The 144179-nt window shown below is 38.1% G+C and overlaps 2 protein-coding genes, 1 long non-coding RNA gene and 1 other non-coding gene across 5 annotated transcripts; 2 read left to right on the top strand and 2 right to left on the bottom strand.

Moving 5' to 3' along the window:
- Window positions 1-43253: 43253 nt before the first annotated feature.
- On the bottom strand, window positions 43254-44243 carry LOC118705057. The gene is made up of 2 exons (XR_004983583.2): window positions 43556-44243; window positions 43254-43294 (listed from the first exon to the last, which is right to left on the bottom strand). It is a non-coding gene; the product is annotated as an uncharacterized LOC118705057 (long non-coding RNA).
- A 2194-nt stretch (window positions 44244-46437) lies between these two features.
- On the bottom strand, window positions 46438-81673 carry ELOVL4 (ELOVL fatty acid elongase 4). Its single transcript, XM_036413227.2, has 6 exons — window positions 81467-81673; window positions 56074-56261; window positions 54697-54777; window positions 51742-51913; window positions 49970-50097; window positions 46438-47667 (listed from the first exon to the last, which is right to left on the bottom strand). Exons 1-6 carry the CDS (start codon window positions 81564-81566, stop codon window positions 47395-47397), a joined length of 942 nt encoding a protein of 313 aa, XP_036269120.1. The 5' UTR covers window positions 81567-81673; the 3' UTR covers window positions 46438-47394.
- A 23772-nt stretch (window positions 81674-105445) lies between these two features.
- On the top strand, window positions 105446-143945 carry TTK (TTK protein kinase). 2 transcript variants are annotated; one of them, XM_036413216.1, is made up of 22 exons: window positions 105446-105603; window positions 106702-106848; window positions 109420-109642; window positions 110211-110317; window positions 112671-112814; window positions 113755-113869; window positions 114035-114107; window positions 114202-114296; window positions 116303-116390; window positions 118922-119018; window positions 120862-121010; window positions 124676-124809; window positions 126125-126251; window positions 128142-128234; window positions 131619-131776; window positions 132050-132201; window positions 133234-133358; window positions 134686-134766; window positions 137807-137983; window positions 138637-138721; window positions 139221-139312; window positions 143457-143945. In XM_036413216.1, the coding sequence occupies exons 2-22, from the start codon at window positions 106704-106706 to the stop codon at window positions 143541-143543; spliced, it is 2547 nt and encodes an 848-aa protein (XP_036269109.1). In that variant the 5' UTR covers window positions 105446-105603; window positions 106702-106703; the 3' UTR covers window positions 143544-143945. The 2 variants fall into 2 exon arrangements, with proteins under 2 accessions (XP_036269109.1, XP_036269108.1); XM_036413215.1 differs by having other exon boundaries at window positions 118898-119018.
- On the top strand, window positions 112891-112997 carry LOC118706277. The gene has a single exon (XR_004983982.1). It is a non-coding gene; the product is annotated as a U6 spliceosomal RNA (small nuclear RNA).
- Window positions 143946-144179: the final 234 nt, after the last annotated feature.

The following is a 144179-nucleotide window of genomic DNA, read 5'->3' as shown; positions in this document are numbered from 1 at the left end:
TGGTTCTAAATGACAGTGTTGTGACTAGAGGGTTATTGCAAGAATGACACAATCCGATTTGCCTTTTAAAAAAAACCTTGTTGTTGAGGTTAGAGACTACATTATGTGGGGAATGGGGTGCAATGTGGAAGGGGGCTAAAACTAGGAATTGAAAAATCATTGAGGTGTTTATTGCAGAAATCCTTACAGAAATAATTGTATTGGAGCAGAGATAGGATTTTTTACTATTGAATATGGGGTGGAAATTAAATAAAAAAATGAAGGATAATTGTGATTAAGAGACTCAACAACTCAGCATTACTGTTTATTAAGAAGAGAAATTCTGGGGAAAAGGCAGGTTTGGGTAGGTGTGGATACGTTATTAAGAGGACAATTTTAGATGCAGTAAGTGTGAAATCTTAGGGGAATCCTTCTTAAAGATAAGCACTTTGAACACTGCTCTTATTTAAAAAAAAAAAAATCAAGAGGAAAAAGGCCTGGTAAGATCATCTCACATGGCCTTATGAGGCCTTACCCTGAGGCATCCTCAGAGACTGGGGAGCTGCTGCCCCTGCTGCTCTCATAGACACAGAAGATTGCTGGTGCTGCTGGTTCATCTAGGTGCCACGAGGTGGAAGGAGACACCAGTGCTTGGAAGGAGACACCAGTGCTCAGCGTTCTACAATAGTACAACACCCAGATGAAGAGGATGGTGGTAAAGACAAAGTGATTGTCTGTCATTCTAGTAGCCCAAGAACTACATAATGTGGAAGGCTAAAAGGAAAGGCCAGCCTGAGTACCCTACTTTGGATTCTATCTTATTTCTACTTCATAATGTACACCCTCCTCACACTGTTGTTTATGCCCAACTGCAACCACTGAAAACAAAACCTGACTGAAAAGACATAATGGGATATCCCATGTTGAAACATCCATGTTGACACATATAGACAGAAGTGTCCGCCTAGAAATAGGTCTTCAGACATCTGCTCTAAGTGAATGAGCAGAAGTTTTAGCAGAAGCAAAGAAATCTCAAATTGAAAACTAAGAATGTGTGCACCTTGATAAAGAGATATTGACCAGAGGGGAAGAGGGTGGAAGGCAGGTAGAGAGGGTAAAGGAGGGGTCAAACATACCGTGATGAAAGGAAACTCAACTTTGGGTGGTAAGTACACAAAGCAATATGCAGATGGTGTGTCACGGGATCATACACTTGAAACTCATATAATGTTATTACAATGACAACCCCATAAATTTACTTCTTTAAAAAGAAAAAATTGGCTGCTTGTTTGAATGGGCCCAAAGAAGGAATTATACAAACTGAAGAGATTAGATCTTTGTCTAAAGCTATGTCAGTGAAAAGAATTGCTGCAAAGTTAAAATTAAGGCTGAGAAATTATCTGCAATCAGGTCTGATCTAGATGATGACATGCCTACCCTAAAGCAGAGGCATTTGGGGAGGATGCTGAGATAACTGAAACCCAAGCTATTGTCAGCAGGTTTCGGGGGAGGGGTGTCAGAAGTACAGTTAATCATTTCCAAGAATATTTTTGCAATTTTTCCCATCTATAAATGCCAGAGAACAGTGACTGCCCCCAAATACAGTACCATTGGGTCCCATGTTATGTACCAAATAGCCGAGCTCAGCTGCCTACAACAGATATGACTGGGAGAGATTCAAAAGAATAGAAGAAATGGAAGGCTTCAAAACGGACACTCCAAGGCCTACCCCTGTTGTCCCCAGAAATCTGTAAATGAGAATGAAGCATCTGTTCCAAGGAATCAAGCTCCTGAACACAGCCAGTCCTAGACCAGTTTCTTAAGCCAGGCGTCTTCAAACCCAGAAGACAGGATCTCAAGTGCCCACCGGGAGCTCCCACCTCTTTAATAACCACGCTCAATGCCAAAGAACTTCTACAGGGTCTGAAACGCGTCCTAGCATTTGCAAAACAAGACTGCCAATGAGAAAATGAGACCCAATTCAGAGCAGGAAAGAGCAGATGCATCCAGCGACCATTCGTTTAGTGTCGGAGCTCGCTACAGAGCAGACCGGCCCTGAGGGGCAGGCTGTACGTGGTGGGGCCCAGCTGTGGCAGTTTCTGTACAGGATCCTGCCTGTCATTTCAAAGACTGGCTTTTGCCTGATGGATCACCAGTTGACATATTTGCTGAAATCTAAAGGCTTTCGTCTCAAGTATAATGAAGTTTGTCTAAATGCAATTGTTCAGAAATGGGATGGAATGGTGTTAAAACTCAGCTATCATAGCCTTTGAACGAATCTCCCTCTTACAGTTCTGAAAAACCTTTACAGCTATGCAATAGAGCATATATCCTGCTTAAGATCTTGAAGTAGTTGGTTTCTCATTTTCCTGGAAATTTGGAAATTTTCTAATTCATCTAAATGCTGAGACTCAGGCTTTATAGATTTGCCCCGAACTCACAAATGAAGATCACGGATTGATCTTTTATAAGATCTCGTTTACTGCTTTGTGGAGAGCCTGACTGATAGAGGTTCTGCAGCTTTTGTGTTTTCCAGTTTCCTCCTCCCAACTCCTGCTTTTCTTCTGTTTCTTCATCTGTCCAGAACCCGCCCCCAGCCCTTGAATTCAGGGTCCCGCACCTAACAGAAGCCCCTCCCACACCACCAGCTATGCTATGCTACTGCTAACTGAGAAGCAGTTTGAAAAACAAGATATTATTTGTTATTCTTACAGCAAATTTTGTAATTACCACGATTGCTGCTCGGCGCATGTTGAAATCACCATTAGCCGGAAACCTAACCCCTGACTGATCTGTGTCTAATCGCAGAATGGAGTGGCAGTGTTGTAAATGTCACCCCATTCCACTGCTCTGACAGATGCCCTCATTAAGGTCGAGGGGGAGAAATTTAAATATCAGGGTTGAGCTCCGGAGCAATCATGTCATCTCTATTAATCACCCAATGAAAATGTATGGCATTTTGCGGGGAAGAGATAAGCTGACAGGGAGATGCTCCACAGCTGTGCTCACGCCATTTTTAGGAAATCCCCCCACCTCACCTGCTCCTGCAGTGCGTTTAAAAGTCTCCTCGTCGCAGAAAGCAGAGTGGGACTGAAGAGAGGTAGGGCACTCCAGGTCTGTAATCTCATTAGCGAGGAATATAAATAACATGCAGAGATGTATCGCGAGAACCCCAGGAGCCAAAATATAGAGGCCAAAGTGAAGGCAAGACGAAACCTTTGCTTGATCTGCTGGGCTAGACTATGCCGTGACATTTTCCTGGGGCCCTGCAGATGGGATGTTTAATAGCAACGATATAAAACATTCAAATGGGTAAGATGAATATGAGCAGAGGAACCGTCACACAGGGGTAAACTATTAACACCTCAACAAGAAGCAGAGATGTGTGGCACGTATTTGAAATGGGTGAGGATGATGTCACCGACAGAAACTAATTTGCAGTCGTGAAAGGAAATACATGTTCCCGAGAAGCCATGGCAACTGTTCCCGGCTGATTGTGGACACTGCTCCCGGCAACCCAGGGCCTTGCGATAGCTAAAGGAGATAGGCGTTATTTGCTAAACAGGAAGCTTCCTGTTTTTCTTTTGACTCAGGAGGATGGAAAGAGAGAAAGGGGCTCCTCCTGCCCCTATAGGGTCCTGAGACCTTTGAGCTCCACAGCACACACAGAGCCAAGCAGACCTGGCACCTGCTCAGAAAGTCCTCCCTGCCTTCCTTCCCTGAAGTGGCCCGCACTCACCTGTCTCTCCAGGTCCTCACTGCTGCTTCTCCCCAAAGCCTCTCCCTGCCCAAGGAGGGCAGTTTAGCAGCTGGTCAGGCGTAAACCTGGAGCGGGCAGCCTCCTAGGCAGCCTAGGTCTGTGACATGCCAGCTGTGGGACCTTGGGCAGGGTACTTGCTTTTTCTCTGCCTCAGTTTCCTCTTTTGAAAAATGGAATTAAGAAAGCCAGCTTCATAGGATTGTTGGGAGAATTAAATTTGTCATACAGGGTTTGTGAAATAAAACAGGTAGGTAAAATGTGCTGTCTGTTTATTTGTTGTCTCCCCATTAGAACGTAAGATGGGGAAAGGGCCTGCCTGGTGCCATGTGTGGTGCCCCGCACACAATAGGATCTCCATGAAGACTTGCTGACGGTGTGGCTGGTAGTGCCCTAAGCTTCCTCTGTATGCCTTTGCTTGGTTCCTCTCCATTGTTTCACTGCCTTCTTTTTTCAAATGACCTTGTTTGGGTCTTTGGCTTATGTACTTAATGAAGGACTCACCAAAAGATTTTTATATCAACACTAAAGGCCTGATGCCCAAAATTTGTGCACAGAGGGGGGTGTCCCTCAGCCAAGCCTGAACCCTCTCCTGGGACGCCTTGGGGGATGTCCAATTGCAGTTCAGGTCCATAAAGATCGGGACTGCCTGATTTCCCCTAACCGTGTCTGCCTGCCAGCCTGATTACCCCCTAACTGCTCCCCTGCTGGCCCAATCACCCCCAACTGCCCTCCCCTAACAGCTTGATCTCAACCCCAACTGCCTTCCCTTGCCAGCTTGATGGCCCCAACTGCCCTCCTCTGCCGGCCTGGTCACCCCAGTGGTAGCAGCGAGGAGCAGCAATCGGGATCCACCCCCAGATGGGGCTGCGGGAACTCCAGGGAAGCCGCCCCCTGGCAGGGCTGAGGGAACTCCGGCAGCAGGCATGGACGGCGCTGCCGGGCCTCCCAAAGTGGGACCGCAGGATGTTCGACACCAGGTGTATGGAGCAGCCAGCCCCGCCCCCGTTGTGTATCCCTCCATCCTGTGACAGCATTACTGCATGAGGGTCAATTTGTATATTATCTCTTTATTATATAGGATATTACCTGGGAATCTAATCTTGTTTAAAAAGGTATTACTTTCTAATATATTACAGTTTAAGGCCTATGTTTCCCTGGTCCAAATATATGGTCCAAATACAATACTCAGTATGTATTTCAACTAGAAGGTCATGAGATGTTGCTTAAATAAGCACTCTGGACTGAGAGGTGAGACAGCAGACCAGTGGGGATGGGGGGAAGGTAGGAAAGGCAGGGTGGGACCAGGAAGTAACTCAGCCTTTGTACACGCCTTGGGAGGAACGGCCCACCTCCCTATCTTCAGGCTGAAAGGGTGGCAGCTTTATTTGGGTCTCCTCTGGTGAGGAGAGCCGCAGAGCGCTGCAGGCAGGGTTGTGGCCAGATGAGGCTCCTATTCTAGCGAAATGAAGAGGCAGGAGGAGCCAACTGAATTGAAACAGGTCCCTAGTCAGCAACAGAATTCCCATGCTGACCCATCCTACACATGAGGCCTGTGTGTTAGACCCAAATTTCATACCAGCGGGAAACCGGACAACTAATCAGAGACCAGGGCACAAACCCTGCTGAGTGGTAGCCGGACGCTCTGAATGTATTCTGCGCAGCTCAGAACCCTGCTTGTGGAGCCCTCAGTCTTGGGCTTTTCTCATTCCTTGGGCTGGGCTGTCATGTGCATCTGAAAACCAACACCCTTCAGTTCTTGAAAATGTCCCATTGCTTCTTTATATTTTCCTCCTTTCCATTTTCTCTGTTTTCTTTCAGAAATTCATATTTAAGTCTACCTCCTAGTTTGATCCTCCAATTGTCTTGTTTCTTTTCTATTTCCCTACAGGGCCTCTGAGATTTTATTTATTTATTTTTTTTTTACTTCCTGATTTATTTCCTTAAATTTATCTCTTAGCAATCTTATTGACTTTTTCCATTTCAGCTTTCAAAATTTAACTTCCAAGAGACCTCTATTTGTGTTTCACAGATGGAATGTGCTCTCTTGTCTTTCTCAGAGGAGTTCAACCTATAATAATAAAAGCAAAATATGCTAATTAGTTCTTCTGGATGATCTTCAGGATGAAGCCAGGGCTGTGAGGAAAGTTGGTGCCGGCAGCCAGAGGAAGAAAGGCCTACTCTTGCATGAATTTCATGCATTGAGCCTCTAGTTATAAGATGTTTGGGTGTGTTAGTTTTTCTCTTCTCTGTATAGTTCCTGGATTTTTTGAGTTCCTTTTTATCTTTATTTTTTGTTCTTGTCTTTCATGTTAGATGCTTCCCTTGACATCTACCCATTCTTGGCTGTTCCTATTGACATAAGAATGAAGCCCTTGACAGCTGAGAGAAGCTCTGTGGGTGGTGCTGGCCTTTGGTTCCCAGTGAACCTCATGGTGGGGTCATAGTTGGATACAGCAATTTTGTGGCGTGACCATCAAATATTGTTGTCCATACACTTGTTCTCCTGCCCCAATCTGTTTCTCCAGAGAGGAGACCTCAACTTTCCTGCCTAGAGAGGTAAGCCTGGTTACCACTGTTCTGGGAAGAGTTGAGCCTGAGGTGGGAGGGCTCAGCACAGGATGCATGGACCTGCACCGAGTTCTCTTCTTCCAGCCTCTGGCCTGCCCACCCCATGAACCTGGTATTCCTGGGTTCATCCCTTTTCAGAGAACTTCAGAAAGTTCAAGTGTTTCCAGAAAACTCTAAAATTCACAGCGAATAGATGACTCAATTAGACACTTCTTTAAAGGTCACAAATTGGACCTTAAGAACTTTTTTTTTTTTCATGCATCCCCTTTTTTTTTTGGGGGGGGGGGTATTTATTTATTTATTTATTTTTTTAAAATCAATCTTTATTGTTCATATTGTTACAAAGGTTCCTCATTTCTTCCCCCCTCCACCAGGTTCCCACCCCAACCTCCACCCCCTCCCCATCCCCCATTGTCCTCATTTATAGGTGCACAGTTTATGTTCAGTCTCTTCCTCCCTCCCTTTCCCCGATAGTAAATCCCTTTTCAGATAGTAAATCTGTTACTTAGCATTTTCTCATATCAATAATACCACCACATGCCCAATGATACATTTCACACAAAAGACATTTCATGCATCCCTTTTTGAGGACAACGGTGAAAAGGGGCTATAAAGTTACAAAAGCTTAGTCATGCCAGCTGGCGTTTCCGCATGGGTGCTCACAGGCACTTTGGGGTGCAGAACAGAGTGAGGTGGGCATGGAGGGGGTGCCTGGGAACACCAGGTGTGCTCTTGTCCCGGGACCCAGGGACAGGCTGCTGGGTAAATTACCTTTGCCAGTAAAATGAAGGGGCTGAGAGTGAGATTTCTAGCACCCTTCCAACTCATCTCTGCCATTCCACAGTAATAAGCCCATCTAGCTCTTATTCCTGGAGAAAGCTGGGGCGAGCCATGTACAGACATCATAAATTCTACTTCAGAACTTGGAGGAGATATGACATGAATGCTTTGAATCACAAATGGCAGCAGCACCTCCCACCTGATATAGTTGGGGAGACAAATGAATAGCAGTGTCACCTGCGCTCTGCTTTTGCAGTTATCTGAGCTTTCCTTTCAGGCATGAAAGGCAAGGGCTGTAAAAATGTGTCTTTTAAGGTTGGTTAAGATTGGAATTCACATTGGATTCACAAAATCTGCGTTACTGGTACACATTTAAGAAATAAGAGTGGGACAAGCCAGTTTGTGTGGCTGGGGATGATTTGGAATGTGTAATTACACACATCCCCTAAGAGAGCAGCTGCAGAAAAGGTGTTGATACAGTGTGCTGAGGTCTGTAAGGTTTGTAGCTAATGTTTAGCTGATACACACACACACACACACACACACACACACACACACACAAACAACAACAACAACAACAACTCTGTCCTTACAAATGCATGGGAATGTACTTCAACACTACCTTTGTATGCATGGAAATGTTCTTGTAATCAATCTTATGACATACTGGGAAATATTTCAGCAAAAGATAAAACAATAAGCAGAATATATTATTTCTCTGTCCTAGCCAATTTGGCTCAGTGGATAAAGCATCCACAGAAGGGTCCCGAGTTTGATTCCAGTCAAGGGCACATTCCTAGGTTTCAGGCTCCTCCTCGGCCCGAGGCTCTGGTCAGAGCTTGTGCAGGAGGCAACCAATCAATGTGTTTCTCTCACATCAATCTTTCTCTCTGTCTTTCCCTCTGTCTCTAAAAATCATTGGGAAATATCCTCGGGTGAGGATTAAAAAAAAAAAAAAGGATATATTATTTCTCTGAAAAACTTGTGGCCTTCAACGAGCCCACTCCTCTCCTTCACTCCCATTCCCCCGCAACTTTAGAATGAGAACTCTCCTAAATAAAAGGCTTTTTTTTTTTTTTAAAGGCTTTTATCTGCAATATGTAGGGGCAGTCTCTGCTGTGGCTCCCTGATGCCCTTGCAGGTCCCCACACAGAGACCACGGAGCCCATGCCCAGCTGCCATCTGGCTTGTCTTGCTGAACGTCCTGTCAGCTTCTCAGGAGCTCTGCACGAGAGGTAGTTCAGTGAGGAGCTGGCACAAAGCTATTTTCCATCCACTGCCCTCCCTGGGTGAGGTTGCCACAGGCAGCTTCTCTTCTGGGGCCCTGGTTTCTGTGAGGTGTGAACTTCCTCCTGTCCTCCTCCTTTGGAAAGTTGCAGATTATAAAACTGCTTGGCTGGAGTCTCAGCTTGGCTCCTCAGCCACAGAGGGCCCCACTGCTCATGTTGCCCATCGTCTGGCCCTGGTGTGTCGTGGTCCTTTGGGACCAGGCACACAGGTAGCTGGCACCATGCTCACCTTGTTTATGCTGTTTCTATAAGGATTAGCTTGCCTAAAACCACCTGGGCTTGTGGACTCCTTACCAGCTAAACCGTTAGAAGTGTGGCAAGCCAAGCAAATAATACATAAGAGGCCACAGCTGCTGCTTGACTGCTTGCTAGAAAACCTGACCAATGGTGGCTTAAGAAAGGAAGGGTATTTATTTTCCTCACATGCCGAGATGTCTAGACATGGGCAACTGCTAGGGTAAGTCAGCAACATGATGTCAAGGCTAATGTCACTGCAGAAATTCTTCCAGCTTCTTGCTCACGAGATGGTTGCTGCAGTTGCAGGCCTCACATCGGCGTTCCAGGCAGGAAAGCAGTGAAGGTGGACACCGGCTCTCTTGTTTTTCAGGAAAGCAATAGCTTTCTCAGAAACCCCGTGCAAATGATTTCTTGTGCATTGCCGGGACTCACAGGCAGACCCTGAGCGACGGGTGAACAGGTTGCTCTCACACACAGTTTGAGAAGTTTCTGTGGAAGAGAGGGCTAAGGGACGCTTTTATTTCAGTAGTAAAAGCAGTCCTGTTCTCCTGCCTCGTTGGCTTTTTATTGTAACAACAGCTTGAACTCAAATTAACCTCTAGATACAATCAGCAGGGCAAGTATCCTTGAGAAAGTATATTCTTCTACAAGGTCAGGTCTTGAAACACCAAACAGAAATTCTAGGAAAACACCCCAGGGGATAAGACTTGTTTGGAAAAGTTCAGGTAGGGGCTGCCGCCTTTGGCAAGAACCCTCAGAGGCCCCCGACCTTTTGGAGAATCCTCCTTACAGACATTCCAACCGAGTCCCGTGCTTCTCCCCCCAGTGCATTATTTGCCCTAACAGGTTCATCCCACCCTAAGTTTCAAGCTCTGAGATATTCACCCTGAGCCAGATATCCAGTGTGAAAGAGAGGAACTAGATTGGCATGATTGGCCTAATCCAGACCAGACTAGTCATAGTACGCCTCTGGGCTGGTCCATTTGCTTCTTTCAACCAGACAGGAATTCTACTGGGAGCCAGAACTTGGGAATAGCTTGGGTACACAACAACTGTGTCTGTCCCTTGAACCAATGTATTGAGCCCCAGCTTTCCCCGCTCCTGAAGACCAATCAGTGGCTGACTCCACTCGCTCTCCTTGTTTGCACATCAGCTCTACCTCATACTTGAACTGACCAGTGAAGAGATGATTGCAGGCATTGTGAAGACAATTTCCAATTCTGCAGAAATGTGTGAGACTAACCTAAAAGAAAAAAAATATTAGAATATCTATCTAGCAAAGACTATAGATACTAGTGAATTCCCTTTCTTTTCTTCCTTCTAGAAGTGAAATACTAGGCTTAACTTTAAGTGGTTAGAATAGGATGACGTTAGTGGACATTGAGGACCAAAAGTCACCACAAGCTTACTCACCTGTGCAGAGTTCCAATCATGTTTCCTTCAGGTAATGGTACTACATCACCTCTTATTTAAGTTAGATATCATTGAGATTATTACCTGTGTTTTGGCAAGTTGATACAAGAAAAAGTCAACCTATCTGGTCTGGTGGGAGAGAACTGTTTAAATATTACCATTGGACCTAACCCCTCAGAAACTAGGTTATGAGGACTTTACCTACTCCTCTGTTTCCTTTCACCTGTTAAACTCCTACACGGCTCTCAAGATGCTGCTTAAAAACAAAACTTTCTTTATTAAATATTCCACAAATTTCTCAGAGTTAGGCACACCACTGTAATCTTAAAGCCCTTTTTCATATCTCTGTTGTAACCCTTACCACTGGCACACTGTTTACTTATCTGATAGTCTCATCCACTAGATTAGAAATTTTTCCAGGGGAGCAGTTTTGTGCCAAACACTTAGCACAAGGTGGGAAGTACAGCAGTAAGTTCTACACGTATTATTATTGAATGAAATGTACTAAGCTTTGAATAATTAGTAACTTATCACATTAAATGCAAACTATATCTTAGTTCAAGCACATAAAAATAAAAAATGCATTTATGATCTCAAAAAAAGACATAAGCAAAATAAAAAGCAAATACAAACCAAGAAAATGATTTGCAGCTTCTATTATATAAAAAGTTTGTTTTTCTAATATACATAAACTTTTAGAAATTGAGATGAAGAAGCTCAACAAACCAACAGATAAATTGGCAAGAACCTGGACAGACAAATCACATAAAAAGAAGTATAACTGGTCTTTAAGACAATAAGATATTCAGCCTTACTTAAATTTTTAAAAATGCTAATTAAAACTATGCTGAAATGCCATGCTTTTTATCATATTGGCAAAAATCCAAAAGTTCAACAATATACAGTTGACCCTTGAACAACATGGGCTTGAACTGCTTAGGTCCACTTATATACAATTTTTTTGTCAATAAATTTATTGGGGGAAATGTTTGAGATTTGCAATAATTTGCAAAACTCACAGACAATGTTTTTCTTAATATTTTTCTGTAGCTTACTTTATCATAAGAATACAGTATTTAACACATATAACACAAAAATACATGTTCATTGACTTTATGTTATTGGTAAGGCTCTGGTCAACAGTAGGCTCTTAGTAGTTAAAGTTTGGGGGGGTCAAAAGTTATGTATGGGTTTTCAATTCTGTGGATGTTGGCATCACTGACCCACCACACTGTTCAGGGATCACGTGTACTTTGTTAGGGAGAAACAGGCAGTTTTAAGCAATTCTCGGGGAGTATGGATGATGCAGTTCCTAGAAGGGGCCATGTGGCAAGGTCTATGCAATGTTACAAATACTTCCACCCTGCAACCCAATTCTCCAGCTTCAAGAAATTTATCTTACAGCAATCCCTGCACAGTTACAAAATGATGTGCACAAGTGATGTACTGTGGTATTGATTATAATAGTGTGAGAAGCAGCCCATCTGAATAGACACGTCTCCAAACAAGGCATAAAGATGGCCAAGAGAGAAATAAAAGAAGAAAAAAAGAAACAAAAAGAAGATGGCCAGTAGACGTATGAAAAGATGCTCAGCATCACTAATCATCAAGGAAATGCAAATTAAAACACAATGATATTCCACCTGTCAGAATGGTTATCATCAACTAATAGACAAACAAGTGTCAATGATGTGGAGAAAGGGGAATACTCATGCATTGTTGGTGGGAGTGCAGATTAGGGCAGCCACTGTGGAAAGCAGTACGGAGTTCCTTAAAACTTTAAAAATGGAACTGCCTTATGACCCAGGATTCCACTTCTGGGTATATATCCGAGGAAGCCCAAAATACAATACTAATTTGAAAAAATATATGCACTCATCTGTTCATTGCAGTGTTATTTACAATAGCCAAGATATGGAAGCAACCCAAGTACCCACCAATAGATGAGTGGATAAAAAAAGTTGTGGTACACATATACAATGGAGTAAATTAAAAAAGAATAAAACCTTATCCTTTGCGACAGCATAGAGAGTATTATAGTAAGTGAAATGTCAGTCAGAGAAAGACAAATACCGTATGATTTCACTTAGATGTGGAATCTAAAGAGCAAAATAAACAAACTAGAAATGGACTCAGAAACAGACTCAGACTGATGGTTGCCCGAGGGGAGGGAGTTGGGGGGCTGGGTGAAAAAGGTGAAGGGACTGAGAAGTATAAATTGGCAATTACAGAATAGTCATGGGGATGTAAAGTACAGCACAGGAAATATAATCAATATTGTGATAACTCTGTGTGGTGCCAGGTGGGAGCTGGAAATCCTGGGGGGTCACTTTGTAAAGTGTATGATTATCAGACCATTGTGTTGTACAATTAAAGCTAATACAACATAATAATGAAAGTAAACTGTAATTGAAAAAAAATTAAAGATAAGTAGCAACCCATTGCCATAAGCGGAGGAGGGTTGGTTACATAAATTATGGTACATGCGCACAGTGGAATACCACGCTGCTGAAAATGAATGAGGACACCTTCTCTGTGGTGCCCTAGGAAGGTCTCCAGGAAGGTAGTTCGGTAGAAAAGCGAACTTCAGCCTCAGGAAGACAATGCGATGCCTCTTGTGTCAGAAAGGGGAGGAGAACACCGGTTTGTTTTGCTTGTGATTGCATCAAGCACTGGAAGTATATACACTGCCAGGGGTGGGGCAGGTGTGGGGACAGGACGTACAGTGGAAGCAAATGGTTCTCGTTGTAAACCATTTTTACTTTTGAAACCTCTGACTTCTTATTCCAGAAGTTAAATTAAAGATTTAAAACTCTTCATCTTGCCCATACTTTAGGAGCCAGATTGCATATCTTTGTGTCTCGGCCTCCCCTCTTGCAACATCCGTGAATTTGGGCGAGTTTCCTAACCTCTCAGAAGAAGAATTTGATGAGTTGATAAATGCAAAGAAGTCAGGCCTGAACCAGAGTCAAGTCTGTGTATACGGTTGGGCTGTTATTTATACTGCACTTAATAGTGACGATTTTAAAGAACTCTTGGGCACTCTCTAGTGATGACAGTTTTGGAATCTTGCCAATACTCCTGTGATAGCACCCTGTTTGTTTTTCGAAGACAGTAAAATGAATGCCAAGAGAAAAGATTGATTATTCCGACACAGCCCTGAGTCGGGGCCGAGTATAAATGCAGAAGTCGTCAGTGGGGCATTACCAGAGCCTTCCATGTCACACGTAGGGGCACCATGGGAGACAAGAGCATTGATTTTCATTCCGTTTTAGCAAATTAAAAAAAAAAAAAAAAGGAATACAATAAATCCGAGTTGGAGGTATTATGAATGCACAGACTGTTTCAAGATGTGCGGGACAGCTGCAAGACACAGCCCCTGTAAATAACTGCCACAATTCTTGATGAAATCAATAGATGAAATCTCCCTGCTAATTTTCTAGCTGCCCAGGAAATGGGGGTCACCGTCAGGCTGGGAGTTTCTAGGAGAAACTTTAAATAAATATGGGCAATAGGTTCTACTTGGTGTTTGCATTTATGCTCCTGGACATGGCCACCCTATGATCATTTGTTTTTCAAAAATAAACAATTACTGATGCAGAAATTATATCATTAGCAGGGCACTGTGAGTAAATGCATCAACCCCTTTTCCCTTTAAAATTTTGTTTAAAATAAATCTTCATTGTTGAAAGTATTACATGTGCCCCCTTTTCCCCCTCATTGACCCTCTCCTGCCCGTCCCTGCCTCCCACCCAAGGCCTTCACCACCCCGTCATCTGTGCCTTTTTCTGTGGAAAATGAATATGCGCATGACATTTTGATATTTGGATTATCGGATAATGCTGATTGAAAACAGCACAAAGAAACAGCTTAGGCAGCTTTCTTTCTAATCTAAAAGGGAAGCCTACCACATTGCGAAGAAATTGTGCCCCCTGCTGATTTAATTTGATATTACCGTCTTCAACAAGACGAAAAGCTTGGAGCGACAGCTGAATGGTGCTGAGCACAAGCCCCTGTGATTACTTTAGAATTTTGGGGACACAAAGGACTCTGTTCCTGCTACCCAGAGAAATAAAAATGCTCCTTGAGCTTGATTGAGTTTATTCAGTATGAGAACATTATCTTCACCAATGAATAGCAATCATGCTCCTGCATTTTAGGTGCCCAGAAGTCACTTTGTTAACTTGGTATGAGCCGCACATTCAGATTCTACATGCACCCTCCACAAGGGTTCTTGCCCTGGACGAGGCTGCTAGCTAGAAACACAACAATTCTATCCGGATGCCCTCTCCTAGGGTCCTCTTTTTTGTCTTGGCGTCTCATTTCCTCCTTTGCCTATTGCCTGACACTCTGGGCTTTTAATCTGTTTCTTTTCCCCACAAGCTGCCAAGCATTTCGGGAAATGTTCACTGACAAAGTTTACTTTCTCCTCTACTGCAGGCTGAATCACCGTGTCTCCTCAGATCCATGTGTTGAAGCCTAACCCCCATTGTTACAGAGTTCCCGAACAATCAAACAATGCAGGAGGAGAGTTTGGAGAGACTTACTTTATTCATCTCTCGATTGGGCTTAGAGAAAATGAATTCAAATTCTAAGCAAGGCTATAAGCAGAACTTCCCTTTCTATTAAAGAGCCAGCCCTGTGTGCACTTAGTGGTTATCTGGATGCTGGCCTTGAAAACAATACAGTTCTATCCAATTAAAAAATCCACCTGGCATGGCATTGAGATGATGGGCATATCTAGTCTCTGGCCTACAAGGTCATACAGCTAAGTTTATCTTCACCATTCTTCAAACAGACTAAAGCAGACTAGAAAGCAACATTTTGTCTAAGAAAAACAGCAGAAAATTCCAAACAGCAGTTTGTTACAATAGGGATTTTCCTTCTCACCAGGCAATGTATTTGGAGGTAGAGCTTGGGGGAGGGGAGGAGAATGAGATTTAGATGAGATTGCGAGAGGAGAGTACCCATGATGGGACTGGGGCCTTTGTCAGGGGAGCTAGAGAACAGAGCCCTTTCCTCCTCCAGGTGAGGGCTCAGTGCGAGGGTGCCGTCTGCAAACCAGGAAGAGGGTCCTCACCAAGACCCCAAACACGCTGGCACCCTGACCTCTGACTTCCAGCCTCCAGAACTGTGAGAAATAAATGGCTGCTGGTTCAGTCCCCAGAGCAGCCTGAGCTAAGACATTCTCTTTTAAAATATATGTACATCTTTAGGAGAAATTCCTGAACATAAGTAGGACTTTAATGGTGTACTTGGCCTTGGAGAAGGCAATGCAGGAGGGGGTTTTGTTACGAAGCGAGTCCCCAAGAGATGGACCACCGGAGCCAATTTGATTAAGCATGCTAGAATTTATTACAGATTCGAATCTGGACTCAAACCATGGCTGACGCAGCAGCCAGTAAACACCCAGGTAAGAGCCCCGATGGAGGGGCAGTCCCTCCAGAGCGCTCACACAAAAACACAGACAAACACACACCTACCGCGGCCAGTCAGGCTCTTCGGAATGGGGGTCCCTCATGGTCCTGGCTGGGGATTCCAGTCATGATCCCCAAGGACCACCAGGGAGCCGAGTCCGATGCAATAAACAAAAGAGCCATCTCTATGCTAGCATAGGCTATCCCACTCATGCCGGCAGCATGGCGGAAGAGAGCGAATTTCGCCCAGTCCAGGGGTTTTACTCAGGTTGGTGATGTCACTGCCTCGGCTAACCCTGATTGGCCCCTCAGGACTAAATTCTAAAGACTGGGGAAGGCCTGCAGGGTTGGTTCCCAGTCACACTCTGCTTGACATTGGATGTGGCCTTATCTTGCCCATAATACAAAAGCAGAACTAAAGGTTATCTACAGTTTCTACCCCTGAAGCTACTGAGTCAGTGGGAGTCGATCTCCTGTAACTACCCTATTGTTTAAGCAAGCAATCGAAGGTAGAAGTCAGATAGCAAGGTTAAAATTCAAACAGCAGTTTTTACCCAAGTATGAGTGCTACCATATTTCAGGTTTATGGTAGAGGACCACCACTCATTCCTCTCCCAGAAAGGCCACAGCCTGTATGGCTGCTTTTCTACCAGCAGCGAGTAGAATAACCTCTTCCAGGGCAAAGGACAGAAAACTCGGTCATCCGTTCAAGTCACGGGTAGGTAGTAAAACTTTCCCCCACTCCCTACAAGAGCTTCCCAGTCTTTCCAGGGTCCCTCTGGTCTTGGGTCAGTGTTGCTAGATTTAGTGAAGAAAAGTACAAGGCACTCGGTTAAATCTGAATTTCAGGTAAATAATGACTGATTTAATATTTGTCTTGGTTGTTTATCTGAAATTCAAATGGAACCGGGGTCTTGTATTTTTGCCTGGGAACCCTATCACTGACTTAACTCTGTTTTCACGTTTTCTGATCCCAGGGCCTTTTAAATCCACCCGAGTGGCCTCTGGTCCAGGCCTGGCAGGGAGCCCTGCGGTCCAGATGGCCTCAGTGGCCTCTCTCACTCCGCCGCTGTCCCAGGCGCTCGACTCCCTCTAGCGGCCTCCAGGGACATCACACCCGCCTAGTGGGCAGCTGGGAAGGCACTGGCCGGAGTCTGGGGAAAGACACGCAGAAACCACATCCTTAGAGGCATTTTCTGGGCGCTGGGGAGGGGGCCTGCTGCGTTCAAAATCTGCTAAACCTAATTCTGTTTCCCCCAGGGTCCGTGCACAAGAGTTCCTGTTCCCAATAGGGAAATGGAGTTGCTCTTGTTTCAGTTAAAAATACAATGGAACAATCTAAACTGACATTTAGGGTCTAACCTCGGGCTGTACTCCACTACTACTGGCTGACTGATACTAGTAGATGTCCTCATTTCTTGCTGCACTGAAATCCAAGCCTTTCTCCCTCCTGACCCCAAATGATTTGTCAAGGAACCTTCATTTATATGGCAAGCTCGGGAAGGTGGAGAGACCTTATCTGTCCTCTGTACTGTGCCTGGCACCCAATAACTATGTTTAAGTGGATTGACATTAAAATACACTAGTGGTTTTGAGTTAAAGAAGAAACCCATTCCTACCTTCAGAGAAGGACTACTTCATCGGGATAGGAGGAAGTGGCTGAAGTGCTCACCTCAGCACTGACTGTGGAATTAGGTCTTAGAATCTCACATCCACTCCTAATTGATGGCTATAGTCGAGCCAGCACTGAAGGATTGATGAATAGGAGATTGCTTTACAGTACGCAGCTCTTCGTATTTATGAAACAAGAGTGATGTCTAGGACAATGAATGGAACCAAGCACAGGTTCTGGAATCCAGAGGTGATTCCTGGATTACACCCTGAGTTCCTTCTTCAATATAAGTGTTCTATGATTGCTTATGGAAAGAAGGAAGGAAAGAAGGAAGGAAGGAAGGAAGGAAGGAAGGAAGGAAGGAAGGAAGGAAGGAGGGAGGAAGGAAGGAAGGAAAGAAGGAAGGAAGGAAGGAAGGAAAGAAAGAAGGAAGGAAGGAAGGAAGAAAAAGGTATCTATCATGACCATCTCCACACCAAAGATAACCCGTCATGAAACACACTCTTTGGCTTACTATGGGGTAAAGGCAAGGCAGGAAGAGACTTTAATGACAAAATTCTGATATCAGGGGCCCCTACCATCAGGGGCAGTACTTATGGTCAGACCTTTAGTCTCCATCAGTGTCCTTGAAGTCACCCAAAGAGCACAGAATTAAGCAAAACCATGCATCTTGCTTTGCATTTTCAAGACAAATCCCCCAGAAATTGCCCCCTTTTAACCATATTGTCTCTTGAAGCCCTGACACACACACACAAGCTGGACCTGCACCTCTTGTACTGTCATATTGTAAATCAGAAGACACCTTACTCAATAAGCTACATTTATTTGGAGTCATTTCGCTAGCGCTAGCGGGCCCAGAGGAAATCTTGCTTCTCAAATTCTGGGGCCCAATATGGTGGAAGGGTCTGCCTTTTTTATATGTTTTTCAGCTCTTTGTTTTCCAAATTTGGGATGAGACTTCCGGACCTTCTGAGAAAAAGTCCTGTGTGCTGGGACAGGCCATATGACCATATTTCAAGGCCTGGCCTGGCATCAGCACTGACAACTCTGTCTGGAGCATAGTTTATGGCCTCTCTGGAATAGGAATAGTCTTATTTTTCCCTATTATTTAAGCAAGCAAAAGTTTACAGAAGCCAGAATAGGAGGGTTAACATTTTAAACGGCAGTTTTTACCCAAGATGGAGGTTCCTATGCTTCAGTACCTGTCTGAGTCCTGATCTGTCATCTTGCAGAGAAGGGTGGTAGGTATTTGAACAGGAAATTGAGACATCAAATACTCACCCTTTTTAGAATAAGACACAGGGGAAGAAGTAATAATTACTGAGCATCTCATATATGCCAGGTACTATCTCTTGTTACCTCATGTGCTCTTTGTGGGATATTAGTCAGCACAGGCTGCTGCAGTAAGACTGCCAGACACTGGGTGGTTTAAACAATAGATAATTTATTCGTCACAGTTCTGGAGGCTGGAAGTCAGAGAGCAGGGTCTCAGCATGGCTGTATTCTCACATGGAGGAGAGAAAGAGCTCTTGGTCTTCATTTCCTCATAAGGGCACTAATCCCAACCCGGGGCTCCTTTCTCCTAAACTTATGCAAACCTAATTACCTCCCAAAGGCCCCATTTCCAAACACCATCCTATTGGAAGTTAGAACTTCAACATGTGTTTTTTTGGATGGACACCGATATTCAGTTCATAGTACACAGTAACACAGGGAGGTTGTCATTATTGCCCAGATTTTTACAGATACAGAAAGGCCAGGTTAAAGAAGTGAAGTAACTTGGCCAAGGCCAAGGGTGCCAGAATGCCAACCCCCATCTGCCTTATCCATTTCTTCCTGACATATGGCACTGGGACTTGAGTACCTGAGGAAGCCATTTGTATGCCTAGAAGCAGGATCAAATAATTAGAGACTGTATGCTAGAAATAAAAAATCAAGCATCAAGGGAAAATGTGGGCAGCAGGTGAATGTCCTCTGCTGAACCTCTGAGCTCTGAGGCCTGGGTTTCATCAGCTGCTCCCTCTCTGAACCTAAGGTTCTATATATAACAAAGGGCACGACGGTGGTTTCAAAAATCTTTCTCTGTTTTTAAAATGCATACATTCCCAGGCCCCACCTCCTGAGCATTTAGATCCAATAAATCTGGAGAAGGGCCCTGGAATCTGCATTTTAGAAAGCATGGCAAATTTGAAACTCAGGGAATTTGATTTTCTCTAATGTTCATTACTCTTCCCAATTCTGACAACTCACCGATTGGACTACATTCTCAAGATAATTTTCTAGCAAATACTTTTATTATTATGTTAGAAAAGGAAAAGTTAAGGCCCTGTATGATAGAACTGTTGGTGTTTTTTTTTTTTTTTAGTTAGCAATATTGATACATGGAAATTCTGTTGGTGTTTTCTATGCCATTCACTGGCATTTGACAACTTGCAGCATAGCCCCAATGGAGATGTAAGCTCCATAAATCCAATAATCACACTTGACATTAGGTTATAAAGAGTTATGTGGAGTATAATAGAACCTGCAAACTTTCCAAGAAATAATGAATCCCCTGAAAGGAGTGACTTTTGAACCAGAATATGGTAATGGTTCTTTCAACCAGATTTTCTTTTAGTCATTTAGATCCTGTATTCATTCCTCGAACATGTATTTTTTTTTTTCAAGTGCTCACCATGCTTAGGGCTGTGTTAGGAGCTGAGACCAGCATGGATAAGACACTTGGTTTCATTGAGCTTAGTGTGTATCATATCTTCTCAAATCCTGGTAAGGAAGAGTCTGGGTAAAATAAAGTCAGTAAGTACACATGAAACATTTTACAGATGTTCCCACTCTGAAAAGGATCACCACACTGTTTATATTAATGGACACATGAATGGGAATGGCGTTAGCTGCACATTCTTTGGATAGTATCAGGGATGAGAAATCCAAAATGCTTCCAAAGAAAATAAAGAGGCTGTGCTGCACTTTCAACTATGACCAGGAACCCTATTTTGTTGGGTCACCTGACTAGGTTTACTGACTAGGTTTACTCTTAGCACCCAACAACGATATATCACCTCTTGTTTTTCATAATTATTTAATCCTTAGGTCACTCAACTCTATCCCTCCTTAGCAATGTGCACCATTCATACTCTTAGGTAATCACTATTTCCTTCTTTAGTCATTACCCACAGCACATACATTTCATTATCTTTATCTTATCTTCCTCTAAGAAACTCATCTAAATACACCTATGCACTTCCCTTTGAAGTTGGTAGCATAACATTGGTAATTTGTCACTCTTGTAATTGAATAAGTTACCTAGAAAAGTGATTTTTTTTCTCCCCTTCTTCTTTTTATCACTTTACTTAGAAAACTTCTGTCTGTATTGCTGACATGTCACCTGCTCAAATATCTAAGATTAAATCTCATCATTGGGCAGGCGAGTAGTTGATATATGACTAACAGGCAATTCTCCTTCAGGACACTCAAGGTTGTGTAAGTAAGCCTGACTCAAACCTGCTGCAACAGCGCTGTGCAACAATGGAGCTGCAACACGGAGGCCCGATGATGACAGCCTCAGTGCCGTGGCAACCGGTTCTCTAACTCAGCAGGGAAGTGATGGCCTGGCGAAACAAACAGCTCTCACAATCATTCCAGAAATTCTGAGGGGCAGTGTGATTTTTCTTTACGTGCTTGCAGAGAAGAGACTGCTGTTTAATTGATGTTTTTTTTTTTTTTTTTTAAGTTAGCGCCAGTGTTTCTATGCTCCCCTTATGAGGTTCTTCACTGTCATTCACTTCCATTTCTGCTCAACAAGGATCTCCTAAGCCCTTTCTACATGCTAGACACTGTGCTAAGACCTGGACAGGGAGCCATAATAGTAAGTGGACACAGACACGCGTGACTTCTGCTACAATATATTCTTCTAATCATTTCACCAGATTCGTCTATTTTTAAATATTTTGATAACGAGTCAGAACACAAGAGTATGGGGCTGAAAGTTTGGGCTCTGGTCAGACAGACTTGAGTATGAAACTCAAGCTCATCGCTGCAGCTGCGGTGTGTTCATGGATGTGCATGTATGACTGAGCCTTTATTTTCCCATTTGTGAAACAGAGGTGACATTCGTGTCTTCTCCCCAGAGTGTGTGAGGACTGAAGAAGATAATACTTCTAAAAGTACCTGCCCAATTGTCTTGAATTTAGCAAGTGCTTACAAAGTGGAAGCTCTTATTAATTGATAATATGATTTTCCCAGGCGTATATACACAGATCCAATTGGTTATCTGTCAGAAGGTAAGGGCCTCCATGAGTCATCAGCTAGACTGAGCTTAAGAGAGGATTTCGACAGGGGTTGAAATGACAGTGACTGAATTCATAGCAGCTGTTGTTGAGTAGTCAACCAGGAGAATGTTAAAGTTAAGATTTTTTTTTCTAGCAGTGAAATTAAGAAAATAAAAACTAGTGCTGTGATCTACAGTTCTTTCTTTAGCACAACTTTTCCTCAGACTTATTCCGGAGAAAGCAAGTCCTAAGAAAGGCTGAGGATCAATAGTACTCTGGTTAAATGCCTTTAAAAAATGCTACATAAACTATATTATTCTTAGTCACAATGCACACTCGCCTATTAAAGAGTCAAAGAATCCTAGCAGAAAATAAACAATTTAAACTTTCTTTTATCTCCCAAATCCATGTCTATAAAATTTTTAATACCATCAATTAACATCTCAAAGAACATCATTTGGGAAATGCCACTAAAAGATGTTGAAAAGAACTGACCTCAAAATCATCAAGCTTTGAAAAGGATCCACACGTGGGAACTGGGCAAATGATTTTCCTTGCCCTGACCCTTATCTGTTGTGTAATCTTAGGCAAGTCATTGAATTTTACACATATAAAATAAAATGATAATACATCCTGCTCAGATAGCCATAGAAAGAAGACTCATTAAGAAAATGCATGCAAGGTAGGAACAGAAGTTGCTAAATAAAAGTTAATATTTTTTCAATGTTCATGATCACTTTTTCCAGAATAAATATCAAGAAGCATTTTTAAGAGTAAAGCCTTTTAATATGGGATGGCTGGGAAGAGATTTGGGTATGTTTAGGACATTTTATTGACTAAAACCTTAAGTAAGTGTCAGAAAGGGATCAGAATTAAGGATGGGAAAGTGGAGAAAAGAAGATAATTTAGTGATGGAGTGCTGAAGCCACCAACAGGAATGGTGAGAAAAACATGGGTATGGGGCAAAGTTAAGACTGTTTTTTGATGCACTAACTTTGAAAGGTTAAGAAACTACCCATTTAGCAATTTCATCTATTTAGATCTTAAGGAGATCAGAGCTTGAGAAACAAATGGAGAAATGCTTAGCATGTTATTGTGAAATTTCTAAAACAAGGATTATGATTTTATTTTCTGTGTTCAACCTAGTACATATTGAGAGATTTAAAAATATTTGGAAAATAAATGAATAAATCAATTGGGAAAACCAACAATTAAATGTCTATAGAAAAAAAAAGAGAACAAAGACTAAATCAATATTATAACTAGAGAAATCAGAGCAGGGAAGAGTGCCTGTGGGCAAAACAAATATTGCACCGTGACAGGAAAGAAAGAAAGTGGGTGATCAGTGATATCCAATAGTCTGGGAGGTCAAGGAGGATGAGAATTTACTTCTTTCAGCAATGTTTTGGGAAAAGCAGCATGACAAGAATCCAAAGTCCTATATCTGGGATATGGTTGATATCACCTGTGTAGAAGGAAACTCGCCCCACATACACAGGTTTTTAGAATGTGAATGAAGATAAACTCAGTAATAGAAGGAAAATGGAGGCCTATTTTTGCTTCTTGTGTTAACACAGGCTTATTCTTTTTAAACCTTTAATTATGGAAATTTTTAAACATAGCAAAAGTAGAAGTATAAAGAACTCCCATGTATCCAGCACTCGTTTATCTTCATACTTGAAGTTTAAGACTTGAGTAAAATAGGGGCAAATAAGTTGTTTTTTTAAAAATATATTTTATTGATTTTTCACAGAGAGGAAGAGAGAGGGATAGAGAGTTAGAAACATCGATGAGAGAATCATTGATCAGCTGCCTCTTGCACACCCCTTACGTGGGATGTGCCTGCAACCAAGGTACATGCCCTTGACTGGAATTGAGCCTGGGACCTTTCAGTCCGCAGGCCGGCGCTCTATCCACTGAGCCAAACCGGTTTTGGCAAGTTTTGTTTGTTTTTTTAAATTGGAAGATAATCACCAATAAAGTAAATCTTATAGCACACTTTTCAAAATATTTGCATTTTCATATAATAAAATATTACTTAAAAGAGCAAAAAACATTAGACAGAAAGTCTAAAATGCAGAAATTATAAAAATGAACAACAAATATCAGTTTTGATATTTTTAATAATTGACAATAAATGTATATGGATTTAAAAATTTTATTAAAAACAAAGGGCTTTCAGATTGAATAAGAATATCAAATCTAAATGCCATTTCCATGAGAACCACTAATAATAAATATACTGCTTAAATATTACATAATGAATTAAAAAATTCAAGGAAGGAAAACTACAAGGAGATAAAATAGGACTCAACAATTACAAACACTAAACAGAATCAAGAGGTAATAAGTAAGGGATGATTAAGGACTTTGAAATCTTGAATAATATAATGAAAGGTATGATTGAATATTCATATACTCTAGAGAAAATACACCAATTTGAAACATCATAGCAATTTTACACAAAGTTACAATGCATACAAGTTGCTCAGAGCATATTCTTTGACTAGCAAAGAGGAGTCAATATATATTTTTAAAGAGTTAATAAGAGAGACTTGCTCTACATGATATTAAACATCATAAAGCCATAATAGTTAAATCAGCTTTTCTCTAACTCTCTTACACTGGATACCTGACCAGACTTGACCTGACCCAGTGACCTTTTACCTCCTTTTGATCTACATCCTCAGTAGCAACACTCCCTAATGGATTCCTGATCTTCTACATCAAAGCTGTTCAGAGCTATTTTCCCCCCTAAAAGATTTGAGAGATAATCATGGAATGAAAGCAGGGGGAAATGATAAAGTGAAAATGACTAAATCTGTGTAAGTTACACTAAAGTCACCAGGTCTTGGAGTGACTCTCTAACCACTTGCTACTTAAAGTGTGATTTACTGAGTGAAAGCAACATCACCTGGAAACTTGTCAAAAATGCAAATTCCTGGGCCATATCCAGAACCGACACTGAATCACTCTCTGGGAGTAGAGCCCAACATCTGTGCTCAACAGTCTCTCTAGGTCAACCCTACTAGTATATATGCTAAAGCTTGACACCCATTGCTCTGACTTACCCCTCTTTATAACTCAGCTTGGTTTTTCTATTAACTGGGCCCATATTCCCTTTAGCAACAGGTGTGTGGGGTTTGAATGTTAGGCTCAAGAAATGGGAAAGGTATATATGGGAAGGACAGGAGGGAGGTCATAGAAGGTATGATTCCATATTCCTCCTAAGCGATAATATTCCTGATTTGGATGAATGGAGAAGCTAAACAATACATTAAAACCCAGCATTAGACTGGGTGACCAGGATTATCTTTCAGTTTCACCTACTTTGTTTGATCTTCCTTTCTTTCTCATTTGAGCACCTAAAGATTACTACTATCAAACCCACTGTATTGTGTCCTTACTTCTTTCACAGAGTGACAATTTTCTTGTATTAGATTCTCAAGCTCTGAGGAAATAAAGAAGGTTGTCCATTTCATTGGGCAATCCTCTATCCATGCTTTATATGAGACCATAGCAACCCTACGAATCCACCTGCTCAGAAAATGTTACTATTACAATAGTCTTGTGTGAGTGTTTCCTGCAATATTAGCACCTTTAAAAATTCCCATCTGATGAGTAAAAGCCGAACACACTTCTTCATTTAAGTTTCAAAAAGAATACGAGCCATTCATTGCAGGAGTGAGATCCTAACACTCCCCTTCCGACGGGGCGCACCCACCCTTTCCCGGAACGAAGAACGGTGGCTGTTAACCTGTGACCAAACAATTCACGTGGGATTACTAATATTTTCGTGAGGAGTAGCCAGGCTTTAGGAAATTTGATATTGCTGAGGCGATGTAGCAATTTTGCTGGAGGCTTAGCATAATAACTTCAAACAAGTCGCTGGAATTGCATTTGCCTTTTGGGTAGAGTCCAGCCAAAACAAGCGAAATGTTTATGCTAACCAGAAAAGAGCTGGCGTGCTTTGGGCATGGTATACTTTCAAGGAACGAGGACATTTTAGAAACGGCTGTGAGAAGATGCAAGAGAATTTTGTTCCTTTGGAAATCATGGCTAATATTTATGATACGATGTCATTTATCTTTGATTTTTAAATCATTTATTTATGTGTTGTGAGACAAAAATAAGTAAACCAAGTTTTGGTTCACATATTCTTACCTTTCATAATTTTTTTTTGCCACTTAAGACTAAGGTCAATAAACATTGTCTTGCTGGTTATGCTATTAGAGAGGGCATGTGGTACTTACTATGTAAAAGCTAATAATTAGGTTGATGAGTCAGGGACAGCAATGAGGAATTGGGTGGAGCTTAGCAAAATTTTTAATTTCATGAGAATGAAGAAATTTAGAGAGGAATTTTGTTTATTCCCACCAACCTCCATTCCCACCCCCTGCCTCAAGTGGATCCTTTTCCAGATTTTCTTTAGTTTCTGAAATGAGTTATTATTGTAAGAGCCTTTATCATTTTAGTGTAATTTTCAGAGATGGTTTATTTGTAAACATAAATGACTAATTCTTACATCATGGTTTTCCTGTTTTCATCTTTGCCTCTTTGTTAAGCTACTGTCTACGTACCACAGGCAAAAACCAACCAGGTTGAAAAACCCAGTCAGTGGAAGTCACCATGGTTTGCCTGTGTGGCCACACCTCACAAGGGGAGCCAGTTTTGCCAGTCGCTGTGGAAATTTTCCACACCTCAGAAACAAATGGTCTCAGTCTCTGTCTTCTCCCGGTGTGCCCTGTGCTCTCTCTCACTAAGGTCAAGGATCTGTCTCTCCTTTTCTATTATAGAAGGACTTGATTTTACCTGGACTCTGCTGTCTTTGGGATCATCCTTAGAGTAAGAGGAAAAAGCTCAGGAACTGGACTAGGCTCAGAAAGCCTGTGTCCTGCCCCATCTTTGTCACTATGTCTCTGCCCAAGATGCTCACTTCCCCACACTGTCCGAATGGGAGCGCTGGCCCTGGATTATGGCCCACATTCTATGACTCTGCTTCTTAGTTGTTCACTCTCACACTGTCCTCAGTGATCCTCAAGGGGTGCTCCACAGCTTACAAGCTCTTTCAGACCTTTACAGTCTAAAAGGCCTTTTCGTGCTCTTGATCTCATTAGGTATTTTTTTAATTTTTAGGTATATTTTTATTGATTTCAGAGAGGAAGGGAAAGGGAGAGAGAGATAGAAGCATCAATGATGAGAATTGTCTATCGGCTGCCTCCCACACACCTGCTGCTGGGGATCAAGCCTGCAAGCCCGGCATATGCCCCTGACCGGAATCGAACCTGGGACCCTTCAGTCTGCAGGCTGACACTCTATCCACTGAGCCAAACTGGCTAGGGCGATCTCATTAGATCTTTAGCAACTCTGAGGCAGATTTTACCACCTTCATTTGAGGGGTGAAGAAGTTGATGCCAATAGAGAGAGGGTTTTCGATTTACTCACTGACTCAGAAAGAGTGAAGCCAGGGTCAACAACCATGTTTTTAGTAACTAGTCCCCTGTTCCATGTAGATACATATCATGACACACAAGTTCATAACAACATAAAGAGGGGTGGGCCCTTCTACTATCATTTCCAATAATTGAAAACACAAACTCCAATTTATTTGTTTTTGTTTTTAAAATATCTTCTCTTGTTCTGAAGCTTCAGGAAATTAGGAAGTAATTCAAGGAATAGATTGAAAATGTGAAAATGAAGTACATGTTTTATAAGGATTATTATAGAGATTGGAATAGGCAGAACCAAGACCAGGATAAGGCAAGTGAGGCCTTTGCCTCAAGAACAAAATTTAAGATACAGAAAAGTAATAAAATTTAAGATACAAAAAAGTAATAAAGATTAATATTTTAATGCAGTATTTTTATAAAATCACAATTCAAAAAATAAATGATGAACAAAATGCCAAAATTTTAAATAAAGATAGAATCAGTAGAGGAAAAAAGGATAATTATTTAAAGAATTATGTAAATTCTTCAAGCTACTAAAAATGACTACTGTATCAAATCTATACTCTATGCTTCTAGACTTCCGATTATGTAAGAAACAAAAGTTAAGCTATTTTTTTATGCAACTATTAATTGTGACTTTTTTTCTTACTTTCAGCCACATATGCCTGAGTCAGTCAGTATATTTGAATTTCACTGGCTGCACATACCTAGTTCCTAAGACAGCATCTTTTCTGAAGGAAATGTACAACAAATATTTAATCTAAAGAAAATTTTATTTGATTGAGGATATTTATAAAATAAAATGCTGATAAATTATGGGGAAATTTTGAAATTGATGGGATAGGCAGAGTAGAGAGGCATTTTTGAAAAGGCCTTTGCAGGTATTCAATCAATGAGGTAATAATACAAGTTAATCTTTACCAACTATTCATGATATATCAAGTAATATTGATTCCCCCCCCCCCCCCCCAAGATCTGAAGCTTTCTGAAAATGGAACACTTATTTTTCTTTTAGTCCATAGATATAGTCCAAGTGTTCAGTTACTCCTGGGATGAATTGTACATCGATGACTTTAACCCCTACTAAAAAAATCACAGCAGCCATTTTTAAATGCCTGTAGTTGCCAAACCTTAGTATGTCTTAAAGTATCTATTCCAAGTCAAATAAGATATTGTTTCAGTCCTTAAAGAACTTGCTATTGCCCGGCTGGCATGGCTCAGTGGTTGAGCTTCAACCTATGGATCAGAAGGTCACAGTTCAATTCCCGGTCAAGGCACATGCCCTGGTTGCAGGCTTGGTCCCCAATGTGGGGAGTGTAGGAGGCAGCCAATCAATGATTCTTTCTCATCATTGACATTTCTATCTCTCTCCCTCTCCCTTCCCCTCTAAAATCAGTAATAAAAATATATGTATTTTTAAAAATAACTTACCATCTATAAGAGGCTTGGAGGCTCATAACTTGGGAGGTATTTATCTCCCATTGGCCTGTCTCCTCTATGCCTCATTGTCCCCAGGACTCAGCCTTCGACCTGATCTTTGGTGGTCTTGCTCTAAATCACATGTGCCAAACACAAGGCCCGCGGGCCAAATCCGTCCCGCCAGGCCTTGCAATGTGGCCCGCACCGCGCTATCATCACTGCACTCCGCTGCGTTTCCATCACAATGACAGTTTATGACTGTTGAGTAAACCATTCGGCCCGCGATTTAGGCTGGATTTTAGATTTTGGCCCCTTCTCTGATTGAGTTCGACACCCCTACTCTAAATCATTAGAACTGCCAGTATTGGTTCGGATCTCCGTGGGTTCCTGCTTCCATTGTTATGGGGATGTCAGCGATGGAACTGGCACCTCCAGTGAGAACTCCGAAAGCCTCTAGCAAGTATTATTGACTTACTTGATGATGAAATTTCAAGTATGACTTTTTATTCTAGATGAACTATAAGTTCCACAGGCCCTGTGAGTAGGCATGAGGCTTAATACCTATTGTCTCAGCTGGAGGACCAACAAATGAATGATCAACAAAATTTTTAAACAACCCAACAATAACTGGGAGTCTATGGATACAGATGTTCAGCGCATTGGGTAATAACACTATGTGTGTGCCTCAGGGAACATTCCCATAGCAGCAACTTATACTAGTAGCAATGAATTTGAACTTGTTTAGCAAGGCAAATTCTGTCATCATTTTTAATGGGTAATAAACACCTAATTAGTTACTATTGCATAAATTAATAATTACAACATGACCTGGCTTACCTCAGTCTGAACTAGCTTTTATTTTTAACAGGTTTAAGAATCCCTTAATGTTCATTACCACTTATAATGAAGTTTCTTCTAAGTGCAATGATTTTCAACCTTTTTCATCTCATGGTACACATACACTAATTACTAAAATTCTGCAGCACACCGCAAATTGTTATATTTTTTGCGGATCTGACAAAAAAAAATAGGTATTATCAAAATTATATCACAGCGACTGGTTATGGTGTGTTGGCTACTGTCCTTTTTTTATTTAGCAACCTCAGGGAAAAGAGGTCAGTGCCCCTGACTAAAGCATCAGGAATGCATGTTTCTAAAATTCTTGCAGTGCACCAATTGAAAATATCTGCTCTAATGATATGATGGCATTTGGCCATGTTACCATAACTACACATTAAATAGATGGATTAAAATTTGGTGTACTCTCCAGCACCACATCAGCAATCTTATTTCTACCTACATAAATTATTGCAGAAATAAATTTTTGATTTATGCAATATAACCCTAGTTATTTTTAAGGAGTGGTAAAAATTCCCTGTACTTGTTTCTAAATAGTTGGGTGTTTTTTTTGTGTATTTTTAATTTATTTATTGTACTATGTTCTTACATTAAACCATAACCTCATTCCCAGTAAATATAAAACAAGGCAACAGATTACTGTATTTTTCGGACCATAAGACACTCCGGACCATAAGACGCACCAGTTTTTAGAGAAGGGAAATGAAGAAAAAAAGATTCTGAAACAAATAGTGTCCTAAAATATTTTTTGTGCATTAAAACCCAACATCACAGTCATAAACACATGTAATCAACCCTCTAAAGTAAACAGCAGCATTTAGAACCATTTTAGAGCTGGGCAAACTCACTGAGACCACACAGAGCCGGGCAAGTAAAATAACTTTTTTTTTAAAGTATATGTGTAGGCTATATTTGGACCATAAGACGCAGGGACTTTTTCCCCCCACTTCTGGGGGGAAAAAAATGTGTCTTATGTTCCGAAAAATACGGTACCTACTTCTTTGAGTTTACTATTTTATTTATCTTTTTCACATACACTAATGGCTTCTAATTGTTAAAGATGACAGTGCAGACCAGGAAAGAGGAAATTTGGATTCTTGTTCAGGCTCCGGCTGGCTGTAAGAATCTAGTCAAATTTTTCTAGTTTGTATGCTGGTTATTTTTATATACATAGTCAAAATAAGGTGATTTTAAAATTAAATAACTCCTCAGATTTATGTTTCCATAGCACACATTTTAGTCAATGAATTCTTCAGTGTGTGAAGTAGTATGCTTTGTTTATTTCAATTAGCTTCTAATTAGTGTCACATCTAAGATGGCATTGGCTGCTATAAATGTTAAATGCAAATCTATTAATGTCTAGGCACAAAATTATTATTCCAAAAAGCTATTTACAAACTAGAAGCAAACTTTTGTGAAGTGGTTCTAACACCCCCCCCCATCTTTGTCTACACCTCAATTTTAGCACCTTTTATATTATAATTATTTGTTTCTTTGCCCTTGTTTACAAGTCACTGGTGCACCAGCTTGGAATGTATATTATTATCTCCCTGAGGCTAACACAATAATTGGTACCTAGAAAGGATCCATTAAATATTTGTCAAATGAATATATTCAACAGTAATCTGAGAGTATAAAAGTATAATTACCATAAAAATGATAGACAAAGCTCTCTTTATATTATCTAGGTTCTGACATAAGCACACTATTTCTTGACAAGAAAATGTCTTGTTCCCACTATTGTCTTCCAAATGGTTATATAAATTACTTGAAGCCCTGCATGCAAAAATCACACACACACACACACACACACACACACACACACACACACATCCGCCTGCTGTCCAGCCTTGACACCCTAACCTCTCCACCCAGACCTGAAGCGGACCTGCCTCGCCCCCGACCCCTACGGCCTTCTCTGGCTGCCTCAAGCCCCACCCTCAGTCCCAAGAGTCACCTCGAGGTGGTTCCCCCTCCTCTGGGCACCTCCCCACTTCTTCCCCATCTCCAGAGTAATGCAACTGCTCTGCCCTGACATGGCACCTGAGGACAGCACAGAAGCAACACAGCAGGGTACTCTGAGTGCAAGCAGTGGTTGGTGAGGGGGATGCTACTGGCTCTCGCCCCCGTTCTCCCCTCCACAGGATGGTCCCGCCTCTTCGGGGCCCCTCCCTGCTTCTGCCCTGTCTCTGGAGCATGTGCATTGGTGGCTCCGCCCCAACAAGCATGCAGCTTCCTGTTGAACAGTCATTACAGCATGAGTGCATCACCACCATTAGCATATTAACTCCTTATTATACAGGATAGTTACGATTAAGAAATCTCTGACTTGCCGAAACCGGTTTGGCTCAGCAGTAGAGTGTCGGTCTGCGGACTGAAAGGTCCCAGGTTCGATTCCAGTCAAGAGCATGTACATTGGTTGCTGGCACATCCCTAGTAGGAGGTGTGCAAGAAACATTGGTCAATGTTTCTCTCTCATCGATGTTTCTCACTCTATCCCTCTCCCTTCCTCTCTGTAAAAAATCAATAAAATATTAAAAAGAAAAAGAAAAAAAGACATCTCTGACTCAAAAGCCAAATATAAAAGGGTAAAGTTTGCATAAATTGTTACAATTTTAACCTTTGTTTTATTTTTTATTAAATTTATTGTGGTTATATCCTATATAATAAAAGCCTAATATGCAAATTGTCCCTCAACTGGGAGTCTGACCAGGACTTTGACTGGGAGTTCAACTTGGGGCAGGGCTGGCCTGCCAACCTTCCGTGTCCCCTCCCTCTGGCTAGCCTGGCCCCAATTGACCTCAATTGGGGCCAGGCCGGCTGGATACAACCAATGTATGAATTCATGCACTGGGCCTCTCGTTGGTTAATAAGGTTATATAGGTTTTAAGTGTAGATTTCTATGATACATAATCTGTATATTGCATTGTGTGCCCACTACCCAAAGTCAAATCATTTCCATCACCATATATTTGGCCCCCTTAACCCTTTACTATCCCCATCTCCTTTCCCTTTTGTCTGTGTCTGTGAGTTTCAGTTTTATTTCCTATACTAGTATATGAGTGAAATCATATGGTTCTTAGCTTTATCTGACTGATTTATTTTGCTTAGCGTAATATTCTAAAGGTCCAACCATGTTGTCACAAATAGCAGTATTTCATCTTTTTACGGCTGAATAGTATTCAGTAATTAATTACTGGTGGGAATGTCGACTGGTACAAACACCATGAAAAGCAGTGTGGCGATTCCTCAAAAAATTAAGAATATAGCTTCTATACGACACAGCAATCTCTGTCCTTGGTATATACCCCAAAACCTCAAATTCATGTATTTGCAAAGATATACTAGTATGCACCTCTCTGTGCGCACTAGTATATCTGAATAATGCTGCCAACAAAACTAGTATATGTTTTGTTGGCAGCATTATTCACGGTGGTCAAGACTTGGAAACATGTCCTTTGATAGATAATTGGATAAAGATGTGGTACATACTAGCATATAGGATGGAATACTATTATTGTCACAATGCTCAATCATGAGCTCTTAATCTGATTATCTCTCCTGCTATTGCAGCAGAGCATTCTAGCTCTGTCTTATAACAAGTGCAAATTAATTCCCAATATAAAACAATAAAAACTAATATAGAAATGTTTTAAAAATTTATCATGCTATTAAATAAACTTTGAAGTCCTTTAGTACCTGATTAAGAAATCATGCCATTTTCTTTAGAGGTTTTCTTTGCTTAAATTTAAATTTTAGTATATTAATCCACAATCAACAATATCGGGACAGCAGAGATACAATGACTATGCCAATAACTCTTTAAATGGAAAGTTTTCCTCTGCACTGAAGATTTTATTATTTGCATCTCATTATAAATATTTTTCCAGAGGGCCTCCAAATTCAGAGCATCATTGTAACTAGTTTGTGATGAACCATAATATGCTGGCTATGCTATATAAGTAAGTGTACTGAGTCCTTTACTAAGCAATCAATATACCATTGTACTATGGCTTCTTATTAATGGTTAATACAATCAATTCACAAGAAAGACTATAATTTTTTGCGTATAGCAAAACCATTTTAGAAATAGGATTTAAGTTGTGAATATAAAAACAAGAAGAAATTATAAATTGTCTTAAATATTAAATAGTAATGAATAGTTTATTTCTCTGAGGGGAAGTTAGTTTTTTTGAAGATGAATATAAAAAGTGGTTATTGATCACTTGTAATCAGAAAAAGAGCTTGGGTATTAATTATATTTCTTTTTATGACCATGGAAAGAATAACAACCCTGAAAACTACCTAACTCTCCCTATTACTGCCGCAAAATAAGAATAAAAATATAAGAGAGCCCTACCTGGTTTGGCTCAGTGGATAGAGCAGTGGCCTGCGGATAAAGGATCCCGAGTTTGGTTCCAGTCAAGGGCACATGCCTGGGTTGGGGGCTCAATCCCCAGTAAAGACCGTGCAGAAGGCAGCCAATCAAACATCTCTCATCATTGATGTTTCTCTCTCTCCCTTTCCCCTTTTCTCTGAAATCAATTTTTAAAAATTAAAAAATATATATAAGAGAATTTTTATCAGATCTAAGAAATAATGAACTTTTAAGGAGATGCCAAGAAAAAATTCAAATAATTCCTATTAAGGCATATCTATGAGCTAGGCCCTGTACTAAAAACTTTGCACAGGTATTCCTCAGAGATATTGCAGGGTGGGTTCCAGACCAAAGCACTAAAGTGAATTGTTATCCTTTAACTGGTGGAGGGTCTTGCCTTCAATTTGTAAAAATCACATCTGTGAAGAACAATAAAGCGAAGCACAAGAAGACAAGTTATGCCTCTATACATTTTCCTGTTTAATTCTCATATACTATTTGAGTTAGATATCCTCTCCACTTTACAGATAAAGAAACAGATCCAGAAAGATTAAGGAATTGGTTCAAGGTTATACAGTGACAAAGTTTTAAGAATACTTTCAAGAACTTTTTCTTTTTTAGATATATTACAGTGACCTCTGACAAAATGGGAGAGCAAGCTCCCCTATATATTTTCTATTTTCCTCAGCGCTTTATTTAAAATAAAGTAAAAGATTAGTAAAATGTCTAACCCTATAATAACAGGGAAAATATGAAGAGACCAGAGCAGGTGGGATATTTCAGTAATTTTCTGAGAGATGGAAAGCAGGTGGTTAGACATTTTACTAGAAGCAGACAGACTTGAGAAAGCCATCACTGAGTCAGGTGCAGAGGTAGCTACTATGGAGGAGGGAGCCTCCTCTCTCTCCATAACCCCCAGAAAATGCCACACTGGTGGAGGCTGGACATGAGAAGTTGAGCTGAAAAAAAAGGGGGGGAGGGATTGGAAAGCCTGTCTATGGAACATTACCTTCTATGACTCTCAAGCACAAAATTCATAGCATTATAGCACTAACCTTTACTTCTTACACCCACACTGAAACAAGGGAAGTTCTCTTGGGGGAAAAAATTATGATGAGAACTAAGGCAGATAGTAAGGTGTTGGTGCCTCAAATTGCAGTCCTTCTCATCCACATTCTGGCTTTGAGAGGCCCCCAGTGTGGCAGCCAGGTTCTTGCCTGCTCACAGTGAAGTACAGCTTAGCAGACAACACCCTCTGCCATGAGCACATCTCTCCGAAGCAGCCTTTGTCTGTGTCAAGTTCAAGTATGAATGGCAAGTATGGATCACCCAGCTCTGAGACTGAAAGACCCAGACAGATACACTAAACATTTGACCCAACGCAAAGGTAATTCGGGAACAAAATAATTTTGAAAAATTTCCTAATTAAGAATGTTAGAAATATTTGAGAATATATTATACTTGCAAAACAAAAATAAGATGCTATGGGGAAAATAAATAATCAGAGAATATAATGTTCTTAGAAATTTACGTTAAAATAAAAAGCTTTTGCTCAATAAAAGAAACCATCAACAAAACAACAAGAAAACCCACTGCATAGAACATATTTGCAAATGTTATCACTGATAAAGGTTTAATCTCCAACATCTACAGAGAACTTATACAACTTAATAAAAGGAAGATAAATGATCCAACAACAACAACAAAAAATGGGCAACAGACCTAAATAGAATCTTTCAAAAGAAGACAGAATGATGGACAAAAGACATATAAAAACATGCTCAAAGTCACTAGTTATCCGAGAGATACAAGTCAAAACAACAATGTGGTATCTCACACCTGTCAGAATGGCAATCATCAACAAACCAACAAACGACAAGTGTTGGAACCCTTGTGCACTACTGGTGGGAATGAAGACTGGTGCAGCCACTGTAGAAAACAGTATGGAGTTTCCTCAAAAAACTAAAAATGGAACTGCTGTTTGACCCAGTAATCCTACTTCCCGGAATATATCCCAAGAAACTAGAAACACCCATCAGAAAGGATATACGCACCCCTATGTTCATAGCAGCACAATTTACAATAACTAAGATTTGGAAACAGACTAAATGCCCATCAGCAGATGAGTGGATTAGAAAACTATGGGACATATACAAAATGGAATACTACGCTGCTATAAAAAAGAAGAAATTCTTACCATTTGCAGCAGCATGGATGAACCTGGAGAGCATTATGGTAAGTGAAATAAGCCAGGCAATGAAAGAAAAATACACATGATCTCACTCATTTATGGAAAATAAAGAGCATTATAATCTGATGAACAAAAAAGATAGATACAGAAGCAGTAAAGCACCGAACAGACTGTCAAATTACAGCAGGAAGGCTGGGGAGTGTTGGGGAGGGGGCGGAAGAGATCAACCAAAGGACTTGCTTGCATGCACATAGCACAACAAATGGACACAGACACTGGAGGGGGGTGGAATTAGGGCATGCAACAGGGGGTAGGGTAGGCTGGAGAAAGGTCAATGGGGAAAAAAGAAAACCTTCACTGAGTCAGGGCATATGCCTGGATTTTGGGCTTGATCCCCATATGTACTACTATATGTAATACTTTAAAAATAAAAAAAGGAAAAAGAGAAAGAAAAAGAAATTTAAAATGTGATTAACTACTAGAGAAGATAAAAGGGGAATAAATTATAGAGGAAAATAGAAGAAAATTTTCCTTCATTAAAAAAAGACATATTTTAATTTTATGTTTTTTAAATATATTTTTATTGATTTTAGAGAGGAAGGGAGAGGGAGAGATAGAAACATCACTGATGAAAGAGAATCATTAAAATGTGCTATGCGAAATTAGCCAGTCAGAGAAAGATAAATATTACATGATCTCACTAATTTGTGGAATATAATGAACAACATAAACTGATGAATAAGGACAGATCAGAGACAGAGAAGCATCGATCAGACTGTCAAACCTTGGAGGGAATGTAAGGAAGGATGGGGGTAAGGAAGAAAGATCAATCAAAGGACTTGTATGCATGCATATAAGCCTAACCAATGGACACAGACACCAGGAGAGTGAGGGCATGTGTGGGGATTGGGTGGGCAATTGGGAGGGATAACCTCACATATATAATACCTTAATCAATAAAGAAAAATAAATCAGCTGCCTCCTGCATGCCCACTATTGGGGATCAAGCCCGAAATCCAGGCATATGCCCTGAACAAGAATTAAACCATGACCTCCTGGTTTATAGATCGACTCTCAACCACTAAGCCATGCTGACCAGGCAAAAGACATATTTTTAAATTTAAAGATATTTTCAAGTTGCAGTCCATAGTAGTAACAAAGCCTTCTCTTACTATGTCCCCAGTCTAGATGGGCAGCCTTATGGGTTTACTTGATATGTGGGTCAAAAAACACCCTCAAATGTATGTATGTCATTTTAAAAGTTCAGGGAGATTTACTAATCATTCATCTCTTTAATAGAGATGGTGACAAAGTGTAGCAATTGTCTTCCACCAAAGAGAACAAAAAATCTCAACCTGCTACAGACCACTGGACTGCCAAAAATTTTATTCATGTCACAGCCCTGGAACTTACATCATTTTTTTCCCCTCTCCCACTCTTTGACACACATGTTCCTTACCATGGAATCTATGGTACTTGCTACCTCCTACACACCACATCCAATCAGTAGGATGGACCAAACCAATGTTTTATGGCATGATGAAACAAGTAAGTTTCCTAGAATATTAACAAATACTGGAAAATCGGCATTGTCCTGAAGTAAGACTGTGAAGGAATACAGGTGAAAGAAACTAATTCTATTATCTCTTTATTGTAAAAGAGGGGGAGAATGTTTAACAGATTGGTAGCTGAGAGTCAGATGCCAAGATTATACCGTATTTTTTGCTTCAGATAATTGACACCTGGAACAGCCATTAACTTGAAGTTACATGATTAAGTAAATGACAATCCAGTGTCATCTTCCAAGACTCACCTATTTCTGTTCATGTCAAACAGCAGAGTTAAATGGGCATATGATACATTCTCATCAGCCCTGAATCTTTCATGCCTTTGATACTGGCATGAACTTCTGATATTCACCCAGAAATGTGGCATTACTTTTGGTCCACTGTTTCAAGGAGGGAATATTTTAGGAGCTTTGAAGGAGAATTCATAGCATATCTTTGTGACATCGTCACAGGGGATTTCCTTGTGGGAACCCAACATTCCTCTATTTAAGAAGCTCTGGTCTATGAACTGACTCAGGGATAGATATTGGTGAGGGACTGGGCCTCCCTATTGTGTTGACTCAAGCCAGGCCTGTGTTCATTAACTTAAGAATCATATACACAGATCAAGTAGGAGTTCAGTAGGTTGCCTATCTATTTCAGTCCTAGGGACATCATAATAAATTAACCACCACCATAAATACTCATGGACTGAGCTATTCTAATAACCACTCTGACTGCTGCTCATTACTGTAACCATGTCCTTTGTTTCTGGCATTTCAGCACTGCCAGGTGGCCTTTAGCACTTTGTAATACCATCACTCCTACTGAAGTCCGGGAACCATTTCAGAGACAGCACCCTCCTCCCTCAGCATTCCAAAGAGCATCAGAACATGTCACCCCAAAAGATGCCAATATGACAATAAGAATTATTTTGAGCTGAAGGCAACTGAGAAAAAGGTGACACAGAAAAGCCCTCTGCCTTCTCTCTATCTTCCTCACAGCAGGGCATACTTTTCCCTTGTATCAAGAAAGGGAGACCAACTCCTATCACTAGAAGCAGAGATGATACTGCAATGAGTCTGCATAAACACATGCTGTGAAAAAAACCTTACCTGCCATTAGTTACCCTCATATGCTTCCCAGCCACTTTCCCACAATTTACCAGCCCTAGAAGCCCAGTGCTTTCCTTGGTCTAGTTATTCCTCCACAATTTATTGCCTTTTGTTAAAATGGTATATAAGCCCCTGAATCTAACCACTTCTTTGGAGATTTTCAGGGTTTTTTCCCTCCTGAATCCCCCAAGCATGTGAAATTAAAAATATTAACATCAATCCAATTTATAAACTTTTTTCTAGTAACCTGTCTATTGTTAGTTTAATTCGTGGGTCCCAAAGAAAATAGAGGAAAATCCCTCTAGAATACCCAGACTACAAAAGAAATATGTACTAAAGTTTTTCAAGGACAAATTACCAATATACATTTACCAATGTTGTTTCTCAAACACAGTGAGGGGGTGGTTAAATGAGTTGTAAACAATAAATCATCTCCAGCATGCTAATTCCCCAAGCCTTTGCATTCCCCCCTCCACATTATTGCAATGAATTTCTAACATATATTTAAATTGAATTTAGGCTACCAATGATTCCAGGTTTTCATTAAGCAACTGACAAGTCATCAAAGCTATTCCTCACTGTTGAAATAGGTCCTCAAATTAAGAATTTCTGGGAAGTCACCAATATTAATGATTTTAGTAAATATAAAGTTATGTTTCTTCCTGCTTTGGTTAGCACCCTTGGACTCTATTCCTACACATTTCTACAAGTAAAAATTAGCCAAATTCTATAAATCTAAACTATCTCCTCTCAGGCATGCTGTGATCTAATTCTCTTTACAGATCTGATGACATTGTAAGAGTAGAAGGCAAGTAAGGAAGATCAGCATCCTATCGGAAGGTATAACAACTTCCATGAGTGAAGTCATTACAGGACCTCAAGCAGCAAAGAACTAATGTCATCTAACAGGGAAGGAGGGCTGCTTTTCCTGGCCAGGGATGTTCAATGAAATTTCAGATTCAGGTTCTCGGATTCATTCCAAATCTACCTAGATGTCCCCATTCCAATTCTTTGGATCCCACCCTTTTCCAAAGAATAGCGCAATTTTCACTTAGGAAACCATTGAGGCTGTGAAGTTATAATTTTGCAACATACTTTGGCTCGAACTCTGGATCTTGTTTTAAGACATTTCAGATCTGTAGCTAGAAGATATAAGAGGGCCTCTTAGGATAGCCAAGAATTTCAATCATGAGTTAATATTGTTTCTTTAAGCTCTGCAGGGCAATCAGAAGTACCCATCTCACTCAAGTCTTGATCTTACTTATTTCCATCACAACATTACCATTCAGCAGCCACTTGTTCTAACCTTTAGTTAGGTTCAAAGCTACCATAGTTCCCCTTATCCATAACCTCACTTTCAGCAGTCTCAGTTAACAGTTGTCAACCATGTTCCAAAAATATTAAGTGAAAAATTCCAGAAATAAACAATTGATAAATTTTAAATTACTCACCATTCTGAATAGCATCATGAAATCTTGCACTGTCTCACTCCTTCCTTTCCTGAACGTGAATCATCCTTTTGTCCAATGTCTTCACACTGTACACATTTTATTCACTTAGTAGCATCTCTGTTATGCAGTCCGTTGCCATGGTATCTGAGTGCTTGTGTTCAGCTAATCCTTATTTTACTTAATAACCCCAAAGTGCAAGAGTAGTGATGCTGGCAATTCAAATATGCCGAAGAGAAGTCATAAAGTATTTCATTTAAGTAAAAGGGTGAAAGTTCTTGACTTCAGGGGAGAACAAATCATGCTGAAGTTGCTGAGATCTAACAAGTCTTCTATCAGTGAAAATAAGAAGGAAAAATAAATTCATGCTGGTTTTGTTGTTGCACCTCCAACTGCAAAAGTTATAGCCACCGTGCATGATAAGAACTTAGTTACAATGGAAAATGCAGCTGAAATCAGTTTGGCTCAGTGGATAGAGCATCGGCCTGTGGACTGAAAGGTCCCAGGTTCGATTCCGGCAAGGGCATGTACTTTGGTTGCGGGCACATCCCCAGTAGGGGGTGTGCAAGAGGCAGCTGATTCTCTCTCATAGGTGTTTCTAACTCTCTATCCTTCTCTCTTCCTCTGTAAAAAATCAATGAAATATATTTTTAAAAAATAATGGAAAAGGCATTAATTTGTGAGTGGAGGATGAACAAAGATGGGTTCCTATTGATGGCAACGTGTTGAGCAAGAATGCATTGAGCTAATAGGAAGACTTCAGCAAGGAATCCCCTGAAAGTGATACCCAGCTATTTATTGCCATATTGCCAGTAAGGAATGGCAATGGTTACAGGGATTCAGGAATAGGATTGGACTGCAAAATATAAAAATTATTGGAGAGAACATTCATGTAACTTAAATTTTATTACAGTAAATTGTTATAATGGTTCTATTTTATTATTATTGTTGTTAATCTCTTGTGGTGCCTAATTTATAAATTAAACTTTGTCAAAGGCCTGTATGCATAGGACAAAATAGTCTGTAGAAGGTTTGGTACTGTCTGTGGTTTCATGCATTTACTGGGATTCTTAGACCACATCCCCTGCCAATTAGGAGGAACTACTATATTCCATTCTAGGTTACCGTAGGTGAAAATCCTGTGTGGAAAACAGTATCACATTTCTCACATGTGATGAAATAAATTATCACTCAACTAGGTCAAATACCCAATTCCATAGTATTATCTTTGCTAGTCTATTTCCTGATCAAATTTTAGTGAGTACTTAGTGAGGTATGGTTCACCACATAAAATAGATATCACTCAAGGTATTTCAAGAAGAAAGAGCTTTCAGCAAAGAATTGTATGCTTATAAGATTATGGTAACTTGGAAGAATGAAAGACAGAAGTCACTCCTAGTCTTTGACTTCAAATTCATATGACCACATCTGCCATGATTGCCATTACCATGACCACTGACTGCATTCACAAAATTGTGTCAAGATAGTGGAGCATGTAGTTCAGTTGCTAACCCTTATATCAAGAATTTCAAAGATGAGTTAATATTGTGTATATAATTACTATATAATCTAATCACATTATATAAGAGGATCGCACCTACCTCCCTGTCTTCCAAAATTTTCTTAAGTGCCTCAGACTGACAGAACCCAGATTTGTGAGAGAATTGTCATTTTTAGTCCTCCAGATACTGTAATACTAGGGAGGGAAGGAGAATGTATAAAAGAGATTGAGATTGGATTTGTAGAGCCAACAAGTATCTAGCACACTAACCCACAGAGAGTTTTCTGAAGTGGTTAATATTTAGGGTAGACTCTAGGTTGTGAACTCCAAATCTCACTCTGAAGGTTTTAGAAATTTATTCCCCAAATTCATCTGGCTGCTCTTTTGTCTCACGAGCTCTCATAAGCCTTTTCTATCTGGAAAAAAAAAAACACAACAAAAAACCAGACACCACTGTTGCAAGTATGTAACAATGTCAATAATAATTCAAGCATAATGAGAACACTTAAATGTGATGAATAAAAACAGCTTTATTGAGCAGTTATTTATTCTTTTGTGACTATATAACATCTTTATTAAATTTTCAGAGAACTGAATTCAGAAAATATTTGAAATCCAACTCTATGTGTATAGATAATAAACACCAACTATATACATGCTTATTAAAATGTAAATGCTGAATTTGATTCCAGATTTATTAATCAGAACACAAGCCACATTCAAAGGTGAGGTGTGAATGTCACATAATGCTCCTACCAGGCAAGATTCATAATCTACCCACCCTCTCATTACCAAATAGGTAGGCAATCACTGTTCTTGAAAGACTGGTTCTAGGATAGCTCCTCACAGGGAGGAGAAACTCGGTTAAATATAATGCATCAGGGATGACAAAGGAATTTCAACTGGATGTTTCCTTTTTCCCCATGGACAAAATTTAAAACTCATAAAAAGAGCAAACTAACTGGCTTCTCTAAAATAACAAAAAAAGGGTTTCAGAGACACCTGGGACCGATAGAGTATACGAACTGGGCATATGGACTGACAAAATACTCTTAACTCTCAGTAGTTAAAAATACATATGGAGTGAAAAAATACTCTTTTAATTCTTGTAGTTTAATTAGGAAATACCCAATAATTCCAATTCTATCTCTTCAGAAATGGCTGAATTATTTAAACCTTCCAAGGTTTTTCACTTAAGAATGGCTTTTAATTTGGACATCGTTTCTATGTACATGTTCAATTACAATGTGACCTTCTGACAGCTTCATTGGATTATTATAATTAGGTAGATAGGTATCAGGTGATATGTTTCAGCATGTATTTATTCTCAAAGGAAATACTTTAAGGACACATTCCCCTGGGACAACCTCACCAATCAGAATGGGAAAAATAAAATTCTAGTTGAATTTCTATTTAAGAACAGATGGATCTCAAAGGAATGAAGGTATGAAAGAACATTTGTTTACATGTAGACATGTATTCATGGCTTTGTGTGGTAAAATGAAAAAGACGAAGGAAGAAATAAAAGACCTAAGATCTGGGCTGTTTTTTGTTTGTTTGTTTTTTAACTAGGAGGAAAAAGTATAATTTCTCAAATGATACAGCAAAAGCTAGACCTGAAAGCTTAGAAGAGCTCCAAGGGGTAATGAAGATTATCCCTGTTAACCATCTAAGAATGGCTTTAACCACCTTCTTCAATTGGTCACAACGCTCTTTGGTGATTTATTCTAGAATCCATCTTCATATGGTAGTGGTTCTATATGTCAATGATAATTTTTAATTTAGATTTTTGAATTCTTCAGGAACATAGAGTTATGTTACATCCTACTATTTTTAAAACTTTAAAAAATAATAAAATTAAAATGTTACATCATATGTGCCTTCCTTTCATGTTTATATTAGGAAAACCAACCTTTAATATGTGCCTTCCCTTCATATTTATATTAGGAAAACCAACTTCAAATACTTGCATGATTTGTAGAGTTTGAAAACAAGAAATCTGTTTCTATTTCTCATCCTTTTCACAATTCTACTTCTGGTTTAGATATCATCTGCCTAAAATACCTAAGATTAGCCCTAGCCAGTTTGGCTCAGTGCGTTGAGCATTGGCCTGTGAATTGAAAGGTCCCTGGCTCAATTCTGGTCAAGGGCACATGCCTGGGTTGTGGGCTCCATCCTCAGTGGGGGACTTGCAAGAGGTAGCCAGACCACCATGATTCTCTCTCATTATGGGTGTTTCTATCTCTTTCTCCCGCTTCCTTCTTTTCTGAAATCAATAAAAGTATATTTAAAATAAATAATAAATAAATAAATAAAATGAAATACCTAAGATTAAACATGGGTTCCAAAATAAAGGACTTGTTCCCCAAGGTTGCTGCATCAAAACTGCTTACTTGCAGAGTGGTAGGTGACCGATCTCAGTACTCAGGTTTTATGGCCACTGCTAAGATGCTGAGCTCCTGTGTATGAGCTCAGCATCATGGCGTCTAACTCTGCAGACCTATCGACCATGCAGCAGGATCCAAAGTCTAAATCCCCCTTGTCTGTACTGAGCACCCACTTTATATCCCATACATCTACAGGCATCTTTTTCTCCATGGGGACTGCTGTGAATGCAGTTGGCTGGGATTAAGCTATGAAGAGGAAAGAGCCAAGAGCGTACAGCTCAGCTTGATGTAACATTTCAATGAAGGTTAAAGTTCAGTGCCAACAGTCAATACACAATATCTAAATCGTCATTTTATGAAATGGGTAGGACATCAAAAAACATTTCCACTTCTAGGTTCTTTCTTATTTATAGGGAAACTGAGCTGCATATATGAAATAAACTTGTAAATTAAAATATTCCCAATAAACTATAAAATATGGCAAGATTCCATGTTCTAAAATGTGATATAATAATCCATGTTCTAAAATGCGAATTCTATATAATAAAGAGGGAATGTGCTAATTGACCCTCACACCATCGCAAAGATGGCAATGCCCATGGCCAATAAGAAGGTAATATGATAATTGACTGCCCTGCCCTCAAAGATGGTGGTGCCCTCAGCCACAAGATGGCAGCGCCCAGTTCCCTCAGCCCCCCAGGGCAGGACCAAGGCACAGGCAAGCCTTAGATGGTAGCTGCCCAACTGCCCAGGGATGCCTAAGGCTCAGGTAACCAGGGCCGGCCAAGGCTTGCACTGCCGGCAGTGGCAGCAGTAGAGGTGTGATGGGTGCATTACCTTCCCCTGATCACCAGGTCGCCTCCCACACTTGAGGGCTCCCAGACTATGAGAGGGGGCAGGCTGGACTGAGTGAATTTTCATGCACTGGGCCTCTAGTATAATAATCCATTTTGAAAGCCAAAGAGTGTGTGTAAAGAAAGAAAGAGAGAATGACTAAATTAAAAATGCTAATACTGAAATTAGTCATCAGTCAGTGTCCATCAACAAAACAGAGTCAAGAGTAACATAGAAAAGGGAAAAAAGAAGAGCTATAGTCATCGACTGTATTGGAAAATGCACTGCCATGTGCTTCAGGTATTTCTTCTCATTAAAATTTTTTAATGAAGTTCCTGCTTTCTATGTAAGAAAACATTTCTGTAGTTAGAGACAAAGTTTTACCAAAAATAGGATGCAATCCTCCTTCAATGACTTAGGTATGAAGCATGCACCTTAGTCTAATGGTAGAGATATTATGAAAGCAACAAGAAAAGGTTATATTTATAACATCTTAAAATCATCTATGATAAGGTACAGTGAGAGCTAAATGATTTACAAATAAAGACACAAGAGCCCTCCCCCCACCCTACCCACTTTAATTTTGGCACAAAAAGAAGTGCACAGAATTTAAAAGTGTTAAAGCTTACAATTGAAATGACAAATGTAAGACTAATTTAGAAGAAAATACGTTTTGTGTCTGGATCCAAAAGCAACTAATTTTTAAAGTAAAACTATGCTATCATAATTTTTTAATCAGAAATTATAGACATCCAAGTTCTAATTTCATTTATTTTCTGCATTAGAAATTGGCAGAATTTAGAACAACTGAATTGAAGAAACACCAATGTAGTAGACAGTTTACCTTATAATAAACTGATTAACAAAATGTCAGTTTTCCCACAGCAGTAGTATATTTATTGTGCTGAAATCAGGTAGCAGGGAACGAATAGCTCTGGGGAACCAGTACAGAATGTTCACAAAGATTTACAAATCTCTAGTCATTACACACTGAGCAGCAAAAACACAGGTGCTGAATCCTCTTAGACCAAACTGCTATATTTCCTATAATTTTTTTGCAAATTTCCTATAATTTTTTTTCATGACTGCATACCTTTTGGGGGAAAAGTGTGTAATTTTAATGCACAATAAATATTTTATAGTTTACAAATATTCTGAAGTAGTTGGTCTGCACAAACAGCATACAACCTGCACATGCAGTTTTGACATCTTGAGATACTTAGAAAGATTCATTTTCTCTTCCCATAATGATTCCTGTGCAACACCCCTAACAATTTGACCTATGTAATAAAGACACTGTACAACTTCTCTTTCTTAGTGAATTTCCAGTTGTTCACTTATATTACATGAAATACTTCATTTGTAAACAGCAAATTTAACTTTCTAGTTCTGACTACTCTCATTTTTATTCATTTTGTGTCTTAACAATTAACACCTTGTGACAATCAAGCACTGAATTTAATGATTTTTTAGCACCAAGGAGTCATGAATATTGCACCAAAATGGGTTTACACTTCATATCCTATCTAATAAAAGGGTAATATGCAAATTAACTGCCCCTCCATCATAAAGATGGCAGTGCCCATAGCCGCAAGACGGCAACGCTCAGTCCTCTCAGCCCTGCCAGAGTCCCCTAGTCCCAGGGGAGGGGGAGCGGCCGCTGAGAGCGGGCAGTGTGAGCAGCCTGGTGGAATACCTGCCTGGCCACAGATGGGTCTCTGGGCAGGGGGCGTGGACTGGCCAAGCCTTGCAGAGAGCTACTGGTGCAAGGATTTGTGTGCAGGGCTACTAGTCTAGTTAATAAATAAGATCTTGCAAATCTGTCACAAAAAAAATATCACTCCAAAATTAGACACATTAAAAGAGAAGAATAGTTTCACAGAAAAATTTGGAGTATGCCCATTTGTAAAAAAAAAAAAAAAAAAATACTCGTGGACTAGATAGTTAATATTAAGATCTACAATAGAGGACTCCTTGATTTTTTTAAATTAAAATTTATTTAATTTTAAATGTTCTTTCCAACAGAAGAGGTAGGTATATTTCCACATATGAAAAATCGGTTAACAGCCGCAAATCAAAACATTAGAAGTCTGGTAAAAATCAACATACTGTCTCCTAACAGCACATTAATGTAACTATTTATGATGTCACCAATAAAGACATGAGTTGTTTCACATTCCAATCAGACAATAATCTTAATTTTCATAATGTATTTCTGATAGTCATAGAATTATCAAAAGGCTGCCTTTTCACAAAAACTGTTTCCCACAGTGATTTGTGCCACAAGTCATGATGACCCTCTAGGTCGCCAGACAGGATTTTACTGTAATTCTTTCTTATTTTCACCGACACCATCATCATCAACCCTCTAAAAGTCTACAGAGATCATCAGATTTTAATTATAACCAAAAAGGTATATTCAAACCAGAGGTGGAGAGATTCGATCATTCCAGTCAGCAAATTCAAATGTGCAAATTTTAAAGTATCTGCATTTCTAGCTTTGGACCAGCAAATGTAAAGTAACTGATTTAATCAGTAGGCAATTAGTAATTTAGTCATACACACACAAAAAAAACCTCAAAAAGACTGTGTTTCTGTGATCATCAGACTGAAGAATGACTGCATATAAGATACATGAGAAATTTCATGCAGTAAACAAACGATGTGAACAGAGGGAGAACCTCCAAAGTCACATAACAATTGCTTTGGTCTGGACATGAAAGCTAATTAAAAAAAAAAAAAAAAAGTTTAAAATAAAAACGTCATAAATAAAACATCTGGGTATCATAGTTAACACTTTACTCAATCTAAAGGTCACTAATACACAGGAGCACATTTGCCATTTTTCTCCCCACCCCAATCCCTCATTTGCTTGTTTTCCCTAAAATTTTATCTGAAATGGGAGCTTCTTCACTGTCAACAACAGTTAAGACCTAGTTCAATTTACTCTCCTTTTGCTTTTCCATTTTTCTGGGTTTTTCCATTCTCTACCACCAGTTTTTCTGATTTGCTCACACCATTGGCTGAAATACCATTCACAGCTGTTTTTCCAGTGCTTGATTTTTTAGGCTCATTGTATGTCCGAATGTAGAAGTTGAGGAAGAGAAATATGAAGCTGATTGTGTAGGCAATCAGAGCCCAGTGCATCCACTTCGGGAAGGGGCAATCCGTGTAAAGAGACATTGCTGTGTGTCCAATGGTCACAAAGAACTGAACCTGGAAAACAGAAGCAAATGCATAGCAAATAACTTCGGAATCTACTAGATAGCTAAGACAGGCCCAAATTCTGCCACCTTATCCAAAGTTTAATAGTTCTCTGGCTCTTGCTCATTTAGGTAGCTGCGCAAATGCCGTCTCCTCAGTAAGGCTTCCTGATGACTAGAACTGAAGTGCCTCCACCCAACTGGCCATTTCAATCCCATTCACCAAAGGGTTTTTGTTTTGTGTGGGTTTTTTCCTTGATAAGAATGATAGCTATTTAAAATTGACTTCTGGATCACCCATCTTTCCACTAGTATATAATTCCAAAGGGCAGGACACTGTTTTTGCTACGATGATTCCTGAGTCTTTGGCACAGTATCTAGACTCAATGAATATCTGTTGGAAAATAATCCTATATAATAAAAGTGCAGTATGCAAATTGTCCCCTCAACAGGGAGTTCTGGGAGATCGATCAGGGCGTGGGGGCCAGCCAGGGGAAGGAAGGGAAGTCCTGGCAGCCACTATGGACCCTACGAGTGCACCAATTTCATGCACTGAGCCTCTAGTGAATAATATTATCTAATGAGAGAGAATATCAAGGGCCTAAGAGAGTAAAGTAATAGTATTGAAGGCTCTTCAATTTTTGTGTTGTTCCCACATTTTAGACTGCTTTCTTTCCACAAAATTGTCAGCAAGTTGATATCTATAGTTTTAAAATGAACTTCTTACAAAATAGCAGACAAATAATAGGCATTTGAATTAACACTATTCTTTAAAAGCTAAGATCTTTGGTAAAATTTAGCAGGTAGTTGAAAATAGTGCAAAAAGAGAGAATCACTTTCAACTTGAAGAGATTTTAAAAGGAGAAAAGCCAAAATAAGGTTGCTTTTAATTAAGATGAGGCAAATCAGCTTAAATTCTAATATATTAATAAATGAAAGGTTCTCAAAAATTATGAATTCATGGTGTTAACCAGTGTTATGTTTTTACAAGATTAACCTACATGATTATCTGTTGTAAGAACTGGAAATACACTACCCTTCATAATTTAATATCCTATTTGGAATGGACTTTTGCAGTTTCTCTTTAAGGATAGCATTATCAGTATTATTATATTAAATATTATTAAAATAATTTATTCCAGGTCAATCCCAAATTTATATTTACATAAACTACTTAAAATTTTTTTCCATGGCAAGTCCAGATTTTATGAACTTTTGATTTCACAATGGTTCTTGGAACTGGCATCACCGAAAAAGGGTGTGTCTGTGGGTGTGATTGAGTATGGCATCGCTAAAGGAGAGTCAGATGCAGGCTCCAACAAAATAGGTATCAATAGTTCATGTGATTTTTGTAATCTCTTCATTTTCTTGGGACCACTCACTAATTACTAAGAGAAATAAATTACACAAACTGTATAAACAGCTTGCACAAAAACTAAAGGAAGCTTCCTGTAGCATTTTAATTACAAATGAATCCTTCACACCCAGCATTCCCCAAAAGTTGTGTTTCCTGTTTGGTTAGCCAGCTGTTTGGCAACTTAAAGCAGAGATGGATAATATTTCCAAATGTGATTTCACTGATAAAATTGTGTGCATGCTATGATTAAAGCAAATTATAATAAATTCCAAGGCTTGAACATACTACCAGTTGGTCTGGGTTTCCAGTTTCATTACTGAGCTAGTGTCCAGCTCTGAATGTTACACTGAAGCACCCAAATGCCATATGAAGCCGTACTGGGGTATGTGCTGAAAACGGGTCTGCTCCAAGGACTAGCGATTGAAAATACCCAGCTCTGCTGCTCTCCGAGGACTTGGTGTTGGAAAATTAAGGAATTCTCCAGGCCTTGTCCCGTCCTTTACTCAAACCCTTTCTTGGCTCTAAGCCTTTTCTTCAACTTTTATTCTAAATGGGATTTGTTACTGAAAATTGGAACAGCAAGCAAGATGAAGAGAAATAATAATATTTTAAGTAAATATTTAAAAAATCACCTAAGAAAGAGTTATATTATTTTTCTAGTCATATGTGAGTCTATGTACTTTGTGGTGTGCTTGGATCTTTACTCATCCACCTCACGGATATTTGTTTGTAAAGAATACTCTCTTAGACAAGAGCTAGTCTAATCTTTTGAAGACATTTAAAAAGCAAGTGGCCATAACCCATAAGTATATGAACAGGTAGCTCAGAGCCAAGCTACTTCAACTCCCAAAGCTGAATTTGTAATAGAAAATTGTCAAAAATTTTACACTCAGCACTTTACAATAAACTCAAACATTTCAGTGTTGTACCAGAAGAAGCTTTAGAACATTTAACTTACCATCTGCAACATGGTCAGGTATCGTTTCCACCAAAGATACTTCTGAATCCATGGGCCAAATGCAGTTAGCCCATAGTATGAGTACATAATCACATGAATGAAGGAATTCAGCTGGGCTCCGAAAAATGCTTTAAAAAAAAGAGGAAATTACAAGGTATAGAAAATTTTATTGGCCAATAAACTATTTGGGTATAAAACAAATGAGCCTACTTTATTTCCTAACACTTTATCTTGAGTAAAAATTAGGAATAAAAGTTGTAAAATAGTATTATTGAAAAGCTTTCTCTTCAGATCATGCTAGATATTTTTAATGTTTATACTCAGGCTTTTAACGTATAAAAAATGGACGTTCTTCAAATGCAAAGGATTTTCAAAATAGTGAGTTTTCAAGTCGGGTACTCTAGTACTTCAAGCGGGCCCCAATATAGAATTACCTATATTATTTTTCATCCTATTATTCTTGTCAGGGGGCAGGGGGAGTGTAATCAACATATAATGGTTTAATAAATTTTCAAATGTTTAATTATTGCCTTTAGATGTGCCAATATAAATACCTATAAAAATATTTCTTAGGCTTCTAAATCATTTTAAATGGAAAATAGTGAAGTGAACTGTACTATAATGACTTGCACCATGGGTCCTCATCAGAGGAATGTAAATCATCTTCAATCTATAGGCATCTAAAAAGCTAGAGGCAGATCTTAGCTAAACTATGAATTCAGATTATATTTAACATCAACAAAGCAATATACAGTAGATCCTAGGGTTATGTTGGAGATCCGTTCCTATGGCACAACGTAAATCGATTTTCGGAACCCACCTACATAAGCTCCTATGTCATTCACATGGGGCATATACAGAGCAGTGATGAAGTGAAACATTTAAAAAAATTTCAAAAGAAAGTTAATTCCTGACCTTTACTTGTGGTAAATAATAAAACACATAAAGCACACATGTGCATATGTCAAAATGACAGAACGTTTTTATAAATAAAATAGCAATTGAAGGTTCATGCAAGAACGGGCCTTCCTTCCCCTGGCTGCGAGAACCGCCTTCACTCTGGCCCGGAACCGCCTTTCTGCCTTCCCACACTGCCCAGAGGCCAGGAGCAGCTGGGGTGATGCAGAACTCTAGAGTCTTCGCCATAGCGACAACACAAGCATCCCATCCCATCCTGGCTGCTCTGTGCCTGCATATGCAAATTAACCCACTATTTTTTGCTGGGTTAATTTACATACTCACTCCTGGTTGGCTGGTGGGCATTGTGAAGGTATGGTCAATTAGCATGTTACTCTTTTATTAGGTAAATGGGAGATGGTGATGTAACCACGAAACCAAGTACATCGAATCCAACATAACCCAAGGACTGTCTGTATAATTTCCTTTGGGTAAGAATCAACAGGCTGATTTAAGGCATATTTTAGAGCAGGAGTGAGCTCTTGGCTTGAACTGGAATGGAACCTACAGACTGAGAAGCTATCTCTTGATATCCTTTGGATGAAAACTATTAGAACTACTCATCAAAATATTATTTTCTCCATTTATAATTATCTTATGCTCATCTCTAGAGCAAATCTTTAGTTTTAAAGAAGTCACAGGCAAAAAGCTAAAGCTTTACTTTCTCCAAATCTCTTTATAATGAAATTAATACAGAAATAATCATAAAAGCAAGTTAAATTATGGACCAACTCAAATTTCCAGGTTTTCATTACTTTCCACTCAACATATTTACATAATTTAATAAATGCAGATATGTTTCTGGAAATTCTCACCTTGTCCCCCTGCGACCCACTTAATTCCAATCCACCACAATGTAAACATTGTACAGTGATGATATACATGAAGAAAAGAGACTTGGTTGTTTTTCTTCCTTAGGATAAAAAACACTGTGTCCAAATACTCAATTCCTTTAGATACAAAGTACCACCACAGAGCAGCAGCTATCTGTATAAAGAAAGAAAAGGCATATTACTGATACCGTCATATCGTTTTCTACTCCTTGTATAAGTCCTGAATAATTTTCACTACACAAAATGTACAAGAAATGAAATCCTTTTTACTTAAGTAAGTGTGAAATCTAGGCATCTATCCATGGGGGGGAAATGAGAAAGACAAGAGTCCAAATCTAATTCCACTCTGTACTAACAATATGGAAAAAATTTCATGTGCTGGATCCACGTAGTACCAAACTGCTGTCGTACCAAGAGCAGTAAATACATTCACATTGCTACGTTTTTGAATTTGGTAAAGAAACTGAGGTATTTACTTTGTAAAGGTACATTGCACTTCAATTGTTCATGCTTAGTCTATATTATACTTCATATTCCTTTAAGTACGTTTATGGATAACAACCAGTCTCTGTTAGTGTGTCTCTCTCTACCTCTCCCCCACCACCCCCCCTTCCCTCACACACACACTTTAACACATACAACAAAGTACCTAATCACAGAAGTCTGCATTAGGCAGTAAAATCTTTAAAATGGTAGATTAAAATAAACAGAAACAACAAACATTTCCTAGGTCATTAATGTGACCCTGCTTACATAGTTAAGTCTTTTCTTTGAGGGGCTCTAATTAAGACACCAGATGGTACAGAAAGATTACTCTACTGCTGAGATTAAGGAGCCAGGGATCCATGAGAGGTGACCTCTGTATATATGTTTTAAAACATTTTAAAGAGTTCTATTATAATAGAAGCCTAAACTCAACTTTTTATGTCAAGTACTTTTTATGATATGTGCTCCAGGGAGTACATAACTGAATAAACCTTTGTGTGTTCAGGCACTGTCTAACACTTTCATTCATAAGCTTGGATGTTTTAGAGGTAATAGATCCCTTCCTCATTTTATCCCTGCACCTGTTGATGTATCACAGGATTTTGGTTGTTTGTTTTTTCCTTTGAAAAACAAAATTACATAAAGTGTGGGCCAAAGAGAAAATAAAGCCTTTTATTTACAGATTGAGAATTATTCACTGAATTTGCTTGAGTAATAATATGGTTAAAATATAGTTAACTACTCACAGTAACACATATATTTAATATTCACTATTATGTTAGTACCTTAAAATAAAGTAACCATTTTGGCATAGTAAACTTTATCTATAAGGTAAAATATAATGTCTTATCCTCACACACCCCCCCCCCAAAAAAAAAAAAAAAAAAAAAAAACAGGGCCTCTAAATTAGCCACAATTTATGAATAGTAATAAATAATTCCTATCTTTTATTTGTAAACTGTATTAGATACCTTTGAATAGCTATATCAAAGTGAAAAGTGATACTTCTTGGCTTCATAACAACAAATACAAAAACAAGTCACTAAGTAAAATATTTATTCTACTACATCTAATAGTAGGAGGAGGAGAGACAGGGAGGAAAATGTCACATGCCATCTGTTGAGAATCTCTGGTTCTTCCTCCTCCTAGATTACAGTATCACAATAGCTAATTTTTTGAAGAAGTGACTGGTTATGCAGGCTAGGACTGTACTTTCACAATTACCAGGGCAGTATTTTAAAACTTTATCCTAAAAATATTAGTTTGTTGTTTTACCCAAGGGGTTTTTCTATTATAAGTGCAGTCCTAAAAGAAAGCAAGTTAAACACTTTCCTTTTCTTTTTCCTGAGAAGATTCTCTCACAATATGGTTATCAGAAAAAATTTTTTTTTTCTAGCCAACAAATCTAAATAAAGTACTCTCCGCATTCTTTTCAGTCACACCACAGGTCTGATTTCCTTGCTAACCATTTGTTTCATGACTACTGTTTGCCTCTCCCCCTCTTCACAAGAATGTCAACTCCATAAAGCAGGGTTCCCCTGTCTTTTCCGTGTCTTCAGTGCCCCTCACACTATCTGCATATTGCTATTCAGTACCCATGTTAAAGGAATAAAACAAATTACGACAGCCAACTTATGTGCCGATTTTTTTCATCGGCACATAAGTCTTCTAATAAGGAAATGACGGCAAGGACATATCATGGTAAGTACATTTAAAGCAGTGTGATCTTGGATCTTGATGAATATTGCTATTTATATTATCCAATCCCAGTTCCAAAATGTTAGTGTTTTCAAGGGAAGCTACTACATATCACACTATTACTACATATATTACATGTAACATAAAATGTATTAATATGCTTACATGTTTTATGTATTTATATCTTTAAATATGAACCACAGAACACAGTTTGATAAATACTTAATAAAATAACTATAGTTTTTTTCCATTTGAGTAAAATGGTAAATTTATTAATGTAGATTATTGGGAAGTAAAATATGATAACATTCTATTACTATTGGTTTATTTTTCTGCAAATATAACAAAAACTAGTTTATATCTATACAAGTTGTGCTATACTTAATTTATTAAACATTACATAGTTTATAAAACACTTGTTTTTCCTCAAACTTTCTTAACAAAAAATTAGAATCTCTTTATGAATTTCTATTCTTGACCAAAAACAGCAAACATCTAAAATTTTTACATTAAGCATAGAACTTTTTTTTAAAGTACTGCAATCTAGTAATCCATCATGTAATCATACTCACACACCAAATGAAAAACACTGTAGGTAAGAAAACAGATTTTTAATTATGTACTTTAAAAAAATAGCTTTATTGACACAAAACAATCCAGTACACTTCTAACACTATATAAAAGTATGTTTTTCACAGACTGGGGACTATAAAATTAGATTCTCTTTAACTGATTAAAAGTTAATGTACTTACCCTGACTTCATTAACATCATCAGAATAATCCACACTCTGGCAAATATAGCTATATCCTGCTCTGTAGGATGCTGTGAATAACTGAAAAAAAAGGGAATAATATTTGTAGTCAAGTTTTAGTAGACACAGCATTTAAGAGCCCTGAATACAATATGCAATCTTTGAAATTATTTTTAAAAGTAATATTACCTATAATATTTCAAATGCATTAAACATTTAATGTGTTAGAATTTTTACAATTTACTGTCTTAATTTATTCTGAAATTTAGAATAAATTAAAAATCACATGTCACTTTTAGACTAAGACATTAATTCTATCTACTTCATAATATTAAGAGAAATTTTGATTGACCATGCCTCAGATCTAAGAGTTATACTGATTTTTATTTTTTTTAATATATTTTATTGATTTTTTACAGAGAGGAAGAGAGAGAGAGAGAGAGCTAGAAACATCGATGAGAGAGAAACATCGATCAGCTGCCTCTTGCACACCCGCCACCGGGGATGTGCCCGCAACCAATGTACATGCCCTTGACCAGAATCGAACCCGGGACTTTTCAGTCCGCAGACCGACGCTCTACCGCTGAGCCAAACCGGTTTCGGCTGATTTTTATTTTTAATCTCAAATGGTTTGTATCTAACCAATTAGGTAAAAATGTTTTTTTTTTTACCAAGTTGAGATTCCATAGCCTAAGCTGTCAATTAAAAAATTTGCTAGTGCCCAGAAAAGTATACAATGATTAGTAGCAATAGTTGTATAACAGTGAACTCATTTTACCTTCAATCCAAATTACAATGATATTATATAATAGGATTTAATTTGAAATTGGTATTTTACATCTGCATAGTTTGATCAGTCATGAACCTGAAGCTGCTGAGTAAGAATTATAAATAAGTATGTGCAACTATTTACTGAGTAGTTAATATGTACTAAATTCTATGCAAAAGTTACTTCACTTTTATCTCTGATACCCAAAAGGTAGGTGTTTTCCCCATTTAATGGGAAAATGAGTCTCAGAAAAGTTAAATAATTTCCAATGTCAGAACAACTCATAAGGTTTACTTTAGAACCCAGTCTGCCTACTTCAAAATTTCCTTTTAGACACTTGTCCAATACCTTATGTATGTTTTATATTTTTGTTATCCAAAAATGAAAAACGTCAATAATATAAAATTTATTTTTAGAGCAAGCATGTCAAACTCGTGCCCCCGGGCCGCATGCCTCATTTATTTGGCCCATGTTAGCCTTTGAGCTTGACATGTTTTCGAGTAACTAAGTTACCTTGTGGTACAATGTTACAATGATGGTTTTACATATTCTCTTTTTTTAATTTCCAATAACCCAGGGGAATTATAAAGTGAATTTAGTAAACGTACCTCTCTGAAGATAAAAAGATTAAGCAAAACCATCCCAAAATTATAGAGTATGAGCACTAAGCGCATCTGAAAAGGTTCTCTGGCTTTCATCCACTTTGGGCCCAGCCACACGAACAGCAGATAAAGAGTACTTATACAAAGCGTAGGCCATGGAGACTGCATTAGAGGCCAATTTTCCACACGTTTATCTACAGAGAGAACAAAATAACAGAAAATTTATCAAACAAATGTTTTATAAAATGAATTTTTTGGGAATTGTTTTTCAATTTGGTTTTCCTAAATTGACCAAATACAGATCGTTCTCCTGTGAGTCCCAACAAAAATACATGACATAAAAACCAAAGAAACAAGACTGAGTCTCGTGAGCAGCTTTTGAAAATGAAGTTTTGTTACATATGGCACACATTATATTTTACAGAGAACCTAGAGAACAAAGACAAGACATAAAGCTCACTAAAAATATAGAAAATACTTGGGATTAGATGAGAAATTAATGAGACACTTCATAGACAGAAAAACACTGTAAGGAGAGACATGTCTTCCATATTAAACGTGAAATTTATCAGTGCAGTTTGGAAGCTGCTCCGTCCTATGTCTAAGACAGGAAAGAATTAGTACACTGAAGAGGGGTGGAGCAATGAAAGCCAGTTCCTGGGCTATTTCTGGATACTGAAGACAAAAATATAGGTATATTTGAGACATTAACTTAGAGGTCATTACAAGTCTATAAATTATTTAAATGAGAATCATCATATTCAAGACATTTTTCTAAAATTTTCCTTGAGAACATGAATCTATTTTTTTACCCATAAACATAACCAATTTATAGCTTTTCTCTAAAGTTATAAATCATTTACCTTACAGATGTATAAAAATATACATATAAAATACACTACTTCATTGAAAATGAATAAAGTGTCTTTACTATTTAAACATATATCCATGAATCAATTTTACAATAGTTCTGACAGAAGTAAAATATTTCTGCCAAGACCAGTTTGGCTCAGTGGATAGAGTGTCAGCTTGGGGACTGAAGGGTCCCGGGTTCGATTCCGGTCTAGGGCATGTACCTTGGTTGCGGGCATATCCCCAGTAGGGGGTGTGCAAGAGGCAGCTGATCGATGACTCTCTCATCGATGTTTCTAACTCTCTATCTCTCTCCCTTCCTCTCTGTACAAATCAATATAATATATTTTAAAAAAAAGAAGTAAAATATTTCTAAGACAAGCATGAAAATGAAATATGTGGTTAACAAAAATTAATTTTCTAATACATTTTAAGAAGATATTGAAATTAAATTTTATATTTCTAAAATTTAAAGAGCATTTAAAAGGTGTGAAACTAATATCTAGTTTTTTCTTGGTAATGCAAAGTATCTCTATGTTCTATTTTCAGAATATTATATACTTTTAAAATAGTAAAAAAAAAAAAATTCTATCTTTTAGCCAGTTCCCAAAGCTAACCAAAATAAATTTAATTTACTTGCTCATTATAATGTCCAGTATTTTAAACTGTCCATTTTAATAAAACTATATATTAGATCATTATATTTCAAAATATTTTACTCAAAACTAAATGAATGTTTTTATATACTATCAAGAGAAAATAAGATTCTAGACATAAAACACAAGTGGAACAATATTTAATCACAGTCTCCAAAGTCAGGAAGTAATTTAATAATTATAGTTTCTACAAAATAAGAGTTGCTATAAAGATAGAATAGTGACTTGGAAGAAAAACAAATATGAGAACAAGAAAAACTAATTTTATTTCATAGCTTTTAGGAAGCCTATTATCTCTCTAGTCATGGAAATTATGGTTCTTAAATCAAAACACATTCCAGACTTAAAATGAACTAAAATACTTAAAAGGACAGGAGAGAGAGTAAATCTCTCAGAGGAGGGGAATGGTTTTTTGTTTGAAGACACTGTGTCACAATGGTCCTATCAGTGATTGTACACTTTTCCTTAATGTTGTCATTTCTTTGCTTATATCTTTCTATGCCAAAGGCTCCCTTAAAACATGGTAGTACTTATCTATTTAGATCTTTATTTTTCCACATTACTGAAAAGTTTATTTTTCTACATTATAGAAAACCTTAAAACCTCTCTACTTCAGGTGACTAAAGAAGGAGTTGCTATAGTATGATATTCTTATCCATAAACTTGAAGGCAGGTACTATTTTTTCCATGAGATTGAAACAAATAGCGAAAGGACTGCTTTAAGGAATAATTTAACATCATAGATCATTGCTCACTCTAATCCATATAAAGAATTCCTACTGTCTTCATAGGATGTTCTGAACAATAAGTTAAAATTTTTTTAAAAATTAGAGAAATAGGTCTCAAAATTTCCAGAAATCAAGAATAAATAAAAATGTATTCTCTTTGATATATACTGTGAGTAACCTGTACCATTCTCTCATTCAACAGAAAATTTTAGAGAATACTAATAATAAGAGAGAGAAGTAAGAAGCTGAATATCTGACAATATAAAGCTCTAACAGAGGCCAACAGAAGAGAGAAAAGGTGGAGAATAAATAGATATGACAGAAATCATGCAAGACTCTATCAGTGAACAGAGTTTTCATGGCAGCTCTGCCATGTGCATAGGGCACAATGTCTTCATGTCCTTTATCTATAAAACCGGATATAGGGGCAAACTAGATTAGTGCCTCTCTAACTTGAATGAAAAAGAAAAAGAAAAAAAAAAAGAATCACCTGGGGAGGGAGGAGATGCTAAAATGCAGTCTCTGACTCAGTAAGGCTAGGATGCAGCCCATTTTTATGAAGACTCTGCATTTTTTAGAAAGCTGCAACTGAGGCTATGCCAATATTCCATGGACCAACTTTTAAGTACCAAGAAACCAGGTGATCCCTTAAGTGTTTGTTGTTTTATTTAACTTCTGAAAGTTGTTACTTTTTAAAATAATAATTAGAAGGAAGAATGAAATTGAAGGTAAGGAAAAGCAGATCAAGAAAATAGGCAGTTTTCCCTGACCAGGGACCCACTTTGCACTGCCGAAGTACCTGCACATATTATGTTCCATTAGAGCACTCACCACCTTGTTCAGTCACCTGCCTTTAAAATGTAATCTCCCTGAAGGCAGGGGATGGGTCTTTCATTCTTACATTGCAAGGCCTATCAAGGAGTCTAAATATTTATTTAATGAATAAACAAAGAGTGGATTTTTTTCAGATCAGTCCTTTATTCTCTATCCCTTCAGTGAAATCCAACTGTACAGTTACTGATATTCAAGGTTTCTTCAGTGTACAACCACCCCTTCCTACAGCTATTGCCAGATACTCCTCTATGTCGGTACACAATTGTAACCTTAAGTTAACACCTCAACCAGGTATCTAGTGAGTACATGTGTGCCCTATGAGGCTCAATGTCTTTAATGCTTTCTCCAAGAGAAAAAAGGCAATGCACTTATTTCTTTGCCCAACCAAGTCATGCATTCATGCAGCAACCACTTAACAAACCCTGTGTTCTACCTATAGAAAGGCACATTTCACACCAGATCCTTCTCAAATTAGTCCTTTCAGCTCTCAAAAATTCCACTTCCAATGACTATTATGAAAGTTGTAGTAATTGTCAGCGACCTGAACAACAGCATAACAATTCCCATCCTATGATATTTCCATGAAATTTCCTGTCTTTACAGTTATTTGCGTCCTTCTGAATTTATCGATACTTGCATTAATATTTCATTTAGTACTCGAACAACATTCAAATGCCCTATGCTTCTTCTATATGCTCCCTTTTCCACTAAAAAAGGACTGAGTGCATCACAATAGTGTTATACAATGACATGAAAACTAATTATTACTAAGAGGTTCCCTCAAGTCTTGAACAACAACAAAAAATTGTAAGGAAATAAAACAAACAAGGAAAATAATGAGTACTGAAGCTTATATAATTTGTATTACCTAAACATAATGAATTATCAAGAAGGTAGAGAGAATAGCCAAAGAACATATATACACAGCCCATGGCCACAGACAAAGGTCTGGTGAAGGAGAGGGGAGGAGGTGGGCAAAGAGGGAGAAAAATGGGGGACATCTGTAATAGTGTCAACAATAAAAATAAAAATTTAAAAATTACATTATCCAGTTTTTCATTAACTCAAATGTTTAAATAACTTAATTATAAATTATTTGCCCTATTCATTTAAGTTACACTGAATCCAAATATAGATTATGCATATTAGAGTAAAAGAATATATTTTTCTAGTATGTTGTCAATATCCTAATCTTACACAGTTATGGGTGGGATCCAATACCAATACCATGAATTTATTAGTGGCAGGGGGAATTCTATTTAAAACAAACAAACAAACAAAAAACCCTGTTCCATGCCGAAACTGGTTTGGCTCAGTGAATAGAGTGTCAATGTGCAAACTGAAAGGTCCCAGGTTCCATTCCAGTTAAGGGCATATACATTGGTTTCAGGCACATCCCCAGTGGGGGGTGTGCAGGAGGCAGCTAGTCAATGTTTCTCTCTCACTGATGTTTCTAGCTCTCTATCCCTATCTCTTCATCTCTGTAAAAAATCATTAAAAATATATTTTTTTAAATAAAAAAATTAAAAAAAAAAACACCTTGTCCCTCCTGCCACCACTATAGTCAAATTCTGTCATCAAGGAATATCAAGATTCAAATGACTTTTATGTAACATTCTTGGAAATTCTGTTTGAAAAGTTTTTTTGGAGGATGTCTATATGGCCCACATATCGATATAAAAATTGTTTGGCTCATTTTGATACCATATAGTATTAATAGGCTTATTAATATGTGTATGCCTTTGTGTCTTAGTGATTTTGCTCTTATTTTGAGCTTATCCTATATAATAAAGAGCTAATATGCTAATTAGACTGGACAGAGGAGACCTTCCGGAATGACCTTCCGGATGACCTTCTGGAACGACCAGTGGAGGCGGGCCACAAGGCAGCTGCTGCTGCAAGGGCCTACTCTTACATTATTTTCATGCATCAGGCCTCTAGTTTACTAATAATTTCAAGTCTTTCACATTGCATGTTAAACCTTTATCTAAACTAGAGGTGTAGAACTTTAGATTTAGAAATGATCCCTTTATCTTAAAAATGAAATTCAGGGAGCTTAAGAGACTTGCCCAAGAAGGCAGAGCAATAGCCTCATGTATCCTGCCAGCTATTCCAACACCACTCAGTCACCATGTCCGTTCATTTTCAAAAAAGAAAAAACTCATAGACATGGACAACAGTGTGCAGAAGGAGAGAAAAGTGGAGGGAAGTGGAGGAGGGTGTAGGGGGGATAAATGGTCATGGACACATAATACAGTATAGATGATGTGCTGTAGAATTGTGCATCTGAAACCTGTATAATTTTGTTAACCAGTGTCACCCCAATAAACTTTAATAAAAAGAAAAAAATTTAAAGGAGAAAATTTCCCAATTGCTTTCTAAATTATAGGTACAAATGATATTTTAAGATAGAATTCAAGTGAAAGAAAATGAGAGACCTACATAAGTTCTCTTAGCAGAAAAACAAACAAACAAACAAACAAGAGATACTCAAAGAAACCAAGTATCACATTTTCCTAGATGCTGCATCTGGCAGACCTGGCCTAGGACCACGAATGCTTTGGAGATCACGGAGTGATGGGAGGGTGGAAGGATGTCTAGCCTGGAAAAAAAGAAACTTCATCACATACCCAAGGACCTAAAATAAGACTAGATTTACTATTTTCAGAGCATAGAATTAGAACCAATGAGAAATTTTAGGGAACTAAGTTTTTCCTAAATTCAGTAAATTCTAACTACTGGATCTTTCTCTCTGTAAGTAGAAAGAATTTTATTTTTTGGTAATGAGTTCCCTATCCTGGTTTTAAAGTAAATTTAAGCAACCAAAAGCTAAATATTAAATAAAGCAAGTCTAGTTCATGAGCAAGAGTCTTTATTTTAATAATAAGAATTACCAGGACATGCTCTGGCCGGTGTGGCTCAGTGGATTAGAGTGTCATCCCATACACTAAAAGGTGGCAGGTTTGATTCCCAGTCAGGGACACATACCCAGGTTGAGGGTTGGAGCTCTGGTTTGGTATGTATGGAAGGCAGCCCATCGATGTTTCTCTCACATCTATGTTTCTCACATTGATGTTTCTCTCTCTCTCTCTCTCTCTCTCTCTCTCTCTCTCTCTCTCTCTCTCCCTCCCTCCCTCCCTCCCTCCCTCCCTCCCTCCCTCCCTCCCTCTCTCTCTCTCTCTCTCTCTCTCTCATCAATTTTTTAAAATTGGGTGGGGGGGATTACCAAGACACATTACTTTAACCCTTCCAGACCCTTTTTTCTTGGGAAATACTTTCTATTTAGAACATTGTGACTGTTTCATAAAGCTCATGCCAAGTGGGACTGATTTATTTACAAACATTATACAATTTGATCTGTATTAAAGCCATGTAATGATTATTCAACTGTATATGTGTCAAAACTCACAAATTAGAATTAATTTTATTATGTGTAAATTATATCTTTATAAAAAATGGGAAGAAAAATCATCTATCTAAAGTGGAGCTTCCCTTAAAAAACCCTCCACCAACAGGTTTTTTTAAATTGAATTTATTGGTTACATTGGTCAATAAAATTATATAGTTTCAAAGTATACAATTCTACAATATGTCCTCTGCCCATTACATTGTGTGCTCACCATCCAAAGTGTAGTTTACTTCCATCACCGTTTATCTCTCACTTACCCTCTTCCACCTGCCTTCATCAGCCCCCTGCCCTCTGGTAATCATCATACTGTTGTCTGTATCCATGACCCATCTAGAGGCTTTTATTCCTAACCTGATTTGTATCTTAAAAACCCAGAGATTTTAAGGTTAAATAGAACAGAGTTTCAACTCAGTCTCTCCACCTCTTCTGATCTAAGTGATTTGGGGCAGGTTACTTGTTCCTTGACCTCTCAAAACTCATTATTTATTAGAGGAGAAGACAGACATGAAAAGTCAGTTGCTGTGCAGGATAATGAAAACAATATCAGAGGCTAGTCTAAAGAACAATGTTAGGACAGGAAAGAATAAACAATGTTTATTCCTGAAGAATAAAAGAGAAATTTGTCGAGCAAATAGGGAAGGAGAAAAACATATATGCAAATAGCCCAAAAGGAAAAAAACAACAACACTTATTTTAGCAACCAAACAAGACTAAGTAGGGGATATACAAGGAGAAAGAGCAGGAAACTGCTGAGGATGTACAGGTTAGATCAGACCTGGGAGAGTCTGATAAGAATCATCTGCTTGTTAAAAAACAGATTCCTAGGCCCCACCCCAGATCTACTGAATCAAAATCTCTGTGGGTGGGACCCAACACTATAACTCAAAGAGCCCCTGGTGATTCTGATGGGCAGCCAGACTTAGAGACACTAAATTGCAAGAAATGATGGAAACCTGGATTCAGGAAGCTGCACTGGTGATAGAAAAGATGAGCAGATAAGAAAGTTACAAGAATAAATCTATAGACTTGGTGACTGATATGGCTATAAGAGGTGAGACTGAAAGTTCAGGATTACTCCCAGATTTCTGGAATGGCTGGTGGCACAGATGGTGAAGACATGATGCAGGACAGAGCATAAAGGGAAAGGCGTAGATCTGGAAGGAGATGATCAGGTAAACTTTTAAACATCTTGTGTTTGAAGCACTTGTGTGGCACGTAGGAGGAAGTACCCAATGAGCTCTCAGCGGCAGGGGTCTGCCAGCGCTGCAGACACACAGGAGTCTGACAATGAAAATCTCACCAGTGTCTGAAGTCACAAGAAGAGCACATAGAATAAAAAGAGTACATAGAGTAAAAGGAGCAAAGAATGAATCCTGGGGAAGACTTATGGGAAGACTGGGAGAAACAAATGGTATCAAAGGAGCCAGAGAAGAAGGAAGAGAATAATATCATGGAGACCAAGAGAGTAAGATTTTTCCAAAATGATGGGGTAGGCAACAGACACTACAGATGGAGAATCGACTGTCCTTTTCTTTTTGGTGAAGAATAATATGTCATAGAGTTGATGGATGATGATTAAATGTGAAAGTTCCTAGTAAACATGGATATCACCAAGTCACTCCCTTTGTGCCACCAATTTCCCTCTCCATTCCAAATTTTCACAGAGGTATCTTATGTCGGGAACAATCTGAGCCCCTCTCATTAAAAGTCAAGCCCTTTGATATCTTCTAGGCCTTTTCTTCCTAACCTAGAGGAATTCTCAAGATTCTGAGTATGGACTCCACAGCCAGGCCATCAGCATTAGAATACTACCTCTCCTGTTTACCAGCTGAATGAATCTAAGCAAGTTACTTAGTCTCTCTGGCCTTGTGGAGAAGAAGGGGGGTTGTTGGGAGAAATAAAATACTCCATATACAGTGTCTGACACAGAATAAGAGCTCCAGAAATGTTGGCAATAATCATTATTATCGACAATAATCCAACCACTCTTCCAAGAGGAGTTAAACTAAATTAAAGAAAAATTACCATCAACACTAAATATTAGGGAAAAGTTTAAACTGAGAAACCAGGACATTTTATAATTTATTCGAGGGAGCAAATGCCTAGCAATTCTAACTCTGAATTTTTAATTACTTAAAAAGGCTGTTTTGGTTTTTTTTTTTAAATATATTTTTTATTGATTTCAGAGAGGAATGGAAAGGGAGATATTTATACTATATAACCAAATCATATGCCCTGACCAGGAATTGAACCTCAATCTCCTGGTTCATAACTCGATGCTCAACCACTAAGCCATGCCAGGCAAGAGAGGCTGGTTGTTTTTTTCTTTGTTTTAAAAAACAACACCTTGTTTTAAAGAAAATGTAAACCAGATGTAATAAATAATAAAATAATTCTAATCCATCCAATAGTTTTGAAATAACTCAAGTTCTTTAGAAACATCTATTTATATGCAAACAACTATAATTAATTTTCACAACCAATGATCAGTGCATATAATAAAGCAACTTCCTTAAATATCTCTAACAGACCTCCTCCTTTTTTTGAAGGGCTAATATCTTTTAAAGCTTTTAGAACTCAGGACTTCTACTAGTCAGCATTAACTTTCTCCACCAATAAGTCTAAGCTGGCCATCATCTCCCATCCCCAAAAATTAATGTTTTCTCTACAGGCACAAAAGCTTGTACAGTGGATGCACCAAGCAAATGGCTGAGGACTAGCAGACTGAATGAAGGTCACAACGTATCCAGAAAATAAATTATTATTATTATAGCTACTGCTTCTATGAGAATAGGCATTCGGGACATTTGTAAACTGCCCTTTTGATTCAGATAAAATGAGCAACAGCTACTGATCAAAATGATTCTAAAAGATATACAGTCCTGCCGAAACCGATTTGGCTCAGTGGATAGAGCGTCGGCCTGCGGACTGAAAGGTCCCGGGTTCGATTCCGGTCAAGGGCATGTACCTTGGTTGTGGGCACATCCCTAGTAGGGGGTGTGCAAGAGGCAGCTGATCGATGATTCTCTCTCATCGATGTTTCTGGCTCTCTATCCCTCTCTCTTCCTCTCTGTAAGAAATCAGTAAAGTATATTTAAAAGATATACAGTCCCTGTTGGGGTAAAAAACACATAACTAAATTTTCTATAAAAATTCATGCCATTATTTTGCTTTTTAAAGTATATTTTATAATCAATAGCTGAAGAACATTTTAAAATTTGTCTTCTTCCATAGTAATACGAGTAGCAGATTATCAAAGAAATTAGGAATATATACTTTGGTTCAAAGTGTGGTCCATGCACCAGCAGAAAGCAACTTCTGGAAGCTTGCTAGCAGAATCTCAAGTCTCACTTCAGACCTACTAAGCCAGAATCTGTATTTTAATATGGTTTCCAAGTGATTTTACATATTAAAATCTAAGAAGAACTGCTAGTTTGCCTGGCCAGTGTTACTCAGTGGTGGAGCATTGACCTATGAACCAGGAGGTCAGGGTTCGATTCCTAGTCAGAGCATATGCCGGGTTGCAAGTTTGATCCTCAGTAGGAATTGTGCAAGAGGCAGCTAATCAATGATTCTCTCTTGTCATTGATGTTTCTCTCTCTCCCTTCCTCTCTCTGAAATAAATATATGTATAAAGAAGTATGGGCCTACTTTATATACTATATAACCAAATCATAAAAGTTTGATTAATTTTTCCTAGAATCTACCTGATATCAGCCACTTCTTTCTCTTCTAGCAAGTCTATTTCACCTACCATAAACAAAAGCAAAACACAAGTCTGACAACCAACTAGAGATATTAGTATTCAAGACATTAAGAAGTATATACAACACATTCTCTGAAACTATTCATCGCCCTTAAGTTAGAATCAACAGTGTCAAATCAACTCCATTTTCTTTACACCTGGCTATTAATAATTTATATGTAAGTGATATTATTAAAAATCCATTTTCCTTTACAGACTACACAAAAATAATAGTTACTCCATGTGACACTGCACTGAAAAGCACCTCAAAGGCAAACTACAGTCTTTTTCTTAAGGAGGTAGTCATGTCTTTCTCCATTTGCTATAATGTCATGAGGCCCCTTATTTCTTAAAGTATCCCTCTAACAATAACTGGTAATATATAAGCAGCCTCAGTCCTTTGTTAAAATAAATTTTTAATTATTTTTTTTTTTTTTTAAATATATATTTTATTGATTTTGTACAGAGAGGAAGGGAGAGAGATAGAGAGTTAGAAACATCGATGAGAGAGAGTCATCGATCAGCTGCCTCTTGCACACCCCCTACTGGGGATATGCCCGCAACCAAGGTACATGCCCTTGACCGGAATCGAACCCGGGACCTTTCAGTCCCCAAGCCGACGCTCTATCCATTGAGCCAAATCGGTCTCGGCTGTTAAAATAAATTTTTAATAAAAAATATAAATAACTGTTGTCAAGAAGAGGTTGAGAAATATCTTATCTCTATGACAGAAATAAACTAAATAACACCATAATGACTCTTCTAGGTTCTAATCTAAAATATGATGCTTAATATATTCTCCAAGCCAAGTAAGAGCTTGTGCATCTGCTGAGGTAAAATGGGCAGAAATGGAGGAGAAAGGGTCTTCACATAACTTGATATAGTGGGACGGGAAATAACCTGAAATATACTCTGGAGATTCTGAAAGTAGTGGATAAATGAGAGTCAGATCAATTTCCTACCGAGTCAGGTGATGAGCAGGGAAATTCTGCTTTAACCTCCTAGGTTCACAGGGAAGAGATGAGGGCTTGAGCTTGGAAGAGCACCTGGATGAATTTAAGGAAAGGGCAGCTTTGACAGAATGTAGAGGTGGTCCAGGCAGAAACTGAGCTACAAAATGACAAGGAGGTCAGTGTGTGATGGGCAGACAGGAAGAAATTGTCACCAACAAGGCAAAGGTAAACTGCAGCATCTGAAGTAGGAGGGAACAAATGGTCTGAGAGGAGTCCAGCAAGGGATTAGAACAAGAGGGCAAAGAATGTTTCATGTAACTCAGTTTCTAACGGTCACCGAAGAGCCTAAAACAATGAAGGGAGAAGTTAAAAAGCAGAGTAAAAAAGAATTTGGTTCCAACTTTGCCTAAACAGAGATTGGAATAAAAGTAGAAAGTGAGAGAAATTACAGGATTTCCCATAGAGAGCAGGTAAATAAGGATGCATACAGAGGCCGTACAGGAGAAAAAACAGTAACACAGACGGGTTGAGTGACCATGTGATTCAAGCTGAAGACTAATTATTATGAGGTTTAATTTGAGAGAGTAGGTACAAGATGAATAATCCAGGGAAAATTGGTTTACTCACTTGGAAAATGGGAATAATAGTACCTAGATGAAAGGAAAATGAGAATTAAATGTAATAATAATAATAATATATATGTGTGTGTGTAATATATATAACACACATATATATGTACACACATATATACATGTGTACACACATATATATATGTGTGTATATATGTGTGTGTATGTATGTATGTACATATATATATATATAAATTATTGGAAACAGTACCTGGAACTCAGTAAGATCCAATAAATGTTCCCTATTATCAGTGGGCAATAAAGCAGTATTTGTTGTATGAATAGGGAGGTTGTACTGCTGCATGAAAAAGTCACTCACACAAAGGAGAAGATTCAATCCAGCTCTGTTACTTTCCAACTGTGTAGTTTTAAGTCTCTTTCTCATCATAGAATACTACCTACCTTACAGGGGTTCTATGAACATTAAATAAGATAAGGTGTACAAAATGCATTCTATAGTCCATATGGTACTGTAATGGAAGCTCAATAAGTAGCAGTGAGTTTCACCATGTGCAGATTATAGATAAATGTGTGGCTTTAAAAAATGACAAGAGGAGAAGGGATTGGGAGGATGAAGATTAGGCTGTAGGTGGTGAGCATAGAATGCAATGTACAGATGATGCAATATAGAACTGTAGACTTGAAACATATTATTAACCAATGCTACCCCAATATATTTTTTAAATGCATATTCAGAAAAGCCAGTTCCTAGGAAAGAGGAAACAATACCCAGGTGGGAGGAGATGTGGTACAAGAAGAGTTCGGGGGAGGGGGGGGGGGAGATGTATATTATATTAGATACAGAAGAATATTAATAATAATGCCTCATATCCTGAGAGCCAAGATAGAATGCAGATAAATAGTTTCCTTCCCACTCAGCTCTCACATGTTGCTGAGATTTTCAGAAATTTATGAAACTTCCTCCCTGTGCTAATCTGGGAATTCAGAGTCCAAATATCCCCTTTTGTGCTCCCACTGATACTAATTTAAGGCTTTAAGAAGACTGAAATGGTGTTTTCCTCTAGCAATAAAAGACTGAAGATACAATTGGAGTGTGTATATGTATTTAAATGGAAAGTCTGGCCAAAATCTTCTCTTGTTAACAGTTCTATAAACTGAATATCCACCGTACATCCTAAATTTATTCCTTTTCACTAATTAACAACAGCTTCTAGTTTTTATATTATAAAATTTGGCAAACACTTTCATAATTCACATTGATATATTTTTTAAGGTTCTAGCTATTCCACCATATGGAAATCAACTTCATCTTCTTAAGCTAAATACCACTTTTTATATTTTACTAGAGGCCCATTGCAGGAAGGTTCTGGCGGACTTCCCTCCCACCGCCACTGCCTCCCACCCCATGCTTTCCCTCCCGCTGCCACAACCACCCCGCTTTCTGCTTCCCCTTTTCCTTCCTTCTATGCTATCTTCAGTCTTCACTCTGCATCTATGAATGCAAATTAGCCTCTATCTTTGTTGGGTTACTTGCTCTCATTGGTTGGTGGGAGTAGCAGAGTGATGGTCAATTTGCATGTTTCTCTTTTATTAGTGTATATATATAAATTATACAATATATTCATAGATATGATATCTATAATAATAAAAGCATAATATGCTAATTAGACTAGACATCCTTTCAGACAACCTTCCAGACAAAGTGGGAGCTACAAGGGAAGCCTGGGTCCCGGGTGCCAGAGGGAAGCTCGTGCCAGCAGCTGGGGGAAGGAAGACCTACTCTTGCACAAATTTTGTGCATCGGGACTCTAGTAAATATATAAATTTATATAAATAAATACCACTTTTTAATTTAATCTTATACAACAATCTTTACAGTCTCTTTGAGCATTTCAGATGTCTTTCTTTAGATTATCTCTGGTGGTATAATGACTTTGCTCAGATTTAGTATTCTAAATAGTGATACTTTGTAGATGAGATAGCAGTTAAGATAAAGTAAAATAGCCCTGGCTGGGTGGCTGAGTTGATTGGAGCATCATCTAGTACACCAAAAGATTGTGAGTTTGATTCCTGATCAGGGACATACTTAGGTTGTAGGTTGACCCCCTAGGTTGGAGCACATACAGGAGGCAATCTTTCTCTCACTCTCTCTCTAAAATCAATAAAAAAACATTTCCTCAAGTGAGGATTAAATATATATATATATATATAATATAAGAAAACATAACAGGTCAGAGGGCTGATTATTGCTTTCCTGCTTAGCTAGTGTAACAAAATTATCTGTTTAGACCCATCTCCAACATAGTGTTCATCAGTAAGTTATTTAGCTTCTATGACTCTCAATGAGTTCCACACATATGGAAAGAACAATGCTTGCCAGGTCTACCTCCCAGGTTGTTGTGAAGTTCTTGGTAAAACTGGGAAGCAAAATACAAAGGCAAGATTGTCTTCCTTGTTATCTGCTACTCTCTAGCCCCAGAGGACTTCTGCTAAGGCAACAGCTATGCACACTTTTTATAAAGCCATTTTTACTAAAAGCTGAACAAAATAAAAGAATCAACTTATTTATCACTGAACACCAAATAAAGATAATTTCAAGAGGTGCTATCATATTAATTACATATGGTAAATTTATTTTAATTGTGATAAAAAAAATTTACAATTTAACACCTTAGCCATTTTTAAGTGTATAGTTCAATAATGTTAAGTATACTCACATTGCTGTGCAACCAATCTCTAGAACTTTTTCTTCTTGCAAAACTGAAACTCTGTACCATTAAACAACTCCCCATCTCCTCCTCTCCCCTAGCCCTTTTCTGTTTCTATGAATTTGACTACTGTAAAGATCTCATATAAGTATTTGTCTTCTTGGCTTTTTTCACTTAGCATAATGAAGAAAGGTTCATTTATGTTGTAGCATATACTAGAATTTCCTTCCTTATAAGGCTGGCTAATATCCCATTGTATGAATATACCATGTCTTGTTTATCCATCCATCCATCACTGAACATTTGGATTGCTTTTATCTCCTGGCTATCAAGAATAATGCTGCTATGAACATTTGTATGGTAAAATCTATGAAATTCTTTAATACATATCTTGTGCCTAAGTTTTCAGTTAATAAACACATAAAAATGAAAACAAAGAAGCTTACTTTCAAATTCTAAGACATATATTCTAGGGAAAAACCAAGATGGAGGCATAGGTAAACACCTGAACTTGCTGCCTTGCACAACCACTTCAAAACTACAACTAAAAGACAAAATGGGTATCACTCAGAACCATGGGAAGGTTGGCTGAGTGGAAATTCTACAACTAGAAGGAAAGAGAAAAGCACAATGAGACTTTTCTGGAGGCGCAGAAAGGGCTGGCAACTGAGTACACTGTTATCTTTTTCATTCGGGAGGGAGACACAAGCTTCTGACTGTTCTGAACTCCAGTTCCAGGTGAGATTCTGGGGACCCAAACTCATAGGGGAAAAACTGGACTGTTTGGCATCGTGCCAGAACAGGAGGGCAGCTTTATCTCAGAGGTGCTTGCAGCAATCATTATTCCTGTTCGATGCTGTGGGACACAAAGACACAGGACTTCTTCCAGGCAGGGCTGACGGTCAGCCATTGCTGTTTGCTCCAACCTGGTGATTCCCTGAGAACCCGTCCCAACCAATTTGTGCACAGAGGATTTTGCTTATAAATGCCCCGGCCCTCTGTAATCTGAAACTTAACATACTGCAGCTGGGTCAAAGAGCCCCAGAGCCTCCAAAAGAAGACTCAAAGCTCAACAGTAGCTTTCATTGCTTCACAGCTGCGCCTCATCTGGGCATCTCCAAACTACAAACAAAGAGAAGGAATCTGCAGATCTCTCTGTAGCTTCTGCTGGGTGGCCTCTCTCCTTGGAGATCCAAGAACCAGTGTACCCAGTGGTCAGAGAGAGACTATCCAGACTAAACTCTTCAGATCCATAAAGTCACACTCAAGGGGCAGACCCAGTGAGTGCCAAAGCCACACTAAAGCAAGTCTTGCTCCATAAGGGTGTCTCTAGCACAGAAGTTCTCCCATCAGACACAACTGATCCTCATAGAAAATTGGCCTGGAGGTCAATTCCTCCCAGTGATACCAACAATAAAGGCTTAACTACAACAAGACTTTGCACACAGTCCACAAAAGTGTGCACCAAGAGTGTCCACCTCAGGTAATTAAGGAGGCTGAGCCATTGGGCCCTATGGGACACCTAACACACAAAGCCACTCTATAACTCAGGGAAGCAGCCAAAATGCAGAGACAAAGAAACAGGTCATAAATGAAAGAAATGGAGGAAAGCAATGACTGGATATAGAGTTCAAAACCACGGTTATAAGGTTACTCAAGAAACCGTGGATAAATTTAGTGAGATCCTTGAGGATATGAAAAAGGACAAACTAGAAATTAAGCATACACTGACTGAAATAAAGAATAATATACAGAGGTCCAACAGCAGAATAGAGGATCCCAAGAATCAAGTCAAAGATTTGAAACATGAAGAAGTAAAAGAACACCCAACCAGAAAAAAGAATAAAGAATCCAAAAATATGAAGATAGTGTAAGGAATTTCTGGGACAACTTTAAGCGTACCAACATCGGAATTTCAGGGGTGCCAGAAGAAGAGAGAGAGCAAGATATTGAAAACCTATTTGAAGAAATAATAACAGAAAACTTCTCCTACCCAGTGAAAAAAAATACACTTACAAGTCCAGGAAGCGCACAGAACCACAAACAAAAGAAATCCAAAGAGGACCACACCAAGACACATCATAATTAAAATGCCAAGAGCAAAAGACAAAGAGAGAATATTAAAAGCAGCAAGAGAAGAACAGTTACTTTCAAGGGAGTACCCATATGACTGTCAGCTGATTTCTCAACAGAAACTATGCAGGCCAGAAGGGATGGCAAGAAATATTCAAAGTGATTAATAGAAAGAACCTACAACCAAGATTACTCTACCTAGCAAAGCTATCATTTAGAATTGAAGGTCAGATAAAGAGTTTCACAGATAAGAACAAGCTAAAGGAGTTCATCACCTCGAAACCAGTATTATACAATATGAAATGCTGAAGGGTATTCTTTAAGAAGAGGAAGAAGAAGAAAAAAGTAAAGAGAAAAAACTATGAACAACAAATACATATCTAAAATCAAGTGAATAAAAAGTCTGATGAACAGAATAAATTGATGAATATAATAGGATTGGGGACATAGAAAGGGAATGGACTGACAATTCTTGGGCGGAAAGGTGTGTGTGTGTGGGGGGTATGGGAAGAAAGTGGACAAAAATCGTATGCCTATGGATGGGGGGGGGGGATAAAAGCAGAGGGTGGGGTGGGAACTGGGTGGAGGAGAGCTATGGGGGGGGGGAGAGGAACAACTGTAATAATCTGAACAATAAAGATTTATTAGGAAAAAAAGACTTATATACTAATTAAAATAGAATAAATGACAATATTTAGTGAAAAAACATATAACAAATATAAGATTTTTTTTAAAATTACCCTTTTAGTTAAGAAACACACACCAAAGCCAGTTAGTTTATTTTGCTTTCCCCTAGACCTACACATTTTTACAAAAATTTTCCGTCACACTTCCAAATATAAATTAGAAATTCTCAAAGATTAAGTGTCTATAACTGGAAATCTTTTGGAATGATGTATGATAAAATTTTACATTTTTATAGAAAAAATATAAAGATTAAATTTCAACTACAGAAGCCATTGCATTAGAGATATTCTGAAGATTCAATAAAGTGGTCTTAAAAGATCATGTACTGTTACCAGGAATCAAATTGTTATCCCCTGGATCAGAGTAAATTCAAGCCTCTCATGATTTAGGTAGAAATATGAGACCCAAAGAACCATGAATAACTTGACCAAGACCCTGTAACAAGCATCCTCGTCAGTTGCATATTACATAATAAATGTAATGTATGATTGTATACATTATATATATAATGTATAATGAACCTATTCTTTAATATTATTGCTATTACTCTTGGCAAAATATTAATAGTTAATCTTGGTTAGTCAAGCAATATTTAGATAATTAAATAGGTACAGTATTTCAGCAGTACTATGTGCTATAACAGTGCTGTGTCAATGCAGTTGCTTAAATATCTTATCCCTTTGTTTTTTTCTGTTCCTCTACTTATTTCTTAAATACCAGAGAAAGTAAAAAAAGACTAAATATAAATGTTACTTCTATTTGGGCAGTACTGACAACTATTTGGAAAGATACCAATTATTGCATAGAATGAGATTTTTGCATTATTGATCAATATGTTTACCTGAAATTGCTTTATGTATTTAAAGAATTTTATTTTATTTTAAAAAATATAGTTGTATTGCTTTCAAAGAGGAAGGGAGAGGAGAGGGAAAGAGAGAAACATCAATGATGAGAGAGAATCACTGATCTGGCTGCCTCCTGCATGGTGTCTACTGAGGTTCGAGCCCACAACCTAGGCATGTGCCCTGACCAGGAATCCAACTGTTACCCCCTGGTTTATAGGTTGACACACAATCAATGAGCCACACGGGCTGGGCTATTTAAAGAATTTTTTAAATTTGCATCTATATCAATTTTAGAGCTGAGTAAGCCTTAGAGATTATTTAATTCAACTCTCTCTATTTACACATGAAAAAAGTTGAGGTAGGAAAAGCAAATAGACTTGACCAAACTCTCAAAGTTAATTAGCAGGAGATCTAGGACTAAAGCCTAGGTCAGTGGTCAGCAAACCGTGGTTCACGAGCCACATGCGGTTTTTTGGCCCCTTGAGTGTGGCTCTTCCACAAAATACCACATGCGGGGACGCACGTACAGTGCAATTTAAACTTCATGGCCCATGCCCAGAAGTCACTTTTCAGCTCTCAGAAGAAATTTCAATCGTGGTACTGTTGATATTTGGCTCTGTTGACTAATGTGTTTGCCATCCACTGGCCTAGGTCATCTAAATCCCAGTCAAATATTCTTTCTATTCTCTATTCCAAGCTGCCCTCCTCACTTCCACACACTTCCCAACGCTGTGAAGAGAGAAGAATTATGTCTGATTTTATATCTCTTGAAAATAACTGTTCAATGCTAATAAACAATTTAATGGTTTGATTCCTTCATTAAATTTAGTCAACATCAACTGACTAACTTATGATCAAAATAATTTAAAAATGTGTTCTATGACTTAGTGTGGTCCAAAACCTTATTAGAGTTTAGTAACTGGAATATCTCACTATTTGAAATTATGCTAGGTTAAGGGGGTCATCTTCTCAATACATATGAAATTAACATGTGTCACTCCCTAATATTTGGAGGAAAAATACAAAGTGAAAAGGTAAATATAATGACTTTAACAATTCAATACAATGAAATCACAGAAAGGATGGTCTGAGGAAGTACATGGGTAATTGCTAAAGGAAATGGGATCACAGAAAGCAATAAAGGCTCTAGGGTACCATGCCAAGAATGGCTTTGTAAAGGAGGGTAACTGCTGGGTTCAGGGAAAGGGACATCTGTAGAGGCAATCTGGGGAAGGGCAGTTGGACATGCACAAATTCTACTGAAGGATGAACTCACCAAGTTGGCTAGAGCTGCAGGTCTGTGTGCAGGGAAACACTGAGTGGCCAGGTTAGAAAGTAAATTTAGAAACTGGTTTCGAAAGGCCAGGTATTTCTTCCCTTCTCTTTAATAAAAGCTCAAACCCATGTGATTAAAAATATATATTTTAATATTCTCATTCCAATGAAAAATAAAACAATAGCACCTTGACTTAAGGAGAAATGTCCTGATAATGAAAAAGGGTAAAAAAGAGCCATCCAAAATGAGAAAAGACAAATTCTATTACACAACTCATTTCTGTGTTTAATTCAACACATGTTTAACTCAAAATAAGTGACTCAAAATAATAAATGATCTAAATCCAAAATAATAATTATGTTAATAATAATAAAGCATTCATTAATGACAATATCAGATGACTTGAGAAAAAAACTAAAGCAAATTGAGTTTTTAAAGGATAACCAACTTCTGCCCAGCTAGTGTTTGAGCATCGAGCTTTGAACCAGGAGGTCATGGTTCAATTCCAAGTCAGGGCATATGTTGGGGTTGCAGGCTCCATCCCCAGTGTGGGGTGTGCCAGAGGCAGCTGATCAATGATTCTCTCTCATCATTGATGTTTCTATCCTCTCTCCTTTGCCCTTCCTCTCTGAAATACATACACACACACACACACACACACACACACACACACACACACACACATATATATACCAACTTCTTTGTGGCTCTTAAGATCACAAAAGTATTGTCTGGAGTAATTATCTGTGTAATTCTTAAAACCTTTCTCCCTAAGCCAAAGAAACTAACTATAAAACTATGTCCTGACAACAGTTTTAGAATCTGCATTTATCCTCTCAGAATTCCACCTGTGAATGAACTTCTGTTGTATGCTGTTGGGGAAAGGAACAAAACCACACTAGAGTGAAATAAAAAAATAAAAAATAAGAAAAACAGGAACTAACCAAACAAACAAACAAACAAACAAACAAAACCTCAGAAAACCCTTAAATTGCATTGACCTCTTGAAAGCTTCAGGGAGGTTATGAGAGAGAGATGATTCTAGAACAAGCATATAAACTCGAGGGCCTCGGGCCGCATGCCTAGTTTATTTGGCCCAGGTTAGCCTTTGAGTTTGACATGCTTGCTCTAGAACAGTGTTTCCCAACCTTCTCTCATGATGAGAATCACCTGGTGGAGTTGTTAAAACACAGATTCCTGAATCCCAACTAAGAAGTGCTAAACTAGAATTTTTGAGAACATATAGGTAAAATTGTATACCTAACTAGTGCTCTAAGACAGATTTTATATACAGAGCACTAAGTTAGGTATGCAATTTTACCTATATGTTCTCAAAAATTCTAGTTTAGCACTTCTTAGTTGGGATTCAGGAATCTGTGTTTTAACAACTCCACCAGGTGATTCTCATCATGAGAGAAGGTTGGGAAACACTGCTCTAGAACCTCATGGAAAACACTGACCACAGGAGATCCCATGTTAGGAACTGGTAATGCTACACTTATTTGTCTTTAATTGGCTGCCTAGCATTTGGAATGCCTTTTCCTGAGAAACATTGAAAATGGTGACTGGCAAGGTTCCAAGACTAATCCAATCAAACAAAACCTATTTTAAGCAATACATAAAAAATGTACACATTAAATGTGATAAATAATACTTCTAATGTAAATATACTGAACAATGTTTAAGACACACGCTTCTCTATGACAGCTTATTAGATTTGAGTTGAAGATCCCCTCCTACAAGCCCCCAGTTTTGGCAAACCAGATGATATACTGACCCTTAAGCACACTGCCAGTTCCCAGTACCTCTCCAACAACATCCAAAACAACTTCCCATGATGAAACATATTCTGAAACAGAGCTTTAATATTCTTGTTGCAACACAAGACTGCAGTACAGGTAGAAGTAGAGAGGAGAAGAGTAGAGAAGGACTTTTCTGACCTTCCTTAGGCCCCAGGTAAGCCTGACTGACAGATCACACTACCCTCAGACCATGGCCTTGATCCTCCAGACTTCCTAAGCTGCATGGGGGCAATCATCAGGTGTTCTCATCCTCTCCTCAGAGCCCAGTACTGTGCCTGCACATGTGGAAAAAATGAATGATTATTTAAGCCTAGCTTCCAAACTTCACCATCATTCTTCCTCCTTCTGTACCGTTCATCATTCTCTCCCTTCTACCCACTCCAAAGTTAATTTAAGGACCCAGCAAGGCTGGGCTTTTCTGCTCTAGCTTCAACTCCCAAGTAGACATGAATATTTCACCAAAATGTTGGGTACTATATCTTTGAACAGAGAGCAGTGTCAACCACACACACACACACACACACACACACACACACACACACATGCATACATACTTCATGAACAATAGCTGTTTGAAAACATGGCATTAAAAAGAAATATTGTGGCTCAGGAGACATTTGGCCTTATTGTGGGGATGCTGGCTATTAATTCTTCAGTTTGTTTTTGTGGGTTTATTTTTGTTTTTTTTTGCTAAATATCAGTTACACAAGTTTACTAATAAACATTTATTAAAATAATAAATGAACACAATGAATGATGTAAATACTTTGGGTATTTACAGACGGGAATGTTTAGATTCATCAGTTTACATCTCTTGATTCGATTTCACTTTGAGTCAAGGATACCAGTCCTAATAATTTTAATATATTCATAAAGTAATAGAAGAGAAAATAAACACAATGACATCAGTGTACCTCCTACTCTCATACCACCAACTGGCAAAAAGTCCCACATCAATCTATACTTCTCTATATAATATAAACCAAGATTAGTTTACTTGTTTAAAATATCTGAAGCTATTAAAAAAGGAAGTGGAAAAAGTTATTGTTTTTCTAAATGTACAGCTCTTTCAAAGTTTCAATTCAATATATGAAGTATCAATGATATAGTAAAAGTAACATCTTCTGTATTGATAAACTATGGGCCATGTGCTGTATCTGATAGATATGTGCTGTTAAGAAGCCCAGTTTTATACATTGCTTTGGACATGTTTTATTAAATAGCACCATTTGATAAAATAGCTCAAATTAGTATTTTTGCAAAAACTGTTTGCCCTAGAACAAAAATTTCTTAGATCATCAAATATAAAACTGTAACAAAAATATCTTAGATCATCAAATATAAAACTGTAACTATTTCTGCCGAGACCGGTTTGGCTCAATGGATAGAGCGTCGGCTTGGGGACTAAAGGGTCCCAGGTTCGATTCCGGTCAAGGGCATGTACCTTGGTTGCGGGCATATCCCCAGTAGGGGGTGTGCAAGAGGCAGCTGATCGATGACTCTCTCTCATCAATGTTTCTAACTCTCTATCTCTCTCTCTTCCTCTCTGTACAAAAATCAATAAAATATATTTTTAAAAAACAAATCAAAAAAACAAACAAAAAAAAACTGTAACTATTTCTGTTATAAGCAGTCCAAAATAGATACGTTATTTCTAGAAGATAGAAACATCAGCGGAGAGAAATATTCAATTAAGTAATAAGACAGAAAGATAGAAGCATATAGCTCCAGTTCTGGGGATGACAGCACGCAAAGGCACAGAGTCTGGCTCATTTCTTGCTCTCCCTGAGTAATTTGTGTCCTTTCACAACAGTCACCACTATTTCTCAAGGCCATCTTTCTTTCCACCCATTTTTATTCTCCCCCTTTCCAAACTTCAGACTCATCAACTTTCTCTTCAGCCTCATCTAAGAGACTAGTTTTCTACCCTCAAACTCCTTCGCCCAGATTTTCATAAAATTATAGTGAGAAGAGATCATCTTGGAATTGGATCAGTGCTAATGAGTCAAAGAAAAGGTACCCGGAGAGCATGGAAGAGAGGCGAAGAGGCCGTGAAAGGAAACGGGACACCACAGGCTTCAGGTCTGATCCGCCTGAATCTGAAAAATACTCCTCTTTACACAGCAGCAAGGCAGAGCAGGCTACATCCCACTAAGCCTCTAAGTTAAGAAATACCATCTACCCACACTAGGTAGCTGATTACAGAAAGCAAGGAAGCAGTCTCAGGTTTCGTAAGTGGATAGCCAGGGCACCTTTCCTCCATCTGCCAGTGAGAGGTCACCTGTGTCCCAGTGGCTACTCTCATTCCTCCGTCTTAGCTCACAATATTATATTATTTTATGTCTTCCATGAGACTCACAAGTTTTCAAATAAGGCAGCTGCATAACCCTATCCTATTTCATTGGTGATGTTTTACCAAAAGCATCATTAGAAAAGGTTTAACTATGACACAAAGATATATTCTATCCTTGTTCTCAATTCCCTCTGAGACTCAAGAGGTGGGAAGGGAATGGCAGACAGGAATGGGAACTCCTGGGTGTGGCTCTGGACTATATGGAGATTGGAGGACCTTGACAATGTCTGAACTCTAAAGTATGCAAGTGCAATTACCTGCTAAAGAGCTTTACAAAATTGTGTAATGGGAAACCCTGATGCAATATCTAAATAACTCTAATCACTCCTGAGATGAAGGGAAGGACACATTTTTCCCAGCTCTTATAGGCAGAGCATAACTTCAGTGAATAGAACACAGAAGAAAGACTTTAAAGGGAAAAAAAATCTCATTAAAAACTGTCTTTTAACCATTTTCAATTGCAATGGCTAATTAAAATAGCTTACTTCTCAGTGTCAAACTTGAGAGCTTCTGAAAAAGAACACACTTTTCCAAAGAAGTTAAAGCTACATCAATGTCACAGAATTATTTGTCGGTGGAGCAGAGACACCCACCAGCCTGAGTGGCTGTGCCCGGCCTTGAACTATCCCAGTGAGCAAAATAAACTTCTATCTTATTTAAAAAAAAAAAAGAAAAAAAAAGAAAAAAAGAAAAAAGAATTATTTGTCTCAACCAGAAATAATTCCAGCAACACATTTTCTCTACAGCATATATCCCACGCATTGTACTGTATTCGTGCTGTAACCACTCCCCCATTTACTCTTAACAACAAACACAAAAAACTACAGGAATACATTTTCGTTTCTAGGGAGGCAAAGTCCTAATGTGGAATGTCAATTTCCTCTCCTGCTGGGATGCAGTGCGGTATTGCAAAAGGGCTATAAAATTTGAATCCTAAGATTCTTTATAAAATCCTGTTAACTCAATTTTCTCACTTCAAAAGTTTTAAATGCCTTAAAGCCAAAAACAACTGGAACAGTTGGATAAAATAAATGGTGACCTGTCAAAATGATACCACCACTGCTGCTGCTAGAAGACCTGCATGTATCAACCAATCGAATGTCGTGTCAAATAAAACTAGAGGGGAAAGTTTGCAGATTTTAAGAAAACTGTACACACGTAGGCTTCTAGGACAACCTCTAGGTGCTGCTGTCGAGACCCCCCTTCCTAAGACAATTCTTTCCTGGTGCGGTAGCATCCCCATCCCCCTGGCTGCACTGCACTGCGCAAAGCCAATACGGACAATCACTTCGAGCATATTTGCTACTGAAAAGCCTCAGAAACTGACATTCTTCGAGACTCGAGGAGCCAAACCATGGCTCTTTTATCTTTCTTCCCAGATTATCATGGAGAGGAATGAGATAGACAAAAATATTAGCAGGTTAGCAGGATGTGTCAAAGCACTCAGGAGGCGGAAGAAGAAGAAGAAAAAAAAAGACAGCTACCCTTGGAGTCCCCCGCGCCCCCAGCCATCTCTCCGCACGGACTGTTACTAAAGGTTGAACGCAATCCTGTGCATCGTTTAGGGGCGTCGGCGGAGATCTGGCGATGTGGGCTCAGAGCGCAGGGCGGTTCCTGCGACAGCGAGCTCTGGGCAGCCCCGGCTCCGTCCGAGCCGCCCGCTCCCGCATCCGAGAAGCGAGAGGAGGCGGTGGCAGCTCCGAGGGAAACCGTGCGGGCGTCGCGGGGAGGGAGAGGCCCTAACGTTCGGGCCGGGGGAGCCAGTGCCCCGCCTAGGTCCCCGCGCCCGGCGCCTCCTCTCCCTCCTCCTCCTCCTCCTCCTCCTCCGCGGCAGCAGCAGCATCCCGACAGCCGCGGGCAGGGGCCGGCGGGCCGGGCCGGGCGTTACCTGTGATGGACCAGGTCCAGCGGTAGAACTCCACCGTGTCGTTGAGCGCCGTGGACATCGCGTTCAGGACGCTGCCGGGCTCTGCATCCAGGAGCCCCATCGCTGCGGGCCGGGCGGCGGGGGAGTGGGGTGGGGGGGAGGAGACGGCGGAGACCCCGAGGGAGGGCAGACCCCGGCGGCGACGGCCGAGGCAGCGAGCGGGCGGGCGGCGGCCGGGTCCCCTCTACCGGCGGCGGCTCCGCGGCGTCCTCTCCTCCTCCTGCTCTGCTCGGGGATGCGGCGGCGGGGACCGGCCGGCGGCGGCGGAGCAGGAGCGGGGACCGGCGGGGCTCCGCGCAGCAGCAGGCGGAGGAGGAGCTCCAGCCGTAAGCGCCGGGCGCTGCACCAGTCTGCCGCCGCCGCCGCCGCCGCTCCAGTGTCCTCGGCCGCGTCACGTGGGGGGCGGGGGCCGGCGGCCCCTCCTCCCGCCCGCGCCCGGCCCCGGGCGGAGGGGTGCTGCGGGCGGGGGGCGGCGGGAGCCAGGGATGCGCAGGCGCGTCCCGCCCCCTCGACCCCTCTTCTCCCCCCCCCCCACTTCCCCTCCCCTCCCGCTTCCGGGGTCGCGCGGGAGCAGGACACCTGCGCCTCCGGATGCCACCCTCCCTCCCGGCATCATCATCGGCCCGCGGAGGAGGGCGCCGCCTCCCACGGCTGACCTTGCATCCGCCCAGGTTGCATCTTAGGAAACAGGACCAGGAAGCATGGGCGTTCTGTGGCGAAGGATGAGGCAGGCGGACGAGGTGCTTTGGTCCTTTAGCCTGTCATTGACTTGTCTTTCCCTTGGGTTCTTCTGCTGTCTTCTTCACCCCTTGTCTGTGTGTGCAGGCCGCCTTGGTGACCAGGGACAGGCACACGTTATCCCTCTAAAGCCTGGAAGCTGTAGGGATGGGAGAATGCATTTGGGGATCTGGCTACTCGCGAACATGGGGGGGAAATCCGTGCAGGTGGAGGGACGACGTGAGTTAATAGGTGGGTTTGACCCCCATGTTGTTCAAGGGTCAGCTGTAATTTGAATGAAGGCTTGCACGTGTTCTGTAGAGCCCTTTATATATATATATATATCAAAGAGGCATAATGGTGCTAAATTAAGCCATTAGGAGTTCAGTGGAGAGTGAGGACCAAAAGGGACCTGCCTTCAAGTTAGAGAAATCAGCTTGGACCTGAAAGAAATGAGGTGAAACTGGAAGGATTGACTGGTCAGGAGACAAAGGGCAATCCAGGCAAAAGAAGATGAAGTAAATTTTTTTATTTTTTAAAAAATTGTTTAGATAAGAAGGTGGGAGGCAACGTGATCATCTGCCCCTGGAAAGTAGTAAAAATACACTATGTACAGTTAGTATCTTGATAATTTCTGGCATCAACCAAGATCTTTGAAGATAGTCCAATAATCTTTTCACCTACTTGTTATTTAAACATGTCACCTGCTTCTTGTTTACCTTTTCTCTAATTGTTGGCTTAGACACCACGCAGTGTGTGTGATTGCTTCGGTTCTTTCGACACTGTTAAAATAATGTGAATATTTTCTCTTATATTTATTTGATTTATTTTCCAATTGACCTGGTTACATATTATTTGGCTTTATTTTATATTAGAAGCAACTTAGAGGATAAGAATTTGGGGTTCCTCATTGAGGACCTAACTCAGTGTTATAAATAATGATAAGAATGATGATGTCAAAATTATAACCCTTTTTTATAAGAACATAGTATGGACTGTTACAAGTGGCAAGAGCTTTAGGGAGTGAAGAAGTAAATACAACTAATGATGTAGCCCTAGCTGGTTTGGCTCAGTGGATAGAGCGTTGGCTGGCAGACTCAAGTGTCCCAAGTTTGATACTGGACAAGGGCATGTACCTTGGTTGTGGGCACATCCCCAATAGGGAGTATGCAGGGGGAGCTGATCAATGTTTCCCTCTCATCAATGTTTCTAACTCTCTATCCCTCTCCCTTCCTCTCTGTAAAAAAATCAATAAAATATATTAAAAAGTAACGATGTAGCCCTAACTAGTTTGGCTCATTGGATAGAGCATCGGCCAACGGACTGAAGGGTCCCATGTTTGATTTCAGTCAAAGGCATGTACCTTGGTTGCAGGCACATCCCCAGTAGGGGTGTGCAGGAGGCAGCTGATCGATGTTTCTAACTCTCTATTCCTCTCCCTTCCTCTCTGTAGAAAATCAATAGAATATATATTTTTTAAAGTAACGATGTATCATTTAAACAATCACAGTTTTCATTAAATGTTCTCATCTTGAAATTAACAAATAGAATATAGTTTATCAAATATACTTACCAGATTTAAGTATTTTGGATTAAAATTATGGTTTCTCAAGTCTCAACCCCAAATTATCAGATTCTAGTAACGACATAAAAAGAATTCAGCCAAGCCTCTACATTTGAAGAGTTGATAAAGATCATTGATCTAGCCAAGTTCATATTAATTTGAACTTTGTGTAGAGTTGATTACTACATCTATTTTGTGAAACACATGTTTTTTACAAAGAACAGATCCCAACATCACCCTCAGTCACACACAACATCTTGTTTAATAAATATGAATTTGTTAAAACAGGTTCAGATATTTCCACAGCCTCTTTTATAGTGGAGGCCAATCTAAGTCCCACTGTTCACTAGGGGGCGCCTGTCACATATAAGAAAATCCTAGACAAGTGATGACAACTATGTCAAGAGTGGAATATACATCTCATATCTCATACTCTACCAGGAAGAATAGTACATTTATTGACATTTATAGATATCTACATATAGCCTAAGAACTAGAACCCTAGAAATTACCCACTCTGGAGCCCTATCACCCAGCCCAGAGATGATCAGTCCAATATTCAATTCACAAGTGGTTTACAAATACCAAAACCTACCTACCTAGTCTGTCTGTCTGTACAAAGGGAAGAAGACCTACATGTTCACTCCCTGGAATGACAGCCATCTACCCGAGACATCGTGACAAAACAAAATAAAAAAAACAAGTTTCCAAAGTATCTGCAAAACAATGAATTTACATTCATTCAATATTCATTTACAGTCTTCATTTCCCCAGTTGTGTACCCTAAACTGCTGCTGTCATTTAATCAACTCTAAGATGTATATTTTTCCCACATGTAAATACCCATAATATTAGGATACTACTGACCCAATCAATATCAACTGTGATGTAATGGTATCAAAACCTCCTGTAGGCACCTTCTCTAAGATAAAGAAGTACCAGTGTCATCAGCCAACAAGAGCTAAAGTTCTGAACAGGGGAGGGCAAACTCCACTGATGACATGCATGTCACAATACTTATCCAAAGAACTGACAATGCTATTACTGCTTTGGTTTAAACAATAAACTCTGAATGGAAGGTTTAGTTGATATCAAATGAGGAATTTAACTTTTAAGTAAGTCAGTATTATATTGATTGTGTTTCAAAGTTCACCAAATCTATATTCTCATTTTATTCATACCATGGTTTTAATTATTAAAACCTCATGCTAGCCATAGCTGCTCTTGACTGGCCCACTTTTATTTGCCTTTGCTAATGTCGCTGCCACTGTCAGGCCTATAATAGAGTTAGGTGTCCCAGAGCTCCCTTTTGTCCCAGACTGATTGTAAAGTCAGCCATTGTTCTCTGGGTGAGACCCTCACAAATAGGAAGCTGAAGGCATTCTGCGGCTTCACTGTCTCAATAGCCTGGGCAGGGCTGTTGGATGCTTTTGCACTATCCACAAACTCATCCAGCACCTCCTTACTAGGGGTCTTCTTGTGTTTCCTGAAAAGCCCCAACATTTTCCAGGCTTCCTGGATTCTCCCCTCCCCTAAGAAGAGGACAGCTATCCAGTTCAGAGGGTTGGCTGGCCAATCAGGAGCAATTTGGCATCTTTGACTTTCATAAGTAGACTTGATATCTGCAGCATAATCATTGAACTCCACCTGAAGCTCTGATGGATGCTGGTACCTTGCCATGAGCATCATAATTTCTTCTTTCAGGTCACTGTGAAAAGTGTGACCATATTCTTTATTATCTTTCTCAATTTGAGGAACAATTTCTAGCATGTTGGCCACATCCAATGCTTGGAGAAGATCTATAACTGTTTGGGAATGGAAAAAGAAAACTTTAGTATGTTATATTTCATTAAATTTTTAAGATGTTTACTTTTTGTTACCTTATTATATAAAATGGATATGGATTCTTCTAATAATTCATAAGTACTTTAAAAAGTAACAAACAATACAATGAAATGAAAATTTCCCCATAATCTCATCTTTCATTCTTAATAGAATATTTTTCCAGATGATTATATAAACTCATTTTTCTTTACAAAAATGGTTCTTTTTATAATGCTATTGTATAGTTTGCTTTTTAAAAACTTAGTAATAATCAAGAGCACTTTTTAATATAAGAATACCAACTACTTAATATTCCATTACATGGATATACCATTATTTATTTGGTCACTATACTACAGAATACAGGCATTTATATTATTTCTAATTTGAGCTATTATATTGATTTGACTAGTAATATTTATATACACACAATTTTGTGAACTTGTCTAATTATTTTCTTGGCATAAATTTCTACAAGGGAAATTTTTGGATTATGAAGTCTTAGTTGAAAAATTTGATACATTATTCTTGGTTACCCTCCAGAAATGTGCTAATTCACAATTCCACCAAAGCTTATAAACGTGTACTTATTACCCCACACCTCATTCACCTTTCTGAATTTAACTATTCTTTGTAAATGATTACCAGTCTATTTAACTATTGCTTAATGGTTTAATATGTGAATATGGGAAATTTATAGGATAAAAGGGTAATATTTAAGACTTAATTGCTTTGCCAGTAATGATCAATTGGAATTTGGAATTTAAAAAACAATACCATTTACAATGGCATCTAAAGAAATTAAATACTTAGTATAAATCTAAATTAATTATAAACAAGATCTGTACATGGGAACTACAAAACTCTAAAGAATACATCAAAGGTATATAAATAATTGGAATATCATGTTCATTGATTCCATGTTCATTGATTGGAATATTAAATATTGCTAAGATGTTGATTATTCACAACCTGATCTACACATTCAATGCAATACCAATCAAAATCCCAGCAAGCTATTTTGTAAATATTAACAAACCGAATTTAAAGTTTTTATGGAATTTAAAAGATAGTATAGTATTGAGTAATGAATAGACATATAGAACAATGGGAAACATAGAGCGCTCTCACTCTCTCTCTCTCTTTATATATATATATATATATATATATATATATATGTATATATATATATCAAAGGTATTTAAATAATTGGAGAGAATATATATATATATATATATATATATAGAGAGAGAGAGAGAGAGAGAGAGAGAGAGAGAGAACAATGGGAAACATAGAGCTCATATGTAATGAATAGACACATAGAACAATGGGAAACATATATATATATATATATAGAGAGAGAGAGAGAGAGAGAGAGAGAGAGAGAGAGAGAGAGAGAGTCAACTGATCTTTGAAGAGAAACAAAGGAAACTAGAAAAAGAAGAGCAGTGTGAGTCTAAAGCAAGCAGAAAAAAATAAAAATTAGAGCAGAAATCAGTGAAATTGAAAACAAGAAAACAACATCAAATCAAAACCAAAAGCTACAGCATTGAAAACATTACTAAAATTGATAAACCTCTAACCTAGCCAACTAAGGAAAAAAAGAAAGAAGACAGAAAGTATTAGCATCAAAACTGAAAGAAATGGTCATCATATTGGTTCCATGCATAATAAAAAGATAATATGAAAACTAACAAGCCTATTTCTATAAATTTGATAACTTAGATGAAATGGACCAATTTCTTGCAAGACACAAACCTCCAAAATTCCTACAAGGAGAAATAGAAATCTGAATAGAACTATATTTATTAAAGAAATTAAATCACTAATTTATAACCTTCCAAAAGAGAAAGCAACCAGTCTCAGATGGTTTCATTGGTAAATTCCATGAAACATTTAAGGAGGAAATTATATCAATTCTCTACAATCTCTTCCAGAAAATAGAATCAAAAGAAAACTTTCTGATTTTTTCAGACCACCATTACCCCAGTACCCAAACCAGATAAAGACATTACAACAAAGGAAAATTACAGATCAAAATCTCTCATAAACATAGATATAAAAATTTTCAACAAAATATTACCAAATTGAACCTGACAGTGTATAAAAATAATCAGGAACCAAGATCAAATGAGATTTATTATACAAGGGTGGTTCACTGTTCAAAAATCAGCCCAGCTGGTGTGGCTCAGTAGCTGAACATAGACCTATGAGCCAGGAAGTCATGGTGCGATTCCAGTCAGGGCTCATACCCAGGTTGTGGCCTCAATCCCCAGGAGCAGGTGTGCAGGAGGCAGCCAATCAATGATTCTCTCTCATCATTGATGTTTCTATCTCTCTTTTTCTCTCCCTCCTTCCTGAAATAAAAACATATTTTAAAAAATCATTGTACTCTATCACATCAACAAGCTAAAGGAAAAAATCATATTGATTATATCAACTACAATAATATAATTTGACAAACCCAACATCTGTACAATGAAAACTCTCAGAAGACAAGGAATAGAGGAAATTTCCTCAACTTGATAAAGAATTCCTACAAACAACCTATAACTAACATCATAAAATTTGGTGATTGGTAATAAATGACTTTCCTACTATGTAACGTTGGAAAATGAGTTAGGGTTAGGGTTGGGATTCGGGTCAGCATCTGGTTCCCAATAAATATAGTAGTGACGATAATATAAACCTTAACAAAAATATTGCTACAAATTAAAACAGAAGTATAATAGAGTGCAATGGAAATAAGAGGATCTCCTATTTTGGGCTGGGAATGTCAGTGGAAAAGATAATAGAGATAAGATATATGTCATGAATAAATATCAAATACTTTGTGTTCATTCAATAAACATTCATTGGGTTTCTACTATGTTCTACTATGTATGGTAGACATTATCCCCATTATTATTTGAAAATCAAATCAAGAATGATTTTCCCATTACATAGCTACCATCTATAACTTCTATTTTTTTCTTTAAAATAATTGACATCAGTCAATTTTATATCTGGGGCCAACTGGCATTCTTTGGAGAAAATTTTTTTTTGTAAATTGGAAAGGGTTGTCCTGGCCAAAGTGTATACAGAAGTAAATTTCAGGGGGTTGGCAGCAAATTGGATTTTTGTGATCATAAATTCTCTCTGATTATAAAGTCAAAGTAGAAAGTGTAAGAAAAATTATGTCCTTCTGACCTGCTGAGATAGTTTTACTGAGAAAGTAAATCAAGTCTGTAAGTAATAAGGTCTATCTGGTAGGGCTAACTTAACTGATCAGCAATGTTTAATTGCCAGAGATGAATTTGATTTAGCAACATTTCTTATATTACTAGTAAGATTTTGACCCAGAATAATACAAAAGATTTCCAAATAAAAGATGACATGAATTAGTGTTGGGCACAAAATTGTGAGATAATTTGACTAAATTTCTGTTGGTATGTATGTGTGAATGGTCTAGGATAAATAAGGATAAGATTGAAGAAAAGCAACATATTTTTATTAGATATTAACTAGCAGAATACTTATTTTACTGATCAGATTTTCCTTTGGCATTTTTTCTGCAACAGATCATAGATTTTAAGAACAACTAGGAAGACAGTATGTTATAATGAAAAGCATTCCAGACCAGGAATCAGGAGGCCTCAGTTCTGTTTTTATCTCTGGCCCTACACTGTGTGGGCATGGGTAAGTCATTAGTGTCTTTACGGCTCTCTTTATCTGATAAATGAAGATAATTCATTCTCTATCTACTAAGCATAATTGTTGTGTGGGTCAAATGAGTCAATGGATATTAAAGTATATTTAAAGAATGGCATTTTTACAACCACTGAAATTGTTCAATACCAATACATTTATTCAAAGAGAGTAAGTTTTTCATTGGAAATTAAAATAATTTTTAAAGTTATTCTGATATATCTCTCATCATTAATAATTGAATTAAGTAACCATATGTAATATTCTAAATTTTACTTAGTATGTACAAAAAGGAAATAACCATTGCTAACTATTTCTTTCCATGGGGAAAAATTATAGCACTTTCGGTCGTCTATTGTTTATTCTCATGTTGAAAAAAGCCTCCTCTAACACCAAAATAAGTTAAAAGGATTGTACAGATTTAGCCACTACAAATGTAATTTAGATAACTTAGAATTTTTAATTGTTTTTATTATTCTTAAAAAGAATAATGAGCTATATTCTCCGGTCTTTTAGATATTGCATTAACATTATACTAGGAAAAGAGAATATACATTTTTAAAAATATATTTTTATTTGTGCTTCAGATTTTAAGCCCAAGACTCTGACTTAAGAATTCCACTCTAAGAAATGTTTTTCTAGGCTGAGCACCTGTTTCCCACAAAAGAGCATAAGCAGTACATGTTAATTACTTTCCATTTACCATCACTACAGTCCCACCAGTACACACGTGAATCCAGATACCTAAGCTGTGGTATTCTGAATGCTCTTAGTCATGCTCTAATTTCACTAAGTGCCTAAGATTTTCTAGGATAAACTCATTTTCACTCGAATTATTTGGCTATTTTGAAAGATGAAGTCTATAAACTCTGAAATGGTTTTCCTTTTGGGGGAATACTTGATCGGCATTAGCAATTAGCCACAGAGACTGTGCTGACCCGGGCTGGCTCCAATGGGAGATCACCACAGGAGATGAATTGCTTCACTTGCTTCAGGCAAAACAGTTCAGTTTTGTGTCTCACACTGCAGACATTGCTGCTTGGCGTCTTCTTCTGGAGGGTTCATGTCAGCCTCAGAAGCCAAGGCTGTGACTGTCCCATTTACAGAAATTTCATCTCTAAGATCCCAACATCTGAAGTTTTGTTGTTGTTGTTTGTTTTAAATGTACAATTTATTGATTTTTTACAGAGAGGAAGAGAGAGGGACAGAGAGTTAGAAACATCGATGAGAGAGAAGCATCGATCAACTGCCTCCTGCACACCCCCTACTGGGGATGTGCCTGCAACTAAGGTACATACCCTTGACCGGAATCGAACCCAGGACCTTTCAGTCAGCAGGCCGATGCTCTATCCACTGAGCCAAACTGGTTTCGGCTGAAGATGATGGTTTTCATGTGACTTTTTTCGAAGTCCACAGCTAAGACCTTTAATTCATTTCAGGGCTCTGTTAATTACTTTTAAGCTTCAACCTGCAGATCTTCTTTTATTTCTGCAGATGCTAAGGACAGGCAATTGCCAAAGGCCTGAGGCTGCTAACCAAGCTGGGCCTGGACAGAAGGCGCCCTGTCTTCCAGCCATGTGACTGGCCTCAGAAAGCTATAAATTTTCTTTAGAATTTTTATCTGTCCCCTCATGACAAATACTTCTCCCTGTATCACATTTTCCAGTTAGTCATTTTATAGCAGTAAGAGAAATATACAGTTCATGTAACAAATGGGCAAAAGTTTCCATGGGGCTCTATGGCCAATTCAAACATCTCTGTTCTCATGAAGGCAGAGTCTGTGCCCTGCTTCAAGTGCTCATCCTTCACATCTACCATTAAGAGCTCGCTGATGATGTCCTTGCCAGTGCCTTTGAAAAAGACACTTTTCAACCAAGAAGTATATCCTAGGCCAGAACTTCTTCTTCATATGTATATTATTGATTTTTTTTACAAAGAGGAAGAGAGAGGGATAGAGAGTTAGAAACTTTGATGAGAGAGAATCATCGATCAGCTGCCTCCTGCACATCCCCTACTGGATGTGCCCGCAACCAAGGTACATGCCCTTGACCGGAATCAAACCTGGGACCTTTCAGTCTGCAGGCCTATGCTCTATCTACAGAGCCAAACCAGTTTTGACAAGGCCAAAACTTCTTCAGCTTTAAGTGTACAGAAGTTCCTGGGGATTTTGTTAAATTGCAGATTCCAATTCCATCTGGCATGATACCTAAGATTTTGTATTTCTAACAAGCTTCTGGTAATGATGTTATTGGTGTGCAGACCACACTATGAGTAGTAGGGTCCTACACATCCCATTTCTGCCTCCACAAAGTGATTGCCAGTAATCACAACACAGGCCTGATTTAGCCAACCTACCAATTGGCACTAAATTAAAATCATTCTAATTTATTTTGTTCATTAGATCCCACATGTAAGTGAAATCATATAGTACTTGTCTTTCTCTGACTGGCTTCTTTAACTTACCCTAATATTCTCCAGGTCTATATATACTGTAACAAAAGGTAAGATTTCCTTCTTTTTTACAGTTGAGTAGTATTCCATTGTGTTAATGGAAACTTTGTTATCCACTCATCTACTGATGGGCACTTGGGTTGCTTTCAAATCTTGACTATTGTAAATAGTGTTGCAATGAACATAGGGCTGCATATACTCTTTCAAATTAGCATTTTGGATTTCTTTGGCTATATTCCCAGAAGTCTGAGGAGAAGTAGAAGAAGATAAAAAGAAAATAAATGGTGATGGAAGGAAACTAGACTTGGGATGGTGAACACACAACATAGTATACAGATGATGTATTATAGAATTGTACACATGAAAACTGTCTAATTTTATTAACCAATGTCACCCAAATAAATTCAATAAATAAATAAATTAATTGATTTATTAAAAAATAAAAATAAATCATTCTGGCTAAAAGACTATTTAGGTTTTTTAAATAGTATTTTAACTGTAACATTAAATTGAACAGATTTTGTGCTTATCACTAATGAATATGTATATAATTCTATAACAGTCTGCGGTATGGCTGATCTTTTTTTCTGAATTAAATTGAGGATTTCATTTAAAAAATGGCAGATGGTGGAAAACATTGACATATTAACTCTCTTAAAAACTGTCTGGACCATTTAGCATGAAGCAAAAATTAGGCTTGTTATGCTAAAATATTAATTATGAGCCAGAGCTTGCAAGTTGATAGCTCTTGAGCACAATTAAGCCTATTGATGTATTTTGTGTGGTATATACAGTTGGAGTTTTGTTTTGTTTTAGAACATAGTATTTTAAAGTTAGGACTTCACCCATAAAACTTGTTTAAAAATATTAATCTCCCCCTCACTCTTGAGGACTCTCTGAACTTCCTAAATGTGAAAGTCTTGTGCTCTTACTCTCTTGTGCTCTTGGCTCCCCTGCATTCACCCACATGGCATATGGTCATATGGAAAACCACACAATAGACAAATGGACTGCAGCTAGCCTGATGCTGTATCAGATGCTACTCCACCATGGAAGGTAAACTTTGGATGCTGGGTTTGTTTCTAGCTCTATTGAATCCCCAGGTGTACATCTTCCAGGACCAGATAAAGGGAAATGGGACATTGGAAACAGAGATGTACATAATTATGTGCAAACACAAGTCACTCACTCTCCCATGGGAGTATCAGAAAATTCTTTATCTTGAGATATTGATATCATAAGGACCCCACCCCCAGCATTCAGTCTGGGAAAGGAATACCGCTAATTGGAAATAGAACCTACCTCCCTTCCATGCGAAGGATTATGCTCCAACCAACTGAGCCACACCAGCTAGGGCTAAAAATAATTTTAATAACATATTTTATTTAATCTAATAGATTAAAACATTATTCTAACTTATAATTGAAAAACAATAATTCATAAGATCTTTTAAATTCTTTTTTTTTTCATACTAAGTCTTTACAATTCAGTATGTGCCTATACTTATAGCCCTTCTCAACTGGAGTAGCTACAATTCATGTGCCCAATAACTGCGTGTAGCTGAGGCTACCATATTAGACAGTGAGTATTCCTTGGTTGCCATATAGACTGTTACAAATATCACATTAATTGATGAGGGCCCTCAGAAACACAAGTTGAAACACAAAGAGAAGCAAGAGAGTGGGTGCTCCACACTGCTGGGGATGATACCCAGGTTGTTGGTTCCATCCCCAGTCAGGGTATATATAAAATGCAACCAATTAATGTTTTCCTCTGACATTAATGTTTCTCCTTCTCCCTCCCTCTCTCCCTAAAATCAATAAAAACATCTTTGGGTGAGGATTAAAAAATATTTTAACAATTTTTAATTTACTTTTATTTTTTTAATGTAGCAAAACTTTTCAGGCAAAAAAGTTAAAAGTTATATATGTGGCTTGCACTATTTCTATTAGGCAGTGCTAATCTAGACATACTATATATAAAGAATGATACTTATTCTTTATCTTAGCACAATTCAATGCTAAAATTGTGAATAGGTTTATTTTCATGAAAATGCCTAATATGATTTGGTTTTAAACATGAATTCAAAGCCAAAATGGGCATGGCTCAGTGGATGAGCATTGACCTAATAACGAGGAGGTCTCAGTAAAATTCCTGTTCAGGGCACATGCCCAGGTTGCAAGCTTGATCCCTACGAGGGCCATGCAGGAGGCAGCCAATCAATGTTTCTCTCTCTCTCCCTCTCCCTTCCTCTCTGAAATCAATAAAAATATATATTTTTAATTTTATATGCATTAATTAGAATTTGTTTTATAGCTTAACTAGAGGCCCAGTGCACAAATTCCTACACCAGTGGGGTCCCTCAGGTTAGCCTGCAGGATTGGGCGCAAACCAGCTCTCTGACGTCCCCTGAGGAGTCCCAGATTGTAAGAGGGTTCAGGCTAGGCTGAGGGACTTCACTGGTGCATAATCAGGGCCAAGGAGGGATACAGGAAGTTGGTCAGCCTGGGAGGGATTGTGGGAGTGCTCCAGCGCGTGTCTGGCCTTTCTCACTTAGACCCCAGCAGCAAGCTAATCTACCAGTTGGAACATCTTTCCCCTGGTGGTCAGTGCCCGTCATAGCAAGTGGTTGAGTGACCTTAGCATATCATTAACATATTATGCTTTGATTGGTTGAATGGATGACTGGATGACTGAACACTTAGCATATTAGACTTTTATTATATAGGATTTTAATGTGTAATTTTGAATATTTTAGGAAATACTTTTTGTTAAATTATACGTAAAATAATTTAAATTTTTATATTTATCTTAATTTTTATGAAAATATATTCAGATTTTGTACTCTTTGAATACAGTTATAATTAATTTTTAGTTCTTTAGCTCTTTACAGTAGAGCACAAACTGTGTAGAAATCTTAATTAAAACAATATAATAAATGATCTTTTTCTAATAAAATTAAGAAAAATAAATTCATGGATTGAATCAATTTATAAGAACATAAATTATATACTTTACTTTATTACTCGTCCAAACATTGTTGACCTATCAACAAAAATGCCTAAAATATAGAGTAATAATTAAATTCACATGCCTTTATATTTGCCAACTCTCAGTAGCAAACACCCTTAACTTTGTTATGATGGAAAGAAGACATTCTATTTTACACCTTGTTAGCCTGACCTTTGAATATTTAGACCTATGGTATGTGGGCCTCTATTTAGACTCTTGCTCTGGAGCTAACAAATGTAAGAGGTAGATATTTTCTGACTATAAAGGGCACCCAGAGTAATCAGAAAGTTCCAATGAAGGCCGAGACCGGTTTGGCTCAATGGATAGAGCGTCGGCTTGGGGACTGAAGGGTCCCGGGTTCGATTCCGGTCAAGGGCATGTACCTTGGTTGCGGGCATATCTCCAGTAGGGGGTGTGCAAAAGGCAGCTGATCGATGACTCTCTCTCATTGATGTTTCTAACTCTCTATCTCTCTCCCTTCTTCTCTGTACAAAATCAATAAAATATATTAAAAAAAAAAAAAAAGAAAAGAAAAAGAAAGTTCCAATGAAGCAGAATTTTTTCCGTAGAACAGCGTTATTGGTGGAACTTTCATGGCTCCTGGGGATCCCTCAGAGCTGATAATATTTCTATGTCCTTCTCAAGGTCTATGTGACCCACTAGAGTCTCCAGCCTAAACCGTCTGCACATTTACTCCTGAGCCTTCATGGAAAGGGATGGATCTAGGAATTGGGTAGGGAAGAGAATGAATCTGATAATGTTCTTGCATACATGTCTTTCTATTGTATTTCTGCCCTCTTCAGAGTTAAATAGCCCGGCTGACAATTGCTAAGACAGGTTTAAGCAAACTCAAAGCTTTTGCAATATATACAATGTAATAGCTGTGGTGCTAACTTGTGGTTGAAATTGGGTCAAAGGGTGGAGTAGGTGGAAGTGATGATTTCAAATGGTGCACTCAGCCATCTGCCAACTAAACTCTGGTGGAGGACTAAGGATCTTGGAGAACCCAAAGGAAAGTTGTTTATTAAGGTTGGTTCATATATTATTTTAACAGCACATAAAAAGGAATAGACACAAAAGCTATCAATCCAATATGGATAAATACTGCAAATTATACCTATTCACGAGCAAGCTTTACTCAACCCCAGAAATAAATGGCTATTTTTGGTGACATAATCTATAGAATTATGAATGATCATCCTGTCAAAAATAAAAATCAACGGGGAAACAAAAGTCCAGAGTTCTGGTCTTAGTGTTGCTGTTTCTCAGACATGTGACTCAATGCAAGTCACTAAACTAGTCTAATCTTTGCCTACAAAATGATGAGGAAAAGAAGATTGTCACTTATTTCATAAATTGATATGAGGATCAAATGAGATCATTTAAGTGAAAGCACTTTAAAAATTATAAAGTTACTGACAGTTATAAAATGTTCTCATCTTTTTACTCTTGCTATTCTCTCAGGAAATTAGAGCTGATTGCTATTATTACTATTAATATGTTGATATTTGATGTGATTATATAATAAGATATACAGGTATGGACAAAAGTAGGGTTATAGTTGTAATAGAATAAACACAATAATAATAATTCAGCAATAGAATCTGTTTTGGGCACTCACAACTATAAACCTACATTTGCCCATCCCCATATTTCTTTTCCAATGACTACAACTCAGAATTTGAAGTCACCAACTAATAATATTAAAGTACTATACCAGAGAAACTGTTTTAACCTAATTAATTTCACTCACTAATATGAATGCTATATTTACCCCTTGAATTCCCATTTCTCTTTCACTCTCCTTTCATTGAAAAAATAATCTGATGACTTATTTTTTATAGGACACCTATTGTCAAATTAATATTGCCATTTTACCAATGTCTGCTTTTCTTCCATCTGATCCTGCACTTATCTACAGAGTTTATAAGGATGGAGCGTCTTAGTTTTTTCTTGTTGACTGTTTTTAGAGGAAAGGGATCTTGCAGCTCTTGTTCATCCCTGAGACATCTATGGGTTCCATTCTGACAGGACTAGTCTGGCTGCTGGACACTCCCTGTGCAACATGCTCTATCAGATGAAGCAGGGAGTGAATCTCTGACGGGTGTCTCAGTCACTACCCTGGATGTCCATGGTGCAAGTGGAACTCTAACCAGACCTGTGTGCACAGGAGGTTGTGCAAGAGGCTGTGGGAGAGTGACTTTATGCCCAGATGAACACCTCACCCACATCTATGTGCCCTGAGTGAGTGAAACTTTAAGAAGCTTTAACATAAAGAACGATATGAAAATGTTAGGACATTGTTCCTATCACTAAAAGATGCGCATTTAATACTATATGAAGGAAATTTCAGAACCTAAAATGTTATACTAAAATATTGTTTTAAATTTTTTTCTTAAACTGAAGAAAGGTCTTGATGACTCTATATATTCACATAACAAGTTAATTCAGACCCCTCATGGGAGACATAATTAAAAGATAATTTCAGATAAGATAGGTAGGTGAGTAGATAGATGATAGATAATCGATAGAGACTTGAACCATTCCATATTTTATGTTTAATCTGCAGAAATTACTTCAGAATTTCAGAAAACTGCGTATTATGTTTATTATCACAGCTCTGTCACCAAGTTAACTGGTTTGTGTTTTAATTGTTATAAATGTTCACCACAGATAAATGTTGAAGGCTTTAAAAAAATTATGTACTTTAAGGAGGTGGCTAGATCCTCAGTATAGGATCAGAAACAAAAAACAGCAAGACCCCTAAAGGATCTGGCTTCTTTTTGGGGGCACTCAGAAGATTGCACCTTCAGCACCAATGCTATCAGCCTTTTCGATGATTCCAGGAGCCTGTCTGTGGACCAAAGCAGGAGATTCCCTGAAAATACCCTGGCAATTCGGTAGTAACTAGTGTGAGTAAATGATTGATGACTGAGCCCTCCAAAGTCTTAGTGATACACAAGACACAAGGTACAGCCTTGAGTAGGTAGAATCCCAATTATTACTGAATTTCCCACACTAAGAATGGAGCATGAGTTGGGTTTCAAGTGATTTATCTTATATAATAAAAGCCTAATATGCAAGTCGACCAAGTGGCAGAGCGATTGGTCGCTATGATGTGCACTGACCACCAGGGAGGAGGGCAGGCCCTCAACGCACGAGCTGACCCCAGCCTGCAGGCCCTGACCCTCAGCAGGGGCCAGCGAAAGGGCAGTGCCAGGCCAGCCAAGAGGGGTGCCAGCGGTGGCGCTCCGATTACCTCACCAGTCTCCCGACAGATTAGCCCTGATCACTGGCCAGGCCTAGGGACCCCACCCATGTGCAAATTGCATGTACCGGGCCTCTAGTAGATTATAAGCAAATATGATGGTTCCTTTAATTTGTGAACTAAGCTTCTACTATTCCTCACAAACTAAACAAGAAATTAGATAGAATTAATGATTGATTCTTGTTTTTAGCAAGAGTTGTTGCTGTGCTGATGATCTTAGAATAGTTAGGCTCACAGATGCATATAATAGAAACCTTCACTTTTTTCCTTGTCTTTTCATTGGGAAAATAGAGTAAGAAACTATAAAAACTAAACTTTATTTAGAAAAGGCGCTACAATTCCATTATCCAAAATAGTAACTATTTCAATGCTATTTTTAAAGTTCCAGTCTGTGTAGCTATATATTAACAAGTAATGCCTTGGCCAGTGTTGCTCATTTGGCTGAGCATGATCCCATGGTGCTGGATTCCTGGTCAGGGCTCAACCCTGGGTCACAGACTTAATTTCCTGTAGGGATTGTGCAGGAGGCAGCCAATCAATGACTCAGTCTCCCTCTCCTCCCTCTCCCTCCTTCTCTCCCTAAAAATCAAGAAAAACCTATTTTTAAAAACATGTAACCTGTGTCCCCAGTTTGAGGAGTATTATGGAAGAATTTCAGCAGAAATATTGAAAGCCCAAATTCCTTCCTGCCCTTGGCAGAATGTCCCGCATGGTGACTGGCTTCTGTGTTCCCTAGGTGGCCTTCCCATTGTCTGTGCTTCCACCTTACATCCTCTGTTACTACTGGCTGCCTTTCTTGCTAGGGGTGTGGAGTGACTCTGTGTGATTTAGAGGTTTGTCACAGCTGAGTTCATTGGAAGATTTTTTGTTGTGCATCAGGATAGCAAAGTTTCAGCTTGAATCTGGGTTGCAATTCCTGCAGGTTCAGACCTGTCTAAGTATGACTGGGAATTTGTGAAGCCAGCCTAATTTCCTAGGGCCTGAAGAACCTTGGAAAGGTACACTAGCTTTGTTTCCTGCTTGGGTTACCGGGCAATTGAAGTAAATTATGAGATACTCTGACAGAAGTCAAGCTGAAAGAGGGCTATAAAATCCCCTGAGAGAGAATTCATTTTAAGGGTGGAAGGAGGAAGATGCAATGAGCTCCCCAGTAACAAACCCTTAGTCATTAGAGAAGGAAAGAGGTTCTGGGTATAGCATTGTTCCCAGCCCAGTCCATACATCATTATCCACGTCCCAGCCACGTGAGGCTATGAGCAAAAACCGAAAGAGCATTCACTGCACACTCCATAGAACATTAAGGCACATACTGCATTGCTTTTGACTTCTCAGATTGGAAGTTATAAAGCAGAGAGAGGTAAACCCAATTTGCCACAGACCACCAAGGTTTACAACTGTGAACTTTTAAGAACCATGCAGAGTGTGGTAAAGTTGATTGTGCTTAGCAAAGGGTTTGTAGGAGAATGAGATGCTTGCAGAAACAGTGTCTGGGAAAGCAGTGGGGATCCTTGGAGGAGAAATGTGGTATTCATTGAGGCTAGACTTATTTTTGATCACAAGAAACCCCCAGTAATTCTCAGAAAATTCCAAAGGGGAAACTCAGGCTAAGGACCAGCATTATGCAGATAGAGAAACCTTAGTAGTCTTTAGGTGACTGAATGTACCTATAGGCTGATGAGGTCTTGGGAAAGCTTGCATACAGCTAGCATTTTCCTGGGCCCCAGAACTAGGTATAGGTTTATGTACCCACAGATTGGGGGGGGGGGGTGCTGCTCCCCATGGTTCATTTTCTGCAGTTTCAGTTACCTGCAGTCAACCAAGGCCCCAAAATATTAAATTTCCCCAATCATCAACCACTGACAAGCTCAACCATGGACACCATCTGGTCCTGACATTCAACCATTGACATCATCATGATTTAACAATCCAGGGTCACCCCAAGCAAATGATCCTCTTTATAATATACCATCAGGGCAATAGTAGCCTAAATCTAAGTCACAGTGCCTATGTCACCTCCTCACCTCTCATTACATAGGTATTTTAACATCTTAAATCATCACAAGAAGAAGAAAGATGAGTACATTACAATAAGATATTTTGAGAGAGACCACATTCACATAACTTTTTATTACAATATTAATGGTGTGATGCACGAAATTCTTGCATGGGTGGTGGGGGATGTTTCTCAGCTGGGCCTGCACTCTCACCAAACTGGGACCCCTCAGTCGGACATCCCTCTCACAATCTGGGACCACTGGCTCCTAACTGCTCAATTGCCTGCCTGCTGACCTGATCAACCCCAATTGCCCCCTGCTTCCAGCCTTATCACCATTAACTGTTATATTTTGTTATTGTTAATCTCTTAATTACCTAATTTGTAAATTAAACTTTATCATAGGTGTGTATGTATAGACAAAACTGTTATATATATATAGAATACAGTATTATCCATGGATGGATTCAGTCAACCAATGGGAACTATCTAGCCTGTTTTCATAGATTTTGTGTTCTATTCATTGCTATGTTATGTGTCAAAACTTCGCTTGATCATCAGAAAGAAACAGTGCCTATTTTCACAACTCTCTCAGAACCTATGATTTAGAATCTGGGACTGGACTTTAAAGTATTTGATCTAGATTTCCTGCAGATGCACTTAACTTCTGACAAGTTTTCAATCTGGATCCATGACTGAAGATACATTAAAAAAATATACTATCATAAATCAGAGATGGAAGATCACTTACCTAGATGATCAAAAACTCTTAAGTCTGTTTTCATTGACTTCTTCCAAGTTAGGTCTTCCTTGTTCTGTATTTATTAGTGTTAGTATGGCATATCTTTTTACATTCTTTTACTTTTATCTTATTTGTCTTCATACTGAAAGTGGGTTTATTGCAGGCAGCAGATAGTTGATACTTGGGATATTTTGTCCTAGCTAATAAAAGGGTAATATGCAAATTAACCATCACTCTGTCACAAAGATGGTGGTGCCCATTGCCACAAGATAGCGGCACCCAGTCCTCTCAGCCCCACTGGAGTTCCCCAGTCCCTGGGGGGTGGCCACTGAGAGCGGGTAGTGTGAGTGGATGACGACGACGAGGCAAGTGTTACACACCCGACCGTGGATGGGCCTCTGGGCCACAGAGAGCCTCTGGGCAGCTGGTGCGAAGCAGTCAGGCCCCGCAGAGAGCTACTGGTGCACGGATTCATGCACAGGACTACTAAATCTAAAAATCTCTATCCTTTTAGTAGGTGTTTTTGATCTTGTACAATTTGTGTGATTATTTATATAGTTGGATTCAAATATATCATTTTCTATTTTTTCTGCTTTTCTCATCTGTTCTTTTTTCCTTGTTTGTGATTTTTCTGCTTCATTTTGGAGTTATTGAACATTTTAATTTTTCCTCTATTTTCAATGAATAGCTATAACTTTTGTTTATGTTTGTTTTTTTGTTTTTGGACTTTAGTGGCTGCTTTACAGTTTCTAGCCACATCATCCAAGATATAAAATTGAGCCACGTATATAATTTGTATCTTTTCATATCTATACATACATATGTATACACACACACACACACACACATACACACACATATATGTATATATATATATATATATTTTTTATTGATTTCAGAGAGGGAGGAAGAAGAAGACAGATAGAAAAATCAATGATGAAAGAGAATCATTGATCAGCTGCAACTGGCACATGTGCTCTTGACTGGAATTGAACTGGGACTGGTTCAGTCCATTGAGCAAAACCAGCTAGGGCATAACTTTTCTTATAGTCACATTAAAAAGAAGTTAAAAGGATCAGGTGAAGTTAATTTTGGTATAATTTTTATTTAATCCAATATACATGATTACTTTAACCTGTAACAATATTAAAATATTAAAAATTCTATGTTATTTTTCACACTGTCTTTGAAATCTGATATGTATTTGACACCTACAGCACATTTCCTTTTATACTAGTAATATTTACAATGCTCAAGATCTACTTACAGCTAGGAGCTATAATAACATACAGGGTGTGTGTGTGGCGGGGGGTGTTAAAATAATGTATTTTTAACTTAACACAAGTAATATACCACTTTCCATACAGTTGAAAAACCTGAAACAATAAACGTGTAATTCTCTCCTCCAGGCTTCAGTGCCATTATTGTTATACTAGAGGCCCAATGCACAAAATTTGTTTAAGAGTGAGCCTTCACAGCCATGGTGGCTGCTTCAACCCCTCCCTCACAGCTGTGGTGACTGCCTCCATGCGGCTGCAGCTCTGGCTTCATCCAGAAGGTTGTCCAGAAGGACGTCCTGATAGTCATTCTGCTGTTGGGCATTCAGTCATTTTGCATTTTACACATTTATTACTAGAGGCCAAGTGCATGAAATCGTGTGGGTGGGGTCCCTAAGGCCTAGCCTCCTGCGATCAGGGCCATCTTCTGCCCATTTGCCAGTCCCCAGGTTGAATGCCAGAGTGCTGCCACTGCTGCCGCTGGGGCTTGAGGCGCTGATGGAAGCTGTGGGGCATGCCCATGACCTAACTGCCCTGACGTGAGAGGCCCCAAGCAGTCAGTGCATTCTATCAGCAGTCAGCCTCATGCACATTCCTGGAGGTGAAGTTGCCGGCACCTGCTTTCCCACAGGCCTGAGCTCAAGCAGCCAGGGATGAGCTGGTGATCCCAACAGCCTCATAGCCAGCCTGGTCCTCCTGCCACCCACCCTAATTCCCCCGTTCACCATCACTGATCCATCGGAGCCTGTGGGCCAGAGGCAGGGACCAAGAGGTCAGCTGTTCACTCACCAGTCCCCAGTCCTACCCTACTTCGCCCCACTCATAGGCCAGGGGTGGTGGGGAGGGACCGAGAGGTGCTCAATGCACCTCATGGCGACCAATTGTTTGGTCATCACAGACACTGGCTTTTTTATATATAGATGCTTTTACTCCTGTATATGTTATAAATCTGACAATACACTGTTATTACTGTTTTTACTTTACGTAGTTATATTTTAATGAAATTTTTTAAAATAAGAAAAATGTCTTGTCTATGTTCCATTTTCAGGGTCCTGTACTCTTTACGTAGGTTTAGAATTTTTCTGCCTGAAGAACTTGCCTTAATGTTTCTTGTAGTGCAAGTCTATTAGTAATTTTTTCAGTTTTTTTTTGTATGTCTGAAAAGATTCTTATTTTTCCTTCAAAATGAAAGATATTTTCATAGGGCATTTAAGTCTAGGTTGATAAATTTTTTTCTTTCAGTATATAAAGCTATTTCTGCCAAGTCTCTGGGCTTACATTTTTATTGTTATTCTTATCATGGTTTCTTTTTATGTAATTTGTCTTTTTTCTCTGAGTTTTTTTTAAGATTTTCTTTTTATTACCAGTTTTGAGTAATTTAATTATGCACCTAGGTATAACTTTTATAAAGTTTCTTGTGTTTGGGATTATTTGTATTTCTTCAATCTGTTGCCTATAGTTTTCACCAAAATAGGCCTCTCTTTTTTTTTCTTTTTTCTACAAATATATTTTTCAGGTCTCCTTTCTTTCCTTTAAAAACTCTAATTACATACATTAATCAACTTTAAGTTTTCCTATTGCTCATAGATGTTTTGTTTATTTACAAAAATATGGCCCTGACTGGTTTGGCTCAGTGGATAGAGTGTTGGTCAAGGGCATATATTGTATCTTGGTTGCGGGCACATCCCCAGTAGGAGGTGTGCAGGAGGGAGCTGATCGATGTTTCTCTCCCATCGATGTTTCTTACTCTCTATCCCTCTCCCTTCCTCTCTGTAAAAAATCAATAAAATATATTTTTTTTAAAAAGGAAAAAAATGTATATACACTTGAGTGGCCAGATTATTATGATATCTAAATGCATAATAATCTGGCCACTCAGTGTATATCCAATATAATAAAAGGCTAATATGCAAATTGTCCCCTTGACCAGGAGTTCGTCCAGCAGGCAGGCAGGCTGGACAACCACCCATGTCCCCTCTTCCTCGCCAGGCTGGAGGGACCCCATCCATGCACGAATTCATGCACAGGGCCTCTAAAAGTAATAATAATAATAATAATAACAATAATAATAATAAAAATGCACACAAACATACTGAGTGGTGAGATTATCATGTGTTCAGAGATCATAATAATCTGGCCATTCAGTGTATTTTTATTGATTTTAGAGAGGGAGAGGGAGAAATAGAAACATCAATGATGAAAGAGAATCATTTATTTACTGTGTCCTGCATGTTCCCTGGGGATCAAGCCAGCAAGGAAGCATGTGCCCTGACCAGGAATCTAATCCTGACCTCCTGGTTCATAGGTCAAAACTCAACCACTGAGAAACACTGGCCAGGCTTGTTTACCTTTTGTGTGTCTTTTTACTTTGTGTTTCTTTTTGCACAGTTTTTATTGCTGTTTTCGTTTTTGATCTTTTACTCTCCATTGTCTAATCTGCTGTTAATCTTATCCAGTTTTTTTTTCATCGCAGGCATTGCCCTTTTTATCTCTACTTGTTAATTTTGGATCTTCTCATATACCCCACATCTACGAGCTACAGGAAAATTTAAAGTTGATTAATGTATGTAATTGGAATTTTCAAAGGAAAAAAAAGAGAAGACCTAAAGAACATATTTGTAGAAAAAAAGAATTGGTGGAACAGTAAATGCATTCCTACTAAAGACAGTGTTATATGCAATGGTGCAAAGGTGGTGATTAACCAACCTTTTTGCTCTGCTCAGGTAAAAATACATAGCCAGCAGGTATGTAAACACTCAATAAGTAAAGGAAGGCTTTCATGGTGGCTTAGCCAGAGCTGGGGAAGGCGAGGGTTCTAAGCATAGCTCGGAGGATGAGGGACTAATGAGCAATCGTGAAGGGCGAGTTCTGCGCACAGTTCTGACCAAGGACAGGCCTTGGCTTGGAAGCAAGCATGGAGCCACTTATGGGCAGTGGAAGGTCACAAGCGGGGGCTCTGGCACGAGGCACTGAGATTCCTGAGCTGCAGCACGACTGAAGGTAGCGCGATGAGCCATCCTTCCTAGCCGCGTCCTCCCGAAGCCCGCAGTGAGGGGCGTGGAGGACGAAGGAATGGGGCGGCGGACAGGGAGGAGGACTTACTCTCCGGGAACCTTTTAGGCACACAGGCTGGGAGCAGGGTCCCCGCCCCTGTTTTCCTCTCCCGGGTCACTCCGCCCAGGAGTGGCTCCCGCCGGGACAAGAACGTGTGGCTGGCGAAACCCGGAGGCGCAGGAAAGCCGGTCCCACCTGGAGCCTGCGGACAAGCAGCACCGGAGGCGACCCCGCCAGGACCCTCCCCGCCCTGGACGCACGCGTAGTAGAGGAAGGGGCGGTGCCTCCGCACACAAACCAATCACAACCGACGCTTAAACGTGACCACGTGACCACCGCCAACCAATAGGCGGCCGTGGCCTGGGCAGCGGGGAAATTCAAAAGTGTTTTCCTCGGAGTGGGCTTCGGATTCCTCCTCTTCTCCCGTGGGCCACGGCTTTCGGGCGGCGAGTTCGGCCTCGCGAATGCATCGGGGGACGGCGGCGGCGGCCAGGGAATAGGGCGGGCCGGTAAGTGCCGGGGGCGAGGCGGAGGCGGAGGCGGCCCCGCGGGGGAGGCCTCGTAGGGCGCGGCTAGAGGAGCTGGAGGGGGCCCGGAGGCCCGCAGGGTGCTGCCGGAGGATCCCGGAAGCCGGAGGTGGGTGTGGACCACGCTGGGATGAGGGCCTGGCGGGGCGCTGGGGGAGAGTTTGGACACCCGAGATCGTCTCCCCCAAAGACACTTCCTCTCTCGTCGTGTTGTGTGTGAGAACAGGGAGAGGCGATGGGGGCTGTGTTCTAACAGTTACCTTTCGAACCTGACTTCAGGAGGTGGATATCTACTAGGTGCTCAGTGAAATCGCCCCTTTTCCCTGTGAAACGCGAGGTCACTGGCGGCATTGATATCCTTGACCCTGGGCTAGTGGGTGGATGTGTGAGAATGACAAAGATGAGATCGAATGGAAGGCAGCAGGTACTTTGTTGACCAAACATCATCACCAATGCAGATGAGCAAGTGCTCAGTATTGTATGAATGCAGTAGATGCTTGGTATTAGAGTAGTTAAATGAGCAAATCAGGGTTCTGCCAGCAGTGCACAAGAACAAGCCTGCTCACGTCCCATTTGTCAATAAAGGGCTGTGATGTGAGAGCACAGAAAGCAGGTGATGTACAGAATGGCTATTCACGTTTCCAAAAGGATTCTTCGCATGTCGTCTATATGTCGCTACCAGAATCCAAACAAACAGTCCATCCATCACATTTTCTTAAAGGACAGAATCTGCAAATGGCCCAGATAAAATAATTCTGGGGGGGGAAAAAAAAAACGAAAGGAAGGCATTCAGTATATAGAAGGAAAAAAATGTAAGGAGGGGCAGCAATTCCTGTTTTGTGCAGTGGAAGTTCTGTTAGGAAGAAAACAGTAACTAGCCTATTGGTAACCTTGCTGACAAATGTCAAATATATACATTTTTATGCACATAGCTTCACAAATACTACCTCCCTTGGTGTTAACATGTGTTCACATAGTAATACTTTAGCCTTCTAGGTTCTAAAAGGCTGGTTGCAGTGTTTTCTTCTCTTTGATGCTAGTTAACATAGGAATTATGACCAGTTCAATATTTTTCCTTAGAAATGGAGGCCGAGGATTTAAGTGGCAGAGAATTGACAATTGATTCAATAATCAACAAAGTGAGAGATTTTAAAAATAAATTTAAAAATGAAGACCTTACTGATGAGCTAAGCTTGAATAAAATCTCTTCCTCTTCTGATACCACAGGTGAGTGCCCTTTAAGGTAAAGGAATAAAAAGTTAACTTCTGAATGTTCACAAAATGTACTTTTCTCAGTAATTGATACTTACCAAATAGAGTACTGTACACACACTCTATATTTTAATTCTTTTGTCTGGAAATAGTCCCACAATATTAAAAAGAAAACAAAACTTATCCTTTATTACAGTGTACCTAGAGGTAGTTTTCTTAACTCTCCAATTATTGTCAGCTGCTATTTCTGCTATTAGTTGATATACTTGCTATTAATTGATGTACTATTCTTGTTTTCATTCTTTTTTTGCTGAAAACAAAACGTCTCACTGATCTTATGAAAATGATGTGTAATTTAAAATCAAACACCCAGTTTTTGATGTGGAGAGTCTTTCTATTACTCCCTTGACCTTTTTCCCCCTTTTTCCTGGCTTCCCTGCTATCTCTCCCATGTGCTAGATCAGCTCTTACTCCAGTACCTTTTCTCTTATCCTCTGCCATAAATGAACACAACTCCCCAGATATCTGCTTATTCTTAATTTCTTTAGATCTTTGTTCAAATGTCAACTCACCCATTAAAATAGTAACTTGCAGGGGTGGGAATCTGTCCTTTTCTCTCATTCCTGTTGTTGTCTTTTTTCATAGCACTAATCGCCTTATATATGACTTAATAGTGTGTTTACTGTGTATCTCCCCTAGAGTGTGAGTTCCCTGAGGATATGGTTTTTATCTGTTTTGTTATATTTACACAGCTTAGAATGGTGCCTGACACATAGCAGGCACTTAATTATTTACTGAATGATGAATGAATGAAAGTGCCCAGATTTTAATAACCAACTTGTATGAAAAATATTAGCTCAGAAGCCTAATTTACTACATTCAGATTGTTGAGGTCATTTAAAAACTGAGCTTTAGATAAGTTTGTGGTATCTATTCCAAATATTATATGGATGAGGATTGAAAATAAATGGAAGAATCTGTAATCTCTTCATGATAGCAGATCATATTTACTTGGAAACAACCTCAAAACCAATTGTTTTGATGGTAAGCAAATTCTTAGTAGAATACCACCATATTTTATTATGTGTATTTAAAAAGCGCTATGAAAGCTTGTACACCAAGTTAGACGAGTCCTTATTTAAAACCCTCAGCTTACTCAAACTTGTAACTACTTAACCTATATTGGTAATTGGGATGTACAACATTAGATTAAAGATTGAGGAAGATGCTTAAAACCATGGTTTCTAGATAAGAAGAACTTATTAAAGCACTATGCTGTATGTAATGTTTTTTGGCAGCAAATAAATGCTAGCACAATAAATACAATGCTTTAAGTGTTGAATGGAGGTAGAATAGGATACTCAGAGGCATGAGGACTACATCTGCAAAGACACTGTTTTTTAGATATTTTTGCAAACTGATTTGTTAGGAAGGCAATGGGAATCAAAACTAGAAAATGAAGTTAAGAGCAGACTAGATTAAATTAAAAATAAAGCAAAATTATGAATGTGCTATAGAAAGCAGAAAGTAATTTTGTTAGCAAAAGTAAAGATTTAACCCTTGTCAAAGGTAACTGAAACCGATGAAAGGAAAGATAGTTTCCTAGAATTTAATCATATTCACTGGTGATTAAAGTATCGTAAACGGGAGACTGACATTAATCCAAATTGTCTTTTTATTTTTTTATAATTTATTGTTGAAAGTATTACATATGCCCCCCTATTTTTCCCTATTGTCCCCCTCCAGTCAGCCCCCTTTTTCCCCTTCAGGCCTTCAACACCCTATTGTCTGTGTCCATGGGTTATGCATATATGCATATAAGGCCTTTGGTTGAGACCTCCCACTTCTCACCTTTCCTCTGAGATCCCGAACTCTGTTCATGCTTTTGTGTCTCTGGAGAAAATGTTGGATTAAAAAAGGTTACAATAGAAATGTGTTAATTAACAGTGGTCGGCAAACTCATTAGTTAACAGAGCCAAATATCAACAGTACAACGATTGAAATTTATTTTGAGAGCCAGATTTTTTTAAACTTAAACTTCTTTTAATGCCATTACTTCAAAATAGACTCGCCCAGGCCGTGGTATTTTGTGGAAGAGCCACACTCAAGGGGCCAAAGAGCCGCATGTGGCTAGCAAGCCACAGTTTGCTGACCTCAGGGTTAATATGTTTCTAAGTTTTTAATGAACTTTCTAAGCAATTTGGTACAGGTGGTAGTGGGACAGCTTTAGGTTATCTTTAAATAGTTAGGATTTTAAAGTAGGATTATGCTATTACAGCATAAAATTTTCTTAGATTACATGTGGGGTTTTTTTTAAGGCTATTTATAAATAATATTTATTTCCATTTTTTTTCCCTTCAAAATTCCCAACTTTTTAGAGTACTGTATAACCTTATTAAAGATATCCATGCAGTAAATAAGTTGCTGATATTGACACAAATTGTTAAAGTTTTAAAAAGAATTTTAAGGAGTTTATATACATTGATATTGAGAGTATAAATATAACTTGAAGGAAAAGTGCAATTTGGCATTTGTTTTTATGTCTTTCTTACTTTTGTTATGGCATATTTTGTTTCTGTTATCCAGATAATTCAGGAACTGTTAACCAAATTATGATGATGGCGAATAACCCAGAGGACTGGTTGAATTTGTTGCTCAAACTAGAGAAAAACAGTTGCCCCCTAAATGATGTCCTTTTAAATAAACTGATTGGCCGTTATAGTCAAGCGATTGAAGCACTGCCTCCAGATAAATATGGCCAAAATGAGAGTTTTGCTCGAATTCAAGTGAGATTTGCTGAATTGAAAGCGTAAGTATTAATATTTTAACTACATTTAACTAACTACGTCACACAGCTATATTACAAAAAAGAAAAATGAAAGCATAGTCAGGATTACTTGTGAGAAAATTAATATTTTTGACTAGATTTTTTTTTTTTTACTTATAATTAGCAAATGAATAATGTAAACTCTACTATGTACCTATCTCAACAAGCTTCCTATTCTTAACTGCCTGAAAAGATTTTTAAAAATAACCTACTCTTATTTATTTAAAATATATTTTATTGATTTTTTTACAGAGAGGAAGGGAGAGGGATAGAGAGCTAGAAATGATGGATGAGAGAGAAACATCCCCACTGGGAATGTGCCCACAACCAATGTACGTGCCCTTGACTGGAATCAAACCTGGGACCCTTCAGTCCGCAGACCGACACTCTATCCACTGAGCCAAACTGGTTTCAGCTAACCTACTCGTATTTAATTTTACACACAGGAAAAATAATAGTCGAGGGCTTTTGGAAAATAGAATGAAGAATCATCAAACTTAGGTAGCTGTGTCCTTTTTCTTAGAATCTCACTCTGAAATCTTTATTGCAGTATTCAAGAGCCAGATGACGCACGTGACTACTTTCAGATGGCCAGAGCAAACTGCAAGAGATTTGCGTTTGTGCACGTATCTTTTGCACAGTATGAACTCTCACAAGGTAATTTGAAATATCCAGTCCAAATTTTAAGTAAAAGATAACTTCCTTTGTAACTCATCCTAACATTACATCATATATATGAAGAAGGAATTTGAGGCAAAAGGTATGAAAGTGGATCAGATGAGATTATGGAGGAAGAATCTCACCAAAATGGAAATGCGGAGAATATTTGTTATACTAGCTCTTCTGCTTGTAGGGAGCATCATCTTTGTGTTTATTTAGATCCAGGAAACGTCTGAAGGAAAGTGGCTTCTTCACTGAGTACTTGTGGGAAGAAGGATAGAAGATACTTAAGCTAGAGCTTGGATAAGCTTTTCTTATGTTATGGTTTCATATACCTCAACTATAATTGTGGTGTTAACTGGTAGTTCCCCTTTAGGAAAAAGAAATTGTAAACAGCTGTAGAAGCTTTTATTTTTTTGCTCACCTGCTTCTTGAAATAAATAGGACCAGGTCAGTCTCTTCCTCAGACATTTTTAGCCTAGCCATTCAGTCTTCTCTCTTTCTCATTTTCTGGGGCCTCGGGATATACCCTCAGTCTATCCTTTGGCCACATGTTCCTATTTTCACTCAACCTTGTTTCTGCTCCATCCCTGATTCCATTTATCGCCAGATACACACGTTATCACTATTGGTTTGGTTCAGCCAGAATCCCCATAAATAGTGCCCAAAGCAGAGCTCAATAACTGGAGAGTATTCTCTAGGGTTGAGGTTGGAGAAAAGCATTGTGCAAACTCCACGCTTGTTAAAGAAAGTTTGGTCAGGCCTTTAAAACCTGTATCTTTCCTTCATGCTACCTAAACAATTTTTGAGATATTATGGCCTGTCAATAGCAAGTATAAATTTTACATCTTCAGAACACATCCTATATAATAAAAGGCTAATATGCACATTGACCGAACGGTAGCACGACTGGTGGCTATGACACGCACTGACCACCAGGAAGCAGACACTCAATGCAGGAGCTGCCCCATGGAGGTCAGTGTGCTCCTGCATGGGGACCGCCACTCAGCGAGAAGCCAGGCTCAGCCAGAAGTTGGGCTCAAGGCTGGTGAGCACAGTGGCGGTGGTGGGAGCCTCTCCCGCCTTCACAGCAGCACTAAGAACCCCTCGGAGCAACATTCATCTGCTGGCTTAGGCCCGCTCCAGGCCTCTAGTAAATATTGAAAATCTCAGATTCTGATCTGTAAAAAAGAAATACACTTTACCTCTACCACTGCGATATAGTAATAACCTCAAGGTCAAAATTGTGATTATTTTGAACAGGCTTGATGAATTAAGAAATATGCAACATCTCTGAAATCTTATGTGTAGTTTGGTGTGTATGTGTATGTTCATAGGAGTGGAGGAGATTCTATAGTTTTTATCAGATTATCATAAGGGTCTGTAAGCTCTGTTTACCAGTTATCTAAGCCTTTTTTGTTTCCTATCCTAAAATGTTTAATACATGAAATTCTGTCACCACTATCAATAAATGTAGACTGAACCACTATGAAATCTTACTAATAATAGACAAACATGTAAACTGCCATACCTCTGCTACAATCACAGCAGATCAGTGAGTATGCAAATTAACCCAACAAAGATGGTGGTTAATTTGCATGCGTACCTGGATCCTAGGAACATCCTCGGCACCCAGGACCCTCTGAGCCGGCCATCGGAGGGACAGGGGCCTAGCAGGTGGTCAGAAGGGTAGGACACCCCCTGCCCAAGCAGAGGCTTTAGGTTTGGGCAGGAGCTGAGCCTGTGATCAGAGGGAAGGGGGGGAAAAATCAATGGAAACATATCCTCAGGTGAGAATAAAAAGAAAAATAAAGAAATGTCATATCCTATGGAAGTCACATCTTGAAAATGCCTAAAGAAAGTTGCCGTTTTTTCATGGTGAAGGGACAAGTCCATATTGATAAAAATACCTTGGCGGCTGCAGTGACTGGCAGTGGCTGCAGCAGCGGAGTGATGGGGCTGGTGCCTTCCCCTGATCAGCCCTGTCGCCTTCCACAAAGAGACTATTATAATCTCCAGGGCTTAGTTTTCCCTTTGCCTAAGTTCCCTGAGGGTACTAAGGTGTCTTCACTTTATAACTGTTTTGTTATATTTCTTTTACTTTTAAAAATAAACTGTGGTGATACACTAAAACATAATTACACCAGTCACATATTATACAAGTTAACCATTTGAAATAAAGTGTTGATCAGGAGTGGAGTTGCTTATTTGCTTATGAAATAAAGCTCAAGAGACTTGAAATGAGTGTTTTTGGCTAAAGCTTTTTAATTGTTTTCAAGGTCCTGACAAATAAGAATCTGGAGAGTGAAGATGGCTGCACTAAAATAACAATCATTTTTTACTTTCTTAGGAAATATAAAAAAAAGTAAGCAACTTCTTCATAAAGCTGTAGAATGTGGGGCAGTACCACTACAAATGCTGGAAATTGCCATTCAGAATTTAAACCTTGGAAAAAAGCAGCTGCTTCCAGAGGAGGAAAAGAAGAGTTTATCAGGTAAATGTATTAATATGTGCTGAAACTTTTCTGCAGTTGATTACCTGTGAAAAAGGATTAAGGTTAGTATTTTATAGCGCTCGCTTTGGCAGTACATGTACTAAAATTAGAACGATACACAGAAGATTAGCATGGCCCCTGCGCAAGGATGACACCCAAATTCATGAAGAATTCCATATTTAAAAAAAATGATTTAAAAAAAGGTTAATATTTTATAGAAAAACTAGTGGCCTGCACAGGTAGTAGGGTGTTTCTCAGCCCAACCTGCATCCTCTTCAATCTGGGACATCCCTCTCGCAATCCAGGACCACTGACTCCTAACTGCTCACCTGCCTGTTTGCCTGATTGCCCCTAACCACTCTGCCTGCCAGCCTGCTCAACCTGAACTGCCCCCCCTGCCGGCCTGATCGCCCCCAACTGCCCTCCCCTTATGGCCTGATCGACCCTAACTGCCTCTGCCTCAGCCCTGACACCATGGCTTTGTCCGGAAGGTCTCCCCGTCTAATTAGCATATTACCCTTTTATTAGTATAGATATGTATAATTAGTATAGATATGTAGAATGATCACAATATAAGTTTGAATTTCAGACTTAAAAGAGATAAGGCATTTAGAAGTAATGAAGTCTTTACTATTATGTAGATATTTTGTTGTTGATCACACTTTCACTGGTAACACATTAAAAACTACTCAATCTAAGCAGGAGAATTACTTTTTGTGTTTGGAAATAGAGCTTGTGTCTTTACCCTGGGGAAACAATTATGTGATTTTGAAACAGTTATTAAATATAGTTAGACAATTATCTTTGAAAACATCTTCATATCTGCATATCTTAGTTAGGGACAGATCTATGAATTGATTTTAAATATTCTTGTGAGATTACATTTTTGTATATTCTATATGTCTTTACAAATTCAATCACAATTTCAAACATTTTACAGCATTACCAGTATTAAGTGTGCAAGAATCATTTCCCAGTTCACTTGGACCTTTACAGAATAGAGACATCAGTTGTGATTCCAGAGGACAGACTACAAAGGCCAGGTTTTTGTACGGGTGAGGAAACTGAACCAATATTTTAAATGCTCATCATACATTTATATTATTTATATGTTTACATACATATTTTCATGTAAACGTGATAACAGTGTTAGTAGTTATTGAAGATACATATTTAATGTTATTGTTTTTACAAAATGGGGGTATTTTCTTTCTGTTTAGAGAGAACGTGCCCCCTCAAGATGCAGACATAGGTCATCGAAATCCCTTAAAACAAACAAACAAAGCTAAACGGGTAAGTTAGTTTTAATTTACTGTGATTAAGCTGGTAGTGGTAAGGTCTTTGTTTATTTCCTAGTTGGTTACTTAATGTTTCAAAACATTTTTAGTCATGTCCTTTTGGAAGAATCCCAGTTAACCTCCTAAATAGCCCAGATTGTCATGAGGAGACTGATGACTCAGTTGGACCAAGATTTACAAAAAGGTATGTTTGGGTTTTAATTTTTTGCTTTGTTTTCAAAATTGATGGCAAAAATGATCTTAAAGTCTTTTACTAATCATAATAGTTATTATGATTAAAATTGAATTAGTATTAAAGGTTACCAAATCTAAATGTCAGGGACAAAGAAATGAGTGAATATGACTATTTTGCCTTTTCATTTATTGAAATTACTCATTAGCCCTGGTAGATATGCTCAGTGGTTAGAGCATGGGCCCACACACCAAAGGGTCGTGGATTTAATTCCCAGTCAAGGTCACACAACTGGGTTACAGGTTCTATCCAAGGCCTCAGTCAGGATGCATGCGGGAAGCAACCAATCAATGTGTCTCTCACATTGATGTTTCTCTCTCTCCTTGCTTCCCTTACTCTCTATAAAAATCAATGGAGAAAATATTCTCAGGTCAGGATATTTTAACAGCAACAAAAGGATAATTTTAAAAAAATAAAAATATTCATTAAAGGGACTATTAAAATATAGCAAAAATAAAGGAAAAAACATTAAGACACCTGAAGCTTAGAAGACTATGCAAACATTCCCAAACTCCTGTTGTTTGAACATTTTTCACTTAAATCAGTAGCCTTTCTGGTAAAAGTTTCTTCCTAGTGTGTGTTTAGAAAGGGTGAAGGAAGTCTGGAAATAATTTCTTTTCCAGCCATTATTGGGAAGGAGATGAATTCATTCATTTCTTCAGAAGCTAGGGGATCAAGAACTGGAGCAGAGTAGGTAGAGATAAAATGTTGTTTATTACATCCAGTGTATTATCCTTCTTTCAGCTAGGGTGTTTATTCCCTTGAAAGAAATGGGAATCTGGTTTCTAGCTTAGCTAAGGGGCTTCTGGCCTATTCCTAACTCTAATCGCTATATAACATCATTTCTATTTGAAAAGTCTCTTTGGATTCCAGAGAATCACTTGGCAAGTAAACTTTAGAAACACAACTGATGGTTTTCAATTTGTGTCTTCTAAAACTTTTGTTATACTTAGGGTTCAACACATATTGATATTAAAAGAACATTTTGGTTGTCAGATTGTCAGGCTCCAAAATGTCAGCTTAAGTTCCAGAATGTATTATCTTGTTATCTTCATTTTAAATATCTAGCTGAAGAATAGAGAGTTTCTCACACTCCCAGGAAAACAAAAACGAACCAGTTATCTTCCTGCTTGTTATGATAGACTGTATGATAGGCACTATGGAAACCCATAGAGGGTTTATAGTCGAGTTTCTATCCTTAAGCTATTTGCCATCTGAAGTGAAGTTCTACCTATTGCTGTTCCTTTCTCCTTTCCCACAGTCACATGATAATTTCAGTTGTTACTTATTTCATAATGAAGTATGTAACTACCTGCCAATCTCTATCACATTTTTAAAAATATATTTTTTATTGATTTCAGAGAGGGAGAGAGACTGAGAAATAGCAATGATGAGAGAGAACATTGGTCAGCTGCTTGCTGCATGCCCCCTTCTGGCGATCAAGCCTGCAACCTGGGCATGTGCCCCAAAGGAATCGAACTGTGACCTCCTGGTTCATAGGTCAGCATTCAACCACTGAGCCACACTGGCCAGGCCATCTCTCACTTTAAAAAAATATATTTTGATTGATGTTTAGAGAGAGAGGAAGGGAGAGAGGAATAAACTGTCAATGTGAGAGCAGAACATTGATCAGCTACCTCCTGCCCATCCTCCACCAGGGAATCCAGCCCACAATTCAGGGATATGCCCTGACCGGGAATCAAACAGGCAGAACAGGCAACCACTGAGCCACACAGGCCAGGGCCAATCTCTTATCAATTTTGTCATTGTTCAGCACCTAACGTAATCACATTTGTGCTAGAATCTTGCTATTTTTAAAAATATCTTTCCAAGATATTTTATCCCTTTAAAAAAACGTATAGTTAAAAAGCCAACTTTAAAATGGGAAAAATAATAATATATTGAAAACATTTACTTCAAATTAAATGTTAAAAATTATTTTGTTTTGTGGGCAATAGACAGACCACTAAAACAGAATGCCGAGAGGTGATAATGCCTGGATCTAAATCGAGTGAGAATGATTCCTGTGAATTAAGAAGTTTAAAGGTAATTCCATTTTTGAATTTTTATATAGAGCTATGGTTCCAGAGCCAGGGTTCACGGAGCTTTTTCTGTGGAAGGCAACTGATAGTTTATATGATACCTTTAACAGTGTTCCTGAAGTTGCTAGAGATGTAGGACACTAAGGGGAAGTGGTATAGAAGTCCTATCCCCAGTCTTTCTCCCAGACTGAGGTAGAGATCAACTATTTTCTGGGATAAATGAAGTAACACTTCTTATGCATGTGCTTTAGCAGACTCAGTGGCCTATGCTTGGGAAAGCATTACCCCCAGCTTTTAGTTTCTGTGTGTTTAATCATATGATCTCTTAGGACATCTTAAACAAAAGGGAGAGAATAAATTGTGATGGGAAAGGTCTGATGTGCTGATATGGCAGAGCAACGTTGTGGACTTTTAGTAACCGAAGTTTTAGTCTCTGGTGCACTGATTTTAGGGGTTATATTATCTTATTGTACTTGAGTTAGGCCCCTGGCAACACAACACAGGCCTTTTCAATTGTATACTCTTTATAATTCTTCTCTTTCATGCTGTTTGCTTTAAAATAATAACTTCAACTAATCACAACTATCTTAGAGAAGAATGCGGTTTAGTTAAAATTTTTCTTTCTGGATTTAGAATAACTGTCTTACACTTACTCCTTAATTTTGACGAATGCTGTTATTTTTGGTGATAAAATATGACCATAATAAAAAAAAACAGTGAGTTACATTTTATGTTAGCTTCAAACTTTCTAACTTCACTCTTTAAGTGAACATATTTTAGCAATTGATTCCGATGCTCATTGAAAACAAGTTGGCCAAAAACCCACTGCATGGAAGAACATATTTGCCAATGTTATCTCCAATAAGGGTTTAATCTTTAAAATTTATAGGGAACTTATCCAACTTAACAAAAGAAAGATAAGCCATCCAATGAATAAATGGGCAAAAGACCTAAATAGACACTTCTAGAAAGAAGACATACAGAATGCCAAGAGATGAATAAAAACATGCTCAAAGTCACTAATCATCCGAGAGATGCAAATCAAAACAACAATGAGGTACAATCTCACACCTGTCAGAATGTCTACCATCAACAAACTACAAGTGCTGGAGAGGATGTGGAGAAAAAGGAAACTCCATGCACTGCTGGTAGGATTGCAAACTAGTGCAGCCACTGTGGAAAACAGTTTGGTGTTTCCTCCAAAACTTAAAAATGGAACTTCCATTTGACCCAGTAATCCCACTTCTAGGAATATATCCCAAGAAAACAGAAACACCAATCATAAAGGATATATGCACCCCTATGTTCATAGCACCACAATTTACAATAGCTAAGATTTGGAAATCCTAAATGTCCATCAGCAGATGAGTAAATTAGAACTGTGGTATATTGTCCTGATTGGTTTGGCTCAGTGGATAGAGTGTCGGCTTGCGGACTGAAAGGTCCCAGGTTTGATTCTGGTCAAAGGTATGTACCTTGGTTGCAGGCACATCCCCAGTGGGAGGTGTGCAGGAGGCAACTGATCGATGTTTCTTTCTCATCGATGTTTCTAACTCTCTATCCCTCTCCCTTCCTCTCTGTAAAAAATCAATAAAATATATTAAAAAAGAAAACCGTTGTATATTTACACAATGGAATACTACGCTGCTGTAAAAAAAAAAAAAAAAGAATTCTTACCATGTGCAACAGCATGGATGAAACTAGAGAGCATTATGCTAAGTGAAATAAGCCAGTCAATGAAAGAAAAATACTACATAATCTCACTCATTTGTGGAATATAAAGAACATTTAAACTGATGAACAAAATTAGAGAGGCAAAGAAGCATCAAACAGACTGTCAAATTACAGTGCGAATGCTGGGGAGGGTTGGGGTAAGGTAAGAGATCAATTGAAGGACTTGTATGCATGCACATATGCATAACCAATGGGTGCAAGACATGATGGGGGCGGGCGGGCGGGGTAAGAGCATGTGCCGGGGATTAGGGGAGGCTGAGAAGGTCAATGGGGAAAAAGGAGACATGTGTACTACTATTTGTAATACTTTAAATTAGGGGTGTCGAACTCAATCAGAGAAGGGGCCAAAATCTAAAATCCAGCCTAAATCGCGGGCCGAATGGTTTACTGAACAGTCATAAACTGTCATTGTGATGGAAACGCAGTGGAGTGCAGTGATGACAGCGCGGTGCGGGCCACATTGCAAGGCCTGGCGGGACGGATTTGGCCCGTGGGCCTTGTGTTTGACACATGTGCTTTAAATAATAAAATAAAAAATTTTTAAAAAAAGGAAAACAAATTGGCCAAATTTTTTATTATGGTCATTCCTATTGCTATAGCCAGTAATTCAGGAAGTTAATCTTTGCTAGGAATATGTGAGTCGACATGTGATTATAATAGATTATTTCTCTAGCAATATTTTCATATAGATGAGACTTCAGTATATTGAACACTAAGACAAATTAGTACTACTACTGCTTATAAGACTTTTATTATTTATATCTTATTTCCATATAGTCTATACAAAATATCCATTCCAAGGAACCTCTGGTGTCAAATGAGAAGAGTTCTGAACTTATTACTGATTCTGTAACCATGAAGAATAAAACTGAATCAAGTTCTCTAGGGAAATTAGAAGGTAAGAGTGATAAAATAGACTTCCTTAATTAAGTAAAGCTATACTTTGGCCCTGGCCAGTATAGCTCAGTTGTTTGGGCATCATCCTGTGCAATGAAGGGTTGCTGGTTTGATTCCCAGTCTAGAATTGCGGGCTTAATCCTTGGAAGGAAGCATGCAGGATGCAGCCGATTGATGTTTTCATTTCCCATCAATGTTTCTTTCCCTCTCCCTCTTTCTAAAGATCAATTAAAAGGAAAACACAAACACACACATTAAAAAGTAAAATAAAATTTAAAAAGAAAGCAAAACTACTTAGTTGTTTGTGAAGGCTAACCAGCCACCTAATCCTATATAATAAAGATGTAATATGCAAATGTTCATAACCACCAACCGCATAATGATCGGATCACGGATCAGCAGGAGAGTGGGGCAGTGAGCTGCAAATGGGCAGTAGAAAGCTATAGGAGGGGCAGGGCAGCAAGCTTGAGGGGGTGTTGAGGGTAAGGGGGAGCTATAGGAGGGTGGGACAGCAGGTGGAGAGCTACTGAAAGGTGGCAGCAAGCTACTGGCACACAGATTCGTGTGCAGGGCTACTAGTCATATAAGACCTTGTATTTCAGTTGAATTATAAAGAGTGTATTAAAAGTATTGAATTCTTTGCTTACTGTAGTGCACTTAACACCTTCAGTATAATGATGACTAGAAGGCATGATAGGTGGCATTGTCTTATTCCATATTTTATTTATTTTTTAAAATATATTTTTATTGATTTCAGAGAGAAAGGGAAAGAGTGAGATAGAAACATCAATGATGAGAGAAAGTCATTGATTGGCTGCCTCCTATATGCCCCCTTCTGCAGATTGAGCCCATAACCTGGGCATGTGCCCTCACCAGGAATTGAACCAGTCACCTTCTTCTGGCTCAAACACAGCCATGAGCCATGCTGGCTGGGCATGAGTGCTGATTTTTAAAAATATATATATATTTTATTGATTTTTTACAGAGAGTAAGGGAGACGGACAGAGAGCTAGAAACGTCGATGAGAGAGAAACATTGACCAGCTGCCTCCTGCACACCCCCTACCAGCAATGTGCCCACAACCAAGGTACATGCCCTTGACCGGAACCGAACCTGGGACCTTTCAGTCCACAGACCGATGCTCTATCAGCTGAGCCAAACTGGTTTTGGCACGGGTGCTGATTTTTTTATTAAACTCTTCTGTGTTTATTGAGTTGGTCATATTTTTTCTTCTCTTTTCTGTTATGACAAATTAATTTACAAATGTTAAGCAAACTTTGCATTTTGGAACATATACAACTTGGTCATAATTTGCTATACTTTTGTATATCAATTGCAAATATTTTGTTTAGAATTTTTGCATCTATTATGATAGGAATGGAATATTGATATTCATAGAATAGAAAATATCTTGTTTAGAAACCCTATAAGTAAATTGCAGGCTAGTTTTAAGTAAAATTTTTGTTAAAAAGTAAAGGTCTGTGAAAAGTGGTGAGTTAGCTTCTTTTTATTTGTAAGACTTTATAGCATAAATATGTTTTTATAATTTTTTTAACTTATTTATTTACTTGCTTTCTGGTAAAGACCAGAAGAATTTAAATTTAAAATGCTGCCTGATGATAAAACCCTAATTAACTAGTTAATAGGATAGCCATGTTGCAAGTTTATAAAATTGACTTGTTAAAAAGCAAGTTGTCAACAACTAGCCTAAAGTTTTTAGTTTCTCTTTTTGTTTTTAAGAGCAAAATGCTAATATAGTTTGTAGTATGTTCTAATGTTTATACTTAATTTTGTCATTGTAAAATATTCTTGCATTTTAATGATAATAACAAAAACCATTTCAGAACCTAAAGAAGATCAAGAACCAAAGGTTCCAGAAAGTAACCAAAAACAGTGGCAATCTAAGAAAAAGTCACAATATGTAAACCAGAATCCTGATGCATCTTCAAATCAATGGCAGAATCCAGAAATAACCCCAAAAGTTGATACAGAGGTAACCTTCTTTCCCCTTGTGTAGCATGACCATTGTTGAAAATGTGATGACCGTGTTAAATGTTTTCTTATTTTATTAACTCCTGTGTACCACATTTAGTAGAATAGTTTACTTGTTTTTATTATTCACAAAGTAATTAGTAATTAGTAAGTCTTAGGTTCAGTAAAAGTATATGTCAAGATGAACTCTTCTATCAATATTTTCGGTAGTGTTTCTAGATTGCTGGCAGGGTGGTGTAGGATTAGCAAACTAGTCTATGAGTCAAAGCTGTTTCTCAGCCTGTGTGTATAAATAATGTTTTATTGGCATACTGCCGCACCCACTCATTTACTTCCTATTTATGGCTACTTTGAAACTATAACAGCAGAGTTGAATAGTTTACCACAAAGACCATCTGGTCAATAAAGCCTAAAATGTTTATGGTCTTGTCCTTTCCAGAAAACAATATGTTGCTCTTTGCACTTGTGCAATGCAAAAGCACCTGACAGTTTACTGTTGTCATCCTCATGGATGGAATAGAAAATAGAGACGAGACAATGTATATGAATTTATAACAGTAGCTAGGGGCCATTTCAGAAGGAATGATGTGGTAGACTGCTTGAGAGCCATACCTATTTTAGTCCATGGTCACACTCACCATTTCTTAGTTACAGTCTAACTCAATGGTTCTCAAATATTTTGGTCTTATGACTCCTCACAACACCCCCTTCCTCCATTTACTCTCTTAATTATTGAGATACCTAGAGAGCTTTTGTTTACATTGGTTATATTTAGCTGTATTTACTATATTAGAATGTAAAACCAAGAATTTTAAAAATATTAATATATTAAAAATAACAATATACCCATTACATGTGAATATAAATACTCATTTATGAAAAAGAAGTTTTGTTTTGCTATATTGCAGTATAAATGACATATAACATTATATTAGTCTTAGGTGTACAATATAACATTCAATATCTATCTATATAATAGAGGAATATGCAAATTAGCCGGGACACTGTAACATCATGACCAAACAGCAGGAACCTGAGGCTGCATGGCGCCTGGCCAGGGTGAGGGACCCCAGGCTGCGCGCGTCCTCCACCCCACAGGGCTTGACAGGGGACCTCTGTCCACGCCCCTCACCCAGCAGGGCTTAATGGGGGACCTCAGACCCTGCCCCTCACCTGGCGGGGCTTGACAGGGGACCTCAGGCCACAGCCCCCTCCCCTGCACCAGGTTGGGGATCTGAGGCTGCACCCATCGCATGGAGGGGCTTGATGGAGGTGGGGTCGGCCAGGTTTGGGTCTCACCTAATGGGGGTGGGGCCAGCCAGGTCTGGGTCTCTTGCATTTTCGAAGCGTGTGCAGGTGGTGGGCAGGACTTGACTCTAGGCCCCTCGGCACACCCCAGACTCTGACAGGAGGGAGATTTTCATAGACATTTTACTAATTTTCTTTTATCTCTGACACTTCTATTATAGAGAAAGGGCAAATAGCAATATTAAAATATTTTCTCTAATTAATTATTTTTTAATGTGCACGAATTTCGTGCACTGGGCCACTAGTTCAATAATAAGTAATGAAGTTCTGAAAAACGCTATGACATGGATGAACCTTGAAAACAGGCTACGTGAAAGAAGCCTTGTATAATATTATGTGATCCCACTTATAAGAAATGTTCAGAATCTGCAAATCTATAGAGATAGAAAGTAGGTTAGTAGATTGGACATTAAGACTGGGAGGTGTGGAGAATGGTGCGAATGCTAATGCATACAAAGTTTCTTCTTAGGACACTAAAAATGGTATGTAATTAATAGTGGTAATGATTGCACACTCTTGTGAATATATTAAAAACTACTGAACTGCCCCAGCCAGGTGGCTCAGTTGATTAAACATCATCCCTATACCAAAATGGTTGCAGGTTTGATTACTTGTCGGGGCACATACCTAGGTTACAGGTTCAGTCCCTGGTCAGGATGCATGGAGGAGGCAACCAATAGATGTTTCTCTCTTTCTCCCTTCCTCTCTCTCTAAAAATCAATAAATATGTCTTCGGTGAAGATTTAGAAAAACACGCAAAAAAAACCCCACTGAACCACATAGTAAAAAAGAAAATAGGCATTTCACCTGAGAGCTACAAAGTCCTTGTTATGCCCACGTCATTTCTTCTCTTGTCTTGCCGTTTTGAGGCTCTGCCTTCTGGAATACCATCCTGTTCCTGGCTAATTGCTATCATCTCTAAACATCTGGGGATTCCCCATCATTCCTTAAACATATGGGGCTGTGGATCACTTTTATTTACTTCAAACCAACAACTGTCATCTTTTTGTTTGTTTGTTTGTTTGTTTCTATAGTTTATATGTCACTAGTCCTACAGCTAGCTTTCAAATTCATAACTTCTTCCTCCTTCATGACCACTGTCTTAATTTTAATTAGCTACCCATTCCTATATCCTTAGTTCTGATCTCCAAAATCTCATATGCAAACATCCCACTCTATGACTATAATATTTACATTCTCCTTTCCAGTACCATTAGTTTCTCACTACCACCCTAACCACTAATTTAAATACATATTTTAGAAAATCTTAAATTAAATGGAAAATTTATCCAGGAAAAGAGATACAGTGGCCATGCTAGCTATTTTCAAACTTAAAGGACAGAAAGTAGAAGAGATTTATGCATTGTGGCTCTCAAGACAATAATGTGAACCAGTAGCTTAAAAATTATACTAGAGAAGCTGGCTTAATCTAAACATCTGTGAAGGCTTCATAATTACTATAACTCTGTCCCCAAAGTGAAGTGAACCTCTTTATGCAGTAGTGAGTACACAGTTAATAGTGTTCAAACAAAATGTGATTCTCTCTTTGGTTGAGTGAGATGCTGTTGAGCTAGGGTTGGCAAATTTCTCTAAAAGGTTAGTAGGCTTTGTAGACCAGAATGGTCACTGTTATAATTACTCAAGTCTGCCTCTACAGCATGAAAACAACCATAGACAATATGTAAACAAATGGGCATACCTGTGTTCCAATAAAACTTTATTTATAAAAACAAGCAGCAGGCCAGATTCATCCTACAGGTTGTAATTTGCCTCTATAGAGGATGGTCATTTATCATTACTTTGGGATTTATGGGAGATAAATACACATCTCTTCTGAAGTAGAAGGTAAGTGTTTGCTATTTCAGATTTTGATAATAATTATTATTTGGCCATTTTGCCCCAAGACATAAAGTGGGGAGTGTGATTTTATTGATTAGAGAAAGAGTAGTTTTTAGGAGAATGGCAGGGTACTTATTTAAATTATAAAATTTCAATACTGGTTACAATATTATAAAGAGAATGGCAGGGTACTTATTTAGATTATAAAATTTCAATACTGGTTACAATATTATAAAGAGAATGGCAGGGTACTTATTTAGATTATAAAATTTCAATACTGGTTACAATACTGACAGTAGAGGATATTAGATACTGTTTTGTTAAATAATACTGCGTACCTTCTGTTGACTTGTAATATCTTTGAGCAAAATTTAACAGGCTTTAGAATTTAAAGTGGAAAACATTGTATTAAGTTACTGAAACTTCTGTAATACATATGTCTACCTATTTTAGCATGCTTTTTATATGATTTTATTTTATTTTAGAAGTGTTTGGGTTTTTTTTCTTTTTGTTTAACAGAAACAAATCACTTTTGAGCAACCTGCCTCTTTAGTTTCAAAGCAGTCACCGCCAACAGCAGTACCAAAATGGACTGACCGAAAATCTGTTTGTAAGACACCCAGTAGCAGGGCCCTGGAGGATTATATGAACTGGTAATTACTTTTGACTCTTAACTTGGTATAGTAGAAATAACATGGGCTTTGGGGTCAGATAGATCTGGAGTTGCTTTCTTACTTCAAGACTTTTAAAATTCATATTATTTTTCTCAGCATCATTTTTTTTTTTTTTAACCTGTAAAAGGGGAGGTGAAGATGGCTATAATATATTTTTAAGGATTGTTGTGAAGGTCTCTGTCATATTGTAATCTGTACCTGCAACCTATAACTACTCTAAGTATGCAAAACTTGATAATCATGCATTGCCACATGGATACGTACCTCTCTAATTGAGAGAGATATTTAAAGGCCACATTCTTAGAGTGGATAAAGGGTGGATATACTTTATAGCAAAGGAGGTGTTAATTGGAATGTAATAGTTTCTGAGAGGGGTTGGTTTTACAGGTCACAAGGTTTCTGGGAGTGTTCAAAGGTATAAGAGTTGAGTGGATAGGAATGAGGGATGAATAAAGAAATTGGGTGATCAGTGCTGATAGGAAACTTGAGGATATTACAAAAGCAAGTTAATGGCTTTCAAAGAAAGGAAATAAGGGATGTGACACATAATATTCTGAATTTAGTGGCTATACTAGTATTTTTAATGTCTTATTACAGGATAACTTAATGATATCTTTTGCTTTTCATGTGCATATCATCTTTAATGTTAATTAGAACTGGCCTTTAGAGTACTTACAACCTAGTCTCCTACCTATTTAATACAATTCTGCTATATATTACCTCATTTTATTATACTAAGTATATTTTAAAGAATCATTGCTAACTATGATAGTGATGTAGTTATTTCTTGTGAAATTAGATTATTTAGTTGTCTACAAATATTTGTAGACCTCTTTGCGCCAAACACCATTCTAGGTACTGAGGATGCAATAGTGAATAAGACAAGCAAAGTGCAAATGCCAACTGAATGGCTTTCAGCTCAAAGGCCAAACTTCTCTGATGTAATTGGCTTTCAATTGTTTATGGCAGGCTATTGTAGAACATTAATGTTAAAAGGCACTCATAAACTCTGTGATCAGCTATAGGCTGACCTATACGTTGGCTAAATTCTTATAGAATAAACCCAACTCCATATTTTAAATGCCATTTTACTTATTTTGCAATTCAGAAAGAATTCCCCCAAAATAAAATTTCTCCTAATAAATAATTCAGCTATATTATGAAAACTGACTTTGATTCTCTTTGATGTAACACATTTACATTTACATTCACCTTTAAAATAGCACACAAAAATTTAAAAAATCTTGTTTTTAAAATTTTAATGTTTTACATGTAAAAACTCTACCTTTCTTAGTTTTAGGACTCCAGTTGTAAAGAACGACTTTCCACCTGCTGGACAGTGGTCAACACCCTATGGCCCACCTGCCTGTTTCCAGCAGCACCAGCAACAAATACCCATTACTCCTCTTCAGAATTTACAGGTTTGATAAGCTTTATCTATGATGGTATATGTTAAGGTAGGATCCAATTCAAAGATTTTTTTTTTTTTTTTTTTTTTACAGCATCGAGTAGTTAGGGAAAGTCTTAAGGGCTTGTCAAACATGACCAAGTGAAAGGGCTGGAGGCTTCCAAAAGAGGTCAGTTTCAGGAGGAAACTGAAAAGGGGCCAGAATGTGGCTAGAGTTCAGGAGGAACAGGGGTGGTGGGTGAACCTTAGGGTCCTGTTGGGCCCTTGAAGTTTTACCCCATGAGGGACAGGAAGCTATTGGAACTGGTTGGAGCAGGGAAGTGAACTTATTTGCATTTTGAAACAGCTACTTTGGTGACAGTGAGGAGGAAAAACTAAGGGGAATGTGGAATGTCCTGTGTAAGAAACTAAACTTCCCATTAGTATTGAATTAGAAATAAGTCAGAATTACTTTATTCTACAAAACAATGATAACAAAATTAAAATGTCAGCTGTTAGAGGAAAATGAATTGAACTGCTTTCTTTTCTCTCAGAAATGTTCAGTTTAATATGAGAGGAAGCTCCAGGAGAAAAGGGGTTTGGGGCATAGTGAAGTATCTTTATAAAATCACAACTTAATGAAAGATGATAGATATATATTTCAAAGCCTTAATACTTTCTTACCGAAAACATAAATAACTCACCAGTGTCTTTCTATACTAGAGGATAAAGAAATTAGAATCCTTATCCTATATAATAAAAGGCTAATATACAAATTGACCAAACAGTGTTACAGCTGGTTGCTATGGTGTGCACTGACCACCAGGGGGAAGGCGCTCAATGCAGGAGCTGTACCCTAGTGTGCTCTCACAGGGGGAATACTGCTCAGCCAGAAGCCTTGAGCTAAGCTTACGGCTGGCAAGCGCAGTGGGGAGTGGGCCTAAGCTGTCAGTCGGATTTCCTCAAGGGATCCCAGACTGCGAGAGGGTGCAGGCCAGGATGAGGGACGTCTATCTCTTTCCGTGCGCGCCCCCCCCCCCCCCCCCCCCCAGTGCATGAATTTCATGCCCTGGGCCTCTACTATTTTATATTAATGTAGAAGGAGATTATACGAGACAGATGCTACCATTTGTGATCTAAAGCAGGACTTATTAAATTGAAATTTATTTAGACCATGATTCAACTTGGTTTTTCAGCTAATCAGGTGCTCTTTGTCTTCAGCTTCCTTGTCAGCTCAGAATAAGTTCTCTCATACCACTCCATCTGTTCAAAGCATTTATAGGCCCCCAGAGAACTCTGGCATAAGGAAAGGGAAGAAGGGCCAATTGTAGAGTAGATCAGTTGAAAGTTTGCTGAGGAAGGTGCTGAAGTTAAAATTAAATAACTTGAACATTTTTCAGCAAAAAGGGGGCATTGCTGATATTTGCATTTGTCAGATTGACTCAGAAGCTCACACTGCTTCTTTACAATGTAATGCAAAATGGGAAAATTTGTGCATATATATATATATATATATACATATATATATATATATATATATATACACACTATGATGTAAGTAAAGAGGTTTGTGTAAGAAAAAAAGAATAGAATAGGTAAGAAAGGTAAAAAATGTTAGCTTATGAGTTCATGTGTTGAACATTAAGTGTTTCTCCACTCCCTATTACCCCCTTTAAATATTCTACTTATGTTAAGAAGTAAAGTGAAGTTAGAGTGGTAGACCTTGGAAGTTTGTATATTAATTTAGTAAATTTATTTCTTTGACTAAAGTATGTAAATTTTCTCTTTAAAATAATTGATACTAATATCTAATTACTTAAGAGTTAAGATCATTTCAAAATTGGAAGCATTTCACAAATTAAATGCAATCTAGTTTCTCAGGCATATTCTTTGAATCTTCACATCTTTATATATTTTAATTTAGATTTCAGCATCTTCTTCAACAAGTGATTATATTTCAGTTAAAGGAAAAATTTATTCCATTTTGAAGCAGATAGGATGTGGAGGTTCAAGTAAGGTAAGTATCTACCCCCCGAATTTGAAAACATTTAATTGCAAAGATACATATATCTTAAATATTTAAGAAATGAAGAAAGATATTTTAAATTTTCCTTTTCTTTGACCTTCTATGTTTTTGATCTCTCTGTTTCTTCACTTCTGGGGGCCATATTACCCTTGAGCCAAAAAATTCTTCTCATCCCTGGCTTCCATTTCCTCCTCCCAACAAATGGTGTATCTTTTTAGACCCATCTCTTAATTCCAATAGCCTGCTCTTCTCTCCAGACCCTGATCTCAGTGATGCAATGCCCCAGGGCTCCCGTAGAGTTCTCATTCAGTCTCTTGGTTTTAAATACTAGGTATATGCTGACAATTCCAAAATTTATATTTCCAACTCAGATTTCTCCCTTAAATTCTAGACTTGTATATATTGAGTGATTGCTCAGCACCTCTTCGTGGGATATTTGAACCTTCATATGTCCCAAAGATAACTCTTGCTTCAGTCTTTCTATTTCAGTAAATGACAACTCTATTCTTCCAAGTGCTAGACCAAAAATGCGGAGTCATCATTGGCTCTACTTATTCTCAAGCACATCCAGCCAATCAGCAAATCTTGTTGGTTCTATCTCAAAGTATTTCCATAATCTGTTTCTCACTACCTGCACTATTATCCCTTTGGTCTAAGCAACTTTCTTCTTTTCACCTGGATTATTATAGTGGCCTCTAACTAGTCTCACTAATTCAGCCCATGCTCTCCTGGGGTATATTTTAACAAAAGTAAATTTTTCTCCAGATATCACATCTTTTCTCACTCAGGCCACATCCTTTAAAATAGCAACTCCTACTTTCAGTTGCTGGTGAGCTCCAACCCGCTTTCCTGCTTTATTTTCCTCTGTAGCTCATCTTCTAGCATGTTCTGTGATTTACTTGTTTTTTTATTTGTGTATCCTCACTTGAATGTGGCTTCCATCAACGTAGGGATGTTTGATTTATGCAGTGCCTAGAACATAAACAGGATGGAAGTATTTGTTGAGTGAATGAACTGTCCCTTCTCAGCCATTTTGCTATTGTAGGTTGTTAAAGATGATATATGAAGCAAAGCCTGGGTTTAACTTAAATTTTTCTGTAATTTTCTAAAATGGCTAATAATAATTAGATATGGTTAAGACTGTCTGTGTACATTACCATAAGTAGCAATTGTTCAGGAATATTTGTTTCTCTTCTATATGCATTGTCTTTGTTCTTTCCCTTGCCTCAAATTTCAGGCATGGGAGTTAAGGAATAATTGATTTTTATCAATATACTAGTATTTGAATTACCTGATTTAGTTGCTTTAATAGGAATTTTTTGGTTAATATTTATTACTTATTAAGCTATGTTTTAAGAGTGTCAAAGTGAAGTATGTATTTAGTGGTATGTTTTTAGAAGATGTAGAATAATCTTAACAGTGTTTTAAACAGTTTTTCCTTGGAATTTAACGAAGATGTAAGTTTTGGTAAGTCGAGGACCAAATGATAAGCCATGACTGGCCAATATTTTCTTAGTGCAATTAAATATTGCATTTAAATATTTACTTACATAAAGTTGGCAAAATCAACATGCCTCAGGAAAAAAAGACATGCTTTTTGAAGCTAATACTGTTTATGATATTTTTATTCTAGAGTTTAGACAGTGACCAACTTATTAAGATTTAGAAAAGTTATGGAGCTAATAAGAATGGTCAAGACACTGAACTTCCTAGTTCTTTATTAACTTTCCTTAAAACTGACAAGTTATACTCAGACACTATGAAATGGAAATAAGGGCTCTCTAATCCAGCTCATCTATTATGGCAAGAGTTTTGCCAGTGCAGGGCCAATAGAGGGAGTAATGGCACATATGTGAAAAATGTTTTAAAAGTTTTCATTTGCTCAAAATTTTTGAGATCTTACTATACATTTTTAATATCCTGCAAAAAATTTTTTCTGATTACCTGATAACTTTAATGTTTTAAAATGTCCCTTTTATTCTGTCCCAATTATCATTAATGGTGGTAGCTAACATTTGTTAAATTCCAAACACATTATCTCAGTCATCCTTCGAACCCTGTGTAGTAGGAACTACTAAAAACATATTCATTGTGTTAAAACAGAATAGTAGATGCCCAGCTGTCATGTCTCAGTGGATGAGCATTTACTTATGAGCCAGGAGATCACGATTCGATCCCCAGTCAGGGCATATACCTGGGTTGTGGGCTCGATCCTCACAGTGGGGCGTGCAAGAGGCAGCTCAATGATTCTCAAAATTAATAAAAATATTTTTAGAAAACCCAAAATAGTAGATAACTCGATTTTCTGAGATTTATAAGGCTGTTTACTTTATACAAAATGGCTTTATCCTATTTTAAAATTCCTTTTATCTTTTTTCTTGCTATTTTCTGTTGCTTCTGGCCCTATCACTATTTATGCCCCTCTCCCTCTAATTTGCTGTATGTGCAAGTAAACCCAGTAATACTTTGTAAGTAACTAAGCTGTACCAGATAGCCACTTCCTTGCCAGTGTCTATTGGAAAATCAAGGTTAAATGACTTTTAAATAGTGATGTTTATTTCATTGTGTCAAAGGGGGCAAATGAATATAATTTTTCCTTGCTTACACTGGTACTTTGAATTATTGAGTTTTTTTGAGTTATTGAGACATTCCTGTTGCATGTCTGCTGTAGGTTAGACCCATGAGTAGTGTTTGTACTTTCTGAAATGTTTTACCTGCCTTATCAATATTGCTTAGAAATTGACTGTCATAGCTGGAGCACCTAGACTCAGAAATCCTGACAACATGTTTACAGGATCTTGTTTCTGTAAACTTGACTTTGAAAATTAGACCTAATCTACTTTTAACAACTGAATATACTGATAGTTAACAATTAGTTCCATAAGTAGTAATTGTTCAATAATATTAGTTTCCTTTTCTCTATGTATTTCCTTGGTTCTCATATTTTTAGATATTCTCTACCTCATGAATGAAATGGTCAACTTCAGGCATAATGGAAAAAACAACATATGTGAAATGATTTGACTCTTTATTATAATCCTTAGTCTTCCTAAACATTTCTGAATATCTTCTTTCTTAGGTTGTTTCCCTAGTTTAAGGCATTCAACAGAATGTTAGGACAAATGAAATTTAAATTACTTTTCTTATATGTTGTTCTAGAAACTTTTTAGGGTTTATGCCTTTGAGTTACTGAATGCCTGTTGTTATAAGTAGTTGAGAATGGACTATTACTCTCCTAACATGTTTTTTTTTTTCCTTCTATATTCAGAATAAGGCCAAATACTTAATTATTCATATCAGTATTTCTTAACCTGTATAATAAGTTTAGGATTGTGCTAGTACATTCTAAACTTTTTCCTTTGTTCTATTATTTAGGTATTTCAGGTGTTGAGTGAAAAGAAACAGATACATGCTATAAAGTATGTTAACTTAGAAGAAGCAGATCATCAAACAGTTGAAAGTTACCGGAATGAAATCGCTTATTTGAATAAATTACAACAACACAGTGATAAGATCATTCGACTTTATGATTAGTAAGAATATTTTTTATTTAAAAAGAAAACTTTTTTTGCTATACTTCTTGAGATCAGTATCTACCCTGTTTCCCCGAAAATAAGACAGTGTCTTATATTAATTTTTGCTCCCAAAGATGTGCTAGGTCTTATTTTCAGGGGACGTCTTATCTTTCCATGCCCTAGGTCTTATTTTCGGAGTGTGTCTTATTTTCGGGGAAACACGGTAGTAGATCTTAATAGTATAACCTAAGCATTTATTGTTTTGTTGTTTTTATTTGTTTTTTATGACAGTGAAATCACGGATCAGTACATCTACATGGTAATGGAGTGTGGAAATATTGATCTTAATAGTTGGCTTAAAAAGAAAAAGTGCATTGATCCATGGGAACGCAAGAGTTACTGGAAAAATATGTTGGAGGCAGTTAACACAATTCATCAACATGGTATTGTAAAATCTCTTATTATGTAAAGTTAAAATATCTAATAATAATGTCTCCTTAGAGACATACTCCTTTAATTTTAAATTATTGTTATTGGCAGCTTTAGACTAGATAAACTAAAGATTTTGGAAGTTTATTTAAAGATGAAGGAACAAAACCATTTCTCTAAAACACTGTCAACCAAATAATATATGGCATGAACTCAAGTCCCACATCCATAATGCATCAATAAATACTAAATGTATCTTTATCAGTATCAACATAGTCATAACCTAGGTCTCCAAATACTTGGATTATAGCAGATCTGAGATTTTGGGGTTCAGGCATCCTAAAAATCTGAGATGTTTCTTTCACTCATTTTAGTCATTTTGTGTCGTGTGCCTTGTGTGGAAGTTAGTTTGTTGTTGTTTCGATTTTTAACTCTTTCCTTCTGGTTAGTTTTTACTTGGACTTGGTTCTTGTTAGGGCTTCTAAACAACTGTTAACCCAGATAATTATAATTTGTCTCTTCATGTCTTACTTTCTGTAAGTTAAAGATAATGCACCAGTGATCAAGGTCAAACTGTAGGGATGGGGGCATCAGTAGCATTAGGGTCTGTCTCACAGCGTAATTTACAATGCTTCCCAGTGGGCGGTAAATTACAGTGGTTACGCATAAACACTGAAGCCAGACTACGTGGGTTCAATTCATGGCACTGTCACTTAGACCCTGTGACATCAAACAAGTCATTTAAACTCTTTTGCCTTAGTTTCCTCACCTAAAAATAGGGTTAATAATAATACTTACCTCAGCATGGGTGTATTAAATGATTCAATACAAGCAATAAACTAATAATAGAGTTTTATATAATAATATATAAAACTAATAATATTGTTGGCATATAGCAGGTGCTTTATGTTGGTAAAATACATTAAAAAATGAATATTTATTTTGATTGAGTAAGTAAAGGAATCAACACAGCCAGTAGATTTGAATTTTTTTATACTTAGTATGTTTTACATTGTCTAATATTACAAAGGATTTTTATTTTGAAGGCATTGTTCACAGTGATCTGAAACCTGCTAACTTTCTGATAGTTGATGGAATGCTAAAGCTAATTGATTTTGGGATTGCAAACCAAATGCAACCAGATACAACAAGTATTGTTAAAGACTCTCAGGTAAGACTTAATAAATGGTTGGTTGTCACCCAGTGGAGTCCAATTCCTTTTCACTTGTGAAGTGTTTGCTAACGGGGATTTTATTTTTACCTACCTCATTCTTCAAGGGATTTAAGCCTTTTATAAGAATAGATACTATAAAAACAAATAAAAGCCATGACTAACACAATTTTATATAGAAAGTCAAAATCTGGTAGAAGTATATCCATCAATTTTGGATGATTTTTCTACAGTCAAAATAGAGAGGCAGTAACCTGTCTTGGAAATCATCTTGGTCATGATCTAAAATTCACCTGGACTTGGTCTCAGAATTTCCTGGTAGCAATCAAAAATGCAGTTACATGTTTTTTATTGTCCATGAATAAAATAATTTTATTCCAGTAAAGTTTTTCTTATCACTTACACTTGAAAAAGAAGAGAATTCTTAAGGGGGCCTTTATTTTGGAAACACCACAGTAAATGTTGTTCTCAAATGCACTTTTATAGTAGGGTATGCAGTAGCAAACTTTAAAAGATTGTCATGAATAACTAAAAACAATCCTGCTTGGAGTCGAGACGCTGTGCTCTATGTACTGTACAGATTTCTGATGTGGATCTGCTTTCATTCTAGAAGTAAAACTAGACTTTTGTAGTCTAGTAGGAAGAGTAGATGAGCAGCGTTCCCTTCAAACATTTTATGGAACAATCACTTCTCTTTAAATTAAAAATATGACTGAACACTTAGTTGTGAATTGTTTTGAAGATATCTTCTATGCCAATGCCCTAAAAATACAGTATTCCATGTTTGAAAGCAGAATCGTTTATTTTAGAATAAAATGAATGCTGTGTAAGGTTGGCATAATCCAACTGTGAAAAATCTTACATGATTTAGATACCCATCCAATCTGGGTTTGGACATGGGCCCAGGGAGTACTTGGAGAAGAGCTACATTGTTAGTGGTTGGTTCATTTTAAAAACGACACAAAAAACACACCATAAAACAAACATTCTCAGTCTATTTCAGCACAGAAATGTGTGATTGATCAATTCTTTCTAAGTGTTTGACCATTAATATAATTTTAGCCTGGACAGTATTATGGTAGTTGCCCAACATAATCATAGAAAAAGCTCAGCATTCTGAAAGGAGTCAATTTGATGATATGAACCCCATTTATTTTGCTGGAGTTGTGAAGAAATTTATGTCTTATTGTTGGTTGTTTAAGCTTTTCATATATTACTGTTATCAAATTACCTAAATTTCTAAGAATTTGGCATTCATGTTTTTTTTAAATTGAAAACAGAATGTAGTATTATCATTGATTTGTGTTTTCTATGATTTGGCAAATAGGTTGGTACAGTTAATTATATGCCCCCAGAAGCCATCAAAGATATGTCTTCCTCAAGAGAGAATGGGAAATCCAAATCAAAGGTACTATAAACGTCTGTCAATTGTCTAACATTAATAGGTAATGGTCTGTTCTCTGAATAAACTTAACAGATAAATAAAAATTGTTTCTTTATGTTCTAAAACATTTTAGGCCATTGCAGAGATCTTGATTTCTTAAGTAGATTGTTATAGAATTTAATTTCACCCTTCCTTTTTGATTTGAGGTTGTTCTTTAATATTGTGCTTTTAATATGGTGATGCCACATCTACTCTTCCATATGCCTACAAGAAATGCACCTTGGGTATTTTTAAGTTTTAAAATTAAAGAAAAAAATAAAGACGAAATTAGCACTGGTTTGGACACCTTAAGTAAGCTTTGAAATTTTTTGTTTCCTCTTTGATGCTTACATTTTATTTCTTAACCAATTATTCATTTGTGAATTCTATATTTTCAAATACTACTCTAGTATATAATTTTTCCTGGCCTGCTACTGGCTACTTTCCCACTCACCTTATTTGACCACCTCAGTGAGCTTTGTGCCAGCTCATTAGTGCCCTTTGTTGGGCCCATGTGGCCTGCCACAAGGCCTCTGCTGCCAAGCTAATCTGTTCTCTGAGGCTGTAACCAACTGGATGGAAACACACATTGTTGTCCAGGGTCTGTGTTCAAGTCATAGATCTGCTTCTTCACTGTCTTTGCAACTCAATTTGCCTAGTTTCTTCATCTGTAACTTAGTTTTACAAACAGTACGTGTTTTAAAAATAATTGAGAATTAAATGAGAAAGAATATAAAACACTTAGTACATTATCCAGTTCAAAATTATTGATGAATAAATGTGCTTTTATTTGCTAAACTATATTTTCATTCTCCCCCAGAATAGTGGCTTCTATATATCTTTAAAAGAAACAAGTCTTGGTTTCATTTAACTATTCTCATGTACTCTCTAATTTCTACTTTTATCTTTATTTGTATACCTTTAAGATTATTTTTTTCTAGCTTCTGGATTTAAATAATTGCTCATTTAATCTCACTATACTTGCTTATAATTAAAATATTAAAACTGAACTTCACTGTGTTTTACTTTTGCTTCTATTTATAGGTTTTACTCTGTTGTTTCTTATATTTCTTAATTCCTAAAATTTGTAATTTTAGTTTCAAAATTATTTTATTCTTTTTTTTCCTTTAAAATAAAATTTATTTTGAATTAAATTCAAAATTCAGAATTTTTCAGTTGTCAACCCAGTGCTTTAATATACACTGATAGGCCAGATTATTATGATCTCTGAACACATAATAATCTGGCCACTCTGTGTGTGTGTGTGTGTGTGTGTGTGTGTGTGTGTGTGTGGTGGTGTGTGTGTGTGTATTATTATGCATTCAGAAATCAAAATAATCTGGCCTATCAGTGTATATTATTAAATCTCAGTTCAGGTGAATCACTTGCTATTTTCTAATGGCCTTAGTGATTCTGTAAAGAAGATAAATTTTTATCCGAACATATGAGTTTATTCCTGCTATTGAAGAGCTCCAAACTCCTCCCATCTAGCTCTGCCTCACATTGCTTTCCAGTGAACACCTGTTGGCTATATGGAGGCTTCTGTTTTGAGATCTCAGTTATATTGATTACTTGCTTCGGCTATGCAGGACTTGTGGCTGTTGGTGGTTTGTCTCCATACACTTATATTCTGGCATTCCTGGGTATAGTTTTTCACCTGATTTTGTTATAGTTTCTATTTTTATGGTTTTGCTGTTACTCTGTCCACCTTATCTGGGAATTTGGAGAGACTGAAAAACTATGCTGACATTGCCATTTTCCCCATTATCTGATAACCTTTTAAAGCTATGATTAAATTAGAAATTGGCTTAAATTCCAGGTGGTTAGAGGAAAAGGAGGTTATTTTTGAATTAATACTCAGTTTTCTGAATGTTTATTCAGATAATGTGGTCTGTTTTATCTGTCATCTTCTGAAAGGTATATTAAAATTTCTACCTCTCCCCAAAATAATTTTATAGTTTCTACTTAAAATGTGGTTTCACTGCATAGAAGTTCATAACTATTATATCTTCTTGGTTGATTGTGCCTTTTATGACTATAGAAAATGTTTCATGTGTTAGACACTTTGCCATGTTCTCTTGTTCTTCTAATAATATTGCTGTTGTTTTCTTCTGTTTTTGTTTTTCACCTGTTTTTGCATTTGGTTATATATGTCAATTTTTTGCCATTTTTTTCCTTTCATCTTTCTGTGTCATTTGGTTTAGATTAATCTTTAGTGGAGAGTATTTGGTTATATTTTGTTTTACTGTATATTTGAGTATATATCTTTAAAAGAGGAATTTATTCATTCACATTTATTATACCCATTGCTGTTAATTTATATTTTTATTAAATATTATAATGTCACATTATTTCTAATGAGATATTTAATACAAAGAACATTTAATAAGTAATACTTATACTTATTCATATCTCATAGTTATGCCCAACCAGGTACTTTTATTATTCTATATTAGAAGTGAGAGGAAACAGAGATGCATAGAATTATCAGCTAGTGATTCAAGCCCAGCTCAGTGTGGCCCTATAGTTTGTCTTGAGTTTAAGATAGCTCAACTTAAATAACCTTTTAAAAACCTATACATATTATAAGTTTACATAAAAATGTATTAGAAATAATTTATTACAACTCAATAACTAAGTAAATTTAAATTTTGCAATTACATTTTTTAGTTTTATATTTTCATTAATTGACAAGATTATAGTATTTTGTTTTAGTTGAAATATTTTAATTATGAGTTTGTTGAAAGATTTAAAGTGAAGTTCACCTCCTGGTAAAATAACCAATTATAATTAAAACTAGAAAAACCCGTTTTGTCATAAACAAAATATAGTACTTAAACTTTAATTTAGGTTTAGTTATGATTTTGAGTATTAGAATATATATGTATGAGTATATTATACTCAATTTGTACTGTCATCTAACATTTAATCATTTATTATCCTGTCAGCAACATTACATTTGATTTTATATCAAAATAATGGCAACTTATTTCTGTTGTTTTATTTTGTTTGTTTCTTTATTTAGATAAGCCCCAAAAGTGATGTTTGGTCTTTGGGATGCATTTTGTATTATATGACTTATGGGAAAACACCATTTCAGCATATAATTAACCAGATTTCTAAATTACATGCCATAATTGACCCTAATCATGAAATTGAATTTCCTGATATTCCAGAGAAAGATCTTCAAGATGTATTAAAGGTAACATTAATAGTATATGGATATAGAAGAACAATATATTTTATATAGTTAACCTTAAACAACCTGGAGGTTAGGAGTGCCCATCCCCCCTAGTCTAAAATTGCATATAAGTTTTGACTTCCCAAAAACATAACAAAGTAATAGCTTACTGTTGACCAGTAGCCTTAATGATAACATAAAGAGTTGGTTAACATGTTTTATATGTTATATGTATTATCTGCTGTATTCTTAACAATAATGTAAGCTAGAGAAAAGAAAATGTTATTAAGAAAATCAAGGAATAAAATACATTTATAGTTTTTATTGAAAAAGTGGACCATACAGTTGAAACCCATGCTGTTCAATGGTCAACTGGACTTACTTGTTAGCTAAAATTGTTGAAATTATTAAGTGGCTTAGCTATAACTGGTCCATTGAAAGAAATTGCTGATTGATTTTGCTTTTTAAGTCATGTTATATTCACTTTGAGGGTGTTAGTTTTAAAATGAATACTTGGGGATTTTGCAAAATATGATGTGAAATAATCTCACTTCTGAGTAGGCTATCTAGAAAGCAACCTCTGCGATACGATTCAACCTGAAAAACATACTTTATCAATATTATGTAAGAGAACTTGCTTTGTTTAAAAAAGTAATAATAATCTATTTTTATAGTGCTGTTTAATAAGGGACCCTAAAAAGAGGATATCCATTGCTGAGCTTCTGGCGCATCCATATGTTCATATTCAAACTCACCCAGGTATTTCTTTAAAAATCAATATATTACCTGATTCGTTTTTTTAATTCTCTTTCTAATCCTTACTCAAGAATGTGTTTTTGTTGATTTTAGACAGAGGAAGGGAGACAGGGAGAGAGAGAAAAAAAATCAATATGATAGAGAAACATCAATCAGTTACCTCCTCATGCTCCAAATGGGGTTTGAACCCATAGGCTGGGTATGTGCCCTGACCAGAAATCAAACCCCCAACCTTTCTGTGTACTGAACGACACTCCAACCAACTGAGCCAGACTGCCCAGGGCAAGAAAGCTTCTTTTTTAAAGCTAAATACTAAAATAAATGAAATCTCCTTTCTTTACTTGCTGGCATATATTTTTACTTATCCTAGGTAAAGGGGCTATGATCAGTGATAAATTATAAGAATGCCAGTTATTATACTATTTAACAAAATGTGTGTTTATATATGAAGTTATATTTTTCTTGTTGGTACCAATGTATTATCAATTATATGTTTTTACAGGTAGCCATAAGAAAACCTCTGAAGAAATGAAACATGTTCTGGGTCAACTTGTTGGTCTGAATTCTCCTAATTCCATTTTGAAAGCTGCTAAAGTAAATATTTCTATTTTCTATCTACATTTATATTAATTGTTGTATATAGTTTAGTGCATTAAATATTTAAATGGATAATTCAAATAAAAGTTAGTCTAATCATCAGATCAACTATGAAATAGTATCCTATCTAATAAAGAGGAAATATGCTAATTGACTGCCACAGCCTCACAAAAAATGGCAGCACCCACTGCCAATAAGGAGGAAATATGCTAATCGACTGCCATGCCCTCAAAGACGGTGGTGCCCAATCCCTGCAGCCCACCATCCCTCAGTCCCCTCAGTCCCCTAGCCACCCAGGGCCAGCCTGAGGCACAGGCAATCCTCTGATGGCGGCTGCCCAGCCACCTAGGGACACCCGAGACTCAGGTAACCAGGGCCAGCCAAGGCTCGCACTGCTGGCAGTGGCAGCAGCAGAGGTGTGATGGGGGCGTTGCCTTCCCCTGATCGTTGTGTCACCTCCCACCCCTGAGGTTTCCTGGACTGTGAGAATGAGGTGGGCTGGGCTGAGGGACCCCCCTTCAGTGCATGTATTTTCATGCACTGGGACTCTAGTTATATATATTTAGACACTTAATATGTGCTTTTGACATGTATAGATTTATTTGGTTTACATTCTTATTGTGTAGATAGCATAACTGAAAGTGAATTGTTATATAAAGTACATTCAAATGATTGCTGTCAAATCTTAACTAGAATAAATTTAATGAGGAATTTGTCTTAAACCAACACAATTCTTTTTTTTTTTTTTTTTTTAAATATATTTTATTGATTTTGTACAGAGAGGAAGGGAGAGAGAGAGAGAGTTAGAAACATCAATGAGAGAGAGTCATCGATCAGCTGCCTCTTGCACACCCCCTACTGGGGATATGCCCGCAACCAAGGTACATGCCCTTGACCGGAATCGAACCCGGGACCCTTCAGTCCCCAAGCCGACGCTCTATCCATTGAGCCAAACCAGTCTCGGCACCAACACAATTCTTAACAGCTTTTTAATTCATTTCTTCTACCCAATATTTTTCTTAAATAATCTCAGAATAATCACAGTATCTGTCACATAATGACTTATATGAAGATGTGTATGTAGCCGTCAGTACATTTCTCAAAAAAAAGTCTCAACCCTTTCAATTTCCCAAGGCCTGTTTATATCTATACCATCATTTTTTTTTTATCTCACTGCCATCAAACACCTGATCATTTCTAGAACCTTATGTGTGCTTACTGACCAACTTGTTTAGTTACCAAGCAGTTACTAATTACATATTTAAATTATGACATCATTTTTCAATTATGGGAGCTTTTTGCTCTCTTGGCTATGGTAAAGCCAATCAAAGATGTTCAGAAGTTGGACACATTACTGCAGGAATTAATTATTTACTCACTACCTTGCATTTGTAAGATATAAGGTAAGTTTTTTCTTAAGTTTTCTCAAGTGCTCATGACTTAATCAGTGGCTTTAGGAATTAAAATTAGACAAAGTTTGTTTTGTAATTTTGCTCTATATTTCATATCTCAATATTAAATTTCTACCAATGTGTTGTTTATTTTATTTTTTATAATAAATCTTTATTGTTCATATTATTACACATGTTCCTTTTTCCCCCCCTCCATTGCTCCCCTCCACCAGGTTCCCACCCCACCCTCTGCCCTTTCCCCATCCCTCATTATCCTCATCCATAGGTGCACAGTTTATGTTCAGTCTCTTTCCACACTCCGTCTCCCCTTTTCCCCGAGAATCATCAGTTCACTCCCCTTCCATACCTCTGATTCTATTATATTCAACAGTTAATATTGTTCATCAGATTTTTTTTTTAATTTCCTTGCTTTTTAGATTCACTTGTTGATAGTTACGTATTTGTTGTTCATAGTTTTTATCTTTATTTACTTTCTCTTCCAAAAGAACCCCCTTCAGCAATTCACATAATTCTGGTTTGGTGGTGATGAACTCCTTTAGCTTTTTTTTATTGGTGAAGCTCTTTATCTGGCCTTCAATTTTGAGTGATAGCTTTGCTGGATAAATTATCTTTGGCTGTAGGTTCTTATTATTCATCACCTTGAATGTTTCTTGCCATTTCCGTCTGGCCTGCATGGTTTCTGTTGAGAAATCAGCTGACAGTTGTATAGGTGCTCCTTTATAGGTAACTACCTGCTTTGCTCTTGCTGCTTTTAATATTCTCTCTTTGTCTTTTGCTCTTGGAATTTTAATTATGATTTGTCTTGGTGTGGTCTTCTTTGGATTCCTTTTGATATCTTGCTCTCTCTCTCATCTTCTGGGACCCCCCCTAATTCTGATGTTGGTTCGCTTGAAGTTGTCCCAGAGGTTTCTTACATTATCTTCAACTTTCTGGATTCTCTTGCCTTCTTGCTTCTGTGGAGGAGTGTCTTCTGGCTCTTATGTTCCAAATCTTTGACTTGATTCTTGCAATCTTGATTCTTGCAATTCTGTTTTTAGGGCTCTGTATAATATGTTTTATTTCAGACAATGTATTCTTTATTTCTTGTTGATCCCTTATTATTTCTTGTTGATCCCTTTTCATATCCTCATAGAACTTATCGATCTTTTCTAGGAAATTTTTGAAAAACCTTATAAGCGTGGTTTTGAACTCTATATCCAGTCACTTTTTGTCCTCCATTTCTTTTGTTTGTGATCTATTTCCTTGTCTCGGCATTTTCGCAGCTTCCCTGAGTTGGTAGCCTTAAAAGTCTCTGTGTTCTGCTTGGATGGGGGCCGAATTTCAGGGTGGAGCATACAGCCTTTGCTTCCGTCAGCCACGCCCTATGAGGTTCCTGAGTCTCAGTAATCCCCAGGGTCCTTCAGTACTTGCTGCAAGCACCTCTGAGAGTGAGGTGCCCTCGAGTTTCGCCTGCTACCAAACAGTGTAGGCTCTCCCCCAATGAGCCCGGAACTGGGGTTCAGTTCAGCCAGAAGTGGGGTTGGAAGTGGGGTTCAGAGCAGTCCAGAGCTTTTGTCTCCTTCCCGCCAGGGCAATCCCGCGGCACAGCCAACCGCCCCTTTTATGCGCGCAATGTGCGTGCCTCCGGGGACTCTGCCTTTTGCTGCTCCCCTGGGATTCCGCCTCACAGCCCAGGCTCCCTCTGTATTAGCCTGGGTCCCTAGGGTCTGGCCTAGAACTGGGGTTCAGTGCTGTTGGGTCTGGGGTTCAGCACAGTCCGGAGCTTTTATCTCCTTCCCTCTAGGGAACGCCAGTCAGGCACTCAGCCTCCCCCTCCTCTCCGGCGCTGTCCTCTCCGCGCGCGCAGCGTGTCTTCGTACCTTAGGCTTTTACAGCTCCTCTGATTTTCCTTCTGGTTTTCTCTTTTCTTCTTGTTGTAGATTTTCCAGTCAGTTGACTTTCCTGTAGCTCTGGGCAATGTCCATTTTATATTTTAGTTGTATTTTATTGAAATCATTGTGTGCGGCTGTGGTTAGGTGTTTACCTGTGCAGCTGTTTCGCCCAGACTTCGTGATCCCCGAGGACCACCAGGGAGCCGAGTCCGATGCAAAAACAAAAGAGCCTCTTCCATGCTAGCATGGGCTCTGTCCCACTCACGCCAACAGCATGGCGGAAGAGGGCGAATTTCCCCAAGTCCTGGGGTTTTACTCCGGTGGTGATGTCACTGCTTTGGCGGACCCTGATTGGGCTGGTGTCCAGTTAATGGGGGATAACTCGGCCCTGCCCCACAGTGGAGTCAGGAGTTTTATCCTCGCCCCGCCCTGCCCTCTCACAGCCATCTTGAGTCCTCCTCTACCAATGTGTTGTTTAAAGTCTTCTATAAATGAAATTGAGGTGGATTAGTTACCTTTATCAAAAAGGTTATGTGTTCCTTGATGGTAAAGATACCATGTTCATATATTAGATGTTGGCTTAGCCTTAAACCCCTTTTAAAAATAATAGATTTTAATGTAGCTAATTATACTTAAGATAATTTATATGATCTTTTTATGTCTTCTGTTCATTAGTTTAGATATTATTGGAAAGTATATTTCCTGTTGGGTGTATTTTACAGTATATGAATTTATCTAAAACTGTCCTTATTTGAGAAAGAGTAAGAAATTTATTATATTCAAAATATTTAGTTATCTATTAATCTGATAATATGTTGACTTTTAAGTTATAAAACAGATTTGTGTTTTTAATTTCAGACTTTGTATGAGCACTATAGTAGTGACCAAAGTCATGATTCCTCTTCATCATCCAAGACTTTTGAAAAAAAGGGGGAAAAGAAGTGATTTGCAGCTACTCAGAAACTGTCAAATATCACCCGTACAATACACCGGACTGTCATAGTTTTGATTCTGTATAAATTTGCTCTTGAAGACAACTTCACTCAGTTATTGGCAGAAAAATTCAATGGATTTTCAAAAGAAAACTGAAGATAATAACCACTAAAGGCACTATATATTTAATTATAGAATTGTTTTCTCTGTTATGCTTTTCTATAAATCTAACCTATTTGATATCATTTCACACTTGGAACAATGGTTGGACAACTGAAATATATTCTGAAGAACTATGTAAATAAAGCTTTGTAGTATAAAATGACACTAAAATGTTAAAATTGTCAAATTATTTTCTTCAAACAAATATATTGGTCTGGCACAAAATTCTTAATAAAAATTGGATTAAGGGAGTAGAATTTAGTAAATTCTGTTGGATTTTGTATATAAATAATTATGTCATCTGCATACAAGAGTTTTATTTCTTTTTTCCCAGACTCCAGCCATAGTAACAAGCAAGCCTAAAAGATATCTAAAACTATAAACAACCGCCGAAACCGGTTTGGCTCAGTGGTAGAGCGTCGGTCTGTGGACTGAAAGGTCCCGGGTTCGATTCCGGTCAAGGGCATGTACATTGGTTGCGGGCAC

This window comes from Pipistrellus kuhlii, unplaced genomic scaffold (genome assembly GCF_014108245.1).
Source record: "Pipistrellus kuhlii isolate mPipKuh1 unplaced genomic scaffold, mPipKuh1.p scaffold_m20_p_5, whole genome shotgun sequence".
Classification (NCBI taxonomy): Eukaryota; Metazoa; Chordata; class Mammalia; order Chiroptera; family Vespertilionidae; genus Pipistrellus; species Pipistrellus kuhlii.
Note: the sequence above shows the minus strand (reverse complement) of the source record. Positions and strands in the feature narration are given on the sequence as shown.

What these genes read in the sequence shown, in the direction of transcription:
- ELOVL4 (XM_036413227.2), bottom strand. Translation starts at nt 81,566, where the DNA reads ATGGGGCTCCTGGATGCAGAGCCCGGCAGCGTCCTGAACGCGATGTCC. An exon ending in CTGGACCTGGTCCATCACAG is followed by an intron (nt 56,262 to 81,466) that starts GTAACGCCCGGC and finishes TTCTCTCTGTAG; the next exon opens with ATAAACGTGTGGAAAATTGG. An exon ending in ATCTTTTTATCTTCAGAGAG is followed by an intron (nt 54,778 to 56,073) that starts GTACGTTTACTA and finishes CTTTTTTTTCAG; the next exon opens with TTATTCACAGCATCCTACAG.
- TTK (XM_036413215.1), top strand. Translation starts at nt 106,704, where the DNA reads ATGGAGGCCGAGGATTTAAGTGGCAGAGAATTGACAATTGATTCAATA. An exon ending in AGATTTGCTGAATTGAAAGC is followed by an intron (nt 109,643 to 110,210) that starts GTAAGTATTAAT and finishes TCTTTATTGCAG; the next exon opens with TATTCAAGAGCCAGATGACG. An exon ending in ACAGTATGAACTCTCACAAG is followed by an intron (nt 110,318 to 112,670) that starts GTAATTTGAAAT and finishes TTACTTTCTTAG; the next exon opens with GAAATATAAAAAAAAGTAAG.